A 144,179-nucleotide genomic window follows, 5' to 3' on the forward strand; every position below is an offset into this window, starting at 1 on the left:
TACCTGTGTCTCTGCCTCTCTCTGTGTGTCTCATGAATAAATAAATAAAATCTTTTTAAAAATCACAGGATGATCAAAAAAGGGATGGGAATGGAAAAATATTTAAAGAAATGAATACTGAAAACTTGCTAAATTTGACAAAAGTATAAAACTACAATTCAAGAAGTGAGCAAACTGCAAACAATAAAACAAAAGAAATCCACACTAAGATACATAGACAAATTTTTGAAAACTAAAAACAAAGAAAAAAAATCTTAAAAGCAGTCAGACAGAAATGACACACTACCAACAGGGGGAAAACAATTCAAAGGACAGAATTTCTTTTCTTTTTTTTTTTTTTTTTTTTTTAGATGACAGAATTTCTGATCAGAAACCATGGAGGTCAGAAGGACATGGCACAACAATTTTTCAAATGATTTGAAAAAAAGTCACTGTCAGCCTATAATTCTGTATCTAGTGAAACTATTCTTCAAGAATGAAGGGGCCATCCAGACACTCTCAGATAAATGAAGGTTAAGAAAATTTGTCACCAGAATATTTACTCTCACAAGAAAATGCTAATAGAAGTTCCTCAAATGGAGGTGCCTGGGTGGCTTAGTCAGTTAAGCATCTGCCTTCAGCTCAGGTCATGATCCCAGGTTCCTAGGATCAGCCTCCCAGCTCAATGGGGAGCCTGTTTCTTCCTCTCCTCCCTATCTGTGCTCTCTCTTACTAACTGTCTCTCTCTCTCTCAAATAAATAAAATCTTTAAAAAAAAAAAAAAAGTTTTGTAAATGGAAAGGAAATTATTTAAACAAACAAACAAAAGAATCTTGAACATCAGGACAGACCAAAGAAAACAGTTAGGAAGAATTTAGGTGACTTCAACAGAATTTCTCTCTCCTCTTGAGGTTTCTAAACTGATAGGGAAAGCAAAAATTATAATACTGCTTAGTGTGGTTTACAGTAGATAGAGGAAATGTTTAAGACAATTATAAATAGGGGAATATATGAATGTAAAGGGAAGTAAGGTTTCTGCACTTCACTTACAATAATAAAATACTGATGCCAGTAGAATTTGATAAGTATGTATCTGTAATACAAAATCTAAACAACTACTAAATAAGTTATAAATGAAATACACTCAAAAACACCATATAAAAATGAAAATAGAATTCTAAAAAAGTGTTGATAGCTTACAGAAAGTAAAAAGAGACCCAGAAGTAAAAAACAAAGATAATCAGTAGTAAACAAAATATAAAATATCAGACTTATGTTTTAACATATAATAATTGCATTAAGTGTAAATGACTTTTAAAACTCAGAGATTGTCAGAGTATATTAAAACATTACCCAAACATTACCCAAGAATATATTTTCTTTAAGAAACTCACTTCAAATATAATGGCATACATAGTTTTAAAGTAAAAGGATGAAATATTATATACCATGCAAATATTAATCAAAAGAAAGGAAGGGTGGATATATTAACATCAGATAAGACGGTTTCAAAGCAAAGAAAATTATCAGAGACAGAGAGGGTCATCAAGTGACATAACAATCCTAAATGTGTGTGAACCAAACAACAGAGCTACAAAATGTATGTGAGTGTAACTGAAAAGAGAAATGGAGAAATCCATAATTATAGTTGGAAACTTCAACACCTCTCTCTCAAATTGACAGAACAGCTAAAGAGAAAGTCAGTAAGGACACTGAAGAATTCAGCTACTTCATCAACCAACAGAATCTAATTGATATTTAAGAACACTTTACCTAACAATAGCAGAAAACATTATTTTCAAACATCCAAGGGATATATAGCAAGTTATACTATATCCTAGAATATAAAACCAACTAAAACAAACTTACAAGAATTACAATCATGAAGACCAGTTTCTCTGATTACAATGGTATCAAACCAGAAATCAATAATAGGAAGATAACAGAGATATGATCGAAATATAGAAACTAAACAATACATTTCTAAATAATCCATTAGTCAAAGAGGAAGTATCAAGAGAAATAAAAAAATATGCTGAATTGAATGAAAATGAATCTACAGCATATCAAAATTCATGACATGCAGCTAAAGCAGTGAAATTTATCGGCCTGAATATATACAATAGCATAAACAACATCAACATCCAAAAATCTGTTATATTTCTGTATACTAGAATGAACACATGGAAATTGATATTTAAAAAAATGAATTTCTGAAGAATAAATCTAACAACACTTGTACTGAAAACTAGAAAATATTTATTAAAGAAATTGAAAGAAAATATAAATAAATGGAGAGACATACCAGATTCATAGATTCAGGAAGTCTCAACATATTAAAGGAAGTCAATTCCTCCCAAATTGATGCATGATTTTAACCAAATTCCCATCAAAATTTCAGGAAGAATTTTTAAAATATAAGCAAGATTATTCTAAAATTTATGTGGAAGTGTAAAATAACTAGGTTAAAATAATTCTGAAAATGAAAAATGAAGTTGGAGGAATCATTCCACCCAAGTTCAAGACTTATTATATAATAAAGTAATCAAAATTATGTGGTATTGGAGTTGATAAAGACATGTGGGTCAGTGGTTCAGATTTGATAGCCCAGAAATAGCCTGAAATGATTGTGATCAAGTAATATCTGATAAAGATGTGAAACAATTCAATAGAAGGGGGTGTCTTTTCAATAAATGATGCTAGAGTAATTTGGGCATATATGGGCAAAAACATGAACCTAGACTCACCTCATGCTTTATACAAAAATTAAAAAACACATTTAAATGTAAACCATAAGATTATTAAACTTTTAGAAGAAATGTAGGCAAAAATCTTCAGGGCCTAGGGCTCAGTGAAAAGTTCTAATATGTGACACTAAAAACATGACTCACCAAAAATAAAAATGATAAATTTAAGTAAATCAAAATTTCAAACTTGCTCTGCAAAGGATCCTGTTAAGGTGATGGAAAGACAAGGTAATACTTGTAAATCGCATGCATGACAAAAGACATGTCCGTGTCTTCTATGCAAAGCACTCACCAAAAATCAACACTGGAAATATAGACAATCTGGTCAGAAAATAGATAAAGACATGAAGAGAAAGACAGATGGCACATAGCACACAAAGAGGTGTTCAAAATCATTAAGCATCAGGACAATGCAAATTAAGACCAGGGATACCAGTGATACCAGTGTGTGATATTTCCCCACACTCTTATTAGAGCAACTAAAATTAAAGAATGATGATAATACCAAATGCTGGAAAGGACGTAGAGAAACTGAATCACTCATTCATTGCTGGTGGCAAAGGAAAATGGTAGAGCCATCCTCAAATATCATGCATTCTTTTGTTTCTGAACTATTTCACTCAACACTGTGTCTGTGAGACTCAGCCATGTTGTTGCACGGGGCTACAGTTTGTTTACTTTCATTACCGCGTAATACTCCGTGGTGAATAGACCATAATTCATGTATGTCTTATGGTTGAAGGACTTTGGGAGGCTTCCAGATTGAGGTAATAGAAATGATACTGCTACACAAATTCCCCTCTTTTTATTATTGGTATTATTAGTCTTTTACTAATTTTAGTTATTCTGGTATAGAGAATAATTATAGACTTAAGCCCCATTTCTCAGATTACTGAGAAAGTTGAACACATTTTCAGATTTATTGGCCATTTATATATCTTGTTTTATGAAGCACCTGTTCAATTGTCTTGCTTATTTTTCTGTAGGTTGTCCCTCTATCTCTTGCTGATTAGTAACTGTTGCAAATGTCTTCTTCCATTTTGTGAATTTCCCTCTCCTTCTCTTAATAATGTCTTTGGATGAACCTCTTTTAAAACAGAGAAGTTTCCTATCCCAAGGTTAGAGGGAGGCCAAAATGCTATCTTGTTCCCATGACGATGGCATCATTTGGGAAGAAGAAAGATAAAGTCCCTAAGGTAAGTAAAGATGCTGCCATGGTGCTGCACTGGCATGGGCTGCCTGAGATGTAACTGGTGCTCAGCGAGGGCTGGAACACAGAAAAGATTTATTTTTGAGCACAGATGAGATCCTCCTCCTTCCTCCCTCCATTCCTTCAAATCTAGGGAAACTGAAAATAAAATGGGAAAGACTGTGAGACAATTCAGTGTCTAGCAATGGAGAACTAGAAAAAGATCTGGCAAAACTCTATTTGTTACTGTTGGCAGAACCAGGACATTGTAGCCTGAGAAAAAAAGGTGGGCAAAAAATGAAATACTTTCCCAGATTCCAGAGTTACTGATCGCATTATAGAAATGGATCCTTTGTGCTGTGATAAGTGGCATCATGGCACCACTTGGCACTTGTGATATCAGAGCCCAAAGAGAACGTGGCTGATGCTAACTGAAGGCAGGGGAAGGAAGTCATGTAAGAAGGGGGAACCAAGCTGGGAAAGCAAAGAAGACCACATGTCAATAACCTGGGGAAGAGAAAAGAAAAATAAAAACCAAAGGTTCTCAAACTTTCTTAGTTTATTGTGCTCTTGGTGCCTCAGAAATCTTTCTTCTTTCTTTCTTTCCTTCTTTTTTTTTTTTTTTTTTAGATTTTATCTATTTATTTGAGAGACAGACATAGAACACGTGTGCAGAAGACCGGAAGAGGAGTGGAGGAGGAAGGAGAGGGCCGAGCAGATTGCCCTGAGCGCAGAGTCTAATAGGAGACTTGATCCCAGGATCCCAGGACCAGGACCTGAGAGGAAACCAAGAGCCAGTAGCTCAACTGAATGAGCCACCCAGGTGCCCCTCAGAAATTGTTCAAGGTGTATCTAGGCCAAAAAAAAAAAAAAAATCTAATAGCTTTAATTCACATATTAATTAATTAGGTACAAACCACTTTCTAAGTATATATAGTCTGACGTCTTAGTACAAGTGATCCTCATTATTTGTGGCTTCCATATTTGCAAATTCACCTACTTGCCCAAAAGTATCTGTAACTCCCCAATTGATACTCATGGCACTGTCAGGGTCATTTACAGACATACACAGAGCACTGAAAATTCTGAGGCAACATTTTGAGAACATGTTCCCAGCTGCGGTCACACAGGTGACACTGCCTTCTTGTTTCAGCTCTCATGCTGTAAACTAGTGTCTACATCATGGCCTATTAAGTGCCATATTTCTCACATTTCTGTGCTCTTTACTACTAGTGTTCTGTTCAGAACACCCCAAGCATAGCACTAAGGAAGGTTCTGAGATACCTTCTGGAAAAAGATGTGCGTTAGATAAACTTCCTTCAGGTGTGTGTTATAATGCTGTCAGCAGGGAGTTCAATGTTAACGACTCAACAATGTATATTAAATAAGATGCCTCTAAACAAAAACACTAGTAAACAGGGCTATGAATTGATCAGTTGATGAAGATGTTGTGGTCAGGAGCTCGCAGCAACCAGCCCTTGTATTTCTTCTTGGAGCGATGATTCAGTATTTGTGAATTCACTGTTTGCGGGAACATTCTGGAACATAACTACCACAAATAACAAAAATCAACTGTAGCTATTTGAAAAATAATTTCTATAAATTGAAGAAAAAACACATAATTTTACTTTACTCTGAAATATCCAAAATTATTTAATAATGTGTGTTCCTGTGGAGCACTGCACAACTTCTCAAACTCAGAATCAGGTTGAACACTGCTGCTTTCGTTTCTTATCACCAACAACAATGTAGCCCAATCTGATGTTCAGACTGTCAAACCGCATTATCCTACAGGTATCAAGTGTCTCTGTTTTTCCCTTAAAAATCTAAAATATCCTGCAGCATCTCAGTGAGTTTGCTGTGACATCCTGAGCACCTCTGAACACATTTTGAGAACCATGGGTCTAATTAAAGAAAGAATAAAGACACAGCAAAATTGAATATTTTTTCAGGAATAACCAATTTGGTTACAGTATGTATAAAAATTGCATACTTATGAGAAATGGTAGAAAATGAGGCTGGAAAATGAGATTTGAACTAGCAAAGGAAGACTATGAACACCACTTTGTAAAACTGTTTGGCTTTTATTCTCAAGGCAAGGGAGAGCCAAAGAAGATTTTAAAGAGGGGAGGGCAGATGTACAAACCTGTATATAGATATGTTTAAATGATACGTAGATATAGCAATGCATAGGGATCGATGAATTCACATACATATATTTTAGAGAGAGAGAGAGTGGAGGAGGAGGAAGAGGCAGGGACAGAGAGAGAGAGAGAGAGAGAAAATCTTAAGCAGGCTTCACCCTCAGCACAAAGCCCAACATGGGGCTCTGTCTCATAACCCTGAGATCATGATCTGAGCCAAAATGAAGAGTCAGATGCCCAATAGACTGAGCCCCCCAGGGTTCCTCATGTATATATTATACATACTTAATATATATGAAAATATAGGGGCACTTGGGTGGCTTAGTTGATTAAGTGTCCAACTCTTGGTTTCATCTGAGGTCAGGATCCCATGGTTGTGGGATTGAGCCCTGTGTCAGGCTCCACACTCAGCGGGGAGTCAGCTTGAGACTCTCTCTCCCTCTGTCTCTATGCCTGCTCTCCACTCTCTCTCTCTCACACAAGTAAATAAATGAATCTTTAAAAAGATATATGAAAATATATATTATGTATACAAATAAATCTAAAATTATAAAATTGTATAAAATTTACATGACATAAATAAATATATATTTATTTTATATAATATATAACATTATAAATATTATATTATAAATGAATAGATATATTTATATGTAATAAATATATATATATGAATACAATATGGTGGCTATGAAGGATGGATTGAATTGGGGAGAAATTAGAGGTGGAAAGATCAGACTGTAAACTACTTTCAGCCTCAGACCACAAAAATCTGACCCAAAGCATGGGACATTTGGGTGGCTCAGTAGTTAAGCATCTGCCTTTGGCTCAGGTTGTGATCCCAGGATCCTGGGATCGAGTTCCGCATCGAGTTCCCTGCAGGAAGCCTGCGGCTCCCTCTGCCTGTTTCTGTTTCTCTCTGTGTCTCTCATGAGTATATAAATAACATAACACCTTAAAAAAAAAAAAAAAAAGAATCTAACCCAAAGCAACAGAAAAGGAAAGGAACATTTTAAGAGATTATGCAAATACAGGAGTTAAAGAAGCTAAATATTTATCAGGAGTTAAAGAAGCTAAATATTTATCATAAATATATATGTTGTTTACTTCCAGCTTCCTAGCTCAGGTGGAGGGTGAGGCCATTAACCAAGCTACACTCATACTTGAGTTTGGATTTCTTTTCCCCAGTGTTAGATGAGAAGGATGAATTAAAGCTCAGATTTAGTCCGTATGCCAGTATCTCAAACACTGCTGCTGGTCTCCATCATAGTTTCATTTTTCTGTCAATGTTAAATAGCAAGGATTGAGAGAAGGACTCACAGAGATTCCAGAAAGAGCAGCAGATTTCAGGAACAGGGGGATAGCCCTGTGTTAGGGGGAAGGCCTGGTGGGCGGGGCTGAAGGGTGGACAGAGGTGAGGAGGAGCCTAGTTATCGCTGTTGACTCAGCATGCACCCAACAGATATTTGCAGAGCACCAAACACAACAGATGACATACTTGCTTTTATTTATGCAAATAGGGAAAAAGGATGTCACAGAAACTAGATCATTGTACTTAAACACTGTATACTTCCTTATGATATTTAATAAATGAATAACATATTTTTATTGCTGTTTGCTGTACTCTCTTCTACCACTCTGAGGCCTTCCCCAGCTAGGTTTGTTCCTTCTTCTCTGTGAGGTTTTCCCTGATCAGCCTTTTAAAAATAGCAACCCTCACACTCCCAGGATCCTCTATGTTCCTCTATGCTTTATTTTTCTCTAGAGCTCTTATTATCTGGCACACTATATAATTTATGTACTTATTTGCTTATTACCTGTCTCCTACCACCCTATACCAGAACGTAAGGTCTACGAGTCCTGGGATTCTTTTTTATGTCTTTCATTGATGTGTCTCAGTGCCTAGAACAGGCCCTGGCACATGGAAGACATTTGATAAATATTTGTCGTGCTTGAATGTGATTCTAGTTTGTCACATGCAACAGAAGAAAAGCACTACAGGCCATGAAGTTGTATTTTATTAGTAAGTTTTTCCTGAGAAAATGAGATTGAAACTTAGATGTGTAGGTTAGGAAGTGAGCAAAAAAAGGCCCAGGGGCTGGAAGACCTCTGAGGGGAGGGGGTCAGGGAAATGCTGTGCTAAGAAGAGGTCTGTAGCTGGAGAACCAGGTCATGCAAACTGTGAGGGACCAGCCCAAAGTCAATTAGCCTGGACCTCACCACATTTCAGAGCATTTTCATGGTCAGTTGTGCCCCAGCATTACAGCTTAGTGGTTCTCAAACTTTTTCATCTCAGGGCTTGTTTTCATTCTTGAAAATGACTGAGGACCCTAAAGACCTTTTATTTAGGTGGGTTATATCTATTGCATATTTACCAAAATTAAAATAGAAGTTTTTAAAATATTGAATTTATTTATTTTATTTTTTAAAGATTTTATTTATTTATTCATGAGAGACACACACACACACACAGAGAGGCAGAGACATAGGCAGAAGGAGAAGCAGACTCCATCCATGCAGGGAGCCCGATGTGGGATCAATCCCAGATGCCAGGATCATGCCCTGAGCCAAAGGCAGATGCTCAACCGCTGAGCCACCCAGGGAGCCCCAAACATTGAATTAACTTAAAAATAATAATATAACTAAAATAAGAAATATAAGAAGCAAGCATTGGTTGGATGTGGAGAAAGGGGAACCCTCTTACACTATTGGTGGGAACACAAACTAGTGCAGCCACACTGGAAAACAGTATAGAGGGTCCTCAAAAAGTTAAAAATAGAGCTACCCTATAACCCAGAAATTGCACTATTAGGTATTTACCCCCCAAAAATACTAATTTGAAAAAGCATATGCATCCCTATGTTTATTGCAGCATTATTTACAATAACCAAATTAGAGAAGCAGCGTAAGTGTCCATAAGTGTCCATGGATAGATGAGTGGATAAGAAGATGTGATATATATATATATTGTATATATCGCAATATTCACTATATATATCACTATATATATATATACACACACATATATAAATAATCTCCACAAAATGGAATATTACTCAGCCATAAAATGAAATCTTGCCATTTGCAACATGGATGGGTCTAGAGGGTATAATGCTCAGGAAAATAAATCAATCAGAGAAAGACAAATACCATATTCTTTCACTCCTATGTGGAATTTAAGAACTGAAATAGACAAAGGAAAAAAGAGACAAACCAAGAAATAGACTCTTAAGTCTAGAGAACAAACTGATGGTTACCAGAAGGGAGGTGGGGAGGGGGGATGGGTGAAATAGGTATCAGGGATTAAGAGTACACTTACCAGGATGAGGACTGAATGATGTATGGAAATGTTGAATCACTCTATTGTACCCTTGAAACTAATATAACACTATATGTTTATACTGGAGTTTTTTTTAAGTTAAAAAAAGTAATAATAATATGAAGCTATTAGATGTTAACATAAATCATGTTTGGTGAAAAATTAACTGTTCTTCTCAAAACAAAATGAAATGAAACCTAGGAAGAAGAACCACATTGCTTCGCACTTTTGCAAACTGCTTTCATGTCTCATCAAAAATACAGGTGAATTCTCAGAGCTGCTTCTGCAGTCTGCTACACTATTACACGTCACACAGCCTCTATAAAACTCCACTGTACACTCATGACAAAATGAGAATAAAAAAGGAACTAATACCTGGTATTACTAGGAAAATAGCTTTGACTTCATGAGCCCTTTCTGAGAGGGCCTTGAGGCCCCTAGACCCCTGGCCTCACTTAGAAGGGGCTGCTCCCTCATTCAGGAAGATGACCATGGAATGCAAGCCCTCTGTCCCCAGGACAATCTTTGTTGACATCTTGGAACTCTTCCTTCAAGAATGTTCTTAAGTCATTCTCAAAAAAGAGTAAAATCATGAATGTGTACTTTTTTCCTCTTACCATATCTCAGTGGCTCCATAGAAAGGAGCATCTTCCAGAACCCATGTAAAAAGAAAGAAGATGGAAGGAAGGAAGGAAGGAAGGAAGGAAGGAAGGAAGGAAAGAAAGAAAGAAAGAAAGAAAGAAAGAAAGAAAGAAAGAAAGAAAGAAAGAAAGAAATTTAAAAGTGCTCTCTCAGGAGAATAAATTATTCATTGTATCTCATCAATACTGCTACCATATTTCCAGTTGAATGAATAGGGCAAAGGAGTTTGATTGTGTCCTTCTAATATTTTTACATGTCCATGGGATAATTGGTTCCCCTTTAGCCAAGTCAATCAAAAGGGATAATTGGTTCCCCTTAGCCAAGTCAATCAAAAATCTAAAAATTATTTCCTGCATGTATTAGGATGCAGTTTGCTTTGTTGGTTCTTTTTTACTTCTGTTGATTTTTGAGTTGAGGAATGTATGCCTATCTAAAATTGTGCTATTTAATATATAAAGTACAGTCACCCCTGGTCATGTGAGAATGCCTTTGGGAAGCGTGCATTTATTTTTAAACTGCGTTAGATGAGAATTATGTTGGAGAGAATAACTTGAACCAAACAAGAGAAATATCAGACGACCTAGCACTTCTTTTGAAAAGCTAACAGGTAGGCTTTTTAAAGGAAAAATTTAGTCTGAAATTTCTACTTTGTATTCACGCTTCTGATGTCTCTTAAATTAGTGCCATTATTATCTATTAGTTTCTATAACTGAAGCTAGAAAGAAAGAAAGAAAGAAAGAAAGAAAGAAAGAAAGAAAGAAAGAAAGAAATTTAAAAGTGCTCTCTCAGGAGAATAAATTATTCATTGTATCTCATCAATACTGCTACCATAATTTCCAGTTGAATGAATAGGGCAAAGGAGTTTGATTGTGTCCTTCTAATATTTTTACATGTCATGGGATAATTGGTTCCCCTTAGCCAAGTCAATCAAAAATCTAAAAATTATTTCCTGCATGTATTAGGATGCAGTTTGCTTTGTTGGTTCTTTTTTACTTCTGTTGATTTTTGAGTTGAGGAATGTATGCCTATCTAAAATTGTGCTATTTAATATATAAAGTACAGTCACCCCTGGTCATGTGAGAATGCCTTTGGGAAGCGTGCATTTATTTTTAACTGCGTTAGATGAGAATTGATTTAGGCTCTGAAATGGAATGGCATTTTCACCTCTGTTGTAATTGTATGGTCGGGACCGCCTGCTGCACCTTCAGATGATTTGTGTTTTGTGAGAGATGTGTAACAAATTGCAAGGCTAATCAATGGAAAAATTACCCAGTAGTCGAGGTAGGTTTTAATTAATTATATTGCTAGTTTGTTAGAAGAGAGGGCTTTGAACAGGTAATCAAAGAAACATCACATATGGGTGGTTTGTTCCTGTATCGTTAAGTTTAAAAAAGAGGTTTCTTGACTAGCCTTGGACCACCTCCAGATCCTGCCAAGGAATGGGGATGGGATTAGTATCCTTCTGGCAACTTGCTGATGGGTCTTTCCTTGCCCTGTGAGGAAATAAATGAAGACCATCCGAATGAGATCCCACAGAGGCTATTTATTCAGAGCTGGCTCTAGCAAGGGAGTCAGCCACCATCATATGCGTTTGGCAGAGACTCAAAGACGCGAGGATGGAAGAGGGGGAAAGCTTTAGAATGGAGACAAGGGATGATTTCAGGGGTCCCTTGAGTGAGATGGTTGGAATGGGGAAGCAGCAGATGATGTGTTATCGTGCTAGGGCTGCCATAACAAGATGCCACAGAGTGGGTGCTTTAAGCAACAGAAATTAATTTTCTCACAGTCCTGGAGGCTGGAAGTCCCAGAGGAAGGTGTTGGTAGGAGCAATTTCTTTGAGGCCTATCTGCCTGCAGATGGCTAGCTGCTGGCTGTGTTGCTATATGGTCTTTTCTCTGTGAGAGGATACCCTGGTGTCTCTCTGTGTGTCCTAACCTCTTATTCTTATAAAGATACCAGTCAGAATGGATTGGGAATCACCCAAATGACTCCATTTTAATTTAACCGTCTCTTGAAAGGCTCTATCTCCAAATATAGTCATATTCTGAGGTACAGTATGTTAGAGCTTCAGCATAAAATGGGCAGGGACATAATTCAGCCCATAAGCATGGAGTAACTAGACACAGGGCATCATCCCATGTGATTGGTTAGGGAAGCATATTTGGTTTTCTATATGATCTTAAGTTGTAAGTGGGGACAAATACTGGAGAAACTGGCAGCTATTACACCCTGACTGTGTGGGGTGGATTGTGCAAAGGTTTTGCTTCCTGGTTTGTTTGTCGCTGATTGTTAGTCAGAGTTTTATTGTTACAATATAATCTGGCTATTGTCGGTTTGTATGTTTAGTCTCACTTGGAAAAAATAGAAGGGAGTGAGAGCAAATCCCTGTTCTGTCGTCAACTTCTAAAGCACTAGTTCCTAGAACTGAGCCTGGTGGATAGCTGGCACTCAAAATAGTTGCTGATGGAATGGACTCGGGGTCATAATGTTTCTTGGTACCAAATAGTCATGCATCTCTCTTGCCCTCTATATAAAATCTACGTAATATAGATTTTCTTATCTACAAAATGGGCATTCTCCATCACTTTAATGACAGTTATTGTTTATCAAACAATTACTATATGTTCAATTGGGGTAGGCACTTTGAAGTCACTATCTCATTTTTCTCTAAACAGCCCCATAACATGGATTATTGTTTTGATTTTATAGATGAAGAAAGAGAATCAGAGGCGCTATCTTGCCTGAGTGACAATTACTAGAGATACATTTTTTTATCCAATTTTCCTGTAAGACTGAAATTATCTCAAAATAAAAGGTTGAAAATGAAAAAAAAATTTTAAAACCTTTGCCTCAAGGATTAAATGAGTTGATACTTAAAAAGAGCTTAGAACATAGATTCAAAAAATTTTAGTGACTACATATTCTTATCACCGCAGAATCAAGAAGTGACAGGGCCACCTCTCTGTGTGCCTTCCTACCTTCCCTTCATCATTCAGAGTTGTGGAAAATCCAGTGAGATAATTGACAGGAAATCCTTTACATAAATTGTGAAGTGCTGTACGCTCGCCAATGTTTCTGATAATTGACAGGAAAACCCTGACATAAACAGTGAAGTGCTGTACCCTTGCACACATTCCTCAGCTTGTGGTGAGCTTAGATGCTTGTAAGTAACTGCAATGGGTTACTCCGTATTGTTGGTGAGGTAATTGAGGAACAGCAAGCTCAAATGACTCCACCAAGGTGACAAGCTCAGAACTAAAGGCGTGGCTTTCAGCCCTGTCCTTTCGATAGCAAGGAAAAGTTTAGGGAAAAGAAAAACGTTCCCACCCGGACTTTTTTCATGCTGCTTTGTCTGAAAGGAACAGATTGGCTAGGAGAGGTCAGGTGGTGACCCCTTAACCTCGCCCTGAGGCCAGCTCAGTCACCTAGCCTGGAGCCCCAGGCTGGGCTGGGAGTGGTGCTCACTGCAGATGAGGCAACTATTTGCATTTGTAACCTTCCTTCTGTATCTGATGCTGAAATGACATCTTTCTTAAGCTAGAAAGATTTTTGTCTTTCTCTCCACCTGGAAATATTGGAAAGAATGGTGTGGGGGGGGGGTGGTGGGGGGGTGTGTGCGCACGCGTGCTTGAGAGTAGGAGGTCCCCCTGCATGCCCAGGATTCTGACCTCCACACATGTCCAAATTCCCAGAGTTGTTTCTTCTTCATAAGGATCTGTATCCTTATTAACATTTCTAAAGAGTAAATTAATTAAATTTAAAAAAATCTATATAGGTTGGCTAGAAAACAAATGCTCCAAACAAATGAGTATCTGAAATCCATTTTTTTTACACTATACAAATACAGATTTGTTTCACTGATTAAATATGAAGAACACATCTATAGGCGATTTCCCTCCCTGAAGTGCTAAATGCATTTTACAGAATGGTGATCACAGGTGAGTCAAGACCAGAAGAGAAAATGCTTAGAGAAAAATGATACTTAAAAAAATAAAAATTAAAAAAAAAGTTCTCAGCCTCAGTTTCCCCACCTGTAAAAGAATCTGTGGGTTTACTGTGACAGCTGAATGGCACAATAAATAAGAGAGCAGTATTTTCTATAAACAGTACTTAAGTGAAAAGAAATACTCCAGATTCAGCAATTCAGTTCCTACCCAAATTCAAATCCTTCCCAGCTGGGAGATTTCACTGAGCCTCCTGATTTGACTGCTGCCCAGTAACAAGTTCCTGAAAACAGAAGGAACGTTTCCTGTGAAATATAGCCCATCATGGGTCAATAGTGGGTGGGACAGTGGAGGGAGCCCTGAGTTTAAAAACAGAAAAGGAAATAAAAGTTATTATGAGCAAATGAGTAAGAGCAAGCAAGTTTCTGGAATTTTTCTTATTTGGAGGAGTAAGTTTATTTTGGTTTTTTGTTGTGGTTTGTTCTGTTTAAGGAAAGGGATATTTAAGTGCCAGAACAGCCCAGGAATGTCTCACCAATTGGTAGACTCATAAAAACATTAAATTATCTGCTCCTATTTGGCATTCCTGTAAGCAATTAAACTAAAGGATGTCAAAACATTTTATTTACCATTACACTTCGACAGAAAGATTCATCAGTTGATAGCTTTATATACATCAACTGGCTTTCTGATTTCTTCAGGAAGCAACAGATTATGCCACTTTAGTACCACTTCATTTAGTACCCCCATAAATAATAATCGTAAATAATAAACTCAATTCACTTTAAATTTTACAACAATAATTTGCATATTTGCCTTCAAGTGGTAATTTTTCTACAAGCATCAAGTTAATTGTTATTTGGCCCCTCTTCTTTAACTTCTCATTAAGATTTCTTTATGGTAGTCAACATGTCAACTTTTTCAGCACGCATGCAAAGAAACAAGAAATATATACAAATATGAGAATATACAAGAAATGTATACAAATTATTTCTTCACTGTTAAATTGTTTTAACAGCATTATTTATTAAGTAGTAGCATTTATTAAGTATCAGATTCCAGGCCCTAAGAGACACTGTTAACACCCGATCTCTACTTCTTACAGCAAACCTTGAAGGTAGGTACCATTACATGCATTACACAGAATGGAAAAGCAGGGTCCACAGTTGGTGACCTGCTCCAGTTGATAAGGGGGTTACTTCCCGCCTTGCATCACTTCCTTCCTCCACCTCCACCAGCCACTGGACCCTATCACGTTCCTTTTTTTTTTTTGTTTTTGTTTTTTTTTCCTTCCAGAACTTTCTTTTAGCCCCACAATAGTATTTCACACTAGTGGAATACAGTCGTCCTTGTTGTTAAATCCGTGTGACACATTATCCCTCCATGCAGTTCTGGCCAATTCCAGGTGTCAGAAACCATTAGCATAACCCGGGAAATACTGAGTAAGCTTTCCGGACACATGCTCTTGACGGAGCACAGTGCATTTTGCCCAGTCAGTTTTAGTTGACCCCCGTGATGTTTTAAATTTCTGCAAACCTTTGGACGGTAGGAAAGAGGTTTCCATCACCTTTACACGCCTACTGCTGAACCCGGGTCCCCAGCGCACAGCAGGCACTCCGTGATGCTGAATGACTTGGGTGCCTCGGTAACTGTTTTAGTTTAAAAAGCCTTCATTAGTCAAATGAACGTCGTACAAATTTTAAAGTGGTGTGTTTAGTGAAGGACTTGTCTCCCAAATGTTCTTAACCTCTGCAGGGACCTGCGCTGGGGAGGACAGAGGGTAACTTGGCCCTCCACGTGGTAATCCCACCCACCTCAGCCTGTTCTACCTGCGGGCTCCCCCACACCTGCACGGTCCTCGGCCGGGAGCCGACCCCGCGGCGGGGACCCAGCGCCCCCCGCACGCACGCGGCGAGCCACGTCGAAGTTCAAAGGAGCGTGTTTGTCAGCAAACAAAGGGCGGCGCGGTCTCGAGTCCCGGGGCGGGGGGGCCGCGGCGACAGATGGACATTCCGCACGCGAGCAGACGGACACCCGATCTGCGGCTCCCGGCGGCCCCACCCACCCGCGCCCGCGGCCGGTGCTCCGAGCGCCCAACGAGCGGCCTCGGGCGCCGCCGTCCCGAGAACTTTCCCGTCCCCTTGGGGACTGGGGCCGGCGGTGGGGGGGGGCGGGGAGGCGGGGAGGCGGGGAGGTGCGGGCCTTTCCAGAATTCCTGCCCCGGACGTGGCGGGAGGCCCTCTGCAAGTGGGAGGTGGCTGGTGCCCAAGTCCAAGCCCTCCGGGGCGAGGAGCCGGCGGCCGCGCGGGGGAACAAAGGGACCCGCGGGCCGGGGAGGATGCTGCGCTGCCCTGCGCCCCACCCGGCGGGCGGGCGCTGCCTCCTGCGCAGGTAGCCCGGCCTGCGGCGCGGCGGGAGGGTGTGTTCAAGGGGGGAACACAAAGACTCACTTCCGCGGGGCCGGGCGCCCGGACTCCCCTGCCCGCCTCGCGGCCCGCCCGCATGCCTGCGTCCCTGCCGCCCCCGCGTCCCCGGTGCCCGCCGGCTGCCCCGCGGTGCCGGCGCAGGTGACCCTCGGAGGAGCGAGGGCTGGCTGCGGGCGGCGGCCGGAGAGGCGGAGAGGCGGAGAGGCGGAGAGGCGGAGAGGCGGAGAGGCGGAGAGGCGAGCCTTTCTAGGCGGCCGCGCCGCCGCGCGCCCCACGCCGCCCGGGTCTGCAGTCGCTCTCCGCCGGGGCACGGGTCAGCGCCGAGCCGGGTCGGGGGCGCGGGGAGCGGACTGTGCAACTTCCCGGCGCCCGGCCGCTAGGTGAGCCAAGGCCGGGAAGGCGGGGGACGGGGGCGCCGGCGGACGGAGGGGGGCCCGGGGCGCGCGGAGGGGAGGCGCGGGGCCCGCGGGCGGGGCGCGGCGGGAGCTGGGCGCGGGGGCCGGGGGCCGGGGGCCGGGGGCCGGGGTCGGGAGCCGCCGCCTCGCCCCGGGGCTCCGGGCCGCGGCTCCCCCCGCCGCCCGCGCCGCCGCCGCCGCGCTGCCGGGAACAATGAGGCGCGCGGCGCGGAGCTGAGCGCAGCGCCGCGCCGGCCCCGAGGCCGAGCCCCCCGCCGCGCCTGCAGCTGCCGCCCGGCGCCGAGGCTCCGGCCGGGGGAGGTGATCCCGCGGGCCCCCCGGGACGCGAGCGCGGGCAGCCGGGGGCCCCGGAGGCGGCGCGGGGAGGTGGCTGCGCGGGGCGGGGCGGGGCGGGCGGGGGCGGCCGCGGGCGGAGGCTCTGAGCCGCGCTCGGCCCCCGCAGCCCCAAGTCCCGCCGCGCGCGTCGGGCGCCCCGGCCCCGGTCCCGGCTCCGCGGGCAGCCGAAGGCGGTGGGAGCGCGTGGCGCGCGCCCGAGCGGCTGCCGGGGAGTCGGCGTGACAGGCACGCCCCCGCCTCCCCCTCCCCTCCCCTCCCCTCCGCCTCCGCCTCCGCCTCCGCCGCCGACTCCGTCTCCGACTCCAGCGCCGCGCGGCCGGGCAGCGCCGAGTCCCGGGGCCGGACGCCGCGCCTCGCGGAGAAGGTGGGTCCGGCGGCCGCGCTGCTCGGAGGGCGGCGGGGGCCTCGGGCCGCTGCAGCCGGGGCGCCGCTCCGCAGGGACTTGGGCAGGCGGCCGGGACCCGGGCTTGTGGACGGGCGCACGCCGGGGGCTTGCGGAGAGGCGAGGCGCTCTGCGGGAGGGTGAGCCAACCGGGGCTTGCGCTTTGGGGACCGGGCACGCCGCTGTGCCCCTGCCTTCGGTCACTACAACCGCGATCTTTTATTCTATTTAATTTGGCTTTGGGAGGGAATCGGGGCTTTTAACTGCCTTCCTCGACCCCACCGCCGTGCAGAACTGCACTCCTTAAAGCCTAAAGTGTGCTCCATTGATCTCTGCTTCGCTGTGGCTGTAATGTTTAGGGACAGAAGGGATCCTTCGCATCCCACGGCCCCGGGTGTTCATTCCTACGCATTTGCACGAGGGAAACTCTTGCTTTTTAAGTTGTACTTTTCACCGTGCAGAGAAGATCTGCGATGCATTCTTTTGGATAAGCAGCGTTTATATCCGTCTCTTTCGGATTTGACGGCGCTGGGGCACGGAGTGGAGTTAAACTTGTGGCTCGCAGCAAGTGGTGCCTTCCAAAGCTAGAGCTGTATTTGGGGAAGCCCTGCTTTCCAGGAATTTAAATGAGACTTTTTGTGGTTGCCTTCCAGGGCTCTCCTAGTACCATATTTGTTTTGTCAGGCTGAACTTTCAAAGCTGTTTTATAATCCAAGAAGCACTTTGGGAGAAAAGTAATGCTTGGCTGGTTTTTTGTGAACTTATTTTTACAGGGTCTTGCTGAAAACTCGACGAGAGGCAAACCATATTTGGTTGAAATCCTTGTTTTCCGTGCCTTTCGCCCTCTAACAGTGAAGGGGCTTGCAGATCCCCTGTGCGGGGGACTGGCTGCCTGGGTGAAGGTATTATTGGAGCACTTGTAGCAGATTTTGTGTTAAGTGCTTTGTGCATGTTTGAAAAGCCTCATGCAGGTTACTTGATATTTATATTTGGGGGAATTTTGCTCGACATATCTTGCCGTTTTGAAATAATTGTGACTAATGAAGAATTTCAAAAATTGAAGTGCTCTATGTTGCCAATTGTTGCAGACTTCTTCCTTTAAAAGAAAAAATGATGTGTGGCCTTGAACTTACTTTTACCCACTTTCCTTCTCCCGTTATTTTTCTGAAACTGACAGCCAGGATGTTTGCAACACTCCAAGGCTTGCATTTCCTACTGAAGACTGAGAGAAACTGCAGTGGTGAATGAATATTATAATCAAAACGGAGAACAACCTAAAATAGTAGGTGAATTGCCTTAAATTTTCCAGCTACGTTTAAAAATGGAGGCACTCAGACTTGTTGGATTCTTGATCCAGTTTTTATTGCGATTGATGTAAATTTTTGCATTTTACCTTTTTGCCTGGTGCAGTTGGAGCTTCTGGAGCTTTAAGGGAAATCTCTTGGGAACAGTGTGATGTGAGCCTTCGCTCTTAGTGGATTTCTGAGCCCCACAGTTTAGGCAGAAGGTGGAGAGTTTTGGTGAGCAGTCAGAGCAGAGCCCAACGTTTGGTGGGTTTCTTATGTGGTGCAGGCTATCTAGGAAGTAAAGATCATGAAATGAGGATATGCAGACTGGAGGGTTCAAGGCTGAGATAATGGGGGTGCCTGGGTGATGCAGTCTGTTAAGCCTGACTTGACTTTGGCTCAGGTCATGGTCTCAGGGTCCTGGGATGGACCCCTGCATAGGCTTTGTGCTCAGTGGAGAGTCTGCTTGTCCCTCTGCCTCTGCTCCTCTAATTGTGCCAGTGTGCGTGCGTGCTCTCTCTCTCTCTCTTAAATAAATAAATCTTTTTAAAAAATACATATATGTGAATGGATTTATTAGGCAGGTAAGCGCAATCAATCAACTATGCTCACTTTCTGGTGAGGACAGTTAAAAAGGAAGGGAAGGTTTTACTCTGGGGTTGAAGACTTAAACTGGGGCTAGGGGAAGATTTGTGGTCAGCTGGCGAGATACAGGTTAAATAGTGAAGTCGTTGCTGAAAAAGTCCTGGAGGTGCTTGTTTTTAGAGGTTTTTTTCCCGAGTTTCTCCTCTTTCTGAGATGATTTAAGTGTGTGACTCTCTGACCTACTGCTTATATGAGCTGCAGTTGCATACCGTAAGTCTAGAATGTACCCAAGTGTTGGTTTGCCAAATGCTGTGTAAGTCTTTCCTAACTTGACAAACCCATCCTGAGGTTTCTGCATCTACTGCTTACATCAAATAAATGATGAGTTCTGTTCCACAAACAGAAATATTTGCCTTTTGAGAAACCGAGTTGATTTTCAGACTTAATGCCTCATTCCCGATATTCCTGAATAAAAATATCTTATGCGTTGATAATGGGGACAGTCTTTTAAATATTCACCTCTTTAATTGTAATGTGTCGTCACCCACCCCCCACCCCTGATCTTCTGTTATATAATCTTAAATTTTGATTGGTGACATTAAATGAAATACTTCATTCAACTTTCTAAGCAAAAAGTAGTGCCCTCAAGCTACGTGTACCTTAAGTTTGAAGTTTTTAAGCATTGAAAGCTCCTCCTCCTCAAAAAAAAAAAAAAAACAACTATGGGGTGAAGTTCACCACTGACTCTAAGAGAAATAATTACATAGAATCAGATGCTAATTTTGGAACCAGGAAAGTGCCAGGTGTACCTTTACATAGCAATTTTCAATGTTCTCAACAGGTTAAGGTCAAGGTCAAGGACTGAGTGTGCTATGGCAATGGACCAGCTACTGTTAGTGCATAAACTTCAGACCCTCAGTTTATGTATCTACCATTTATCTGAAAGCCCCCCTTTTTGGAGAGATTTATCTGTAAACATTATTAAGTACACAGGACACAGAAATATCAGAGAGATATGGATTTATTATGCCACTTACCAAATCCCATCCTGATCTGAAATTCCAAGTCCTCTCCTCTGAATTGATGGGGGCAGTTGCTGTGCTTGGAACCCACCCAACCTCGGGGCAAAGTGGTGGCCGTTCAAGGATGTGAGGTGTGAACTGGCAGTCCTAAAGCTTTCCAGACATCAGTAGTTTGGTCCAGCACTACTAGCATGGGTCCGGTAAAAGCAGGTTACCAGCAGCTGTTTGGCCACTGTCTTCCCTTGGCCGCTTGCAGGTCCCGGGCCATCCTGCAGTGCCGAGGCCCTTCTGATTTGGGGAGGAATTGCTCTATGGCTGGAAATGACATCAGAAAAATGCTACCCCTCTCTCCGGGATTTGTCTGCATGGAACTGCTCTCTGTCCCTTCTGGGTTCTGCTGCCCCCTGTGGTCTTCCCTAGGAAAGAACTCTGAATTCCAGGTAGACATGGGGCTCTAAGGAGCTGCTTGGAAAGGTGTGTGGGTTGGGTTTGCAGTTTTGCACTGGACTTTCTCAGCAAGTGGAGAAGAGCAAGGAAAACTCTTGGCCAGAGCCCTCAAATCTGAGTTCTAGGGAGTGCTGGCACTGCACAGCAGGTCACTGGAGCAAGTCTGAGCCTTACCAGGGCTGGGAAATGAAGCCATACACAGATTAAATCCTCACCAGGGTGGCTTCTCTTGCTGGGATTCCATGCAATTGAGAATTGCATATTCTCGCATACTTAAGAGCAAATTCCAATGATGGGGCGAATTTGCCTTTAGTCAACATGCTGGACATCCCTTCAAATACCATGTAGCCCAGGGGAGAGTTACAACGCAAAGACTGCGATTGCTTCACACTTACTGAGGACCATACTGGGCCTCTTGCTCTGCGTGGGTTATCAAAGTACACCTCAGCCACAGCCCCGGGATGTCCTGTTATTCCCATTTTACAGGTGCGGAGACTGAGCCCGAGAAAGATGAAGTGCCTTCCTCAAGTGTCCTGTAGTGAGAAACTGGCAGTGCTGGGATTTAGCCCTGGGTTTGTGTGTTTGGAAGTCTGTGCTGTGGACTGTGCTCAGACTCTGTGGAGGAGCAGGCTTGACTCCCCCCGTAGTCATCATGTTGGAGCCAGAGGAGGGCTGTGACCATGAGCTTTCAGGTCTCAAACCATGGCCTAGCTTGCTGGATCAGGAAGGTTGTCTAGGATGGAAGGGGGTGGCAGGGGCACTCATCAGACTAAGCCCATGGACTCACCGGAATGTGGGGGCTGAAAGGGGACATAAAATGCAACCTAACAATGGCCCTTATGGGTGAGACTATCCAGGCAATCAGTATTAGAATGAAAATCAGGCTCATAGGCAGGGTGAAATTTTCAAGGAAAAAATGTAAGCTAAGATTTAAGGAAATCATCCCGGCTCTCTGAGTTATTAGGTCAGTGAAGAGAGCAAGCTCAGAAAAGTAGTCTCTTGGGACATTTAGAAATATATCGACTAAAGCAGGAGAGAATACACCATCAAGAAAAATCCTACAATATCTTGATCACAAGCTGCTGTTTTCAGAAGTTTATAATTCACACATTAAGTTCTTCTCTAGGCTGATCCTAACATTTGAGCCTGAGATGGAAATGTATTATTAAATTTAAGACAATTGGTTTTCCATGTTCAAATTCTTCACATTTTTCAATTGGAGGTTCTTGCATGTTGGCAATTGTGGTCTCTAAAATGACTTGGCTTTAAATTAAATTTGAAAAAGGATAAATCTCTTAGATAATCTGAGAGCTTTCTTTATTCAGGGATAAATTTGAAAAGTAGCCTCCTCGAAAGTGTAGTTATGACTTTTCTGAACAATATTATTATGTGCTAAAAACCTGTATTTGCGCCTCTGACAATAAACCGGTAGAAAAAGATACAGTTAATATTGGATTTGTTCCTTAAATGACACAGTTAAGGTAAAGAACTATAAGTGCATGATGGAATGAATGGATTTGGTTGTACAATGAGAAGAAGGATCTTGCTCTGTAAATTATATTTTAAAATTAGGAAAACTATCTCATACAGAAAAGAACATGCATGCACACGCACACACACATATGCACATACACGTGCAAATACAGGATGAATACATCCCTGTATTCATTTGATTTGCCATTGGTAATTGGGAATGGGAACCTGAATGCAGATACTTAGGCTTTAATTGTTGGGATTCACAACTGTGTGAGTAAAAAAGTCAGGACTCAGAGCTCTGACCTTCTGACCAAGTGAAGAACATTCTTTTTCCTATATTACATATCTCTGAGAGAATTGCGTGTTCCAAATTACCAATGGCTTACATGAAGGTTTTCAAAATGTTTTATTTATTATTAATAGGATAGATATGGGAAAGCACATTTATGTGTGTATACATATATGAGAGGGTGTATCTGTAAGTATTTACAACAACAGCATTTTCAAGGTACCTTTGGTGATTTGCAGAATGTTTTTGACTCTTGACACTAACTCACAAGGGCTACCTCTCAACCAGGGCAGCCGGGAGAACCAAGGCTGGCGTCCTATACATTAGTTAGCTGTTTGCTGGAATGAAAGAAGTGGAATCATTTTAGGAGTTTCGGGTCAACCTAAAGTTGGCCGAACAGTGTTTGTGACTTAGTCTCCCTCTGAGACAATAGATAATTATTTGAAGTTACCCTGAATTGTAGAGTCCTCTGGTCTTTGAACTTTAGGTAAAATAATTAAGGCAATAGCAAGCTCACATGTTTAATTTTTTTAAGAAAACATTTGATACCCTCTAGTGCTCAAGGTATTTTTTGGAGCAATTTATGAATAATGGGAGGCTGACTAGTGCAACGTGGTTTACTTTATACTCATATGTATGTATCTGTGTGTATATAGCATGTATGTAGGTATTTGATTTACATTTCTCACAGGGAAGTTTCCTTCTTTGGAATCACAGTGTAGTTACAAACTGTATTCCTCTGCCCTCTGTTTCAAAATTAGTAGCTAGGAGAGTTGAACTAATTAAGTAATTTGCCCAACTAAATACTTGATATTTTATGATAACATTCTGAGAATGCCATTAAACAGATTGCCTCATTAACTATTTGAGGTGGAAGAGATTCAGAAACTGAGTTGATAGTAATAGGAAAATGTCTATAATGTGACTGAAATAGTGGAAGTGCTTCCATAAGTTAAACATGAACATGTCTCTACTGGCCACACTCTGTAATTTTCACATAATTAAAACATATCATTAATGTATTATAATCCTACCCCAGTAATACCCCCCATACTACTGTTTAATACATACACAGAAAGAGCAGAATTAATTTTTGGCTTGGTGGTTTTTCAATATTTTCATGACTAGTAAGCATAGCATTAGATGTAAAACCAGAAGTGGGTGAAAGAAAAAGCTTTAAATTGTATTAAATCATGTGCCTCGTGAGAGGTAGTCAAAAGATGCTGGGAATAAGGAACATTCGTTGTTTCTAGTTGGTATATATAACCCAATTACAGCATGAGTACTATAGCTGTAGATGGTATATATAACCCAATTATAGCATGAGAGCTCTGTAAGTATAATCGGATGTGTGATGTGCATGTTTTACTGACAAAACTAAACTCAGCTGACCCCAGAGCTCCCCTAGTGGGCCCATTCCTCTCAGTTGCTCAGATTAGATCTATCTTGAACTTATTGCATGGTATTGAAAATGAAAGGTGAGTTTATAATATACAAAGTTACCCTGCATGATGGCCCACACATTTGATCTGGGAATTACCGATCCACATGGTGCCAAGCAGCATCCTCAAGTACTTAGGGGCACTTGGTGCAGCAAGCAACAAACGAGGTGCCCGGGCTTGCTGTCTGCAGGTCCCTGTTCAACCTAGAGGGTTACAGCTTGGTAGGAGGGCCATTCCTTAGAATCGTTCCTTGTTGAAATACATCCATAGATCCATTAATTTGCTTTCCCGGGTACATATTTCCTTTGAACCCACAGAGTCTTTGCTCTCAGGAAAAAAAAAATCAAGTTCTGTATGTGAGGAAAGGTAGACATAGAACAGAATTATAGGAGGAAGGTCATGTGCGTTTTGCTTATTTGCTTTATATTATTGTTGTTTTCTTTATGTTGTGGGTAGAAAACAAGGATTGATGATTGCAATTAGGCATTTAAACATACCCCTTGTTTGTTCTTTGTAGCTGCTAAGCAGATCTTCTTATTTCTGAGATAAGGTGAAGTCTCTTGGACTGTGTACTCACGTGTGTACCTCAAAATAAAGTTTCCTTCACTTGGTGCTGACAGTTTGTAGCAGGAGAAAAAGCAGTGACTGAGTCAGGAACCCCACTGCTTGCGTTGGTAGGATGGAAGATACGTGTTCATGTTGTACCAAGAGAGGCTAATGCTGCCAGCATTTGTTCGGCTCTGGGAGCTTAGCTTGGAAGAGTGATCTCATTGAACAAAACAGGTTCTAGAGCCTATTTTGTTTAGTTTGTTTGTTTTCCAATTCAGAGGACTACATTTGCTCTCGTGTGACATTATTCTTGTCAGCTACCTTTTTGCTCATATATCACCTTTCATCAAACTCAAATACAATGGAGGTGGAGCCATGCCCCCAAACCACCTTCTGGGGTCTCAGGAGGATACAGAGAAGTAAACTTCGCTATTCCTTTGCAAATCAAATAGACCATAGGAGATTTGGCTAAAACATCCAGGGTTGGTAGACACTCATTAGTAAGAACTGGCTTGTGTTATGAATGTCTTGAAACCAGCAATGGAAGGCATCAGATGGAATCCAGGAGAAGAAAAGAAGTACAAAGAAACCTGTCATTTCCACCTCCATCCCCACCCCACCCCCGGGCCCCTTATTTATTTCTCCAGAGACTTCTGATCTCTTATTTTCTTTATTGTTCTCTAAACGTGTCTGTGTGTGTCACGTGCTTCTTGTGTCCGTGGGGTGTGGGAGGGAAGCTGTGTTACTTCTCCCAAGTTCAATTTTACTCTGACTTTTGGGCAACATTTTCTTTGGCTATATTCCTAGACAGATAATTGCTGGCATAGAAAAGTTACTTATTGAATCTTTAGCCAGTGTTACTGTGCACAGGTCGTAAGTGAAAAATTTGCTGAATTTTTCTACACCGAATACATGCATGTAACCAACTATATCAAGAATCAAATATTACCCACATCCTGAGCTTCCCGTAGGCCCTTAGGGTCACTGTTCTGTGGCAGATAATCTCCTGATTTCTCACGGGACAGACTAGCTTTGTGTCACCTGCTGACATTCAGTTTTAAACAAAATAACATTTTAATAATTCAGTATTATTTTTTTTTTAGGGTTAAAGCAGCATTAACCAGCAGTGGTCGGTGCTTTAAAGTAGAGAAGTTTCATGTTTGTTCTAGTCATTTAAACTTCCATACTGCATAAAGTGCATTTTGTTATTAACAACCTCACAGTTGTTAGTATTACAGGATCTTAGTTTTGCCATTTGTTGGATGCTATAGGTCTTCCTTTGTGTTCGCTCCATCACAGGATCAGAAATAAATTTTAAAGTGTATTAAAGGTTAGTAACATTACGTTCTAAATCTTGGAGATACATTTGAATATATTTTAGTTTATTAAAAATAAAACTGAACATATGACAGTCCTGTGGGGAAAAAACTTTAAAATGAAACTTTCTTTAAATTTAATTTCATTTGGCAATTTTTAGCTTCTGACTTGTGAATTTGGCCTACTTTAATACTGCAAGTGGACGCTGAAAAGTGGATAGTTCTATGAGATATTTAACATAACATAGACTTTTTAGGAGATGTTTTTTAAGGAGCTAGCTCAGAAAAATTCAGCAAGAAATAGAAAATTAAAGTCACATAGATTCTTTAAAGTTTTTGTCTTCATAGAGATATTCTACATTGCAATTTTGAAATAATAAAAATCCACAAACTGAAAAAAAAAACAAAACGAAAAAATCTAAAAACTCAGTTCCAGGCTGTCCATTGCCTGGCCTATACTTAGGGTATACTGACCAGCTTGGGGAGAGGCTTTCACTATACTAAACAACTAATGTTCAAAGGGATATAAAGAAAAAGTAGAATGATACCTCCAAGTTTACCAGAAAGGAAAAGAATAAGAATTGGAAATGTGATTTAAATAGTTGTGAAAAGGTTTACACAGGCAGGTTGCTTCATAATGATCTGATGTACTCAGATTATGTTGTCTAAATTCAGGATTTGCCCAAAGCCAAAAAGATTGGCTTAGACCCAAAGCCAGATGCCAATGGAACCAGTTGGTAGAGAGCAGAGTATTTGGCAGCCAGGCTTACGCAGCGTCAAAAGTCTCATCATTTGGTTTCTGTCTCCTGAAGGGGAAGCTGTATCTCTTACCTGCCTCTTAAAATGCTGGCTTGTGTACAGCATGCCCTTGGGCATGTGCTGCTTAAGTGGCTCAGAAATCTGTGATTATACTTCATGTGACTGTCCAGAGTCTCTTTCCTGACATTTACCGATTCTGGAGGGCAAAGTGTTTTTTGGGCTTCAGCTGCTATTGTTGATCATGTTCTTCACAGAAAAATATGGAGAGAAGCCCTTCCCTGTTAGCAGAGCATTTTTTATGAGGAATTCATTTTACAGATGGCTCCATCCACTCTTGCTCACCTCTGGAACCCCGTCCGTGGTCCATATTGGCAAAGAGGCATTTTTCCTGACCCTGACCTTGGTCATGTGGCCCTCCCTAGATGCTCCAGTGCCCACTCCGTCCTCTCATTGCATACAGGACACAGCCTGGAATTTTTAGAACATCATGTGATTCTGAATTGGGCCCTGGTGTTTGGTCTCCACTTTCCTACTTTTAGGGTCTCTCTGACCATGTCAGCCTGAGTCTAAGGATGGACCTGCTTCTTTCTCCCTGTCTTTGTATCTCTGTGTCACAGAGATACTGGGCTCAGTAGGTGCTTGATCAATGTTTGCTGAAGGAATGGACGTAAAAGTACTATTCGATTAGAAAGGACTTTTTTAAAAAATTTAAATTCAGTTAGCCAAAATATAGTACATCATTTGTTTCCAATTTAGTTTTCAATAAATCATCAGTTGCATATAACATCCTGTGCTCATCACAGCAGGTGCCTTCTTTAGTGCCCGTCACCCAGTTACCCCATCTCCTGCCCACTTCCCTTTCCGCAACCCTGTTTGTTTCCCAGAGTTAAGAGCCTCTCATGGTTTGTCTCCCTCTCTGATTTCTTCCCACTCAGTTTCCCTCCTTCCCTTATAATCCCTTTCACTATTTCTTATATTCCCCCATATGAGGAATATAACCCTATGATAATTGTCTTTCTCTCTGATTGACTTATTTCACTCAGCATAATACCTTCCAGTTGCATCCATGTCGATGTAAGTGGTAGGTATTTGTCCTTATGGCTGAGCCATATTCCATTGTGGAATATACATATATATACCACATCTATATATACCACATCTATATAGACCACATCTATATAGATCACATCTTCTTTGTCCATTCATCTGTCGATGGACATCTGGGCTCTTTCCATAGTTTGGCTATTGTGGACATTGCTGCTATGAACGTTGAGGTCCACGTGCCTCTTCTTTCACTACATCTGTATCTTTGAGGTAAATACCCAGTAGTGCAGTTGCTGGGTCATAGGGTAGCTCTATTTTTAACTCCTTGGGGAACCTCCACACTGTTTTCTAGAGTGGCTGTACCAGTTTGCATTCCCACCAACAGTGTAAGAGGGTTCTCTTTTCTCCACATGCTTTCCAACATCCGTTGTTTCCTGTCTAGTGTCCTCTCTGTAAATATGACTTCTTAAAACAAAAAAAAAGAAAGAAAGAAAGAAAAGAAAAAAGATGATTTCTAAAAATGAAGGGGACAGAGGGGGATGTTTTCTGCCTTTTTTCCCAAGCTGAATCCCCATTTATATAGCTCCCCCAAATCTAGCCATCCATTTGTCAACAAGACATTCTAAAGATAAGCAATCATGGACCAGATGGACTGTTCTTTACATATTTATCTTTAGAATTACTGTTGATCACTCTGGAAAAATACATTTATTTGCAATATTAGGAAATTAGAATTAAATCCTTCACCCTTATAATTTTTATGCCTTTTGTGAATAACACAGAGAAAACTGGGAATTCACATTTCTTTTCATAAGTGTTACAAATGTGGTTGGGCATCTTTGTTCCCCTCCTTAACAAAGCATTCACAAGTACAGGACATGTGTAATTGGTAAGTGATTAGTAAATAAATTGGGTAGGATCTGCCCAGGGAGGTTTCATAAAAGCACTTTGTCTAGGATTCATAAATGTTGTATCAAATTCTAACAATTAGAGCTACGTACATTATCAGCACCTAGTGTGATAATAAAGGCTGCTCTGGAGCAAATGGGCTCAGCAGCATTTTGTTGTTGCACTGCATTTTTTTTTTTTTTCTGGCTGCCCACAAATCATCTATGGATGGGTATTAAAACTTGGAAAGGTACAGCTAGACTGGGGACAGTGTAAAATATCATCTGTCCATGAAGAACTATAAATGCAGTCCCTTGATCTGAGATCGGTTCAACCTGGTATGAGTAGAAAGGTACACACACCTTTAGTTGACAGCCTGGGAAAGGCACGGTGCTGTGCCTTCTTCCTGTGTTGGTCAGATACGTGGCCCTGACCTGCCAGTGCTCCCTGCAGGAGCCAGCAGCGAGGGGTGCCTTCCCCCAACAGAGGGTCATGCGAGGGCCAGTGTGCCTCTGAGGTCCTTAAAGTTTATGTCGAATATGGTGTTTTTTCACAGTATCTTCCCGGATGCTTATCCTCAAGTGCCAAACGCTATGCATTTCTCTCCCCACTATGTAAGACAGTTTTGTTTTAAAGTTTGCAGTCTCCCAGAAGGTTGAGTTAGAGCTAGGGCATGCCTGGGATAAGTCATTTAATTAAAGGGACTCTTTCCCTTGCTCTGAACCCATACTAGAATTAAAATAAAAAATGTGGGCAGCCCGGGTGGCTCAGCGGTTTAGCGCTGCCTTCAGCCCAGGGCGTGATCCTGGAGACCCGGGATGAGTCCCGCGTTGGGCTCCCTGCATGGAGCCTGCTTCTCCCTCTGCCTGTGCCTCGGCATCTCTTTCTCTCTCATGAATAAATAAATAAAATCTTAAAAAAAAAAATTAAAAAAAATGTTACCAGTAGTTGAAGTTAGGGACCTTTGGCGGTTCTCAGTGGTAAATAGACCATGGCAGGAATTTAACAAAAGCACAGGGAATTAAAAAAAAAAAAAAAATGCATGGAGCATTTGAATAAACTATTTCCTTGCTCCATTTACATATGCTTAAGATACTAGGGACCACTTGGGAGTAAAGAAGAACCTAAGTGTGGATTTTCTCTCACCCACAGAAATACCTTTAAATCGCTTTCATAGTCAAGTTAAGTGGGTTTTAATGACTTCCTGTGTGTTGACTATTAGCAGTTGTCATGCTGCTGACTGTGGCACTCTGGGCAGTTCATTCTGGAGACCCCACCGTTGCCTGTGGGTAGATCACATCTCAGGACAGACTCACTTCTGTCCCTGGATTCACAGAACAGGCAAAGGAAGCTCTTTAAGTGAGACAGCTCGATCTACTGATGGAAGTCTGGTTTAGGTCCCAGAGCATTAGGGCATTACTGTTATTTAAAGTAATGTATTCAAATCTGAATATCTTTTTAAATTATTTCATTTTTCTTAATGACCTTAGATCTCTACCTACCCCCAAGCCCTTTTAATTTTCCTTATGAGTCATACTATGTCAGCTTAATAAGGCTTGCCATGCCAGTGGGTTTCTCTGCACTTTTTAATTATGTTGTCCCAGACATGGTTTTTGATAACTGGTTGTGGTTAGAAAATTCTATCACTGTGTTCTGGAAATCTAGTGCCAGCCAGGAAGGCTTCTTCCTGCAATAAAACCCAACCCACCAACTTTTGTTGAACCCTCCAGGAAATTCATAATAATCATTGGGTATTAGAACTCTTTTCAAATGGATCCCAGGCTTTTGTGGGAGGCAGTGAACTTGGTCTGTGCCTTCAGTGATGAGTTTGGTGTTTTGCTTATTTATTGGTTTGGTTTTCTTTTTCTTTTCCCCTCACAATGGCTTTAGACTCCTTAAGAAGGTTTACTCTCAGGCAGTAAGCCTCAAAGTAAACACAATTTTGTGGCTTCCTAGAAAATGATGATGAATAATATGGATCTAACAAGACGTACTACATTTACCTTGTTTACATTTCATGCATATCTAAAGTAGTTTCAAAATTTCAACTTTTCAGGTTCTCTTACTGAGTTACTATTAAACATTCAGTTTGCACACCAAAATAATTGTCTTTATTCTTTCTTTTCTTTTCCTTTCTTTCTTTCTTTCTTTCTTTCTTTCTTTCTTTCTTTCTTTCTTTCTTTCTTTCTTTCTTTCTTTCTTTCTTTCTTTCTTTCTTTCTTTCTTTCTTTCTTTCTTTCTTTTTCTTTCGGAAAGCAAAGCCTCCTCTCAGGAAGGGAAGACTAGCATCCTGCAGGGTGATATGAATAATGCCTTCAGCTCTCTCTGCTAAGGAAAGGGTGGAGATGTGGCCAGGCAGTGATTGAGAGAATTCCTGTCCAAACAGTAGCTGAGGGCGGGGATCCCCCAGGTGACTACCTGTACAAACCTGGCTCTCCCTGAATTCCCCTCACTGGCCATTTTGCAGATGGGCTGCCTAGCAGTTGGCAGGGGCACATCGCATGGGGCCGCACAAGGTGAAGTAGCACCTCTGTGGCTCAGCACAGAAGTCAGCTCAATGGTAGTCTTCACAGTGCCTCCAGGGCTGGGGCCACTGCTCAGTCCTTCCTTGAGTCTGTGAGGTGTGAGGTGCAGGTGTAAGGGGGAGCCGAGGGAGGGGGCTTCAGCCTCAGATCCCAGCATGGCTGGACCCCTGCATACCTGGATGCCAAGTGAGGCCTCCGCTCTCAGCCAAGTTAATGAGAAGGCTTAAAAGCCAAAAAATCCTTTCTTTCCTCCCCAGGGTTCATCAGTGTTCTGGAAGGGTCTGACTGACAGCTTTGAAGGCCCCACTCCTGCCCAGAGAGCTGAGGCAGCGGGAGGGAGCTTCTGCACTATGTGAACTGTCAGCCTCTTTCCTCCTGGCCATAGAAAACAGGTGGGAGAGGGGGTCCTCGGCCCTTACCTCGGGCAGGTTTCCTAGGACAGCAAGGGTTATCATTGAGTTCAAAGGCCAGCCATTGTTTGGGGGCTTCTGGAGGGCAAGGTAAAAAGATGAGACAAAATATGTTTTCTGTTTGCTGAAGGAAATAAACAGACTTGTCTGGGTTTGGTATTTCCTGGAATATGTGAGTGGAAGAGGTAAGCCCTGTGTGCAGGGGAAGCTGCCAGAGATGCAGATGTGCTTCCCTTGCTCCCTGGCCACACCTGCTAGAGAGGAGCCCTTGTAGTCCCTGACTCTATGGGGCACCACTCCCTCCCCATGGCTTACATCTCCTGGGGTGGCTGTCCACCCACAAATCTTCACCCTCCTCCACCCGGAAAATTCTTAAATACGGATGGTTTTCCTCACTTAACCTTTGTGTGGCCAGGGCCTAGCAAATTCCTTCCATAGATACTTGTTGAATAAAAGAAGCTTCTTTCATGGTAAACACAGCCTTATTGCAACCTAACAATAAATCACCCACCCATCTATTTTTGGCCTTACTACCAACCTGGCATGGAATGTGGTGGCTTTCCTCCCATGAACAGTGTATTTATTTATTTATTTATTTATTTATTTTGTTTTGTTTTTTTTTGCATTCTCTGATTCATGCTCTTCGGCCATAGTGAACACAAGTGGGAACAGAAATTTATAGAAGGTACATTCTGAGGTTAGAAAGTTCCTAAAAAGAGAGAGAACACGTTGGCTTATTCTAATTATCTCTTCAGCCCCCTTCGCTATCTTGATGATAGATTGATGACAATTCTTTTCTGTGTTGGATTCTCTCCCCATCTTTCTTCAGCTTCTGGTCCCCGTCTCTTGGTGTGACACAGGATGTCAGGACTTGCACATTAACAGCAAGCACTATTGAACCACTGCTGGAGGTTTTCAGGACAGTTATCATTGCTTTGGGACTTGTACACAGATATTCCGTTTATTATGGCAGGTTCTAAAAATTTATGACCTGTGAAAAGTTTATTTTCAGTGTAACTGAGGTCAGAATTGGACATTTAATCCAAAATCCATATGGCGCTGAGTTGCGCAGTGTATGAAGGTGCTTTGCAAACCATAGAGGACGGCCTGAGGAGAGAGATGGGCCTGGACTCAATAGACTGGTCTCAGGTTCCAGGGCCTCCTCTCTAGGGGGTTGTCTGTTAGTTCTTCTCCTTTTCTTCTTTTATTTCTACATTTTTTCCATTAGGACTTCCAGAGGAGTTTTAGGTTCATAGCAAAACTGAACAGAACACAGAGATTTCCCACCTGCCCCCGACCCCGCAGGTGCAGAGCCTCCCTGACCAGTGGCCCACATCCAGCCGTACACATGTCACGGTTATGAATCTGCACTGACCCATCGCTGTCAGCCCGAGTCTGTAGTTCACATAGGGTGCACTCTTGGGGTTGTACATTCTGGGGTTTTGTCAACGGTGTGTTCACATGTATCCACCATGGGTACCACACAGAGTATTTGTACTGCCCGAAAAATCCTCCCCCACTCCCACAACCACTGATCTACTGTTTCTGTAGTTCCCTCACCTTTTCCAGGATGGCATATAATTGGAATCCCAGTTTGCAACCTTTTCAGACTGGCTTGCTTGCTTGCTTGCTTTTAAGGACTTTATTTATTCATGAAAGACACATAGAGGGAGGCAGAGACACAGGCAGAGGGAGAAGCAGGCTCCCTGTGGGGAGCCCAGTGTGGGACTTGATCCCAGGACCCAGGGACCCCAGGACCGGGGGATCATGACCTGAACCGAAGGCAGACACCCAACCACTAAGCCACCCAGGTGTCCCTCAGGCTGGCTTCTTTCTTAGTATTAGTGCTTTGAAGATTCCTTCCTGTCTTTTTATGTCTTCTTTCTTTTTAGTGCTGAATAGCATTCCATTGGCTGGTTACCACCATTTATTTATCTGTTCGTGTTATCCAATGAATTATTTTATCCATTTGGCCAACTGAGGGGCACCTTGGTGGCTTCTAAGTTTTCACAACTGTGAACGAAGCTGCTGTAAACATCATGTGTGGGTTTTTGTGTGGATATGAGTTTTGAGTTTCTTCTAGTAAATACCAAGGAATGTGATTACTGGATCATATGGGAAGAGTATGTTTAGTTTTCTAAGAAACCAACAAACTCTTCCAAAGTGGGTGTCCCATTTTTGCATTCCCACCAGCTATGAATGAGAGCTCGTGTTGCTCTACATCCTTGGTGGTGTCATTCTGGATTTCGGCCATTCTGATAGGTGTGTAGGGGTATGTATTTCATGGTTGTTTTAACTTGCATTTCCGTGACGACTTAGATATAGAGCATCTTTGCATGCACTTAATTACCATCTGTATATCTTTTTTAAAGATTTATTTATTTATTTAATTGAGTGAGAGAGAGAGAGAGAGCAAGTGCAGGGGGAGGGGCAGAGGGAAAGGGAGAAGCAGACTCCCTGCTGAGCAGGGAGCTGGATGTGGGACTTGATCCCAGGACCCTGGGTTCATGACCTAAGCCGAAGGCAGACACTTAACTGACCAAAGCAACCCAGGTGCCTGGATATCTTCTTTGATGACTTGTTGGTTAAGGTCCTTCACTCATCTTTTAATCAGGTTGTTTATTTTCTTGCTGTTGACTTTTAGGAATTCTTTGTATAATTTTTTATCACAGTCCTGTATCAGGTGTGTCTTTGCAAATATTTTCTCCCAATCTGTGGCTTGTCTTCTCATCCTCTTGCGATTGTCAGGGAGTAGCAGCTATTTATTTTAATGAAGCTCAGCTCTTCCACTCTTCCTCTCATATATTGTGCCTTCGGTGTTGGATTTAACAAGTCCTCGCCATACCCAATACACAAAGTCCTCAAGGTTTTCCCCTGTGTTCTCTTTTAGGCATTTTTATAGTTTTGCCTTTGGGGTTTAGGCCTATGATTTCTTTTGCTTCTCATCACTAAGACCCTTCCCTTGTAAAATGAGAGTAAATCATCTGGGTCTCTTTTGATAAACAGGATGCTTACGTACCAACCAGCTCACCTGTCCTGGGCTCAGGAGGGTCACCTGTGGCTATTATTAGTAGAACCGCACCACCACAGTCAAAGGCAATGGACTTTCTGCATGTCTAGCAAATTTTTTTGGCCTTTGCTTAATCAGCCCTCGACAAGGTTTTGGAGTTTTTGTGGTGGTGGTGGTTTAGCTATTGCATTTCCTTCTTATATAATACTTTAATCTTTGAAGTGGGTTTTGGCTGAGGTAGCTTAACCCAATAAGTGGTTTGAGGGTCTTGAGGATTCAACAAGGTCCTAAGATGAAAATCCCCTTGACTGAAAGTTTGCTGTGGGACTGAAGTACACAAAATTTTAACCTGCTGCTTCTCATTCACATTTGCTGTTCAACCAAACACACCATCTCTGCACTGGAATGCCTGTTTAGCTGCCAAGTGCTCATTGCCCATCCCTCCTCCGTTCTCACCAGCCCAGACCCCTAAAGCATTATACCTACCATAAAATGCAGCCATTGGTTATGGAGATAATTAAGTATTGGGGGAAAGAAGGAGAAAGACTTTGAGGTTACATAAAACTCCTCATTTATTTGTTTTTATTAAGGTTCTAGAAATGACTTCACCATCTTCGTCTCTAAAATTGTATGCTTTGCTGAGACTCTGTTGGATAACAGTTCTGTGTTCCTGGCTCAGAGTGAATACTTACTTGGTGAATAGAGAAAAGACAACCTAAGTGATTCAGAGAAAACAAGAAGGAAAAAAAGGAAAGCCAAAGGGAATAAACAATTAACTGTCAGATGTCCAGATTGCTAACAGTGGAATAATGACAAAAATGTTCTGAAACTGTGGGAACCCTGTTGCTTTTAATGAGAGACTGACGAAGATGGTGTCAAAGCAGCTGAGCTTTGGAGTCAGCCTGGGTTCAGATCCTGACAATGCCACTTACACTCTATGTGCCCCCCGCCCCCAGACCAGGGCTGGCTGATGGACTCCATGAAAAATTAAAATGTGGGGCCCCTTGTACAAAAAGCGGTGGGGAAATGCCCTTAACACCATTAAAACAAAACACTTTTTCCTTCCCTTCCCTTTTTTCCTCTGTCTTGACTTGTCATGGTGTTTTTAGTGTTCTAAGTAAAGAAAAATTAAAATTTAATAGTTAGCATGATTTTACTGTTCATCTTTTCATTGTCCAATGCTGGTTTTGAGTGCAAATGTAAGAGCATTCAGCGCCTGTGTGGAATCACCAGGATTACACCATTTGTATTTCATAGCTGGCACATGCTTACATGTTTCATTCTTACCAGAACAGTGGAAACAAAGCTCAAAACTAACTCAGCTGTTCTTATATATACAGATTTTATTTATTTGTGAGAGAGAGCACAAGCAGGGGCAAGGGGCAGAGAGAGAGGGAGAAGCAGACTCCCCACTGAGCAGGGAGCCAAGTATGGGGCTTGGTCCCAGGACCTGGGGATCATGACCCGAGCCGAAGGCAGACACTTAACCAGCTTAGCCACCCAGGTGCCCCGACTCAGCTTCTTATTTCTCTTAGTGACACATCCTCATTCTACCAACTTCAGCTCTCCAATAAGGAAGGAAGGACTTTTCTATACATGATCATTTTTAGCACGGGGATGATTAATCCAGGAAAGTAGAAAAGGACGTGATAGGGCCCTTGGTCCATTGTGTTTCTTGTTTTGCTTCTGAAGCCAGTCCTAGCTCTAACAAAGCATGGCTTCTGGGGGCTGTCAGCTTCCCCTACTTGGTCACAGAGGTAACATGTTTACCGTGTTCTTCACTCTGAGTCGAGCTAACTTCCTGTGCATTGTGGGCTCATGGGGCATCACACAGGCTGTAAGTGAATGGGGTGGCAGAAAAGGGTGGACACATACTCAATGCACGTTCTACACACCTGCTCTACTCATACACACACTTCATTGCCCCATTGTCCCATGTTCCCACTGGCTTTTTCTTGGGAAGCAGACTCAAAGACAAAATTATTAAGCACATTCAGGCAGCAGCCGGAGAACAGTGAAGTTAGCATGGTCCTTCTGAATGTGGGGACCTAGGACACTGCACAAGTCACAGGTCCATGAAGCTGGCCCTGCTTATGTCGAATGGATTCTTAATCTCGAGGAACCTCTTTCCTCATGATAAAATCAATCAATAATGTGACCTAACTTGTAGGTTGGTTGCTTTTATGTTTAGATGAAACCCTGTTTGTGGTTTATGAAGTACCACACTTGGTACATAGTATGCCTTTACTAAAAGTTCATTCTTAATCAACTTTGAGATATGGAGCGAGTCTTCAAACAAAACAATTCTATTGCTGGAAAGATAGCCTAATGTGGAGGCAAGCAGGAGTCATGAAATGCCACTTCTAGAATTGAGCAGGTGGAAAAAAATATATAGAAAATTATAAGTCACAAATATATTTTATTTCTTTTGAAATGATTCAGTGTTTGTACAGATGCATAAGAAAGTAAAATGTGCCTTGAGGGCTTTGAAGGGCAAAATGATTTTATAAAAATTGAAACATGGCTTCTAGTCCCACACCTCATTACCTGTGGGCAACTTCCTTCCTTCCCCTGTGCCTTAGTTTTCTCCTGCGTAAATTGAGAGTGTCAGGTGTCTGACATGGATACTAGAACTTGTCACATCATGGCATAGGGTCTTATGACTGGAAGGGACCAAAGATGAAAACAGACTTCCAAATGTATGTAATAAGAACGTGATGGAAAGAGGAGTGATAATCTGTTTTACTATTGCCACCATGTTGGCTGGGTGCTGGCAACGTGTGGTACGCTGTGGAGCTTCCCTCTCTACAGCCAAGGCTTTGTCCAGCAGATCTAATGCACAGGTGCACCCCATGGGTACCATTCAGATGTGTAGGACTGTTTTGTAACCGTATTTCATCCTTGTTTCTACAAGCATATATTTTCCATGTCTCTTTAGAGGGTGTACATAAATAAAGCCCTCTAGGGGCACCTGGGTGGCTCAGACCATTAAGTGTCTGACTCTTGTTTTTGGCTCCAGTCATGATCTCAGCGTCCTGAGACCAAGCCCCACATCTGGGCTCCCCACTCAGCAGAGAGTCTGCTTGAGATTCTCTCTTTCCCTCTGCCCTAGCCCCCATGCACACTCTTTCTCTCAAATAAATAATCTTTAAAAAATAAAAAAATAAAACCCTCTCTATAGTCTGAAAAACCTAATGCTCTGGAATTAACACCCTTATAATCAGCTTTTCCTTGATGAGGTGAGATACAGTGGTGTGCTAGAGCTGGCTCGTGCATATTCCAGAATTTTGTGAGCCAATTGTTAAACTACATTAAAAACAAAGGTAGTCAGTTCTCAGCACTCACCATTTCCTAATTATTTCAATTACATTTTACTATCATCGATGCTCTTGAGGTTGTTTACATCTGCTGTGTCTGCATGGTGCGAATACTTGGCAATGATGTGCTTCTATGTGTCTCTTCCCAGCTCTGTGTTCAGTGACATCACCCGAATAGTTTAAAACTGGCTGTGGCAGAAGTATGACCACGGAAATGGGCAGATGCCAAAAATCAGCTCTCCGCTTCCCACTTCTCTTTCCCAAGAGCCAATTGTCAAATATTTATCAGCATATTATTAAGTAGGAATGAAATTGGCATAGAAGTTTCTTTTGGAAGGTTTGTTACAAGCTCTGTAGGCTACTGCAGCCCATTACAGAACCAATTAGAAAGTGTGCAAAGGGAAAAGGGGGAAGGCAAGCCTCTGTGCCCGGCAGTACATTGATTGACTTTCATATAGAGGTCAATTAAAATCCTCTTAAAGGACGGCTAAGCTGAGTGATGTTACCTCAGTCTTGCAATTGAAAAAACTGGTCAGTGGTTTAATAACTTGCCCACGTTGATAGGGTTAATAAGGGAAGGAACTTGTATTGAAGAAGTATTTGAATGTAGGTGTTTATAATTCAACTCATTATCTTTTCCCTATAGAATGGAAATTTGAATGCCTTTTGTAAAAGGAAATAGTGTTGCTAATGCTGAGGTAAGATTTTTGTAACCGTCATGAATACCAGATTTTTTTCTTTCATTCATTTGTATGCACATCAAGCATTGAAAGTCAGATATGGTCATGCGGAGGCTCTGCCCCAGGGAAGAGTAGATATGTGTGAAGTCCTGGGGCTGCCGAGGCTGGCTCTGGAAAGGTGATGTTCTTTTCTTTCTTTTTTTAAAGGTTTTACTTACTTATTCATAGGAGATACAGAGACACAGGCAGAGGGAGAAGCAGGCTCCCTGCGGGGACCCCGAAGTAGGACTCGATCCCAGGACCCCGGGATCATGCCCTGAGCCCAAGACCCACGCTCAACCCCTGAACCACCGAGGTGTCCGGAAAAGGCGATGTTCTTAAAAGACATAGATGTGTGCCTCGCTCGTGTAGTGTGTGGCTCCTGGGTGTGAGGTGTTGTGGTGCAGTTGGTTTTGTTAGAGATTGTATTGTATTGTATGAGATTGTTTTGTATGAGATTGTGGTCAGAGGGCACCAGGGGGTGGGGGGGGGGAGGGGGCATGATTTCTTCCAAACCCCAACCCCCCTGCCCACGGCGCACTTGGAAAGCAGAGCCCATTCCTCTAGCCTCCCTGGCTCACTGCCTCCTCGCTGCAGCCCTGGCAAGGCCAACAGCAAGGGCGCACGGCCCAAGGGGAAGTGTCTACAATGAAGGCTCCAGGGCACTGCCCCTATGATTTTGGTTCAGCAAGTTGGCAGTGGAACATGGGAATATCCTTTTTAACATGCAACGTAGAGACTCCAAACGGCCCAGGGCCTTTGTTCTACAGCTTCTCTGCTGTGTCCATCAGGAAGAGAAAGCTCACACACATGTTAATGGTAACCGCTCTTCCTAGCTTCCCACTGCTCTTACACTCAGTCTCTGTCTGTCCCCACCTTTACCCGATGAGGTGTTCCAAGCAGTTGATTGCTCTTCTTATTCCACAGTTGAGACTGGAATTGACTGTCTGGGCTCTCCAGGCTATTTTGGACTCCAGTGGAACAATTCTACAAACACTACAATGTACTAATCGTGTTCTTCGGATTCTTCATTCCCAATTTCTGCAGCATTCTGTTGGGCTACAGAACTTTGAAACACTCTAGAAGTTAAATCCATGATCTGATCTATTCCATATCATTAGATGACAAGGAATGTACCCTGAGTAGTCTGCCTCCAGCCAGCTTTGCGACACAGTTAACGCGCTTCGTTTCCCCACACCATGCATTCTTCATGAGAAAGAAGAGAAATATCATGTCCTTTTAAGATTTGTCCCAACTCTTGTGAAAGTTCTTGAGTCTCCAGGATGGAGCAAGACAAATATCACCACTGATTTTACTTCTTTGGCTCTCGCAAGACAAATAACATTGACATCGTGAGCCATGAACTCATGATTCTATTATTATATTCACTTATCATGGGGTTGGGGGAAAACAGAAATGTATTTTTATGCATCGCATTAATTAGACTTAAAGGAGAAGTCTCAACTGCCCTGCCTCCATCTAGAAATGTGGTTTTCTTATATGCCCTGCCTCTTTTTAGGGCCTGCTCCATAAAGCAGGATGAAATTACACTCCTCCTGGCACATGCCTCTCAGTTGTCTTTACTTGGAGCCGATATTTTGTTTGCTTATAGAATTGAGACTAAAATTTTTACTAAAATGAGAAGGGAAACCAAGTCAGAAATGCTTTTCTAGCACACGCTGTGGTATAAGCCCACGGTAGCCCATGTGGCTTGACCTGAACTTTATATTCTGAGAGACCGAGATCATACATTAGGGTGTATTCTTTTCTTTTCAATTCAAAGTAATCACTCCACACTGTTCAGAAATGAATTCTTGCTATAGATTTTTATCAAATGCATCTGACATTTTAAATAAATTTTAGACTGATGAATTCAGTGTTTCTGTGACAGAGATCATAAACATTTTCCTTTTTCAAAAAGCAATCTGATAAAAGTATATTTGTACTGTAGTTAATGCTGTGTTAAGTCAGTGTAATATAGTTGCTGCAAACATTTGTAGAGCAAAGGAAAAAAAGCCTTTATTTAAATCTTGCCAAGAGCAGAAATAAAATGAGCAAATGCACAGTGGAGTGAGAGAAAACATAAAGACCCATACAGTTTTATTACTGTGGTGCTCTGGTGTCAGCATCTCATTTAAGCTGGATGGAATATTTGGTATGATCGCTAATCATAATAACTTTATGTCGGAGTGTATGCCTTACAGAGATGTTTGTTGAGTGAATAAATGTTGGATCAATCTTTTTTTTTTTTTTTCTGTTACAGAACTTTCATTTCCTCGGCATAGAAATTAGACACAGATACTCTAAGTGTAGTGCTATTTGTATATTTTCATAAGAATAAGAAAAAATTAATGAGTATAAATTCTAATAGTGAAATGTTCTTGGCTGATACAGGTACCATGAAGACAACTTTAGTAGTTATTTCCATTAAATTATAGAATTGGGAAGGATAAGGATGAGTTGCATTGTTCTTTTAATCCCCATCATGTAGCACAGTGCTGGAACATGTAATAAAGGCTTAACACGTGCATTGTGTGTGTGTGTGTGTGTGTATATGTATGTGTGTGTGTTCCCACCAAGGATAGGTGGGCAGCTAATATGCCATGGCTTATTTACAAATTAGATAAAAGAGCTTCTTTTGCAGACCAGAGAAAAATTACAGCTGGATGGAAAAAGGGCTGGGGAGGGCATGGGATTAGATGCCAGAGTGCTTGTTTAGCATAGATATTGGACCAGAATTCATCAGAATGATTTATGATTCGTGGTGTCATCCCAGAGACACAGTCTTCAGACGACATCTTTCATCTGCTTCGATGCGCTGTATTCCTGTGTCATCCTGGTTGCGTTAAGTTCACGTTCTGATGATTTCACCAAGACTCTGGACTCACCCTTCCATCCCTCCTTCCTTTTCCCTGACATTTCAAGAGTGGGGCTGTCCCCTCTCCAGAGCAGATCCAAGTTTCCAGCACCACGGACGTGGTACCTGGCCTGCGTGTCCGGTCTGTAAACGTTTGGGCCTACTCTTCAGCAAAAGTTCTGTGCAATCCATCAAGGCTGGGGGAATGTGGATATATTATTATTTTCGTGTTTCTCTCTTCTCCCTAGTTCTCTCCGTCACAAAATAAACATCCAGAACCCATACCCCAACTGCATGTGGCTGACTTTTAGCAAAAACTGTCTGTGAGGGAAGGTTTTCACTGAGCTCTGATGGGGAGGCTGAAACCCACTGCTTTTTATTTATGTCATTAGATGTGATAAAGACAATAAAATTATAGTGTTTCTCAAAAGTTCTTGATAGTATATTTCATAGAACCTGGTGTTTCCACCTCATGTTGTGTTTGCAAATTAAGTAACAAGTGGTTTGGTCTTTGCAAAGAAGATCCATTGTATGCCTGTGCACTCACCCAAATTACAGTCCAGGCAGGCACACAGATTTCCACCTGTCCCGCCCCACAGCCCCTGTTGTTCTACTTGAAATGCACCTGGCCCCCAAGTACCAAACTTCTCACCATCTCAGCTTAAATATTACTGCCTTTACATGACCTGCCTGGTCCCCCCTAGCCTAAAAGCCTAGGTCCCCGCAGTCTTTTGTTGTATGGTCTTTCATTTCCTTCCCCACCTGGTTCCTGGAGTACCTGAGCACTTACTTGTGCCAGGCCCTACCTAGGAAATGAGGAAACACAGGTCCCCCTCCTGGAGCTTATGGCTTGTTGGAGAAGAACTTTAAGCATACAACATACCAGGTGGTGAGTGGTACCAAAGGTGAGGAGAGAGCTGCTGAGAGGGGTCAAGAGGATGCGTGTTGCAGGGAAAGCCCTTCTGAATAGAGCCGACTTTAATAAAGGCAGCTCAGATTCTAGAGGATGGCCCCAGGCAGCAGGGCCTGGGCAAAGGCCCTGCAGCAGATGCGGTGGGAGCTGAGTGTATAGGAAGCTGCAGGGACGGGGAGGAGGAGTGTATAGGAAGCTGCAGGGCAAGGGGACGGTGGTGGGAAATGGGGTCAGTGAGACCAGTGGGGACACATCGCATACGTGAGGGAAAGAAAGGGGAGGGAGAATTGATAGCTGAAACCCGGCTACATTAAATCTCCACTTTGAGAGTGTCCCTGTGCCTCCTGGAGCATCCACAGAGGACAGACGGGATAGAAGCAGGGAGGTCAGGTAAGGGTCATTGCACCAGTGCAGTCAGGTGGCTCGGACCCCTTTGGGGCAGTAGAGAAGACAGCCAGCCGTGCGAGTCCATGCATGTTTTAGGGTTAAGGGTTGTCAAAGTCAGATTAGGGCTGATGGTCAGGATGGGATGTGGGTTTAAGTGGAAAGAAAAAGCAAGAATAACACCAAAGTCTTTGACCCAGGGGCGCCTGGGTGGCTCAGCAGTTGAGCATCTGCCTTCAGCTCAGGTCATGATCCCAGGGTCCTGGGATCAAGTTCTGCATCAGGCTCCCCACAGGGAGCTTGCTTCTCCCTCTGCCTGTCTCTGACCCAGGCACCTGGGTGAAAGCGCTATTTACTGGGTGGGGAAAGGCTAAGGGAGGAAAAGAGACTAAGGACGGTTTGGTTTGGACACATGAAGCTTGAGATTGCTAGGAAACACTAAAGGGGAGCCGTCACACAGCACTTGGTTATAGGGGTGCAGTTCGCAGGAGAAACCAACATGGTGGATGTAAATGTGGGCAGCGTTGGAGGGGAGAAAATGTAGCACACTTTGGCCCGGACACTAGCAGGTGTATGTTTTCAGCCCACATCCAGGAGTCTTCAAGAAATGCAACTATCTCAATTCAATGTAAGCTATATTTTGAGACCCGATTCCAACTCAGCGTTGGAAAATGTAACTGCCAATTCAGCCAACCTGTTCCAGCTGATTAAATTAACCAAAGTTGCCATTAAAGTCTTGGTTCTTAATTTAGGTTCTTTTTTCCTTCCTCTATCTTAGATGGCCTCATGACCTCAGGGAAACTGTCTAGCCTGTAGCATCCAGGGACTGTCCGGGCGTGGGGTTGCTGGCCTGGCCTTCCGCCTTGTAGCACATTATAGTCCAGTGCCCCCTCCACCCCCCTTCATCCCTCTGTCCATGCTGCATGCCCCCTCTGAGCCTGTGAATTCTCTCTACTTTGGGGGCCTCAGGTGGTTGTTCCTCCCTGCCATTCTGGGTACAGAAAACCCAGGTTCCTACAGCCACACCCTGAGGTGTGAGGTACAGAGTGGGGCAAGATCCCATCTACAAACTTACCTAGAGGTCTCTGTCCTTGCCCTCTTAATTGGTAGGAGAACCATCTTCAGGAGCCCTGGCCAGTGTCCAGCTGTTCTGTTTCACTTCCCACTCTGCTTTTTTAAAAATTTTTTTTTAATTTAAATTCAATTTGCCCAAGTATAGTATAACACCCAGTGCTTATCCCATCACATGCCCTCCTTAATGCTCATCACCCACTCACCCCATCTCCTACCCTCCTCCCCATCTATAACCCTTTATTCCCCAGGGTTAAGAGTCCCTCATGGTTTGTCTTCCTCTCTAATTTTTCCCCGCTCAGTTTCCCTTTCTTCCCTTATGGTCCCTTTCACTATTTCTCATATTCCACGTATGAGTGAGACCCTATGATAATGGTCTTTCTCCCATTGACTTACTTCACTCAGCATCATACACTCCAGTTCCATCCATGTTGATGTAAATGGTGGATATTCATTCTTTCTGATGGCTGCCATCAGGCAAGAAATCTTTTCAGTCTCCATTTGGGTAAGAGAAAACTGGCTTTGCAAGTATTCCTCCCAGGTTTTGTCCTGCACTTCCCATTGCTTGAAACACAGCTTTGGAACTTTATTTTTATTTATTTACTTATTTGTTATTATTCTTATTTATTTATTTTAGAGACTGAGAGCAGGGGAGGAGCAGAGGGAGAGGCAGACAGAGAATGTTAAGCAGGCCTCACATCCAGTGCAGAGCCGGATGCGGGGCTCTGCCTCACAACCCTGGGATTCTGACCTTGAACCCAAACCAGGCTTAACCACCAGAGCCCCCAGGTGCCCCAGCTTTTGAACTGTAAAGACAAGAATTAACATCACTGCTTCTGGTTCCTTTGTGACAGTTTCCTTAGGGCATGGGAGGTCTTAGGTTTATCTTGGTGAATGGAGGAAAGTCATGGGGTGAAAGGGAATGTGCTAAAAAATTCAGCTAAAACGCACAGTATCCCGCAAGATTAGTAGGCCTGATTTCTGTCTTTCCCTTACGGCAAGCTCAATGAGGGGACAGGTTATATTTGATTTGCTCAGTGTGGTAGACATAGTAGAATGGAGGTGCCCAGTTATGTTTAGGCCGGATGAATCAGTGAAGTGATGGAAGACCAGTGCTGTGCTCGTACGAACATGTGCGCACAGATACAAAACACATTTGTGCTGCTGTTCACAGGGTGACCTTGACTCAGTGGTCCTGACAGGGGTGTGTGGGCAATTAGAAGATATTCTAAGGGTGAGCTAATCCTCAGAATTGGAAACTGCAGAAATTATTTCATAATCTGGATTTTTTTTTTCCACTGGCTTTGAAAAATAAAAAACTAGAGAAGCATACCAGAGAGAAAACATTTGTGAACTTTTCTTAGGTTGGTCTTAAGTGTGCTGGGGCCCTGATACTCATCTCATCCCAGCTGCTCAGGCTTTTTCTTTAGGGAGGACATTTAGCTTTGGAAGTTCGGAGGGCGGAGTTCAAAGTTCAAAGCTCTGCACCGAGATATTTCTTTGAAGTTTCATGTTTTATATGAAATCTTCAAGTTGATTTTATATTTGACTCCACAATATGTGTGTATATGCGTCTTTATATAAAATTAATGCATTAGTCCTCTTACTTCTGTGGAAAATATATCCTATCATAAGGAACTTGGTGTTAGGGCATTAACAACTTGGCACTTTCTCTTAATGATGTTTTAAAAGTTCCAATCTTAAAACCAAACTTCTGGAGTGTTAAGGCTGAAGCCACTGAATAGCCTTACAAAGCAAACAATTGCCATTTTTACTTGCCCAGAAACATGTTCACCATTGATGATTTTCACTGGCACCTCTACATCTGCCAAGATGATTTTTTTTATATTATTTATTTATGATAGTCACAGAGAGAGAGAGAGAGAGAGAGAGAGAGAGGCAGAGACACAGGCAGAGGGAGAAGCAGGCTCCATGCACCGGGAGCCCGATGTGGGATTCGATCCCGGGTCTCCAGGATTGCGCCCTGGGCCAAAGGCAGGCGCCAAACCGCTGCGCCACCCAGGGATCCCTGCCAAGGTGATTTTTTAACACATAATGGGATCATCTTTTTTATTTATACATATTTTGTGCGACAAAAAAGTCAACTGAGATAACTTTGACATGATAATGAAATGTAAATATTTATGATTCCTTATATCCTGAAAACTGGATGAATTTGTAGGACATCAGATTTCAAGTGTTCCTACTAATGCATTTTTCTTGGGCATTTTCAACAACCCTGGAGGGTAAGGAGAACAAACATGATTACTGTCCTCATTTTGAACTGCCTACAATTTTTCCAGGTACTGTCCTAGCTCCAACACATGCTAACAGTGGGACTTTTAAGTGACTGTGATTCATACTTCTCATCCATAAAATGGGCTTCACCATAGGATTTGAGAGGCACCGAAGTAATAACCGTTCAGTGCTTTAGAAGATACACAAATGTCAGAGAGATGGAGGTTAAATTATTACATTCATGACTGATAGTCATTCCTAACTTGTGGCTTGGGGTGTGGGAACACGTTGGATTGCCAATTCCCCACCTTACTTGCTGCAACTATCAAAACTAGACTTAGGGCCAACTCAGTTCAGAGGTTCATACCATGATCCTTATTTCTCAATGGACTGGGAACACCTTCTATGTGGAAGAATTAAGAGGTGGAACAGAGACCAAAGATGTTGCTCTGTAGATAACGGTCAGTTTAGCCAACACAGGACTGTGAGAGATTCCATCTCTCAGGGAATGAGGAGTAAACAAGATGGCACCATGAGTGCATAACAGTGCCAGCGGCCACATGGAATAGCTATTTTTAGATAACTAAGGTGGCAACAAGAGAAACTTTATTTGCATTTTATCATTAAAATATGTTATTTCGTGTCAACTTGTTAACCTTGGGATTATTTTCATAGTCATATGATGAAGTTTCAAAAGGTCAAGTAACTTGCCTCAAATCGCATACCTAGAAAGAGTGAGGGCCAGAATCTCAGTGCTTTTCTGCGTTTTCATAAATCATTATAGCTGTAAGTTATTCTTTTCTGGATTGACGATGGTATCACTTGAGTCTTAACCAAGCTGGAATCCAGTGTGGAATCTAAATGTTAGATTTATATTTTGTGCTAACAGAGTAAGCAGGAACTATTAGCCAAAGAGATTAGGAAATAAGGATATAAATATAAACACAACTAATTGATTTCTCTTTCTTATTTTTACAAGTCTTAATAATAACTTTTATTTTTACAACCTTTGTTATGTGTAAAATTATTATGTTTAAATCTGTTCAAAACAGAGAGAAGAGGCACTTGGGTGGCTTAGTGGTTGAGCGCCTTCGGCTCAGGTTGTGATCCCAGGGGTCCTGGGATGTCTCTGCCTCTCTCTGTGTGTCTCATGAAAAAGAGAATACAGGGGCTCCTGGGTGGTTCATTCAGTTGAGTGTCCAACTCTTAGTTTCGGTTCAAGTCATGATCTCAGGGTTGTGAGATCGAGCCCCGTGTCAGGCTCTGCACTAGGCACAGAGTCTGCTGGAGATCGTCTCCCTCTCCCTCTGCTCCTTCCCCATTCATTTTCTCTCTCTCTCTGTCTCTCTTTCTTTCTCCCTGTCTCTCTCTCGTACTCTCTAAAGTAAATAAAATCTTAAGGAAGAAAACAGGGAATACGTAAGAAGTGAGCTTATATACTCAGATTTAATGCCTATCACTACTCTGCCTTACTAATTTGGGTCTTTTCTTTAAAGGGACCCTTTTGAGCAATGAGGCAAGTGTCCAACCCCCACGCGCTCATCCAGATCTCGGCCCATCTTCCTCAGAGGTAGCCCCTAGCTGAGGTTGGTACTGGCATTTTAAAATCTTACATAAATGGTACAACTCTTGTGAGTTTGTGTCTGCAGCTTGTTTTTCCCCCAGCTTTACACTTGAGATCTGCTGGTGCTGATCTATGGAGATGGATCTAAAGCAGTCAGCCTTTTTTTATTTTTGTGATTTGTTAAGATGTGGCTCTTGCCACAGAAAACCACTTTCTTTCCCCTGATGGGCAAAACAAGTGCCCCGTGGGGCCTTTGAAGTTTCCTGAAAGGGGGTTCTTCTAAGCACTCTTTCTTCCTGGGCTCTTGTGAGAGCCTCATTGTCTGGACTGAAGAGACGCTGGAATTTGAATCTACCGTGATTTGAATCTACCGCGGGCTTTTCATTCGTTCACCCTTGGTGTTCAAGAATTTAAATCTTACTTTCCCCAAGAACTTCAGGTCCCCCAAGGGCAGAATGTCCTAGGGTATAAATATTCAGCCTGACATCAGGTTTAATAAATATTTCTTGAAGTATAGCAACATAAACCAAAGCTGACAGGACGAACCCATTAGAAGATACTTCGCAGGCCTTCAGCCTCTGACAGGTTCTGTGGTTTGTGACCGAGACACCAGAGAGAGGGCTTTATTGAGGCAGGGTTTAGTCTACACTTATTAGCTTGAGTCAGGTGTTAGAGTTTATCTGAACGAGGGCACATCAGTTTGGGACCCTTTAAAGAGAGGTTCACTGGATGAACCTTCCAGTATATACATATGGGGCCAGTACTCACAGTGAAATCCATGCTGGTTATACCACTTTTTTATTTTCACAGACTCTCAAAACTGGATTTGAAAAACCCTATTTGTATAGCTTTCACCTCAGGCCAGGCACTGTGCCAGTCAAGTCACACGCAGTGCCTTACTCATTCATTTCACAGAGCCGTGACTCACATTGGATGAAGAAACTGAGGATTTATCCAGAATAACACAGCTGGCAAGCCCCTGAACATGCCGTCTGACCACAGGGCTTCCCAGTCAGCCATACATTGCCTTTCCTCTTTGTGGGTAGAGTCGTCAGTATCTCTCTGCAACATTGGGTAGGCCAGAGATGGTGGCACTGGCCTGTTCCCTGTGTGGTGCCAGCACTCCCTTGCCATCACACACATCCACTGTCAGCCCACACTGATGCTTTGGACCCCTCTCGGGCTGGGACAGGAGGGCATGCTTTTCCCAATAAAGAGTGGCTCCAGCTGGTACAGAAGCCCCCCTGTGAGAGCCACCTGCAGACCACCTATATTTTTACCCAGATGCCCACTTATATTTAAGGCAACAGAGTAGAACCTTGCAATCTCAGTGGCAGGTAGGCAATATTTCATCTTCTTGACTATTAAACATCATGGCTGAAGCTAATTTACAGCTTCAATCATGAGCCTTGGCATATTATTGGTATAAAGTGTAAATATTTGAATGCTAATTATCGTAAAACAAACAGGCCACTGTGTCCAGAGCAGATGAGTGCTGTTTCGGGAAGCCAGCAGACCCTAGCTAGTAGGCAGCTTGTGTTGTCTCTGTACAACCAGTAATAGACGTCTGGAATCATTTCCACCTCCCTCTGCCCCAACAGCACCTGCTACCTCATTGCAGAAAGTTCTGAAAGCTAAAAGCTGCCCGGAGTGGCTCACATATGGTCGTCCTTGCCTTTTAAACTATTTCCCATCTGCCCTGCCATTTGAGGAAAAAATCTTTAGTGCTGAAATTATTCACCCGGAAAGAGAATACCATCATCTTAATACAATGAGCCCTCCTTGTCCACCCTGAGCCTGCCATTCCTGGTCACCTATCTTTGCACCGTGCAAATTCTCATCCCAGGCACACTTAACCCAGTTGTTCCACTGGCTGGAAATGACTGGTTTCCTTCTGTACCAATGTGGGCTTCAGCATCCAACCCTAGTCCCCCTCCTCTTTAAAGTACTCCATGATTACTGTCCTCTATATCACTCCTCTGTACATTCACCTGTCCTAGGGCAGAGAATGAGAAGCCAGGATTGGGGTCTTCCTGCCTAGATAATAGACCTTGAGATCTTGGACCTTCACACCTGTAGCCTCACTGGGAATGTTAGGGCATCCCATTCTGACTGGGCAAAACCCACTCGGTTGGCATGCCAAGGCTACGCTGTCTCCGGTGATTGCCGAGCAGGTGGATTCTGGGAGGTGCAGATCCCAAGGCCTAACTGGAAGATCAGTTTCTCCCGCAGACAAACACATGTTAGGGAAGACGGGATGCTAGGGGATCCCATGGTCTGGTCAGTGTAGGGAGCTAGCCTGGAATTCGGCACAGTACTTTATGGCAGAGGGAAAAAAATGTTGGTTAAAATTTCAAGCACGATGCAACATCCCCTGGTTTTGTGATATAGTTAGTGCAACAAGACTGGGGTTTTGGAACAGTGTGCATGAAGGAGACCACTTAGAGCTTCAGTTTCTCCATATACCGAACAAGAATAGTAGTGTTTACTATGGAGCTTGATATAAAAATTACAGTGGGAATGAATTAAAATGAGACAGTACAGATGAGGTGCTTGATACAGTGCCTGGCACATGGAAGCATCTGGTACCACTGCTGCTGATTCGTTCCATCTCCCTGACCACTCCTGACTGCTGTTCCTAGCCATATGACACCTGATTACTTTGCAGGGAGCCATGCTCACACTCCCGCTGGCCTGGGAAGGATAGCCAGCAGTGTGTTGCCCCTGTTTGAACCCAGCCAGGAGTCCCATCGGGCCGTCTCACTTATTTTGTTTTATGAATTGCAGTCATTTAAAATATTAATTTTCATATTTAAAATATTAGTTTATTTAGAGTATCAATCAGGAACCTTCCATGGGACCACCTGTTCTGTTTGCTGGGAATACAAGACTGAATATGAGGTGGTCCCACTCTCAGAGAGCTCCCACTTAGACCCTACTGAGATGACTCAAGCATCCAAATTTTTAAATCAACCAGAAGCCATGGCACCTGTGTTTTAAACTCAGGCCTTTACCAAGCAAGCTCATTTGAGTTGGCCAGGCCTAACATAACTGTTCCGTTCTGGAGTCCAGCAGCTTCTGGTCACAGGTGACTCGGCCTGAGCCCCGCTGCCTCACCCTTGGAGCTCATAGCCTGACAGTGAGGCCGCCTTTGTAGGACAATGAAGCAGCATTTCTGCCAGGACCTGTTAGCGGGTGGGCAGCCCTTGCACTCCAACCCTACTGACCGGGCTGACCTTCTTCTTTCTCTTCTTCTGGACATTAGCTTAAGAATGGGCTGAGACTGAAGCTAGAAAGAATTAGGGAGGGGGCCCTGGGTGTCCTGCACGCAGTAGTCTGGAGGCTTTCTTACATTTACAGAAAATGAAAGAAAGGAAAGAAAAGGGATTATTTGTGAAAGGAGCCGATGGGGTTGTGAAGAGAGAGAAGCATTCCAGCTGGGGGTGGCACCTCCCTCTTCTGCAGACTTGAGTGTTTTCTTGGGTGTGTGACAAGAGCTAATTTTAGAAAAATGAATCTTGGAAGAAAATGACTCCTGAAGGCTATTAAGACACATGAGTGTCTCACTAAAGCTCACAGACTAAATCTTCTTTATTATATCAGTGTTCACGTAAATACTTAGATTTATGATCCTTTAGACAACTTTTACACAAAAAGAGACACGAGTGTTTCTCAGACCAACAGAAAACCCGGCCAGATGGCAGCTGTAATACACACATCCATCAAAGTGGGTTAAAAAAATACTCTCCATTCAGGAAAAAGGGTGAGCCAGCCTGTCAACCTCCAGGCATAAGAGGGATGTCGTTCAAGAGGCAAAGGCCAGAATTAGCTTCTCTTTCCCCTTGAACAAAATGAGAAGCTGGCCATATTAACCCTTAGCTGCATCATCTGTGGCTTGCACTTCCTAATTTCATCTGATTACTTGTAATGAATGGTGCCTTTTGGAAAATGTGATCTCTCTCTGAATGATTTCAAGGAGAATTAATACCCTTTTGTATTATTTTGGACATCTGTGCAGAAATGTGACTCGTTGCTTTGAGAATTAGTATCTAAGAGCCACCAAAATTCCTAAGCAGGGGGAACAATCAAAGTAATATCTGGCAGTGGGTCATTTTTCCCTTTAGTCTATTATCATTGCTGTAGCATTCCCATACAGGTTCCCTAGAGGTTTGCCTCGAAAGGCAACAAAATGGGAGAAAAGTGAGAACGGACAAGTAGTAGTTCAAGTGGGCAGAAAACATCTGTGTACTTGGAATGCAAACCTTAGCTCGTCTGGGTAATAATGTTAGAATCGCTGCGGAGCCAAGAGAAGGCCACACCACACACACTGTGCTTGTAATGTTGCCAGTTCTCTTCCCAAGGGGAAACCGGCAGGAACTCAACCACCTCAGTCACTTAAACTCTCCCCAATGAAGCACATGTGAACATAAGATTAGGGAGCACTTTGTCACTGACACCTGGGGACAGATGATTTGCCTGATGTGCCTCTTCTGTCTCCCCGATGCAATTTATATCACACCAGCTAATGAAAGGATATAGCATCGAGTATACTTTACTTTTTTAAGCTATATCATTATAATATTTCAGATATACTACATTAGAGGGAAAAAATATTGTTTTTCTTTTAATGTTGCTTAGCTGAACATTTCTTCCCATGAGGCTGCATGGTCCTCTTAAGGACAAGAATGACCAATGGCATATAACTTGACAATGTCCTCTTCCTCTGTCTAACCTGGATTTTTATAAAGATGCTGATGACAGGACCCAGGATACATAAAATGATTTCTGTAGCATCTTGCTGGTAGAGGATTTGCTCTTGCCTTGCAATTTAATCATTTTGGAGAATGTTCCCTTAATTGGCAGCAGAAGGTTTGCAGCGACAGAGGTAGTGGGGAAGGCTTTGGATTATTAAAAGTTCAGCCTAATCATGAGCTGAGACAGTGATCCCACTCCTTTCTATTATTACTGTGCATCAAAAGCCACAAAATCTTACCTAATGAAAAATCCTCATTATTGCATTGGGATCCCTAGTGCTTTCAATATACTCAGAGGGCTTCACAAATCCCACCTTTCTACCTCCCAACAAAGTGGGCAGAGAGAACACAACCTGCCCCAGGCCCCTGGCCCCTGGCCCCTCTGCTGCACCTTCTCTCCTGCTTTTTTTCCCTCATAGGCTTTCCAGAGCTCCTCACTCCCTCCCTTCCATGTCTGTCATCTCCCCACAGAAAAAAAGTCTGCCTGCTTTGCTGGGGAACCAGGCGTTGCCGTATGATGGAGCCTGTATGTCTGCTATTCCCATTCTGTTGTCCCCAGGCAGCTAAGGGTCACCTGTCATCTGGTGCAGGGGGTGGGACCCTTGGTTCTGAACCCCAAGGCCAGAGGTTTCCAGGGCCTCCCAAAGGATCAAGGCTTCCTCTTCATCATATCACCCACAGCTGCCCTCTGCAAACCCCTCCCCTTCTGACTTTGCGTCTTAAAAATAGTCTCTCAAGCAGATGCTAAACAAAGAACCTCCACTCCCCATTCTTTAATAATCCACCACGAATGCACCCAGAGCTGTTGCTCAGTGTGGGGCAACCAACTAAACAAGTAACAAGGATTTCCAGCCAGACGAAGGAAGACTGCCTTTTGGATTAGCAACTACTGCCTTGCTGTGGTGTGGTCATTTGTCTGGTCTTTGTCCTCAGTTCCTGATATGGGGCTTCTAAAACCCTGGCGGTTTCCTATGTGACAGGAGTGTCTTTGTTATGTCCTGGAGGTGACTCTTGGTGGGTCCCTGCCTAGCTTCAGGACAGGGGCTGGTCACCAGAAAGACCAGCCTGACCTCTGGGGGTGGGGGGAAGGGGACTGGGGACTGAATCAGGGATTCAGTCAGTCATGCCTAGGAAATGAAACCTTGGGAGAAATCCTGGATGCCAAGGCTTGGTGGCGGTTCGTGGTTCATGAGAACACAGTTATGTTGGAAGAAGGTGATGTTCTCTGACCCCACAGAGGGCAGAGAATCTGTGTTTGGGATCCACTTCCCAAGACTTCGAACTACATATATACCTTACACAAAACCTGGCCATTGTTAGTATAAGGTTCTTCTGAGTTCATTCTTGCTAATGATGAAACCCCAGAGATATCCTGGGAACCTTCCAGATTGCTGGCCAAATGCTCAAAAGTGCAGGTAAGCCTGGGGTTCCCACTTAAGGCTGTTGTCCAAAGCAGAGGTGAGGACTGAGTCCTTAACTCCTGGGCACAGTGCTAACTCCAGAGATTAGCATCAGAGCTGTACTGCAGTGTGCTCAGTGGGGGTAAAGGCAGAATTACTGTCATTAAGGGCGATTTTCTGATTTCTAATAGAAATGTCGAAATACTGGAAATAGGCTCTACATCTTCTGGCCGGGCATTACAGTTTGAAGCACTCGCCCTGGGGTAGAACAGGTTTAGAAACATCATTTAGTAGATTCTTAGTCAAAGTGTGGTCCCCAGACTGTGCACGTCTGCAAACTGTTCATTACCAGCTCCTGATGAGATGTGTACGGAACTTGGTAGTAAGCATTTTGAATTTTTTACAGCAGTCGGGCCTTGCCAAGACATTCAGGAATGGAAATATACATGTATCAGAATGTGACAATTTGGAGGGAAAAAGTGATCCTTCACCACAGATAGTTTAAGGAGCCTTATTTAGAATATATAGCTTCAGTTGGTATGATCGAATGGAGTCAGAACTTAGTGTTCAAAGTGTGAGGCCTGGAATCAAGCAGATGGAGTGGTACGCAGGTTCTGCTGCTTGCTATCTCTGTGGCTTTGGGCAAGTTACTCAATCTCTGAGATTTATAAAATGGACAGCAGTATCTCCTACCTTACGAGGTGCTGGGAAGACCAAATGAGATAATCCAGGAAGAGTGCTAAGCACAGGCTGTGGCACCCAGCAGGTTAGCTGGTGGCATTGTTTCTTCGATGTCGATTTCTTGGCATCCGTGTGTGGCTTGGTGAAAGCATGCTCTGTGCGTGTGTGTTTGATTTACGACTGTAAATGAAATCGACAGCCTTGCCTTTATGTGAATACAAGGTACTTTTGAAGAGCCAAAACTTAAACATTTCAATGAATATTGCTCTTCATACAATCCCTGGGAGGCTAGAGTCTCATTTCAAGGATGCCCAGATGTTGGAAGCATTTGGGGCATCTCTTATTTCACATTTCCGTTAGTGCCTGTTCCAGTGATCTATTCTGATGTAAGAAATTGCCTCAAAACCTAATGGCTCAGAACCACAATCTATCCTTATCACTCTGGTTCTGTGGGTAGACTGGGCTTGGTTGGGTTCTCACTCGGGGTTTTCCCTGCAGTTGCAGTCAGAGGTTGGCCAGGGCCGGATCATCTGAAAGCTCAACTTACCTGGACATGCAGCACGGTGTCTTCGGTCTTCATGTTTGATGCCGGGCTGGGACAGCTGGAACAGCTCGGGGCTTTCTGGGTGTCTCTCAGTCCACAGGGCCTTTCCACAGCTTGGATATCCTGGCTGCTGGGTGGACTCAGGTCAGAGAGATGTCTTTGTTGGTGGCCAGCTTCCCCCTGAATGAGCGTTTTAAGAAGCAGGAAGTGGAAGCTGCTGGACCTGAGTCCAGCAGATCAGAGCAGTTACAGAGCCCTCCCCAGAATGCAGGAAAGGAGACATAGACCCCACCTCTCCATGCAAAGAGGGTCAATGAATCTGTGTCCATATTTAATCAGCTACAGAGCCACAAAGCAAATGTGGTTTTCTTACATTGGCATATCTTTTAACCACCAAAGCGTGTAGCTTCCACAGTAACTACATTTATGTATCACTCACTTTGATACGAGTTATCTGAGTAAGAACCCAGCTGTTGCATTACGGTCAATGCCTTTGAGTTATGCTTCCTAGTCTAAGTCTATGTCTTCCCTAGTCTATGCTAGGGAAGTTCCCCCTCTGAGTACCTCCCATTCTACTCTGAATGTCCCGATTTCTACTAAGGACCTTCTAGAAGCCCCCTCCTACACTCTGCCCTGTCCCTCTTACCTGCTACAGAGAAATCCGAAAGCCCATGCAACCAACATGGTACCCTCTTGCTCCGACAACTTCACTCCTCCCCATTTCTCACAGAGCCTGTGGCTCAGATATCCAAGTAGGCCCTCAAGGTCCCCCATGGCTGGATGGGGATCACATCACTATCCGGTTCAGTCCCTACTTCCAACCCCATCACCCAAACAGATAGCCCCCACCACCAACACACACATGCAGGCTGATGTCATCCTTTTAGCCAATATTTATTCAGTGCCTGCCTGTGTTGGACGCTGTGCTTATTGTTAGGCTCCAGTAAGCTCCAGTATTATTACATATGCCTTATTTTTTTTTTTTCCTTTTGTGGGCTTTGCTTACATTCCCGAAGGTTAGGTGCATTTCTTATTAATGTTTTATCCCACACAGCAATGTAGCAAGAAACATGGGTTACAGTACCGTATCAAGGAGAGGTTCCCCCTGTCTTACATTTTATCTTACACTTTTTATCCCTTTCCCGGTTGGAGGCTCATCTAGAAACAGCAAGCTCTCTCCTCATCTCCTGCCTTATTTGAAATGTTAACATACTTCCCTCCTATTCCATCAGGGACTCATGATGGGGATGAAGTAGGAGGGCATTTATTTGAGTGCATTTTTGAAGTCCACAGACACTCTGGCATAACATTGGTCCACGGCCACGGTCTCTGAAGCATTGCTTATTCGGGACCATAGGTGGACTTCTGGTATGTTCCAGGCAGCCTCCAGGCCCTGGGAGGGACTGTGAAGAATCTTATATAGTTGTCACCCCTTAGAAACTGAGCCTTTGGTGTTCCGATAAAGCAGAGAAGAGAGGGCCAACTCTGCTTAACTCAGCTGCTTTGCTTTACCAAATAGAGTTCTGTAAAGGCAGTCGCAGGGAGAGGTTGTTGGGATGGGCCCCAATTAAGGAGCTGTCAGGGCAGGGAGGTGGTCAGCCTCGCCTCCAGAGGTTTTCCAAATATACAGCCACTCCTCCTCGTCTCTCCCAAGACTCTCGGTGGGACCCCTTGTCTTGCAGAGGTTGGGTCTGAGAAAGCAGGGCATATGACACTTGAATTTAGTCAAAATTCCCCAAAGATCCTGGTTTCCCAAGCCCCTTTTAACTCCTCCCTGCAGGACCACTACTCAGGCCACACTGACCCCAGCGCCAGGGCCCGGCGGCTAACTGTAGACCTTGGCTGTTTTTCAGGTTCATTGGGCCTCCCACCGCTGTAAGACCCCACGCGCTGGCCCCGGAGACCTGCCATGAAACCACACTTGAAGCAATGGAGACAACGAATGCTTTGCGGGATATTCGCGTGGGGGCTCCTCTTGGTGGTGATCTTCGTTTACTTCACCGACAGCACCCCCGCTGAGCCCGCGCCCAGCGCCTTCTCCTTCCTGGAGACCAGGCGGCTCCTGCCGGTGCAGGGGAAGCACAGGGCCATCATGGGCGCCCTGCAGGAGCCCTCCTGGCCCGGGAGCCTGGGTGCCCGCCAGGGGCCGCTGGAAGGCCGCCCGGCCGCGCTGCCTCGGTGGGCCCCGGCGCAGGGCGGCTTGGAAAATGACGACGAGTTCTTCTCCTCCCAGGTCGGGAGAAAGTCGCAGAGCGCCTTCTACCCGGAGGACGACCACTACTTTTTCGCCGCGGGTCAGCCCGGGCCGCGCGGCCGCGCTGGGGGCGCGCCGGGGGGCCCCTCCCCGGGAGCCCCGGGAGCCCCGGGAGCGCCCGGCCGGCGGGAGGGGGGCGCAGCGGGCGGCCCGGCGCCCCGGAGGCGGGCGAGGAAGCGGCCGCGCAGCGCGGGCGGGAGCCAGGCGCTGGAGGGCGGCGACGACGGGGACAGGCTGTACTCGTCCATGTCCAGGGCCTTCCTGCACCGGCTCTGGAGGGGGGACGTGTCGTCCAAGATGCTCGCCCCGCGGCTGCAGAAGGCCATGCAGGACTACCTGAGCGCCAACAAGCACGGCGTGCGCTTCCGCGGGCGGCGGGCGGCCGGGCTGAGCCGCGCCGAGCTGCTGTGCGCGCTGCGGCGCCGGGTGCGGGTGCGCACGCTGGACGGCCGGGAGGCGCCCTTCGCCGCGCTCGGCTGGAGGAAGCTGGTCCCCGCCGTGCCGCTGAGCCGGCTGCACCCGCGCGGCCTGCGGAGCTGCGCCGTGGTCATGTCGGCCGGCGCCATCCTCAACTCCTCCCTGGGCGAGGAGATAGGTGGGTCCCGCCGCGGGGCGGAGGGGGGCCGGGCGCCGGGCTCGGTGCCAGCGCGGGCCTTGGGGGCGATCCTAGGGCAGAGGGGCCCCGCCCCGCCCCCAGCTGGGGTCAGGGGAGGGCAGGCCGGGCCGGCGCCCCGGCCCCCGCAGCCGCTCACAGTTCTTCTCCTGCGGAAACTGTCCCCCGTGGACGAGCCCCGAGGTAGCTTGCGGAGGCCTGACCGACCGCGAGGTGCCAGGGTCACGGGGACGAGCAAGAGGACAGAACGGAAAGCAGAGCTCCCACGGGGCAGCGACAGTGATCGGGGTCACCTCCAAAGAGAAGCAGGCATGATAATCCTGTTCCTTAGCCCCGGGACTAAATGGATGTTGTGGGCTCAGAGGAGAGCCCTTCTGGTCGGGACAAGGAGCACCGACCTCACGCCGTCGGGTCGGTGCACGTCCAGCCTTTGGGTCACGGTCGTGCACCTAGCAGGGGCCTCTCTCCAAAAGGGTAGTAACAGGACCGCAGCTTGGGCCTCCATCATTCCTTCTGAACTCGGCCTTCAAAGCCGTGTCAGGAGCCCAGGAGCACTCCTGGGTCGTAGTTCCTGTATTAGGCCTCTCCAGAGAAACGGGTTGATGGGAGATTAGATAAATTAGATACATAGATAGATAGATAGATAGATAGATAGATAGATAGATAGAAGATTAGATAGATACATAGATAGATAGATAGATAGATAGATAGATAGATACAGAGAGAGAGAGATTTATTTTAAGCACTTGCCCCTGCATTATGGGGACTGGCAAGTCTGAGATTTGTAGGGCAGGTGAGTAGGCTGGAAACTAAGGTAAGAGTTGAGACCGCAGTCTGGAGCCCAAAGTCCATAGGGCAGGCTAGCAGGTGGGAAACTGAGGCAGGGTTTCTCTGTTGCATCCGGAAGCAGAATTCCTTCTTTCTCAGGAAACTTCAGTTTCTGCTCTAAGGCCTTAGACTTCCCTTTGTGCCCAGGCTCATCCCATTGGCATGGCAGTGAGTCATCCGTTTGATCCTTCAGACTTATTCACTCAGTTAACAAGCACGAGTTTGGTCCCTACTGTGTGCGGGTTTCTGTACTAGGTGCCAAGAAAAAAGTGTGATTCAGACATGGCCTGGGCCTCACGTCCAGGTGTCAAACAGCTGTGGGGGATACATTCTCACAGTAGATGGTGTTGGTGAGAGCCCATAACTCACCTGGAAGTGACAGTGCAGGGGCATTTGCCCACTTGTAAGACAGGAATAGCCATTGTTTCCAGGGTCCACCAGTGTGCTGTGTTCCTGAGGACCGGCCAATATGCCAGAGCTGTCCCGTGCCATTGTAATCATGCTCCACAACCCAAGCTCCATCTCAGACATTCTTGGGAATGGAGCTGAATGTGAAAAATTTTTTAAATTTTTTTTTAAAAAGCTCAGAAAACCAAGGCCCAAGCATGCACTTGAGGTCTAGGGTCCCATTGTCCCCATGCTGACATTATAGCAGGCTCACAACACTGTCCATGTGTCACATGCTGCCGAAGCTGGAGCAGAGCAGTCTGCAATTGATTAGGGAAGAACAGTGGGTTAGAGCTCCCTGGGGTGAAGTTCTTAACCATTCCCGAGGACCATTATTAATAATGTAAGAAGGAATTTAAGTATTATGCTTTAAAGCAGGCAGTAACTTGCTTCTGGTTTTGTTTTGCTTCATTTTAAACACCTCTGCATAGTAGTTGCGTATTTGGATTGCTCTTGCGTGTCAGGGAGATTTCTCTTGCTCTTTATTCTGGCATATGTATCCCTGACCAGAGTCTCGTAAACTCTACTCAGAATTTGGAAGACGGCGTGAAAGATACCAGGAATTACACATTTCTGGAGAACGTGAAATGCCACTTATATCTTTGTTAGTTTCTAGCATCCAAATTTAATTTATATTGCCGGCACTTATATGAAGCTTCATGATAAGGATTATAGACTCATCACGGAAGAACACACTCAGAAATTATAAGAAATTCTCTCTATTGTTTTGCCTAGGGTCCTTTGAATCAAACTTTGTACTAAGATTTTAAGAATACATAATCAAGGGCACGTGGGTGGCTCAGTCGGTTAAGCGGTCGACTCTTGATATTGGCTCAGGTCATGATCTCAGGGTCCTGGGGTCGAGCCCTGCTCTGGCACCATGTTCAATGGGGAGTTAGCTTCAGGATTCTCTCTCTGTCTCTCTGTCTCTGTCTCTCTCTCCCCTCCTTTGCCCCTCCCCCCACTTGTGCATGCTCTCTCTCTAAAATAAATATTTTTTTTAAAAAAAAGAATACATAATCAGAGCATAGTTCAATGTGTAAAAACAAGAAAACCTTTCATTTTTATAAGCTAGTGTCTCTCAGTCTCAACACTTGGGCATGCCAGGTGCTGACGTTTCTCCTTCCTACTCCCCCGACGAATGTGTGCTTATTAACACATAGTTGTTAATGGCTCTCTTGCTGAAAACAGATTCACGCAGAGGACTCCTTCAGGCAGCTTGCAATATTGGGGCATGCTCTGCTAGTTAGCTAAAGTCCTCTTGGCCCCCACATCGCTGCTTGTGACATTGGCTAAGTGAAGATCAGAGGACTTACCAAAGGTCATGGGCTCATGAAAAACTGGGGAAGCAGCTAGGAAAGTACCCGAGGCTAGCCCCAGGTCAACCCTGCGAGCCGGTCTCTCCAGGCTGCCCTCCAGGGTCTCTTGCGAGGTCCCTTCACCCAGTCACCCAGTCGGGCCTCAGCTCTGAGCATCGGCTGCCATCTCGCTCCCCCTGCTGGTTGCTCTGCTGGCAGCGCAGCCCCGTTTCCCGCTCCGAGATGCTGGAGTCCAGGGGTGTGGTGGTTTTTGAGAACAGTGCAGCAGTTGTAAACACCTCCACTTTGAATATATTATTGAAAAGCCAACTGAACTGTTTTTGGAAACATGGAACAGCCTTTCCTAGAACTTAGAGATGATTTCTTTTTAGCCAACATACAAACAATAATAAATTGGTGGTGAGATCAGCTACCCACGGTCCTGTGCAAACACAGGACAGAGTCTCCTCTGTGATATCTGCTAGATATCTAACAGGAGTAGCCTTGGTGTGGGAAATCAGGATCCGTGTGCCTGAAAATCAAATTCTGGGAAGTGTATGGGGAATGGGAGGGTGTAGGAAGCAGGCATAGAGTACTTGGTGGTAAAAGCTTGGGGATTTGGCATATCCTGATACTTTGGAAGGTGAGAAAGGAGATCATATAGTCATTTAACAGGCATCTATTATGTATTGATCCCAAACTCACTGAGCCCTGATACTGTGTGAGGCACTAGGGATGCAAAGATAAATAAGGCACAGAGCTAAACTTCAAATCCTCTGCAGCCCAGTAGCGGGGACCGCCTGTCACAGGCAATTCCAGTCTCATGATTTGAGGGACAGAGAGATACGCAGCCTGACAGGGAAGAAATGACAACGGAAACCTAACACACCATGAGGGCTGGTGGCCAGGTAGAGGGAAGGTGAGCCAGGACTGCCCAGAAGAGGGAAATCCAGGCCAGAGGCCATGGTCACAGGGAGATGAGACACAGTGTAAGGAATGCCAGGAGTGGGTGTGGGGGCTTCTCAGGAGGGTACAGGGTGGGGAGATGGAGGGGGGGTAGTGAGAGCTACAGGGAGCACCAGGGGCCGGGAGTGGGGACAAACCTAAGTTGATAGGCAGGTAGGCAGGCAGCTCACGATGTTCTTGGGCATCATCCTCCAGAAAATAGACTTTACTTAATAATTGTAATAAAAGGTGCTGCTTGAAGGGTGTCTGCTGCAGACAAAGTCCTCTTCTAGGTGCTTTTATGTTAACTGTTGAGAACCAGGGCTCCAATGGTGTCTGCTTTATGGAGGTACCTAAAGGCACGGGGGGTGGAGCCTGGACTCCATTAAACCCCAGTCTCTTGTCTCCAGAAACCAACTCTGACCCTTGGGCCCACGGTGCAGAGAGAGGCATTGCGATCTTTTTTTTTTTTTTAAGGTTTTATTTACTTATTCATGAGAGACACTGAGAGAGAGAGAGGCAGAGACACAGGCAGAGGGAGAAGCAGGCTCCCTGCGGGGACTCCCAATGTGGGACTCGATCCCAGGACCCTGGGATCACACCCTGAGCCAAAGGCAGACACTCCACCACTGAGCCCCCAGGGCATCCCAGCCTTGCAATCTTTGAAGCAGGGAAGCAGATGGGTCAGCTTTTCTTTTGAGAGAGACTGTTCCAGAGCCCGGATCTGGAGGCACAAAGGAAGTAAGTCACATTGCAGAAGTCCCAGGGTGATGGAGTCTCCAGAGGGATGAATCATCTCGTTGGCAGGCCCTTCCCTAAAGACTGGAGGCTTTTGCACCCTTGCTGGTTCAGATTTTGTTTTCTGGAGGAGCACAGGAGAGGAGGAGGGGGACGTGGGAGCCGGTGCCCGAGGCGAGCGGTGACTTAGTGCGGGCGCATCACTCGTCTGGCTGCTCCTTCAAGGGTTTTTTAATCTTCCTTCAGTGAATGCATGTAGCCTGGCTCGCTTCTCAAGGTCAACACGAAATGGCTCTACCCTGGAAATGCCTTCTCCAGAAATGAGGCTTTCCTTTATTCCCCGTGTGCTTGCTGTCTGATCCATTCCTCCTTCTGTAAATAGGAATGGACAGCTTAGTTTTTCAGGCGCATTATCAGGGAGGTGCACAGCCAGGCATACATTTACAGAATGTGTCTGCCTGATGGACACACTCTGGGCTTGGCCTCCACCCCTGCTCCCCCTCCCATCCTGATCCTCCTGGAGGCTTTAAGGAGGTTCACTCTCCATCCATAGCAGCCTCTGACTCTACCTCCCTGCCTCCTCCACGAAAACTGGCCTCTTAACTCTTCAGACTCCTACCACTTCCAAAGGAGTTAAGCCAGATTCCATTTCTGTGCCCTGTGCCCTGTGCAGTTGCTGGAAGGGTGGACACACACACCTCGGTGTAGGATACTGGCATTTCAAAGCTGTGACATTTTCAGGGGCCGTATGGTGAACTGGAATTTCTACGTGATGGCTCTGAAATGCACCCACTGCTTGGGAGCCTTGGCTTCTTCAGCTTTCCTTTAGATTGAGGCCGTGACCAAGGGCAGCATGGTCTAGTGGCAGAATTTTGGTTCAGGAGTGTTGGCCTCAGGCTTTCCGTCTTCAGATTGTCCTGATTATCTTAGTTCCTGAAGGTCAGCTCACTGGAGCCTCTTCTCTGCCTCGGGAGAGAGCTGCCCCAGATCAGCAATTCACATGGTGGGTGTGGTTCACATTTGGGGTCCCCGAGATCCCTTCAGGGGCTCAGGAGGTGAAAACTGTTTCCATAATAGTGGGCAGGGGTCTTTTGAACGGTTGATATTTCCACTGATGATGCAGAGGCAGTGATAGGTAACGCTGTTGGTTAGTGTCCTGCCCAACAGGACTAGTTGCTGTGGTGGTTTTCGGAGTCATGCTCAGCAGGAAGAGAAGAGAGTACCAGTTTCATTTATGGATGGTCCTTGCTGAAGCAGGAAAAAATAATTTGTTTTATTAAATATCAATCTTTGACTACATGTGTGTGGGTTTTTGTTTTTGTTTTTGTTTTTAGATTTTACTTATTTATTCATGAGAGACACAGAGAGAGAGAGAGGCAGAGACACAGGCAGAGGGAGAAGCAGGCCCCATGCTGGGAGCCCAATGTGGGACTCGATCCTGGGTTTCCAGGATCACACCCTGAGCTGAAGGCGGCGCTAAACCACTGATCCACCCAGGCTGCCCTGACTACTTACTTGTGTTTTTAAGACAAAGTGGGCAGTAAAGTGAAAACACACTTCTGCATACCAGTGCACGATGGAAAGGCCTCCGTGTGGTTTGAGTTGTGAGCAGAACTAGCCACTTGTGTCATGAAACACAATTTTTACTTGAAACACATGACTGATAGACCTGTTTTATTCAGACTTGGATATTTGGTAGATATTGTCTCAAAAAGGAATTGAGTGAGCCTGTCACTTTTAGGAAAATTACTGACAATATTTTTGCCAGTGATAAAATTCAAGCTTTCAACCATGAACTTGTAACCAAACCCAAGTTCATGTCCCTGATGCACAGCAAAGGCGGTCACTGAGACATCAGGTGTGCAGCAAGGGAAGGGTTTATTTATGAAGCTAAACTGGGAGACAAGGGGACAAGCCTCAAATCTGCCTCCCCAAAGGGGGAGAGAATGAGTTTTAAATAATCATAGGGGTTGAGATTGCATACATACTGATGAAAAGGGCAGGGAAACTTATGACAGCTCGTGAGGAAAAATGGAACCTGCACATTGAGCAAACATACATGTAACATACATCCCGTGTTCACTTTGGGGTGGAGACAACATCAGAATGAGGCGGCATTCAGCCCCTGATGTCAGGAGGTTTTCTTCAGATGAGGAGAAAGGGTTTGGGTTTGTTCCAAGCCATTATAAACTGGATGGTGTCTTGGGCTTGTTATCACGAGTAAGGAATGCAGGGCCTCCTTTGCTCATAGCCTGGAACTGTATCAGTTGATCTTGAGTCCAGGCTTCTGCAGAGGCAGCCAGTGGGCTTGTTTGTGAGGTCTGAAAAGACACAGTAGCTGCTTAGGGGGAAACAGTTCTCTGAAAAACAAGCTTTCAACTCTGCTAGTTTCAGCCTCATCAACCCCATGACACATGGTTTCAGACTTGGACACTTCCATGCTTAGATGTATGGTAATACTAACTGATGGGATCTGGAAGGATACTTCATAATGAAATGCATCAATATTTGGAAGATCTACATATAACTGATGGAACTGGTAGTTCCAAATGATCATTGCACAATGCTACAAAACCGTGCCTGGGTGAATCCTCCATTTTAAAAGCAAGATGAAGTATTTGGATGTATTCCAATGCAACGGAGCATGGAAAGTTCCTTGATATTGTTTCACATTCCATATTACAAAAGTTTTTTTTGTTTTTTTTTTTTTAAGAAACTAGCCCTTGCCAAGTTTTGATGAAGTACCAAAGAAGAATATTCTCAGTAATCTGGAAAGACTTAAAGTACTCCTTACATTTTCAACAATATATCTGAGTCTTGACATAATTCAACTATAGCAATATATTGCGGCGGATAGAATGCAGAAGCAGATAAAAACCAATGGTCTTCTGAAAAGCCAGGCATTAACGAGATTTGTAAACATTTAAACCAGTGCCAGTCTTCTTGCTGTTTTTTTGAAAAGATGGTTATTTTTCATTAAAATGTTTTAATTTAAAATAAATAAATAAATAAATAAATAAACAAACATCTTTAAGTTTTGCTTCCCAGGATGGCATATGTTGAAAGATACAATCCAAATAAACAAAAGAACTTTGAGTTTTTGATAATTTTCAAGAGTGTAGGAGTGTTCGGAGACCCAAAAGTGAAAACCACTGCTTTGGGTAATCTAATTTTTCTAGCTCAAATGGCATTTGGTTTTTTATGACCAAATACTATTCAATAAAAATAAATACTAAGTTCATTTAAAAAATTGTACAAACAAGTGCTTATATTGTAAAGAAGATAGAAAGTGTTAGTGTGTTAGTGTTTTTTGGCATCATTTATGCAAAGCATGGATCGCCTAGAATGTAAAGATTGGCAAACATCTTTTTTCTTTTTTTAAGAGCCAAGTAGTAGATATTTTAGGCTTTGTGAGCCATGGGATCACTGTCAGAACTCACCTCTGCTATTATAGACAATAGATAAACAAATGAGTGTGTCTGTGTCATGGTACAGGTTTATTTACTAAAACGGGTAGCAGGTCAAAGCTTGCTGACCCCTGTAACATTTCCCCTAAAAGGACAGTATAGAATTTTTTAATGATCTAGCCAGGTATCCTTTATGCATTCTTTGTGTTCTATTTGATTTTGGTGCTTGAAACTGGAATACAAATTCTTCTGAGCTCAGAGCTCGTCAGGAAAGGTACCCGATGGTACCTTTGGTGGCATGTGTCCCGAGTCTTTGCTACTTTGGGAACAGGAAGGTCTCTCCCAGGGAATCTGCTCAGGAGAGGACAGCAGGACTTAAGGGAATATTATGGGCTGCTTAAGGAACTTGCATGTGGGGTACCATCACAGTAAACGCAGGGTACATCCACAGGCTCTTTGGCAAATCAGAAAGAGGTCATCTTACCTTTCTCACACACACACAGGCATTATTGTTACTCTAAGTTTAACTTGAGATGTGCATAGAATTTTTGAAGCTAAAGATAGCCCATAGAAATTCCCTTATTGCTGATTAACTCTGGTTTCTGAGCAACACAGTAGCTGGCTCAGGAAATTTCAAGACATATGTATGCATCTAGACTCCTTTATGGGAAGGGAACATACCCTCATTCCCATCACTTAATCAGCCAAGCCCATTCTCTTCTACCTCTAGATCTTTGTGTCCTTGTCAGCCTCTAGGATACGGGAAGCTTGGTTTTTCACCCAGGACCTCTGAGAACTTGAAAAAGCCTGTCAAATTGAATGAAGAGGGACATAGATTTATGCTGTAGTTGAGGCTCGGTGAACCAAGGTATGCCTTACAGAATATAAAGACCGTTGGCAGCCAGTACCACTGGTGGTCCAGCTTCCCATCATCTAGGTCTATGGCAGTAAGTCCTACCATTACTGGGCATACAGAATGCCCTCAGTTGCTCGGTCTTCTGGGCATCAGTTTTCAGTTTTACTTCTAGTATAGTTAACGTACAGTATTATATAGGGCTGGTTTTCTTTCTAAGCACAAACCAATACCCTAAGCTATAGACGTTATATTAAAGGCTGGCTCTTCCTATATGAGAGATGCCCTTGGTCTTGATGCAGGCAGGAGCATTAGCAGCACTGTGAACAGCCTCTGTGCTCCCAGCAGGAAGAAGCCATGTAAACAGCTCGTGTCTTACAGCGTCCTTGCCTCCCACAGATTCCATCTTTGAAATATTCTGGGATCTCTGAGAGAATGGCTGCATAAAGCATTCCATCTTTAAAGAATATGAACATACAACAAGTATCTAAATATAGCTGAGATGATACAGGACCACTGGTAGTGGATTCATATGTTCCCATGTTGATTTGTCCCCTAGCCAGCATCTCGCTCTAAATAAACACTGTACTGAAAATTCCGTATGTGAGTATCTTAACTTTCTTGGTTGTTTCTAATTCACTTTGGGTATTGAGACATTTGCTTCAATGCTTTTTCTCAATTGTGTTGATTCTACAGCAAAAAATAAAGTCAGTTTCTCATTTATGTGTCCTTAGATTCTCACGATGCAGTTTTGAGATTTAACTCTGCCCCTACACGCGGCTATGAGAAAGATGTTGGAAATAAAACGACTGTGCGCATCATTAATTCCCAGGTAAGATGGATGGTGTGTTTTCATGGATGTACATCTTACAGGTAAGTAGTTTAACTGGATGAGTGAAGAGAAATTACCCAGTTATTCATGACCACGGTCTTGCTTATGTCAATGGGTCTTGTAATGAAAAAGAATTAATGAGAAAAAATGCAAATAAGTGGGAATTTATGTGTGACAGGAATAGGAAGAAAGATTTAAGGGAAAATCAGCGTAGATATGGAAATATGTGTGTATATCCATATACACGTGTATGATATAATCATAGACTTAGCATGTCACATTTTATGAATGGAGGAAAAAAGTTAAATTTAGAAGAAATCACGGTGGAGAGAAAGGGGATGAAGGGAGCAAAGCAAAGGTGACAGAACCCAAGGGTCAGTGGGGTGGTTCGCAAATCTTAGTCCATTATTTGAAAATTTTAAAAAAGAAAATAGATTGTTTCATTAAAAATGATTGTATTTCTCTTCCTGGTGTTCTTCATAAGAATGTTTTCCAAGTTCAAAGCAAAACCATTCTCAAAACCACAGCAGTTTCTGGAGTTTCAGACTATGTAGAAAGCACATGAGGTGACAGATGATTTATGACAGGTTGTCTGCAGAAGGGAAGATTAGCTTTCTGCATGGTACCCTGAGCCAGGCAGCCTGCAGCACGGAAGAAACAAGGGCCATATTTCCTTACTTCCTAGATACCATCAATCATAGGAGCCCCATTCCTTTAACCCCAGCTTCCTAGCTTCTCGGGTTCTCAACCCCACCAAATTAAAATCTGTGTCACCTGTAAGGTACATCCTGGCTTAAGAAATCCTCAAATGTGAAGAGAGAAAGTGCATCTTGAAAACTGAAAGGTTGCTCCTTAAAACTGATGAAAATACTTTTTTTGCCTCCAAAACTGTAGTTTAAAAAAGGTGATTGGCAGGTGAGATCGAAGGACTCATGCAGGAACCAGATAGGGCCAAAGAGGGAGGAAGTCACACGGGGGCTGCCGCCTGTCCTCTGGCTGTCCGTGTTCCGTGTGTCCCGGGGCTGCACTCTAGAGGTGCCTTCGTGAGGCGGATCATCCACAGCTGCACCTCCCTCTCCAATCACCTGTGGAGGTAATTGGAGAAGAGGTTAGGGGTGCTGAGTTCGCGAGGGCATCATAGCTTTCAGGAGCTGATTTGATCCCACCAGCTGAGTAGTAAGTACACTGCTGGTGCAAATGTAGGATCTGGTGGATTTTATTTTTAACCCTCATTTCCCCAGAAATGAGGGATTACCTCATTGCTTACCTCATTGCTTACCTCGCATTAGCACGCAATGTCCGCAATGCCCGCCTCCCTCTCTCCCCCAGAGAAGAATACAAAGTCTGAACCACATTGTTTCTTCTTGCTCTGATTCATTTTTTAAATTTTTGTCTTTTTTTTAAAATGTGAATTTGAAAAACCAAACACTTGTTTTGAAATGATTTGGGTATGTATTTGCAGATTCTGACCAACCCTAGCCATCACTTCATTGACAGTTCGTTGTATAAAGACGTCATTTTGGTGGCCTGGGATCCTGCTCCTTATTCTGCAAATCTTAACCTGGTAAGTGCTGAAACCAAGGCTGGCCATTTACCCAGCACGATTGCTAACAGGTTCTTGACTAGGAGTACAAGCCAGAAGCACCTGGATAGTATTTTTCAGATGTATCTGTCAGAGCCCCATTTCTAGACCTGTAGCCTGCAGCCTGGGTGTGTATTTTTTTAGAAAGCTCTTCAGCTGCTTCTCACCGGTACCTCTCCCAAGAGTCAAGAGTGAAATGCATGTTGGAACTCTTGAGCTTTCTTTCCAGTCTGAAGTTCTCTGGTTTAAATTCTGATGGATTTCTTGCTGTTTGTGAACAGATTGAGAACTCTGGCTTTTGGACTTTGTTTCTTCCTCCTGTGGAAGCATCCAAGCCCAGGGCACCGAGCTGTCCAACCCAATGGACATGGGCAGTGGCAGTGCCAAAATCCAGGCGACAGGGCTGGATTTCTGAGCGGTGGTGCTCTGGATGAGGAGGGGGTGAAGAAACTGAAGCCCATACTCCTCTCGCTTCCTTCCTGCTGCCTCTTGGCTTGGGGGCAAAATTTACTGGAGATGATTGGGCCTCGTCCTTCTTAAAACTGTTAAAGCCACAGAACCCATTCAAATAGGGAATATTACTTGGAATCTTAATAAATACCTCCTATCTCCCTAAGGTGTCTGTTTGAAGGGAGAATGGGGCCCTCGGAGCCTTATGAGCAAAGTCTCTCCCCCACATACCTCGCAATTCCATCGCATGGTGGCACTGGAGACCTTCTAAAGACATTTAAAAGAAAATCAACCTTATTGTGCATCTTTTCATACAATAACATATGTATAATCAATAGAAGTATACATTTTAATGAGTATTAACACAATTATATAGTCATGTATCCACCACCCCAGTTAAGAAATGGAATATTTTCATCACTCCACACAGTTCCTTGTGCCCCACCTGTCAGTCTTCCCAGCCCCAGACTTGGGCAATAACTGGTATGCTGTCATTTGGTATACATTTGATAGGGAAAATATGTTTTTGAAATGCAATGCTTGAGCCCCGGGTTGAGCAAGCAGGCCCAGATGTGGCCCTGTTTTGTAAATGAAGTTTTATTGGAATGCAGCCATGCCCATTAGTGATGTATCATCCGTGGCCTTCTCCGTACAGTGGACGAATTGCCTGGTTGCAGAAGACCATGTGGCCCACAAGGCTTGAAGTGTTGCCTGTCTGTTTACAGAGAAGTTCGGCCTTGTCTCCCATATTTCATGAAAAACAGAGCATCGGTGCCAAAGGGCTGGAACCCTGTACCTCTCTGTTCCGTTTCCCTCATCCAGTGAGGCAATGCCTGCAGAAGTGACAGTCACCGCCTCCCCTCCCCTCCTGTTCCCTCAGCCTGGAAAAAGCTTCCACCCCCACCCGGGTGCTGCGGTTCCCTTCTCGCAGTGTGGTTCTCTGTACTTGATTTTGTTGATTTTTTTTTTCCTTAGTGGTACAAGAAGCCAGATTACAACCTGTTCACTCCATATGTTCAGCACCGTCAGAGAAACCCAAATCAACCATTTTACATTCTTCATCCTAAATTTATATGGCAGCTCTGGGACATTATCCAGGAGAACACCAAGGAGAAGATTCAGCCCAACCCACCATCTTCTGGCTTCATTGGTAGGTGTATATGAAAACGGGTGACAGGAGGGGTTAAGCTTAGTTTTTAGTAAATGTATAGTTATGTTATTTAATCGGGGCAATTAAAAGGTGGTTTCAGAAGAAGCCTAGATTGGCTGAAGATTGTAGAAATACTCTTCAATTGTCTATTGCTGCATAACAAACAACCCCCAACATTTCAAGGTATAAAGCAAACACTGCTTTATTTTCTGTCATGATTTTGTGCATCAGGACGGGCTTGGCTGGGTGATTCTTCTGTTCCACAGGCATCGATGGGTGGCACTTGGTGGTATTCACTTGCTTCACAGGATGGCCTCACTGCCATGGTAGGCCCCCTTGGTGGCGGTGGCTGGGAGGGTGGGCTCAGCCAGGACTGTTGATTCTGTGCCTGCACGTAGTCTCTTGCATGGTGGTCTCAGGGTAGTTAGGCTTCTTAAATGGATGCTCAGGGCTCCTGGCAAATTTCTTAAGGCTGAGGCCTAGAGACCTACACAGTGTCACTTGCACTGTATTCTGTGGGTTAGAGCAGTCGAGGCCCCAGGGGTTCAAGGGGAGGACACATTGATCCCACCTGGGTTGTCTATGATCCACTCCCACTCACCCATTCACAATTATTTATGTGATGCCAGATCAAGACCATACAGTAGTGTCATGTGTTGCAAAATAGCAGGTGCAGGCTTTGATGAGACTAATCAAACACAGGTCCTAGAGGACCTTACACAGCTCTTGCTACCGGAATGCACTAGCTCTAATCTAAAAAATAGTGGGTTTTTTTGTCTAATAGGATCATCACCCTTGGCTTATTATGTATATTTTTTGCAGCCAGGCTTTGATCCTCAAAATTTATGGTGTTGCCCCATTGTTCTTACCTATTTTCAGCTAATCATCCCTATTATCTCTTTACCCGAGTAGGGTAAGTTAATATTACCTGATCGAATATCTTCGATCCCCTTGACAATATGAAAGCTGTAATAGAACAAAGGATATTAATTTTGTCCAGAAAAAACTGTGACATTCTCTACTCTAATTTCAATGAATTTACAACCTTGCATCTTAATTCAGGCTGCACAGTGGGTCCCTGTGATTAAAGGAGAGATTTATGGAGATAGTAGTGGTTTGGTTATGGATACAGAACACACAAGTATCTGAGTTGGGGCTTGTGGATTTTGGAGTGATTCTCCGGTATTGCAATAATGAGAAATATTTTACATAGAATTCAAGACAGGATTTACAGTCTGACTCTGCAGATGATTTTCCTTAAGCATAGCTAACTCCCCTGTTAAACTCATGCCTCTGACACTCTATTTCCAAATCAGTCTTATGATCCTAGGTTCTTTATCTTTCATGCAATTTCATGGGATCCCGTTGATTTAGGAGAGAAAATGTAATCTAGTTTGTCAGCAAAGGTTAAGTGGGATAGAATAACACTTAGACAGCATAATACAGTGTGGCAGAAGTTTAATAAAATCTCTTTCATATTGTTGCCTTCTCATGAATTCATGGGACTACTGTTTGCTTGGAGCAGAGGTTTTAGAGTCCAGCTGGAGACTGTCAGGTATACTTACCGCGATGTGGCGTTTCGAAGACTCAGGTTAGATCCTCGTAGCCAGAGAGAAATATTTTCCCTGGTGCTTTTGTTGGAAGGAATCCTGCCACATATGCCTAGCTTCCTTTCATAGCTATTTACTGAGAATTTGGAATTTTCAGAGGCTGATGCTTGCCTTTGGGACTTCTTTTACATGAAGAAGGGGAAATGACACCGATGTCACAGAAGACTGTGGCCTGCCATCAATAAATGTATTTGCTGCTCCCATCCCCAGCCGGCTGTAAGGGTGAGCCCCCCTGAAGGATGGGCAGGAGCTGCAGCCGTGGGAGCTGGGCCCAGCGGAGCACCCCTCGCTCTCTGAATCCCCCGAGGATGTTGCAGTGTGACTCCCTCCTCTTTGATCTTGCTCAGATATAGGCAGCCAGAGTCCGTTTTATAACTTCTCTGATGTTCCTAAATATTGGTAAAATGATGTTGCTCACATCTCAAAGTATCTGCCACAAGAGTTTTTAAAAATCAGGGAGTTATTTTCTCTTATCAAAAAAACGTTCTCCGGGAGTGCCTGAGTGGCTCAGTCGGTTAAGCATTTGATTCTTGATCTCAGCTCAGATCCCAGTCTCCGGGTTGTGAATTCAAACCGTGCGCTGGGATCCATGCAAGCTGGGGAGCCTACATTAAAACATAAATAAATAAGAACATTCTCCAAATACTCCTTCGTGTTCCAAGGTCACGTTGAAAAAAACTGTTGACTTCTTATCTCACCACCTTATCATTTCCTGACACTAATCTCCTCACTGAACAAAAGAACCCCTTGTAGAGCTGGTCAGCAAGATCGGGACATTTCTGAGCGCTCTCTGGAGGGTTCCACCCAGGTGTGGGGGATTTCTTGTTTCTTGGACTTCCTCTATCAGAGAAGATAAATTGCTCTAAGAACAGTATCCTGATATTCTGCTTTCCTTATTAGCATAGGGCTCCACCTGCAGGTAAAGCAAGGTGAGTCTCTGCGCTTTAATGATGTTCATCTATACGAGAAAATAGTGTCACATTTAATTGCTTATATTTCGAAACCCACTGCATACATTTTCTTTATATGTACTTCTGAATCTGCACGTGTAAAATAGAGGGACAGTAAAGTCGACTGTTTTGAACACACAAGACATTTCTTTGTAAGGAAATTTACAGTCGATGGCAGATTCCCAGAGGAACACACCTTGAACTCCTTAAATGTAAGGTTATTGGTTGCTATTCAGAAGCCTGTTCCTGGGGCCTCAATTCATCATATAGGAGGAAGGTGGGAAAGATGGAAGAGAAAAGTGGATATTGATTATGCACCTCCTATGTGCAAGGCACAGGGTGGGGCCCAGGGGTCGTGGGAGGGAAACCAGGCAAAGGTCCCGCTCATCAGGAACTCACAGTACAGTGGGTGACTGACATTACATAGGTGTGTGTTCTCTAAATAAAATATAATCACAAACTGAAAAGAAGGAAAAGAACGGGCTGCATTGAGGGCTAGGAAGCATGTTTTGTCTATTCTGTTCCCACTCTTAGCCTAGCTCTTAGCCTGTTCTGTGCTAAGCTAAGAATGGGAATAATTATTTGGAGAATGGAAGGAATAATTATTTGGAGAATGAATGAAGGTTTTAGCTCAGTGGTTTAGTATGTATCAGAATCATTCAGAGGGCTTGTGTATTAGTTAGCTAATGCCATGAAGCAAATTGCCCCCGGAACATAGCTACTGGAAGGAATAAGCATTTATCTTGTGCAGTGTCTGTAGTCAGTGTTGTGGAAACAGATTGGCTGGATGGCTCACGTGGTATCTTTATAGAGGTTGCACTGCAGCTGTCTGGACACAGGTTAGCCAATCTGTTTTCTGAATGGCTCAATTACAAGATGGCTGTTTGCCAGAGGCCTCAGTTCCTCATCACATGGACCTCTCTAGGTCTACTTGGAAGTCCTTACAACATGGCAAGCCGGCTTCCCTCCAACAAGCAATCCAGGTGAGAGAGCAAGGAGAAGGCCACAGTACTTAGTATAGTGTCATGAACTATCACTGTGGCTAAATTCTGTTTATTATATCATTCAGTACCCTTGTTGTGGGTTGGAACTACCCAAATATGCGAACAACAGGTAGGGATATTTGGGGGCCATGCTGGAGGCTGGCTACCACACCTTCAAAAACACAGACAACAACACCCACCCTAGAGTTTCTGAGGAAGTGGAGGGGGCAAGGATTTGCATTTCTAACGGGTTCTTAAGTGATATTGATACTGCTGGTCCTTGTTCTGTGTGTTGAGAACTACCATTCTGGCATTTTAGAATCTTAAAGATAGAGGGAACTTTACATATCTAGTCTGCAGATCCTGTCTTGATAGACGTGGTACCATCAAGGTAATAAGCATTTGGCTAAGTAGGAGAACACTGGATGCTACCAATTACATTATTCCTTTTGTTTCTTTGAAGACATAGCTAAAAAATTTACTCATCATTCCTGATGGACTCCTTTCATGTTCTGAAAGTTTGCAAAATGTCAAACATGGTAGCTGGCTATAAATGTTCTTAAAAGTGGATTTTTGTTGGTTTGGTTGGTTGATTCTATCATCTTGGGACCCAGATTCTTTAGATATACTGATGGTTTGGGTGTAAGTTTGGGCACCAATAAGCAAGGTCACAACTCTCATTGATCGCAGGAAACCATCCTCAGTAATATTCAAGCAGATAGTTCAGCCAACATCTCTTATTCTAGAAGCATGACATCCTCTTTGGACCTTCATTAGGAACCCCAGCCCTTCCCAGCCATCTCCTTCATGGCATACAAATCATGATGAGGGCTTGCCTGGTAGATTGGAGCTCTGGTGGGTATGAATGTTTTCTGTGGGGAAGAGAGAAGTCATAAATACAGTCTCCCCCTCATCTGTAGAGGATACATTCCAAGACCCTCAGCAGATGCCTAAAACCTCAGATAGTACCAAACCCTATTCCAACTGTGTTTTTTCCTGCACATACATACTGATGAAAAAGTTTAATTCATAAATTAGGCACAGTAAGAGGTGAATAACAATAACTGATAATAAAAGAACAATTATAACAATGTAGCACAAGAAGGTTTTGTGAATACAGTGTCTCTATCAAACTCTTACTGCACTGTATGTGCCTTTCTTCATGTGATGGTGGAGGATGATAAAATACCTACATGATGAGATGAAGTGAGGGGAATGATGTGGGCACTGGGATTTGGGGTTAGACACTATTGATCCTCTGATGATATGCCAGGAATGATGTGGGCACTGGGATTTGGGATTAGACACTATTGATCCTCTGATGATATGCCAGGAAAATTGTCTGCTTACCCAGAGGTGGCTCTGGGTAACTGAACCTGCAAGATGAGGAGAGACTACTGTGTTGAAGTAGAGAAGAGTCTAGAAGCAACTTCTGTCCACTGCACCATTCTGAATGTTCCCTAGAGTAGGCTTCAGAATATTTCTGCATCAGCTTTCTTTGTCTTTGATCACAATACCCGAGTATGCATTGTACTTTTTCCTGGGTTCTTTCTTATGGGCAAGACGTCCTAGTAAGATCAGATCTGAGCACAAAGATTTGATCTGCACCTAAATAAATTCTTCTTGTTTTATCTACAAATAACAGGAGTTGCCTTCTCTGATTATAAAGAAAGAACAGTAAGTTGGGATCTGAGGAACATGTTGACCCAGCATTGAAGAAAACAAACTCTGAGAGCTTCTTCACTGAAACTCATTTTATTACTGAAAAAACATTCCAGAAGTTTCTTTTTTATTTGTTTTTTTAAAGATTTATTTATTTGAGAGAGAGTGTGTGCGTGTGTGTGTGTGTGTGTGTGTGTGCAGGTGGAAGGAGGGAGAGGGAGAGGGGGAGAGAGAAATCTGCTGAGTGCAGAGCCAGATGTGGGGCTCAATCTCAGGACCCTGAGATCATGACTTGAGCTGAAACAAGAGGCACTCAACCACCTAGGAGCCCCCAGGAGTGTCTAATTCACATATGTAAAGGACTTACCAAAGCTATTAATTTAGTATGCTTTTTTATAATAAAACTAGAGAACATAATGAACAATTTTTCTAATATTGACACAATGTAAATACGTTTTAACATCAAGTGAATTAAACTATACTTTCATTACAAGCTTTATTTAATATTAATAAGATACTTATTGAAGATTTAATATCTATGATGTATACTCAAGCTAGTACTCTCATATTTCTAACTGAATATTTTTAAACTATGTTTTCTTCTTTTTTTATAACGTCAAGTCTGTATTACTATCAAACTACTCTACCAAACAAAATATTTTGAAGAATCACTGTTAAAATGATGAATATTCACTGCAATTAAACATAAAAACTGACTCAAAGTTTGACATCAATTAGTGATAATTATCTTTCAAAATATCTTAAAATAACTGTATAAATATATTCTGACTTTTGTTAACAAAGTCATTATGGGAAAATTAGTGAAAACTTGACTAACTTTGTAAGAAATATCATTATTAACATATGGAAGTTTAAGAAGATTTAGGGATTATTTATCCCAACATAGATATTGGTCCAAAGTTTTCACCAAACCTTAAAGAAGAGACTGTCTTGCTTTATATGATTTTTCTTTGTAGCATTTTTGAAGTCTCCTTTGTAGGCCTTATGCAAAGGGGAAAATAACATTATAACTAAATATTTAAACCTCTTTTTAAAGCACCAAATAATCTCACTACCACCCCCAGAATTGCCATCTGATTGTATTTTAGTCTATATTCTTCCAAATCTCAACCACATATTGAGTTCTGTTTTTTTAACATTGTTGTAAAGAAGGGCACCTGCGTTGGTTGAGTCTGACTCTTGATTTTAGCTCAGGTCATGATCTCAGGGTGTGGGATCAAGCCCCCCATCGGGCTCCATACTCAACAGGTAGTCTGCTTGAGATTCTCACTGCCCCTCTCCCTCTGCCCCTCCCTCCACCTGTGCTCTCTCTCTCTCTCTCAAATAAGTAAATAAATCTTTAAAAATAAGACCATTGTTGTAATGAATGAGCTTCCCTCAGCGTGTGGCACTGCACAACAGGTGCACAATAAATGTTTGCTGAATGAATGAGATGAACAGACGAATGGGGAATTGTGATTTATGTCACCTTATAGACTCTCACCTCTGATTCAACTGGTCTCACATGTAGAAGGATGCCCACCTCTTCCCATATCACTATATGTGTGTGCTGTGGTTAAGACCCAGGGCTCTACGGAGACCAAAATCAAACCTTGGTTCTACCAGTCAACTAAATATGTGATCTTGAACAAATTACTCTAAACCTCCGAACCTCAGTTCTTTCAACTAGAAAATGAAGATACTAGTAGTGCCTTTGTGTTTGTATTACCATGTGCTTAGCACAATAGCTGACGTTTACTGTTCACTATTACTGTAATGTTCCTCATCTAAAACTTTATGCTTGGTCAAATACAACCATATTCATGAATATAAAAACGCTGTTCTTTCATTAAGCTACATAATCAACAAAATAGACTTGTTCTCTTTGATATTACAGAGGCCATATAAGCACATCAAACAATTATATTGATGAGTCTTCACTATATCTATGTATGAACAATACTATAGTTTATTCTGTATGTGAGCACATAGACTTTTCTTTCCTTTAAACCATTTCCTTAAAATAAATTCCCAGGAATATTAGTGCTGAGCAAAGGGTATGTATGGCATTTTGATGCCTGTTGGTTAAGTGTTGACACACTGCTTTTTCTTTGAATTTCTAATCAGAGCCATATTTGCCCTTACAGTTCACAGAAAGAGGAACACTAGTAGATACCCTGGAAATGTGCTGCGTGTACCGTGCTCTTCTCTAGAGAAGCAGCAAAGGGATTCTTACACCTGGTGGATGCACATGGATTTTGTAAATTAAAAGGAAGTCACATGGATCAAGGTAATTTTGATGATCCATTAGGACTGTTTCCCTGGAACAACTTTGTCATCTTATTAGGTTCCTCACCCTCAGCCCACTGGGGAGCTATTCATGCACAGATGAGTAGCATTTCTTTCTTTCCTCCCTAGTTGGATACTAGAGATTTATCTTGTTTTTTGGTACTTTGAGGTCATTTTGACTGTACCTTAGCCTGGCTGAAGATAAGGAACAATTTACTTGGAATCCCACAGCTTCCATTTTGTTCTCATAAAGATGTATTTTTATAGAAGGTCAGTGAACTCACCTAGGATCATAGAGCATGGCTGGATTGGTTTGTCACCTACAGGCAGTGGGGCATCCAGCCAAGCCAGGAGGCACCAGCTTCACCATCCCTGGCTCACTCACTGCCCAAGGACCAGCAGGCAGGGAGGCCTGGGAGTACAGGTCCCAACCAGCAGCACAGAGAGGAGATTCTCTACTTAAATCTACAGTTGACCAATTGACAATATTTTTATTGTAGAAACCACCAACACATCCTGCCACTTTTTAAAAGGCAGACACTACTGATTATATTATAATTAATATTTCTGGAATTCATAAATGCAGGCACTATAATTTCAGGCTATTTGAATATGCACAAAAATAATAGACTTAAAGGCAAGTCATAACTTTCTCATCCATTTTGTATTTCTTTTGGGGGTTCTAATTTCCCAATATATCACCCAAACTCAGATGTTTAACGCAAAATAATAAGCCATTTAACATTCATCTTTAGGATTGTGTAAAGTGTGTCACAGTTACATTGATTAGGAACAGCTTTTTGCATTTCCTTGTGAATAATGAATCCTGAATGTGTGTTATCATCAAATAATACAATATTAATCAGTGAAAAATTGGCCATTGAGTATTGTCCTTGCATTATATGATTTTATCTAATAAGGTAGATGCTTCTTAAGTTATTATTATATTACATCAAGTTCAAATCTCCAAACCACTTTTTAATTACAAATATTTTCTGGAATTGTCCTTTGAAGAGTTGCTTTTGCTTTTAAATAATCCTGCGAATGGTTCTCATAATTTCCTATTTCATGATGAATTTAGGAGAAACCTGACAGAGCTGCTAGATTTCCATTAGACTGGCATATTCCAGACACTTGGGTTTTGTTTCACTCTGACCACTCCTTCAGAAATGTGTTTTGTATGTTGTGTTGGTCATTCTCAGAAATTCCTAATTTACCTTTCCTATGACTTATGTTCACATGTTAACTGGAAGTGATTGATGTAAGCCAGTATTTTGTCTGTCACTTGCATTATGTTGTTTATATCCACAGCTTCTTGTGCTTTGTATTGAAAGAATATATTCATTAAAGAGAAAATTCTATCAATCTGAATGTTTTGGATGTTACTTTAAATATTTTGCCAGGTGACAGCAAGATAATTTTAATCACAATTAAAATCAAGACTATAAATGATTACACTATAGTAGGTCTGAAAACACATTAAATACAAAGCTAGGTATGCAAAGTATAGTTTTATAGGGGAAACCTCATTCATTCAGAATTTGTGATACTCTGCACATGGTTTGCAGCTAGCTTTTTATCCTGATTTTAGAGTAAATAAGTGTATATACTTCTAGTATGTTGAGTCATATAATATGACATTTTATTAAGACTGGTTGAAATGCTTTTTAATTGGTTTGATAATTACATTGCATTATATAATAATTAAAGATATGCAATTTGGCAAATGAATGCTTCTTGAGTCATAATTGTCTGGAAAAATGTGCACTTTTTCTTTTTCTTTCAATGAATCCCTAGTATGGACTCACTTGTAAAAACTGGCCAAAGAAACTGAATGTTAATTGAATCATATTTAAAGATTTAAAGTCTTTAAATTAAAAGCTAGCCACATGCCCATTTGATTGGGTTACAAAAATACACTAAAAAATGTCTAAATACTGATCTGCCTATCTGAAAGTCTGGCTTCATGTGAAAAGCAAGAATATTTTTTATTGAGGTTTAACTGATGTGCAACATTACATTAGTTTCAGCCATATAGCATGATGATTTGATATTTACATATATTGCAAAAGGATCAGCACAGTAAGTTTGGTTAACATCTGTGACCACACTTGGTTTGCAGAATTTTCTTTCCTGTGATTGAGAACTTTTAAGATCTATTCTCTTAGCAACTTTCCAATATGTAATTCAGCATTTTTAACTATAGTCTCAATGCTGCATGTTATATCCCGTGACATATTTACTGTATAACTGGAAGTTTGTACCTTTTGACCCCCTTCACCTGTTTTTCCCACGACCCCCACTTTGGCAGCCACTAATCTGTTCTCTGTATCTATGTTTTTTGTTTCTTGGTTTTCTCTCTTTTTTTTTAATTCCACATATAAATGAGATCACATGGCGTTTGTCTTTCTCTGTCTAACTTATTTCACTTAGAGTAAGACCTTCTAGATCTACCTTAATTCACTTAGCAGTGACTTCAAGGACACTTAGGCTGTTTTCATATCTTGGCTATTGTAAATAATGCTGCAGTGAACATAGGGATGCAGATATCTTTCCAGGTGGTTTCATTTTCTTTGGGTAAATACTGAAAAGTAGAATTGCTGGATCATAAGGTAATTCTATTTTTAATTTTTTTGAGGAATAGCCATACTGTTTTCCATAGTGGCTGCACCAATTTACAATACCATTGGCACTGCACAAGGGTTTCTTTTTCTCCACACCCTTGCCAACACTTTTATTTCTTATCTCTTTGATGGTAGCCATCCTAACAGGTGTGAGGTGCTATCTCATTATAGTTTTGAGTTGCATTTACCTGATGATGAGTGATGTTGACCATCTTTTCACTTACCTCTTGGTCATCTGTATGTTTTCTTTAGACAAATGTCTATTCAGTCTTCTGCGAATTTTTTAATTGGATTGTTTGTTCTATTTCTGTGGGGGAAATGCCATAGGGACTTTGATAGGGACTGCATTGAATCTGTAGGTTGCTTTGGGTACTGTGGCATTTTTAAAATATTAATTCTTCCAGTCCAGGAGCATGGAATATCTTTCCATTTATTTGTGTCTTCTTCAGCTTCTTTCATCAGTATCTTACAGTTTTCAGTGTGCAGAAATTTTGTTCTTTCACATCCTTAATTAAATTTATTTTTAGGTATTGTTTATAATGCAGTTGTAAATAGGATTGTTATCTTAGTTTTTCTTTCTGATAGTTTGTTATTAGTGTAGAGATTTTTATGTATTGATTTTGTATTCCACAGCTTTAGTTAATTTATTTTTTAATTCTAACAGTTTTTGGTCTAGTCTTTATAGTTTTGTATATAAGTAATATCATGTCATCTGCAAATAGTGACAGTTTTACTTCTTCCTTTCCAATCTGAATGACTTTTATTTCTTTTTCTTGCCTAATTATTCTGGCAAGGACTTCAATACTATGTTGGATAAAAGTGGCAAAAGTGGACCCTCTTGTCTTGTTCCTGATCTCGCAGGGAAAACTTTTAGCTTTTCATCATTGGATATAATGTAGCTGTGGGCTACATTTATTATGTTGAGGTACATTCCCTCTATGCCTATTTTGTTGAGAACTTTTATCATAAATGGATGTTGAAGTTAGTCATGCTTTTCTACATCTACTGTAATTTTTATCCTTAATTTTTTTAAGATTTTATTTATTTTTTTAATTTTTTTATTTATTTATGATAGTCACACAGAGAGAGAGAGAAAGAGAGAGAGAGGCAGAGACATAGGCAGAGGGAGAAGCAGGCTCCATGCACCGGGAGCCTGACGTGGGACTCGATCCCGGGTCTCCAGGATCGCGCCCTGGGCCAAAGGCAGGTGCCAAACCGCTGCGCCACCCAGGGATCCCCAAGATTTTATTTATTTAATCATGAGAGACACACAGAGAGAGGCAGAGCACAGGCAGAGGGAAAAGCAGGCTCCATGCTGGGAGCCTGATGTGGGACTCGATTCCAGGTCTCTAGGATCACGCCCTGGATGGCGCTAAACTGCTGAGCCACCCGGGCTGCCCTATCCTTAATTTTGTTAAAGTGGTCTATCACATCAATTGATTTATCAATTCTGAATCATCCTTACATCCCAGGACAAATCCTACTTGATTGTGGTATGTGATCCTTTTAATATATTCTTGGATTTGGTTTGCTGATATTTTGTTGAGCATGTTTGCACCTATGTTTATCAGGGATATTGGCCTATAATTTCTCTTATTTTGGTGTCCTTGTCTGGTTTGAGTATCAGGGTAATGCTAGCTTCACAAAATGAATTTGGAAGTGTTCCCATTTCCTCTGTGTTTTGGAAGAGTTTGAGAAGGATTGGTATTAATTCCTCTTTGAATTGAAAGTGATAAAATTTTATTAGTGATAAAAGCAGTTACTCTGTGGTAGTCCATAAACAAAATTACGTAACATAAAAGTTTAAGTAATTTTTTTCTTTTAAGAAGTTCTTTACCGAAAAAAAAAAAAAGAAATTCTTTACCGAATAGAATTAAATTATTTGTTTTTTTTTTTTTTATTTTAGGTAATCCTGAGCAGTCCTAAGAGAGGAAATTAAAAAAGGAATAAAAACATTTTTAGCATAACCAGATGTGAATTCCCCATATTGGTCTGGCATGGAGAATTAATTATGAAGTAACATGATACTTTGAATTTATCCATATATGGTATCTTTGCAGAAAAGATTTAACCTGGCAGGCCTGACTGCTGATCTTTAGGAAGGCATGCTTACAAAGTTGGCCCTTGGCTGGCATCTGGGATCTTTGATTTGGGAATGTTTCCAACCCTATAACTGATAAGAGTAGTTCACCATGCCTAGACTGTTTATGTAAGTAGTATGGTTTATGCTGAACACCTGCTTGCATTCTGGAAGCCTGGAATTTTGGTATGTGCCAGGCAGAGACTGCCTACATGACCAGTTCCCAGTAAAAACTTGAGTACTGAGTCTCTCCAAAGCTTCCCTGATTGGCAGCATTTTACATGTGTCGCTAGGGGTATCAAGCAAATCCTGTGTGACTCAATTGGGAGTAGAAACTTGGCCTTAGTTTCCTCTGGACTTTTGCTGATTTTGCCTTGTATCCTTTTGCTTTAATAAATTATAGCTCAGTATCACTAAATAATGGGTCCTGTAGGTCCTCCTAGTGAATCAGCAAACCTGGGGATGAGTTGGGTACTCTTAACATGGTACTCTAATTGGTGGTAATTCACAGGACATCTGGGAACCATGTGTTGTTGGTATTTACATCATTTGTGGATAATAGGCTCAGCATCACAACATTTACCGAAGAAATGCTGGTGGTAGTACTCAAACATTTTTTTCTCGGTGCGTTATGTAAAACACTTTCTTCAAGTCATCCACAAAATTGTAGGTTATGGGCTCACTACCTGTTTTTAAATTTAAAGGTTAGTTCTTTAATTTACTTTCTTCCTTTTCTTAGACTTTCTCTTAATCCCCAATGATTAGCACTGTGCCCAGTTTAATAAATGTTGAATTTAATTGAAGAGGCCTCCAGCAGAACATGAAGGCTTTGATCTTTGCTAGCCCCATCCCTACCCTGCCTCCCTGCAGTGTCTACACCCACACCCCCATTCCCTAACAAACACTCTGTGAACTGTGCCAGGGTCATTATATAACTCCAAATATTGATGTTTACCTAGTTTCTTTTTGCAAAACAAGAAGAAATTTTGTCTTTAGGATTTTGTGTGTGGCTAAGTACTGTTAACTCTAAGGGTAACTGATGTGTAGATTTGACCACATTTAGTAATAGTGATTTTCAGCATTTATTATATGACAGAGTCTGATTCAAAACTCAAAACCAGGTGTAATAACGACTTTAATAAATTGAAAAGCAGAGTGTGCATATGCCAAATGAATTGACCATGCTGTCTGAAAAAACTTCAAAATGAGAAGAGTATTCTCCAGCTTTGGTACCGTAAATCTTGTCCACCTTTTACATGTACCCAACAAATGGTAAATTAATTTTTCCCTTCCCTTTGAAGGTATTGCCCTACCAATTATGATATCAGCACGACAGCTGGCTGCCACTTAAACACTTAGAGCAAATTCTGCTATTATGTAAATTTTAGGATGCTCTAGGCCCATGGTTACAGAAGCCACAAGTTCACATGAGTACAGATGGGATGGAAAACAGCTGTTATAAGTCTGTATCATATAGGGAAATATCAGGAGGGATTGTGCAGATAACTCAAGGCAAGAACCCACACTCTTAATTTCTTTTGGCTTCCCTTTTGGACTCTTATGAACTCAACATCAAGTTTCTGCATTTCTGAAGCTCTATAAGTTATTGTAAAATACAAGGTATTTATATATGAGAATGCTAAAATGTACCTATTTACTCACAGTGAAACTCTAACTTCTTGCCTAGTCTCCTGACAAAATCTGTATTGTGTATATAGTAAATGCATTATTTAAAATGTAAGAGTGAAAATTTTATCTGGGAAACTTTCTAGAAAAAAAAAGTCAGATTCAAACATCTTAGTAGATGCTTTTTTTCTCTTCTTCTTCTCCTTCTTCTTCTTCTTTTTCTTCTCTTTTTAGAGAGAGAGTGCAAGAAGAAAGGGAGAGAGGGACAGATGGAGAGGGAGAAAGATTCGGTATATGGAGTCCGATGTGAGGTTTGATCTCACCGTCCTGAGATCATGACCTGAGCCCAAATTAAGAGTTGAATGCTTAACCAACTGAGCCATCCAGGTGCCCTTTGTCCATGCTTTTTGGGACCAAGACAATAGTAAAGACTAGAGAGACTACCTACAGATCTTCTCACTTAGGTGTGGATTGCATTTCCGCTCTAGATTTAATCTAACCTGGAGGGATCCCTGGGTGGCGCAGCGATTTAGCGCCTGCCTTTGGCCCAGGGCGCGATCCTGGAGACCCGGAATCAAATCCCACGTCGGGCTCCAGGTGCATGGAGCCTGCTTCTCCCTCTGCCTGTGTCTCTGCCTCTCTCTCTCTCTCTCTCTCTCTCTCTCTGTGTGTGTGTGTGTGTGTGTGTGACTATCACAAAATAAATTTAAAAAAAAAATTAAAAAAAAAAATCTAACCTGGAATGTCAGGCTACTTAGGAGGCAGCAGAGGAATTCCTTACAGTCTACTTTTTCAAAGAATATGTGTGTTAATACCATCATGGTTCCCAAAGAATGGTCCTCAAAGCATGGGAAGTGAACCAGCATTGGTCTGGAAACATTAGTCATTGTTCTACAAGCAGATCATTATAGAAATTGAAACTATTTACAGACTTGTGTAGTAACTTAACATAGCATGGCATCCAAATATGTGTTCATTTTTCTAGCAAATCATTGGGTTATATTTTATGGAAGTAATGGTCTGTGATACATTGAACTTTTTCTTTTTTCCATGGCCCTTCCCCACAAATAGCTTAGGAATGTTTGTTAAAAATGCAGTTTCCTGGACCCCAACATAAACCAGTGGAACCCAAATCTCTGGAACTGGGTACAAGTCCCAAGAATGGACATTTAGCAAGCTGCCCGGTCATTCTTTTTCATGCCAGAGTTTGAGAACTGCTTTAGGAAGAGAGCCAATAACATGGCTCTCCAATAATACATTTCTCAAGTAAGAGATTAACTTTTGAAAGCCAGCCACCCCAAGGACCTTAGTTGCAAAGGTGATAACTTGTACCCATTTGACTTCAGCCCTCATGGGGGAGGTTGTGTCATTGGCTCACAACACACTCCAGCTAAAAGAGACCTGTGGTTTGTAGGTATAGTTCCATTGCTAGGTTTTGAGATGCCTTTGTGCAAGACACCCTTGAAGCCTCTGCACTGCCATCTGCGGGAAAGTTGTTGTATTAATTGTATTAATGGAAGGCGTCTAGGTGTGTGAATGATGGCTAGGATCCTTTGATGTGGTTCCTTTCTGCACAGCTGGCATAGCCATGCGCCATGCCCAGGGGAGGGAGAGCAGCTAGCTCCGTGATGTGGTACAAGAACTTGTTCTAGAGCTCCTGATTAGAAAACACTGGAGCCATCCTTAGCTCCATAGACACAGGCCTTGTGGCCCTCATCGAGAAAAAACCTACACATCAGAGGGGCTCTTGTTTGCTGCAAGTATAAAGTAACCAGGATCAAAGGGGGAATTTGATGCTCCCCGGGCACATGGCTTTCTCATTCACCATGTCAATCAATAGATGATTTTATCAGGAGGAGGGAAAAAGTATTTCCAGAGCAGTCAATGCTCATCAGAAGAGAAAGACTTCTTTATCGCCTGTGCTACATGTTCAGGTGATGATACCCACTCACCTTGGTGACTTTGGAAGGGAGATGCTGGTCCTTGGCTCCCCCTGAATCACCATCCCCTTCAGGCATCCCAGGGAAGGGGCCGCAACCTGGCAGTAGGTCAGCTGATAAGGAGGAAGAAATGGGTTGTGGGAGGAAAAAGAAAGGAACAGACCAGTAACTTGTTTTGACAGAGCTGTGGAGGACATTTTTGCTTCTTAGAATTTGAACTGAAATACCTCCTTCTCTCTGTTAGGAGTGTGTTTTATTCTCAGCCGTAATACTGTGCCATGGCTCCTGAGTGACACCTTTAAAGGTTTCTATACAGAATGCCATTGTCACCTGTGGACCAGCACCCCTTCTTCTGCTTCTGTTCTTCCCGTTGTCTGCCAGGAAGCTCCTCTGGACTCCGGGCAAATTGAGGCCCCTTCTCTCTTCTGTCCCAGTGGCCCTTATGCATGACTTTCTCTGGTTGTGAGAATTTTCATGATTGATTAATTAGAAATACGATTGTCCTCTGCAGACAGATACTGCCATTTAACAGGAACTAATCATTGTGACTATGTTTTTTATAAGAAAGATAGCTCTTTTGTGAAAGGGATGAGCATATATGTTTTTTTAAAGTTTAAAGGATGTTAACAAAGGTAGTGGTGGTGCTGGGAAAAGAAAACCCATTAGCCCTTCTAAATCAAGAACTAGATTTGCTGGGCCCCCTGCTCAGTGGGGAGTCTGCGTCTCCTTCTACCCCTGCCCTCTGCCTGTGCTGTCTCTCTCTAAATAAATAAAATCTTTTTTTAAAAAAGCTAGATTAGCTCACTGAGGAAGAGGTTTGATAGCTCTCTATTTGAAACATTTTTAAAAAGGGGGAAAATTAAAGCAACTTTAATATTGACAGTTCCAGGGAGATAAATAATTTTGATAATCTGAATCTTAAACGCTGCGTCCCCAATTCCATCTCTTTCCATTCAAACAACTATCCTGTAATCAGTTATAATCAAGCAACTATTTTATAGGCAGTTTTTTCTAACGTGTTTCTTTGGAAACTGCTCTTGCAAATGAGAAAAGAAGCTGCCTGCGTGAGGACGGTGACTCATGATACTCTAACTTAGGGGAAGGCAAATCTGTGGCTCACTGGATTGTCTTCTTGTTAAACCGGGCACCCCCGTCTCCTCCTCCCTCTCTGCCCCGCACACAGTGATCAACCAGATGTGTGAAGGTCTAATGGTGTCATGTCTCTGTGGGCGCCCGCACCCCACGGACTGCAGAGAGGCCACTCCTGGAGGTTCTGACCCCGCAAATGTCTAAGTGACAAGAAAGCGGGTGCAGAGCAGGTGCAGTCATTCCCCCCGCCTCGCTCCAAAACATCCTCCCTCCTGCTTGGAGTTGTTGATCGGCTACTTTTCTTTTCCGAGGCAGGCATCCTCATCATGATGTCCATGTGCAGCGAAGTGCACGTGTACGAATACATCCCGTCCATCCGGCAGACGGAGCTGTGCCACTACCACGAGCTGTACTACGACGCGGCCTGCACGCTGGGCGCCTACCACCCGTTGCTCTACGAGAAGCTGCTGGTGCAGCGGCTGAACACGGGCGCCCAGGGGGACCTACACCGCAAGGGGAAGGTGGTCCTGCCGGGGCTCCGGGCCGTGCGCTGCCCCGCGCCCAACCCCGCAGGTGCGCCCTCCTGAACCCGCGCTCCGGAGAGGCCACGTGCAATAAGGTACTACTGTCCTACCCGACGTCCGGGAGAATACTTGAAGATACGTGTTAGGCAGTGTAGTCTGCGCTCTTTAGACTCTAACTTAGTGGTGGCCACGAGAATTGTTCTTTTTCTAAGCCATTGAGTATTTATTACTGTTTTGAATACAGAAATGGAATTTAAAAGGAAAAAAAAAAAAGCTCAAGAAAGATGCAAAAAAAAAAAAAAGAAGAAGAAGAAGAAGAAGGAAGGAAGAAGCAAATGTATGACCAATGGGTACTATACCTCCAGAAATGTAAACCTTTGCTTTACTTACGCCGTAGACACCCCCTTATCTGGTTTGGTTTCAGCTACAGGTTTCAGTGATGTACCTGATATTACGAAATGGTTTATACGCCCATGTTGAGGTGCAGTATCACTTAACATGTCACTTGTACATTCACTCATTATTAAAGATCCTAGCATTTATGACGTGCATCTGAATTATCACTCAGATGTGTTTATTTTAATAGCAAAATCCCCCATATATGTTGAGAGATGTGCATGTTGATACACGGTTGCATTCCCCAGCTCTGTCTCCCATTCCCCACCCAAGCTTTGCTTTTTGTGTATTAGGATAGATTTCTATAACCATAAAGCATCCATCTCAAGCAGTCCAAGAAAAAGCCAACACTGGAATAACACTACAGTGGAGACACTTTGTTTTGCTGCAATATTTTCTTACTCTGGCAAGTAAATCCAGAATCAGGGGGCTGCAGGGTGGCCCAGGGCCAGAATGTTCACAGCTCCAGCTTTCCTGCATTGTACCTCCTCAGCTGCCAGTCCTTCCCACAGCCCTCACACTGTTACGCCCGTGGACCCTTGGGGGCCCCCCCTCCGCTATGGGGGAGGGCTCCTTCTAGTCTAGAAGGAGGGAATACAGAGCCTTCACTCTGTGCTTCTGAGGATGCATGCCTGTCTCTTTCATGGAGATTTCTTTCAGGTCAACATCAGCTGCTAGAAACCCAGCAGTGGTGTACTGGATTTTCCCTAATTCTCCCGGCAGACAGACCTTGAGGAATCCTGTCTCTGTTTTCACAAATATATTTTATGTTAGCAACATACAAGCCATATAGTTAAATAAAATTGTGTGAAAACGTTGACCTTTAACCACACGGAAAACACCTATATGTTTGAGAGGCAAAGGCAGCTAGAGGGGAGGAAGTAGTCACCCCCATACGTTAGCTATATTCAGATCTGTCTTGTCTTGTTTTTAATCTCAACTTTTATGACTGATACATTGAAAAACAATCTTTTTCTATGAATGTAGTGAAACAGAAACATTTTGGAATCCATTAATTAAACACAGTATCTCACTATATAACCAGAACATATCTCAGCAGTACAGGTAAGGCTTTTTTAATTAAAAATGTTCTCCCTTGCAAGTGCATGAATGTCAGGAGAGCTTGGTGAGAAAGGTTTTTCTGTTGCAGGATTGGTTTTTTCCTGAGTGCTCTCAAAACTCCTTTCTTGAGCAAGAATGGTTTAGAGAAACTTACCGCTTCTATTTGGCTAGTCTTACTCTCCAGAAATGGGGTTGGGCAATAGGCATCTCCCCTGTCTTATTATAATAGTGAAGCAGAGGAGTAATTGAGCAGTTTCATTCATGACAGCATCCACTAAAAGCCCATTTTGTGAGCTTTCTTCCTAGACCTCTGAAAAGAAATCAGTAATCTTATCCTACACATGAGCTTATATGTGAGCTGACATGGTCAAGCCATTTTTCTCTCTGATTTCCTGAAAGAACTTTGTCTTGTCTCCATGTGTAGTGAGTAAGGAGTTCAGTGACTGGAGGCTTGTAACGTAGCTCTGATCATGCTGAGCAGTCCTCCCATGGCCTTTCTTCTCCCTGGGACCTTCCAGACTCTGCCTTCAAATGTCCATGACATTTCATAGTCTTCCCAGTGGATTTCCTTCCGACCTCATTACCCAGGACAACTCCCTTTGGTGACATAAGAGCTTGGTTAGAGGAAAATTCATTGGAGGTCCATATAAATATTCAAGTTCAAAAGCCCCAGAAAACACTTTAGAGATTTTTAAGTAGCATTTTGTTGTAACGTTTATACTTTTAAAAAGTCCTTTCAGTCTCACTGAGGTTACAAGAAAGACTGAAGAGCATAAAGGAAATTTAATTAAAATTTTTTGAATTTATTATGGCCTTAAAGACTCTTGGGAATCAGGGTCTGTTAAGCATTCAGAAAATGTGGTACACATATTAATATAGTGTGGCTGGGCAGTCTTCTCTTTGAGAGAGTTTAAATTCTTTTGCCTCCCAAAAATATCAGGCAGTTATCGTTAACATGATGACTGCATCTAGTATTAGCTAAATTGGTCCTAAGTGGCAGTATTTTGCCAGACAATGATTAAGACCTTCTAAGGCTATATTTATGGAATTGCAGTAAACACACAGCTCTTCCATGGAGTGGATAACAATGAATGCTGTCCTAGTACATTTGTCGCAGGCTCTGTCCCTCACTGAACGCTCCATCCACTTCTGGAAGGGATACTGATAAAAACCCTAATGTGCAACCTGAAGCCATTAGGTGTCCTTTTTGCACGCAGAAGACTAGCAAAGGTCACATTGCTTTACAATTCAAGGTAATTTCACTCCATCTTTTGTTGTAATGGTGGCTATTATTACGAAGATACCAATGTTGATCAAGAAGGACAACTCCTCTTTATGTAGGTTCTCACTGACTAGTTTCCCTGGTCCCTCTACCAGGTATGAGGGTGGGGTTCAATAGGTGTCCAATGCTCTCCAGGCCCCAGGGAATACCAGTGCTGGCCCTGTGTACCTCACCTTCCCCACTAAGTCCTTACAGAGCTGCTTTTATCAGGAACTTCATGCCTAGGCCACAAGGTAGTCAATTAAAGTTGCATATATGCATCATGCAACATCAAGGACATGTATTAAGCCAGGTGAGGAACTTTTGCACATGTTTCAATTACTGAGTCTTTCCTTTCTGCCTGGATGCAGAGCTCCGGGAGCCCTGCTTCAGTCACGGCACTTTGAGTGTCTCATGCCCTAGGTCTCTGAGCCAGACATTTAATCAATCCTGAACTCACCAGTCATCATCTGTCATTGTAGCCATAGCGTCTGGACAAAACGGTTCTGAAATAATCGTTAGCATTTTCAAAATTGGGAAATGAAAGTAACTGTTTAAAGCTACCACGGGGTTGCTCCACTACGTGTTTATGAGCCAGTTCACTCTAGTGGAACAGATTAATACCTTATGTTGTTGGCTGACCCTTCCGGGCAGGAACACTTACATCCACTGAATTAATTAGGTCCTGTTTTGGCTGCATTAAGTGGGATCAGTCTCGTGTGAGTAATGGCATGTGATGGAAGCATTTTCTAGGCACAAATGACATGATTACAGCTCTCTCTCCAGCCTTTCTTAGAGATGGACACACAGTGCGTGTTTGAGGTTGGTGGACAAAGTGACCTGGTCCCATTTCTGCTTAGCTATGGGAAGAGACAGAGAGAGGAACATGGGGAATTCTCAAGAAATCCGTGACAGGCCAAATAGTCTCTATGTCTTGTATTATCTGATTCGACTTTCCACTTTTTGATAGGTTTGAGCTCTTGCTCAGTTGTTAGCAGCCAATGAAGGCAGCTGCATTTAGAAATTAATCACTTAGGTAAAATGTGCCTGAGTTCAGACTTGGTTTTTCTTTTTTATATTCTGGACAGTTCCATTGCAAAAATACTCTGCATGTTCTTGTCACTTGGGCATTATTTACACAATTGGTAAATGAAAGGTATCTCTCTGTGAATTCAAGGATAAAATGTAAGTTCTGATTCTTGTTTTATTAAATGAATGAAGCCTTTTAGTAAGAAATAATAATCCAGAATACTCTTCTACAGGCTTGGAATGATAGAATTTAAAGAATTAAAGACATTGCTATAGTTCTTACTTTTGTTATAAAAGTGTGCATGTAGATATAGTTATATAATTGTATATATACATATCTACACACATGGTTGGTTTTATATTGTCTTTTTTCATCAAACTTTATTCCTGAAACCTTTACAATAAATTTTATTTTAATTATGCAAGTGCCAGTTTTTTAATAGAAGAAAGCAAATGATATATGTCCTTCTATTTAAAAAAAAATCAGTCTTCCAACACACTGATATTCTAACACACCCTGGACATGTTTAAAAGTATGGCAGGAATATTTAAAAGGCACTATGCAGGTAGAACCACTACCTGAACGTTGTAACCTCATCAGAAGCCTAATGTAATGCTGAACGTTGATGGGAAGGACACTTATTATAGCTCATGGCTTTTACAAGGTTGAGGGGAAAAATGAATATTGGTTCTGTGGAAAACAGTCTTCTTCTTACCTGGTAGGTTTCAAACAAATTAGCCGCACTGTAGTGCTAAAACCTAACCTTTATGATACCACACATCCTGTTTTATTCTCGCTAAAATACTTAAGAAATTTCCCCGGTGGGAACCAGTGAACTTTTTTAACAGCTTTGGGAATTTTTTTGTATGATAATTTTTAAACTGAAATGTGTACTCTTCCAATTAATTAAGGCCTGAAGTTTTTCCAGGAGTCACATTTTAAAAGTGTTTGTATGCATTTTAACACCTTTGATATTTTCTATTTTGGTTTTGTATATTTTTATGTATACACAGTGTACAGACTTTTTTCTTGTAAATAAAACATGTTTTCATTTGTCTAGAAGTTTCTCTGATTTATTTATTTATTTATTTATTTATTTATTTATTTATTTATTTATTCTAGTTTCTCTGCTTTAATTTGTAAAAGTCGCAGCTACAAATGAGCGAGTGGCAGAAAAGGAGCCATCCCTTAGGAGGACATGGCACAAAGCTGAAAGCTAATTATAAAGTTGTAAATGAGGGCTCTCCAGCTGTGAGGATGGACACAGCCGGGCCTCATACCAGAGGCAGGCTGGGTCTTCTTCACCCAACGGCTAATTGCCAAACACAAAGATCCACTGTGGCAAAAACAAGCAGGAAAGGCATATTTAGGCTAACATATCACAATGTTGAGTTAGTGGCCTGGCATTTTGGTTAATTTATTGCCTTGGGAGACACTTCCCCGGCTTTGACAGGGTTTTAGGTCTTAGAAAATATACGTAAATTATTAAAGGGAGGCTTAGGGATGGTGAAATCACCTTAACCTGCTACAATGTCAGATTAGCCTTGGTGTCTTCGTGCTCACTGTGTGAAGGGGAAATTGGTTCATTAGGCTCCTAGAAAGAAGTTCCCAGACATTTGGGCTTTCTGGCTACAATGCAAGAGGAGTCTTGAAGGGAGGAGCTGGTGATGTCTGATGTGAGTACTGATGTGAGCAGCTGGGGAATTCGGGAGCCCATAAATCACCGCCGACAGTTGTGCTGAATTGGAGAGGGCTCCCACCACCTTTGTGTTACTGTCATTTTTCTTCCCCTACAAAATGACTGCCTGCTTCCAGATAATTAAAACACAGGCCTGGCTCTGAGGGCCCTGATGGGAAGGATGTTCCCCTACATTCAGAGAGCAGTGGGGGATGAGCTGCCTTGCAGCAGAGGTGCCTCCACAGGGGCTGGCTGGAGGCTTCTCATGTCTGGCTGCTCCTAGGAGGATGAGGGGGGAAGACCAGGAATAGTTCAGGTAGCCTGCACCTGCACTGAGATGGAGGAATGAGGGGAAGGGCGGGGCTGGGGGTGAGGGTGAAGAACAAGGTGGGGAAGGGGAAGGGTAATACAAGTGCCCAGGATCTTTAACACTATTCTCATAGCAAAGGCATCAACTCCCAAACAAACCTACCTTCTGGCTAAAGGCCCAAAGGGTTAGTGGAGCTCTAGGCACTGAAGTGTTATGTTCAAGAAACCCTGGAACACAGAACCCTGGGGAGGAAGGCCCTCCTGCCCTAAACCTCTGCTGGCCCCTCCGGGAGCAGGGGTTGGCAAACTGTTGCCCACAGCTTATAAATAAAGTTCTATTGGCACACATCCATGCTCACTTGTTTACTTCTTGGCCGTGCTGCCACATACCAAGAGTTGCAGCAGAATCCTTATAGTCCACTCACCAAGCCTAAAACATTATCTGGCCCTTTACAGGAAAGGTTTGCCCAGCTCCCATTATAATACAGTGGTCCTCAGCACTATCTGTGGTTTTGCTTTCCATGGTTCAGTTACCCAAGGTCAGCCACCGTCCAGAACTAGATGATCCTCCTTCTGATCTATCACCAGGAGGTCAATGGTAGTGTATCGCCATGTCACAGTGAGTCACCTCGCTTCATCTCATCACATAGGCATTTTATCATCTCACATCATCACAAGAAGGTGTGAGTACTGCACAATAATACACGGAGACCGACCACATTCATATAGCTTTTATTGCAATATATCGTTATAATTGTTCTATTTTCTTATTAATTATTGTTAATCTTTTACCAGGCCTAATTTATAAATTAAGTTTTATCATAGCTATAAAAAAATAGAGTTGAGTACTATTTTTGGTTTTAGGCATCCATTGGGGTCTTGAAATGTATCCCCTGGGAATAAGGGGAAGCCACTGTACAATAAATGAAGAACAACTGTTTAGGCAAGGCTTCTGGTAGATGATGGCATGTAGGCCTCACAAAATCACTTTCTAAGTCTATCTTATTCTTTCTATCACTTTCTATCACTTTCTTATTAGTCCAAGGAAAGTTGAAACTCAGAGAGGTTACTTCATTAGCCTATAATTGCACAGCCAGGAAGTGACTGAGGCTGGCTTGCAATCCTTGTCTGATTTCAAAGCCTGTATTTGGAACCACTATGGTAGGCTTTTTAAAGCAGCCTCTAGTATCTAAAGACACTGCTTTAATACTCAAGTATCCCGTACCCTAACACTCCACGGGCTCAGCTTTGGAGGATAATTATATTTTGAATATTTTGAGAAACTGTGCAAGTTATGGAGATTAACACAGAAGACCCAGGCTTTTCAAGGTTTCTAAATCCCTAGGACACAAAATGCATCTGAACTCCATGTGTCCATCACGCACAACTTTTATTTTGTTATTAGAAGCAAGTCTCTGGGGATCCCTGGGTGGCTCAGCGGTTTGGCACCGCCTTCAGCACAGGGCCTGATCCTGGAGTCCCAGGATGGAGTCCCACGTTGCCCTCCCTGCATGGAGCCTACTTCTCCCTCTGCCTGTGTCTCTGCCTCTCTCTCTCTGTGTGTCTCTCATGAATGAATAAATAAAAATCTTAAAAAAAAAAAAGAAGAAGAAGAAGAAGAAGAAGAAGCCAGTCTCTATGTGTGTCACACCCAGTACATAGTGTGCCTCTATATGGCGTGGAGAAAGCAGACATGGAGGACCGGCATTTCATTGACTATTCCCAGCTACTGTCCTAACTAAATTGCATCATACTGGAGAAACCAAGAGTACTTAACTTGAAAAATGAGATGTCAGCTGAGAAGCTGATCACAAAAGTAAAAGAAAAAGAATAATCGCTGACTTTGAAAAATACATTCCTGTCATTGCTCACTTCCTGATCCTCACAGGGGGGCAGATAAAAGAGGATTAGAACAATAGCATACCCCTTGGCTTTTTTACAAAGGATGCTTGTCTGCAGCCATTGGGGAGGGTACTTTTGAACTGCTCTTCTTCTCATTCATGAAGCCTGTTTGAGTGAGTCCTGGCACAAGGCATCTAGGAGAAGACAAGCAGACACCTTGGCAGCCATGTTGCACAGCAGTAAATGAAGAACCAGAAGCCATGGTACCCTGGCTGCCTCACCACAGGGGCTCTGAGAGGCCGACTCGGCTGACCTAGGAGTCCAGAGCAAACGGTGGTGTTCCGAACAGCTCCATCCAACCTACATGGCAGGTGTGTATAAGAAACGTAACTTTATTTTTTCCATCTCTAAACTTAATTTCTGTCTTGAATCACCTTCCCAGCCCAAGGTAAAAACTACCATATTTCATGTCATCTAAGACATCATTAAGTATAAGATGAACCACTACAGAGAAGAATGCTGTGATTAAATTAGTGAAAGCTCAAATGTTTGATGCCAAACACAGTAGCCACAAGCCACATAAGGATATTGAACGCTGAAATGGGGCTTATCAGTCTTGAGATGTGAAGTGTAAAGTACATGCCGAATTTCTAAGACTTACTGTGAAAAGATGAATGCAAAATATCTCAATCATTGTGGTATATTGATGAAATTGAAATGATATTTTAGACATTTTGGGTTAAATAAAAATACATGAAATTTAATTTTACTTGTCCTTTTTACATATTTAATGTGCTTATTAGAAGATCTTCGTATCTATGCTCACATTATATCTCTGCTAAACAATAGTTATTTTGAACTTCTATACTGGTTGAAAAGGCTTTTAGGTTTATTTAGACATATTTTTATTTCATTATCATGCTTGAACATACAGAAAAACAAAATCTAAGCAAAATTATTTAAGGCTATTTTTTTAAGATTGTATTTATTTATTCATGAGAGACACAGAGAGAGGCAAAGACATAGACAGAGGGAGAAGCAAGCTCCCTGCGGGGAGCCCGATGTGGGACTCCATCCCAGAACCCTGGGATCGTGACCTGAGCCAAAGGCAGGCATTCAACTGCTGAGCCACCCAAGGGTCTCTATTTAAGGTATTCTTAAAACATTCATATTCACAGGCTCTATCTCCTAAATCACTTTTTTGGATAAGAGTCATTAATTCTATGACTCATAGTTTTCCTCTGCACCCATCTGAAGCAATGAGGATGCACGACTTTTTAAAGGGTGCTCTACTATCATCTTTAGAATTTTCTTCTGAGCTACTGATGCATTCTGCAATCTTAATGTCCACAAGGAGACAAGAACAAATTCTTAGGATTGCAGACTGGCAAATAATGATTGGAAACTGCATTTCAACTTCTGAGATGTTAAAATATGAGGGGAAAAAATCTTATTATTATGAAAAATTATATTTTTAATCTAGCTTGGATTTAATCCTATTTTTTCCCCTCAAAGTTGTGTTTAAATTCTGGACTGCAGAAAAACACTTCTCATATGGCAGAGTAAGGCCTTCCAGAAATCCACTCCTTCCATAAAAGCAGCAAGAACACTGGAAGAAATCATGGAAATCAAATTTTTCAGACATTAGGACAGTAACTGAGAGCATACAACAATCTAAGGAGTTTATTCTAGAAAAATGTCTAAATCTCAATAAGAACAGGCATTTTTAACTTGCCCTATTCTCTTCCCTTCCTTACCAGGTCCATAAGAGTCTTGAACAACAGCCTCACAGCCATGATAGCTGTGAAAAACAGAATATTAGCAGCCACTGGAGGGTCAGAATAGCTTTTGAGCTTCCCAGAAGCCCCCACAGAATCATCATTATTTGACCTTTCTTGCAACTCACAGCAAAACACCTTTCTTAGAGATTGTAGTTCTTTTACTTTGAGGCTCAGAGCTGTCTGTCTGGGGCTAATAGCCTGATCACTAACATGTTTGTTGAAAACAACCACCAGCAATTCTTAACATGGCAGCTGAGACAGTGATACCAGTTGAGGCTAACAATAGGCTGACCAAAACCTGATAATAAAAAACTGGGAATGAGACGTCTGTAGCAGGCTTTGGAAAAGCTCCATCATCTTCCTGTGAATCTGGAAGGCTATCCACATATGCAGGGATATGTGTATGCCCAGAAAAAAAACAAGATTCAAGTGTTGAAGACATGCTTCAATACATACATAGACCCCTTGGCAAAGGCTAGGTGACTTATGGGTTCAAGGCATTGAAGAAAATCAATGTCCAATCACTAGCTGAACAATCCTGCATGCAACAAAGAATATAGAATTTACATAATTAGTCCAGGGAAGTCAGTAAACACACAAATAGCAAAAGTAAATAACCATAGAGAAGGGAGGAAAATCTGATGTCCAGAATTGCCATATTATATAATTTAAAATGTCCAGCTTTTAACAAGAGATTATGAGACATAAGACAAACAAGAAAGTACAACCCAAAGACAGAAAAAAATCTATGAGGAAGAAAGATGTTAGATTTACTAGACAAAGAGTTTAAATCATCTATTATAAATATGTTCAAAGAACTAAAGATAACTATGTCTAAATAATTTTTTAAAGTGCAAGAACAACCATTCACAAAGCAGAGAATATCAATAAAGTTATAGATATTATAAAAATAATGAAATAGAAATTTTAGAGTTGAAAAGTATGATCTTGGAAATTAAAATTTTGCTAAAGGGGCCTAAAAGCAGATTTTAACAAGGAGAAAAAATCATTAATGAATTTGAAGGTGCATAAACTGCACTTCACCAAAGTAAAAACCTTTGTGTTTCAAAGGGCACCATCAAGAAAGTGAAAAGACAAGTCATAAAATGGGAGAAAATATTTGCAAATCATATATCTGGTAAAGGTCTAGTTCTGGAATATATAAAGAACTTTTACAACTACACAATAAAAAAGTATAGAAGTCCAATTAAATGGGAAAAGGATTTGAAGAGATATTTCTATAGAGAAGACATGAAGCTCATGAAAAAAAACACTCAACATCAAGTTATTAGGGAAATGTAAACCAAAAGCACATGATACCACTTCACACACAAGAATATTGATAATAAAAAACCAGATGTTACCAGTATTGATGAGAATGTGGAGAAATTGGAACATTCATAAGTTGCTGGTGGGGGATGTAAAATGGTGTGTCTGCTTAGGAAAACAGTTTGGCAGTTCCTCAAAAAACTAGAGATACAGTAACCAAATGTTTCAGCCATCCCATCCTAATCTCTGGAACCTGTGAATATGTTATGTTACATGGCAAAGGGTATTGTGGTGCCTGGCTGGCTTAGTCAGGAGAACATGGAACTCTTGATCTTGGGGTTGTGAGTTCCAGCCCCATGTTGGGCATAGAGTTTACATTAAGAAAAAAAACTAGGCAGCGCAGGTGGCTCAGAGGTTTAGTGCCACCTGGCTAAACCTGGAGACCGGGGATCAAGTCCCACATCAGGCTCCCTGCATGGTCCCAATATAATCTTAAAAGTAAAGAATTAAAAGATACACATAGACCCAGAGAGATGGCAATGTGCCATCTCCACTCCAAGCTTCTATTTTTGATGAAAGAAGAAAGCCATGAGCCAAAGACTGTGGGCAACTTCTTGAAGCTGAGAAGGGCAAGGAAGGGAGAGCCTCCAAGAGAGAGTGAAGCTCTGCTGGCACCTTGATTTTAGTCTAGTGAGATGAATATCAGACTTCTAAACTATAAGATAATAAATGCTTGCTATAAGCCACTACTAGTGGTAATTTGTTATAGTAACCATAAAAAAACAAATAAAATCCTCAAAAAATTGTAAATGTATATACCCACACACAAATTTATACATGAATATCCATAGCAGCCTTATTCATAATAGCTAGAAAATAGAAAAAATTCAAATATCCATTTTGATGAATGGATAAAGAAAATGTGGTATATCCATACAGGGGAATGCTGGAGTTTTTGCCATAAAAAGGATGAAGTAGTCATATATACTAAACATGGATGATACTAAAAATCTTATATTAAGCGAAAGAAGTTAGCCACAGAAGGACAAATATTTTGTTTCCTTTTATATGAAATGTCCAGAATTAGGCAAATCCACGGAGACAGAAAGTAGATTAGTGGTTCCTGGAGATTGGGGTGAGAGAGGCATAGAAAGTGACTGCAGATGGGTACGGGCTTTCGTTTTGGGGTGATGGAATGTTCTAGAATTAGTGGTGATGGTCCCATGAGTCTGTGAATATGCTCAAAACTACTGAATTGTACCCTTTAAAGGGTGAACTGCGTGGTATGTGAACTATATCTCAACAAATGAAAAATAAATGTCTTTTTTGTTTACGCTCAAATGTATTTATACTCAAAAATAAAACTAAAATTTCATTGAAGTAAAATTCATGACCCCGTGAGGGAACAGCTGAGGGAACAGCTGCTCATGGCATGAGGCCCTGGAGGAAGTATCTGGTTCTTGGTCACCATCTATCCATTCTGAAGAGTCCTCATTGCAATCTAGAGTCCAACCACAGGTGCATCCAAGAAGACCCACCACCTCTCCTCTCCCTGCAGTCTCAAGGCCACTGAAGACTGTTCCTCTCACAAGCTACTTCTTTCCCACTTCAGCCAGGCTCACAAGTCACAGCTGTGTCTTGCTGGAGTAAGGGGACACCTCGTAATCTCTCTGGCTTGTTGCTTGTGGAGTCCATTTGCTATTCTATGCCATCCTGGTTGTGGGAGATGCCCTATATCTTGCCTCATCCCATGACTCCCCAGGACGAGCATGTCATGTGTTCTCTCTCTTTGGAGATCTTTAAACCCACCTTGGGGATGCTTACACTGACTTCATTTTGGAGTCAGCCTGGGGTGGGGGGAGCAGGGAAACAGCTCTTGGTTCTGGGCCACAAGTGTCTACCTTTCTGGGTTCTACTCTGGCTTCTCTTTCACCCATACTTTAGAGAACCTTTAGCCAATCTAGATCTAGATAAAAACTAGCTATTCGTGTGGCATAGTCTTCCAAATCTTCTGTCTTAAAAACAACTGTAGCTAAAGAAAATCAAAAGCCAAATATCTGATTCTTCATTTCTTTGTATTTTACTGTCACATTCCATCTTTGAGGAATGATGTCAACATGCCTTAACCCCTGAGCTGGAGAAAGAGCCATGTGTACTAGGTGTGGGGGAGGGGGCAGCTTAAATTACTGTTTCATACTATTATCACCACATACCAAATTTGCAAAATGACCAAGTTCTGAATGAAACACCAATCAGAAATAGTCATGGCTTAGGGACTTGGTCCCTGTTCAAGACAAGCTTTAACTGAATGATTCCACCACACCTGAAGGTCTTTGTGAAACCTTCGAATGTCAGTATGCTGCATTCGTCTGATGTACTAGAAAAGCTTTCCTTCTGCAGAAAAGCTGTCTCTCATATATGTTCAGTAGAAAATTATAACCACGGGCCTACCTGAAGAACAATAAAACAAATTACTGAGCTATGAATGAAAATGTATACCTCAGGTTTACAGTTTATCTTCCTTCACTTCTTGTTTATTTGTTTGCTCATCTGCTGTCATCATTAGCTGATGAGCAATACTCAGCACCAAAGATTGAAGAGAAGAATGTGGATGGTGCCACCAGTAATCATTGTTTCCCCCTGTAAATTACGGATGACTGCTCTATTTGTTGCTAAAGCAACTCCCAATATCATATTTGAATTTTGCTTAGAAGGGAGTTAAACAGGCTGTTTGGCAGACATCCTTCCTCATGGTGAAAGAAACACAGTCTGCTCTGATTTGAAGTTCTTTCATCCCCTGAGGGCTTTGGAGCCCTCTACACATTCTCTCCATGTCCCCCCAGGATGAAAGAAGACAGTGCTGACAGGATGCCATGAGACATGTTAGGGGCTTCAACATGGTGCATCTTATTTCTGCCCACGATCCCCATACCCCGAATTGATCACATGCACCATGCCTGATTGCCAGTGTTGGGGATGTAGTCTAGCTGTGTCCTCCTGGGAAGATGATGGCCTTGTAATGTCTCTGGCTCAACAGCTGTTAATTCAGATTGGTGTTTTAGAGAATGTAATTTGAGAAACTACTTACACCAAAAATGTTAACCAGACCCAGACATAAAAGAAACTATAAAGATTCATTAGAACTATGGAGGCCAATTGAAATGGGTACCAAATAGGAAGTTCTGGATCAAATGAACATTCTGGAAAACCTTAGGTGGAGATACTGTATACTGGCATTGAAAATGCAGCAACATGTGCTAGCCAAACACAGTTCAATGAATGATTGCCATGGTGACCAACACCACAGACATGAGGTCTAAGGGCAGTATTTCTTGTATTTTTCACACAGAGAAGGTACAGAGCTCTCATATAGAAGAAAATGTTCCTGGACTCCCACCATCAGCTCAATTTATCCTTAGTATTATAATGCTGTGATGTATTTCAATATGAAACTAGGCAAATTTCTGTATGTTTATTAAATGAATGAAATCCATATTAGTAGCATTAATGGGATGTAATATTGGTTTGTTTAAGCTGAATCACACAAATTGGATATGGACCGCAATAGGGCAGATTCCTTTAAAATTCCTGTATCCATCCTATTACAGACCAAGTCTTCTGATACTCTCTTCTACATAAAATTTGTTTATATAATGTATTCTTACATCATTTAGCATTAAATTTGTGTTCTTGTCTTGATAACACCCATTCAGTTGGTACTATATGATGCCAACTTGAATAGTTAAAAAAAAGAGCAAATACTGAAATATGACAGTGCATGGCCAATAAATGATGTTCTGCAGCTAAATCTAGCTTACTGTTTGTTTTTGTAAATAAAGTTTTATTGGTACATGGCCAGGCTCATCCATTTACATATTGCCTATGACTGCTTTAATGATACAATGGTAGAATTAAAAAATTACATCAGAGACTATATGACTCTCAAAGTCTAAAATACTTACTATCTTGATACTTACCAAAAATATTTGTAGATCCAGATTGAGATGATTTGGAATAAATGCACAATATTGGGCTGTTTATCTATTGCTGCCTAAGAAATTAACTTTCAGAGAGTTAAGCAGCAGCCATTTTATTATATCTTATAATTTCATCATTTACATATTCATGCAGCACTTGGCTGATGATTCTTCTGCTCTGTGTACTTAGCTTATGGATGGGCTGCTCTGAGGACTCCAAGGTGACTTCATATATCTGGCACTTTGCAAGGATGGTTGGAAGGCCAAGCTCAGCTGGGACTGTTGACCTGAGGGTCTACATGGGGTGTCTCCAGCATAGCAGTTTCAGGGTTGTCAGACTTCATCAAAGGCCACCTACAGCCCCCAGAGAGAATACACCAAGAGGACAGGGTTGGAAGGTGAGGGCCTCTTATGCTCCATCTTCAGAAGCCTCAGCATGTCACTTCTGCCACAAATTCTATTGGCCAAGCAAGTCACTAAAACAGGTTGAAGGGGAGGAGAATTAGACCTCACTTCTTAGTGGGAGGAACACAAAGAATTTTTAGCCACGTTCCATCTACCACACCTACTTCTTGACTATCACTGAAATGAAAGCACACAACTTAAATTACAAATACAGCAAACACAAAACCCTGAAAATACATTTGAGGAGGCTGATGAGTCTGTGATCCCAGTTTGAAAAAAAACTACACAAAAAGATTGTAGGCAAAAGATAAGAGCATAACAGTGAGGGAATCTAAGCAATTGCTTCAATTTTCAATCCAGAGTATCTGTACGTGCATTATGTGTACATCTATATGTACATGTATGTATGTGTACATATGTGTGCATATCTATATATTACACTGTGTGTGTGTGTGTGTGTGTGTGTGTGTGTGTGTGGTTTAGCGGAAAGAACATAGGTTTTTTTTTTTTAAACTTTTATTTATTTATGATAGTCACAGAGAGAGAGAGAGAGAGAGAGAGAGAGGCAGAGACACAGGCAGAGGGAGAAGCAGGCTCCATGCACCGGGAGCCTGATGTGGGATTCGATCCCAGGTCTCCAGGATCGCGCCCTGGGCCAAAGGCAGGCGCCAAACCGCTGCGCCACCCAGGGATCCCAAGAACATAGGTTTTGATGGTGTAGGTTGTCAGAAAGGAAAATCCACATCCTGTATTTTGTTTCTTCATTTATATGACCCAAGTGTGATGGAAATTAGAGCCCTCAAATATCCACAGCCATCCAAGCTAGCACTGCACCCAGCTCTCCAGCAATGTCACCAGCAACAACAGTCATCCCTTGTGGAAAGCACCTGGAATCACATTATTGATTAGAAAGACAAAGTTCAGTCCCTCCCTCCCACACTATCTAGGTGACCTTGCATAAATTACTTACTCGCATAAAAAGCTCAGTTCCCTCACGTGTAAAATAGAGATAACAGTACCTACTCATTGAATTATTGCAGTTATTAATTTAGACAGTAAATGTAAATTATTTAGCACAGGGCCTAACACCTAGTGAATGTGAATTGGTGATGGTGGTATTATTATTATATTTTGATCTCTTCAGTCTAACACATCTAAATAATTAATAAAATAGAACACCAATGGATGCATTGAACATTGAAGATGGCACTTTATCAGAGAGGTTTCATCTGTTTAAGTTTCAGAAGTCAAACAAAGCTAGTTCTTAGTGGCGGTGATTTGTTTTCAAGGTGATCTAAATAAAACTGCAGGAATCTTTTTTCACGAAATGAGAAAAAAACAGGAAAATATGTTTTTAAACTGTTTTTCTTGTTTCTATCTTCTTGGTAGCTAGCCAACTAGCCACTTGGTTGGATGCATCAGATGCCCAACTCCATCATGAAGAAGGAAGGGATGTAGGATTCTTCTCTGGAATTCTTACTTTACAATAAATAAGGACTTGCATGCCTTGCTGCAATAGTTGCCAGTGCCTCTATCCATGAAATTTTGAAGATCTCATCAGCTGTCTTACTGATGCTGGCTAGCTGGGTCCAAGGACCCAGAGTGGTGTTTCAGAAGACCAGCCAAGAGGGTTTTGGGCTTCTCGCAGACAGAAATCAAATGCAAGTGGAGAGAAAGTAAGAGCAGAGTTTATTAGAGAAAGAGAGAGTACAGATACAGACAGAGCATCTGGGAGACTCGGAAAGAAGAGGAGAGTGAAATAAGACTCAGAAACAAGACTCACTCTTATCTCCTTTCTGAGTCTCCTTTTTGCTTGAAGCCTCAAGTTTTTTTTTTTTAATAAATTAATTTTTATTGGTGTTCAATTTACCAATATACAGGATAACACCCAGTGCTCATCCCATCAAGTGCCCCCCTCAGTGCCCGTCACCCATTCACCCCCATCCCTCGCCCTCCTCCCCTTCCACCACCCTTAGTTCATTTCCCAGAGTTAGGAGTCTTTATGTTCCGTCTCCCTTCCTGATATTTCCCACACATTTCTTCTCCCTTCCTTTATATTCCCTTTCACTATTATTTATATTCCCCAAATGAATGAAGCCTCAAGTTTTTATTGAGGATGGTGGTCTGGTGGCCTGGTGCTTGTGGCTTCCAAGTAAACTGGGAACAAAGGTGTTTAGGTGTCCTCCATAAGTTACTCATATCCTGGAGCCAGAGGACTTGATAAGCCAAGGGTCTTAGGAACTGTTCATGATGACCCCACCTGGTCACTCCTTAGATGTTATCTGTTGTGCTGGAAAATTCCAAAGAAATCATTAACTCCTCCACCTTTACAAGGACATATATTATCTGATCTGTAAGGTGTGTGTAAGGCAGGGGTGTGGTCTTACCAACAATGGAAGTATGTAAAGGAGCAGAAAAAGCAGTTTTTCATAGGGTCCTTTTAGTTTCCCTGTCTCAATACCACTTCACAGGGCAAGGCTTCTGACCCAGTAACTCATTTTATGTGCAGGAAGCGCGGTAATAGCTTACACTCAGAATCCACTGGTTTCACCAGATTCCCTATGGCTACGTACGGATGGCAGCATCAGCAAAGTAACAGTGATGTGGCATATGCTCTGACCCAAAACTAGCACAGGTGGATCCAGGAACCTTTCATAAACCGCAGGCAAAATACTGGCTCCCCCTTTCCAGATCATCGACTGAGGTCTTTGGTCATGTGACTCTCTTAGACCAATGAAACATGAACCTATGTGCATTTTTCTAACCTCATTTCTCTGATTAGAGCAATTCTACTTTTAAAAGATGGGCCAGAAATTAAATTCTTATTCCTGAAAAGTTACTCTTCTGTCCAAAAGAAGCATAGATGATTTGCCTAAATCTACTTTTGAATTTGATGTTCTCTCTTTAGATTAGGGTCTTGGCAGTGACCTGGCATGTCACTGAGAAATGACTTCAAATCCTTCAAGGCTGGTGACCACAACCCATGCCTTGTCCATGTTCCTTCCCCCTCCAGATGTCTTACAGGAACCCACAAGTGCACAGTCTTTCACAATTCAGTGCTAAAACATTTATTGTACTTAATAAATTGCTTTTCAAGAATGATAGAGATGTTAATGAGATGGGGGAGAGGGGTGGAGCTCTAGGGGGTTAAAGGGTTCAGTGTGCCACCACAGCTCCCAGGGAAGTCATCAGGACAGTGACACTGTCAACCGACCAAGAAATTTCCAAAAGGTAGCATTTGGGATTTATGTGAGGAGCCTCTGGCAGAGAAAATACTCCTCTTCCTAGCCCTTACTCCACAAAGCCACAAACAGAAAACAACACCCAAAGCTCTAGGGAAATAGAAAGTTGATTCTCTGATGTCCTGAAGCCTGTCCAAAGGTGATGAGGACCAGTTTCCCTCTTCTAATTGTAGCAGACATTGTTAGATGTTCTCCAAAATCCACGTTCTTCTCCAGGCATTTAAAAATTTTACTCTGAGACTAAAACAAACTTCAGTCTCTATCTGTCAGGTGAGAAGGGGTTGCTCTAGTCCCCTGTGCAGAGGGGAGTTCATGGGGCCCTGGTCCTCAGGGCTGGGGAAGTCAGAGCCTGCATGCAGCTTCCCATGTCTGTGGCCACAACTCGGGAATACACCCCTTTGGGGAAGGGAAAATGGGCAAGGTTGACCCGAATTCTGCCACAGAAAGAGGATGTGCTCCTGAGGCTAAAAGGTGGTCAGACTCAGATGTTAGTGGATTGATTGAGAAGTCACTGCGTGTGAGTCATTTTCCAGGGGCTTTGACACAAAGCGCTGGGCTAACTCTCATCTCCCAATATCCCTGGCATTGTGTGTGGTCACAGGATTGAGGGTAGCCAACGGGATGTGAGTAATGGTGATGCCCACCACATCCCAGCTGGGTCATTATAAACCTTCCATAAGTACCCCTCCTCTCCCTTTTACAACGAGGAGAAGAAGGCCTGAAAACAGCAGAGCTGCCATCAGCCTGACTTCTGCACTGACACAGATCCTGTCAGATCAAGACAAAACATTTGGTAAAATTATTGCCTAATGTGACTTGATAAATTAGCTGAGGACTTGCCAAGCCTGTGACCCTATGGAAAGTGGTGGGAGAGAGCTAAAACACTGGAGTGCACCGCTTGCTCCTCATTGTATTTAGCAATATGTTGCAAGAAAGAGATTAATTTAGAAAAGTCTGGCCAGTTTGCAAACCAAATTAAAAGGGAGGAGGGTATGTCCATAAACATAGGATCTCAGTGGGATTAAAAACAGCTAATAACATCTAGACTCCAAATTTTTAGAAGAAAGACTTAGAAAAGTTTTGGGTAATAATGATTCATTAAGCCTTAGTTAAATAAAGTGAGTCATCCCTGTGGCAAGTATCAGATCAAGGATGTGGCCTTGCCCCAAGCAATTGCTTCAATAGCCTTGCCCAGACATTGAAAGAGGTATGGAACTCAGAAATTAAAAAACAATGCAGTCTTGAGAATTACATCTAGAAAATGTCCTTGGGCTCCTGACATGTGGAACAGAGTGGGATCACAGGATTGGAAGGATTAGAAGAATTATCCTGCTGAGGAGGGTAGACAAAATAACAAAGCTCCCAAACCAAAAAGCTTTGATTCTTAGAGAAATCTTGGCCTCCCAACTTAGAGAAATTGAGCCATGGAAGCTCACAGCCCTATTGAAAGAGATCAGAACATACCCCCTAAAATATGCCATTGTGGCTTAAAAATTGTTTGAGCTGAAGGCAATTAAGAGGCAGTGAATACAGAAAAAGATCTCTGCCATCTCTCTGTCTGCTTAAAAGCAGGGCATAAATTTCCATTCATGAAGAGGTTCCTCCTCCCCTCTCCCATACAAGAAGGCAAATAACCACTATCCCTGGAGGCAGAAAGTTGGTACCAACTTGAGTATGCATAGCAAACTTTCCTAAAATAATCCTCAACTTCCATTAATTTCACCCACATATCCACCTTTCCACAATGTACCACTCCTTAAAGCCCAGGTCCGTTTCCTTTGTCTTGTTGCTTTTCCAGAACTCATCACTCTTTGTTAAAATGGCTCATAAACCCTTGGGTCTAACTGCTTCTCTTAGTCTACATTCTTTTTCTATGAAAGCCTCCGTATGCATACATAATACACCTTTCCTCCTCTTAATCTGCCTCCTGTCAGTTTTAAGTATAGACCCCAGTCACTTACAGAGAAGAGAGGAAAGAAAAAGATGTTGTTTTCCTCTCCTCCACTGTCTAATACTCTGGAGTCCTTTCCACTGTGAACACATGATATAGGGAACAAGAAAAACCCATCCAGAGGCAGAATCGCAGAACTCAATGGGCAAGGCAGTTCTTTCTAGGCTAGAGAGGAGAAAAGATGTTGAATCAAGGAACTTTGCCCCATGATAGGGCAGAAGGACCTTGTAATGCCAACCTAGATTTGCCAGTTTCCTTTGCAATTAGATAGGGCAATGTGGCTGAGTTGCAACCAGTGGAATAGGACCAGAAGTGATGGGACCCACTTCCTGGGCTGGCCCAACATTTCTCTTGTATGATGCTCCAGATTGTGTCCTCTTCCCATGACTGGATAGAGATGACCAGGGCAACTTTGAAAGTTAAACAAAGCAGAGCCTCATTCAGCCTGGGCCCCTGAGGGGCTGCACAGAGCCAAGCTCCCTGGTGACCAGAACCACTCAGAACTGAAGCCTGGGCAAGATATAAACTTGGGTTGTTGGAAGCCATTATGTATCTGGGGGGTTGATTTTTTAATCCCAGCTAACACTACCTTAAATAGTATACTGATTGTGTCCAAATGTTTTCCTGATTTCCTGGGCTACTAGTCAAGGTTGAACTTCGGAGTCAGCTGTCAATGACAATTTTGCTGACACTTGGAAGCCTCCTCTGCCTCCAATCGCCCCCTTGTGTTCCAGTGCCTAAAACCACTCTGCTGGAGATACTCCCTTCAGTTTGCTAGTTCCTTGATGTTGGACAAGACAAAGAAATTCTCTGAACCCCAAAGCCCTGAGTTGTGATGTGGGGACAGCAACAGAGCTACTTCACATGACCATGTGAAGAAGGAACATGGTAATGTCACAATGCCTAACACAATGCATGTTCAGTAAAGGCTCCCATTATTGTTGTTGATATTATATTTATGATATGATAATATTATTATTATCTTAAAGAGATCCGTATTCATGTGAAAATCTTCTTGATCTGAATTCTTCAAACACCTTCCAAAGGAGAAAAGAAGGTGTAATCCCCAGTGCCTGAATGGAGCAGCTTAGTACTAACAGAGAGACGGGGCAGGTAAGGGAGTAGGCTAGGACCTGGACCTGTGACCCTTAACGGGGCCAGGGGACACCACAAGTGAGGGCATCTGTGTTAGGATCCCATTGCAGCCCAGGCCAGTTGTGACGTCATGGTCACTCACGACAGCTCGGCTTCACGTAATGCAAAGAGCTGGCAGCTGAAGGAATGAGGATACTAGGTTTTGAAATAAAAGGAGTCTTACAGGAGTAGGGGAAGAAGCAGCAGTTTGAGGAGAAACTAAGCTGAGGGCAGGCAGAGAATTAGGAGCTAGTCTCTCAGGGCAAGGCCAGAGTCAGTTTGGTCAATGGCTGTGGAGGGACAAAGTGTTTTTCATAATATTTTCAGGCCACTCACATCACACTTAGGTTCCAGGCCAGCTTGCAGGACCTCCTGAATCATATCCTCTGGAGGCAGAGCCCAGGAATCTGAATTTTTAAAAGTCTCTCTGTGATACTTATCACTATCATTCATGAGCTAGTAGTTGCTCGGTAACTGTTAATTTTCTTTCTCTGTGCTGGTGAAAGACATTGAAAAGATCCTTGCACCTGGTAAATTATCCCCTGGCTCCCACAAAGCTGCATATCAGAAAGAAATTAAAATTGATTCCTTTATTTGCATACAAATACTTCTGTCCTAGTTGTGTTTCGAAAGATCTGTGTTCAAACAGTTATCTCTTCTTTCATGTAACCCTGATCTGTAAATAATGTTGGAAAGTGTTAAGCTTCCTGAGGGTTCATTCGTGTGTGTGTGTGTGTGTGTGTGTGTGTGTGTGTGTGTTACTGACTGTATTTTCAGGCCCAGCACACAAAAGTTCTACAATGAGGGCTTATTATGGTGTATTAAGTTTTAAAATAAGACTCAAACTAGAATCTCAGCTTAGTTTCTTGGTAAAATTCTATTCACATCATTCATCAGAAGTTCTATAGAGAAAGTTAAGCAGCTTCAGTCTCTATTATGAAATAGCATTGTTCTTGGTGTTCTTTTCATGCATTTAATTAATCATGATATGATGACTCAGTAATATATAATAAGAAGGCCAAGCTTTGCATTCATACAAGCACTAACTGCACATATCCATATGTATTAAGAAACACCACAATTTATAACAATAGGTGATCAAATATTTAAATTGTTGGTGAGGCATTATTTATTATTGTTTATGAAGTGTGTCCCAATTAAGATCACTGGTCTTGAATTCATTTTTGATCATTTTATTCTTACCACACTCTGTAAAAAAAAAAAAAATTCTTGAATAGAATACTGGTTTTCATCATCTCACCATGGAGAGGGAACATATCAGAAAAGAAAAAGAAAAGAATCATCCATATTGAAGAGACCAAAAAATTGCATTTTTGTGTGATGTATTCATACAAGAAAAAAAAAGTATTAAGCATGCACTATGTTCTAGGTATTACTCTAGCTAATAGGGCGTTCAAAAAAGTGAAACACAAAGTTACTCTCCTTTGGATATCTTATAGGAGAGATATAAATCCGTGTAAACAAAAGGTTGTTCAGGGGATACTACCTCTTGTTTCCTCACCCCCTCCAGGGAACCCCGCATCAGTCAGTGTGCAGATCCAGCATGAGTAAGAGGCCAGGGGACATCCAGCACTCTGCAGAGTGACATGCTCTGTTAGCTACTGCCCTGAACAGATAGGAGAGGAAGCAGGCTGGTAGATAGAAAGCTGTAGATTGTGCTCTCAGGAAACCCACTCTCCAGAGGGGTGGGGATTGCAGTGCCAGGAGTTTCCAAGGGAAGTACAGTCTATGCATGGGGCAAAGCCAAGGGGCGGGGGGCGGGGGGGGTGGGCCAGGGTGCCTGGTCGGTGCCTGCTCAGAGCCAGCCGTGTGCTCTGCTTTAGCAGAGGTGGCTTCCCTCAGCCTTAGAGGGAGTGTTGTGAAGCCGTCCCTGACCTCTCTAGAAGCTTACAGTCCAGTTGAATAACAAAACAAATGACATATCCAGTTAAAGAGCAAGTAAGGACCAGTCGGATGTGATTCTGAGTTTACTCTCTGGATCCTGCAGCCTTGTCTCCTCCCAACTACTGGCTGCCTGTCAGCTGTAAAGTGTGTAAGCCCACTCCCTCTCTTTTTCTGCAGTCAGGCTCTTCCATAGTACTGACCTCTTGGGTGGTTGTATTCAATGACCACCTCTGGGTAGGGTGCTGGGAAGGTGCTCGGCACACAGTGCATGCTCAGCAAGCAAGAGCTATCCCCGACCAACACAAAGCAAAAAGTGTCCTGGACAGTGCTTGCTTCACATTCACAGGGAAGATTATGGTTTTCAGGAGGAACAGAGGTGAGTAGTGACTGCACACGGAAGCATCCTTTTTATTGGAAGCAGGACAGGAAAGGGTGGGGGGCTGCCCCTCCACAGGTGTGGCTGGCCGACACTACACCATCTTCTCTGAGATCAGTGGCAAAGCTACAGACGCCAAGAAGGTGTACTTTTTCTCAGATGAAAGACTCCCAGTTCATTCCCATGAAGACTGCACTTCAGTACCAGCCCAGTTGAATTAAGGGAGTTCCAAGGCTTAATTTAAAGAGAAAATAAGGTTTGCCACAGTAATTAACCAAAAAAGAGACAAGACATCTTAGAAGGAAATTCAAATTATCCCAATGCTGAAGTTAATAAGAATGCCTTTTTGCTTTTTTCCCTAGAGGTTATCTGGATCTCACAAATTTGCAGCGTGCCTCAGCTCGTTGGTATTCCTCACCGAGAACTACTGGCTGCAGAATAAAAGGTGACTCTAGAAATAAGACCCTATAGTGCTGCTTCCCTGGAGCTGTTCTAAGGGTTCTGTGGCTCACTCACCCTTCTTTTTCTCTGCCTGGTGACTCCTGAGCACTCATGTGTGGATTCCTATTATGAAAGAAAAGGAAATAGTAGGGTTAACTTTCACACCATGAATAAGAAAAACAAGGAATTTACATCCTAAGAAATGGTCAGAAATAGCTAAGAAAAAAGCCAGTAAAGAAGTGTGAGGAAGACCCAGGCATCCCAGCCTGGTTTCTGGGAAGCCTGATTGCCTCTCCCGCAAGCTTCACACATCCATCCATCCATTCATCCATTTCCTCATCAGATATTGATGGGCATTGACTATGTTCTGGGTCCTCTGCAACACTTTGAGGTACAGGCATAAATGAGACAATTGCTGTATGCCTTGGGGTTAGATATTTCCCAGCTCCAGTCTTCTATGATCTGTCCACCTCTCTTAGGAGCTCAGTTTAAGTTCTATCTTTATTATTCCCTGGGTAATGATATTCTAAGTTAATATGTCTTTTCATTTTAATTGGACCAACTTAACAGGCATTTCAAATACTAAGCTGAATAACTTTTTTGGGCAACATATCCAGTCTCATAGCTTGAAATACTACCTAGACACCAATAACCCCCAAAGTAACCGTTCAGCCCTTGTTCTAGACTTGTATATACAAAAGCTTTCTTGACATCTCTACATAGACATCTAATGGAGTTCTCAGGGTTAATATGTTCAAAGTGAGCTCTCTAGCTTTCCCTCATTACCTCCTATAGATTTCCAACCTTGATAAATTCAATCTCCCTTCTGCTGCTGCCCAGCATAAGAACAACAGAATCTTCCCTAACTCTACTTTCTCTCACACTCCATATCCAATCCATGAGCAAATGCTCCTATTCTCGTGTTGTAAGATCCTGAACATCATCCTCTCTTCTGAGGAATACTTAGGAGCCTTTACCTGGTCTTCCTTTCTTGCCTCCCTTCTGTTTAACAACTTGGACAAAAAAAAAAAAAAAGTCCCAAACCTGACAAAAGATAAGCGTTCAATCTGTTTGTTTATGGAATACAGAATGCTGGAACTCCCTCATAATTCAGCAGGCAGCATGCATTTCATGTAGTTTTAGTAACCTGGTGCTACAACCAGTTGGTAGTTTCTTTCCAGGACTTCTATACATGGTAGATCAGCCAAGAAAATCACACCACGGTTTGTACTTAAATTCTGCAGAGCTCCACTGTGACATTTATTAACTCTGCCTACAGTGTTCCTTCCTTAAAGGAGTGGGACCATTCCCCTCAAAACGAGACAGGGCCACACAGGAACATCACCCACTTCCAGAAAGGAGGCCATTCCATCCTGTCTTGGTCTGTCACTCATTTACTCTGACACAGACATTCCCCCAGCTGAGACCCCTACTCTGTGGATGCTCACTCCTGCTGCTGCTGCAGATTGCCAAGCAGCCTCTCTCCCCTTGTCAGTTTTCTGGCTCATTGGTTCCCCCATCTAATTTTAAATCCCAATTGAATATCATCTGTGTCTTGCCTAGGATTCTTTTGTCCCCTGCCTCCATGCTGTGTGTTTTTGAATGCTATCATTATCACCTATTTCAGTAGAGGAACTTCAGGAGAGACTCAAGACAAAACAAACAATTCTAAATGATGCTGTAATGTGCGTTTTTATTGCTGCCATTACCTTTAGACCAAGAGGGAACTGTTTTTAAGGGATTAGCGAGCCATGTTGAGAATTTAGGAAGGTTAATAAGTACATGTGATTTGCTTTCTGTTAGAACTTATAGTTTATAGGAATAATACTTGGCTACTTTATGTAAGGACACAGAAGAAAAAGAAAGGAGATCGTTTCCAAACTTTCCAGGAGCCAATTCACAAGATTTTTTTTTTTTTTGACAACATTCTTTCTTCAAGTAAGGGATTAAAGTTTAGTAAAGACTTTGATACCTTTTGTAAAATGCATATCCTTAAAATCTACTGCATTCCATGGTCTTTGAAGAAACTTCTAGAATGAGGAAAAAAAGGTAATAGATTTCTAAGAAGGCATATTTTCAATATATGCATGTTATTGCTCATCCATATTTATTCACATTCAGATTAGAGCCTTGTGGATATGGAAAATAGCATTTTTTTATTTTTGCAACTATCAGAGCATTCAAAGTCATTTGATAAATTCACGCCTAGTATGTTCCAGGAGCAATATTGAGAATTGGAAATCACTGACCACCAAATTAGTAGTGGCAAAGAATTGTGGCAGCCAAAAACTCAGCAGACTGCTTCATGCCATGTGGTCAAGTGTGAGCCAAGTGCTTGCTCCTCAGTTCTGCAGCTGTGGGAGACTGCTTCCAGAAGCCTGATGGATGCTTGCATTGACTACCTAACTTTGATCATCGTCATCGCTGCAGGATGCTTCTTCTCAGAAAGACTAAGTTAGGGCCCTTGCTTTACATTTTCATAGCATCTTAACTGTTCTTTCATACCACCTTGCCCACTTAAAAATGAATCAATCAGGGCAGCCCCAGTGGCACAGTGGTTTAGTGTTGCCTGCAGCCTGGGGTATGATCCTGGACACCCGGGATTGAGTCCCACATCAGGCTTCCTGCATGGGGCCTGCTTCTCCCTCTGCCTGTGTCTCTGCCTCTCTCTCACTCTCTCTGAATGAATAAATAAATAAATCTTTTTTTTTAAAAAAAAGAATCAATCAAGATTTACATAGGCAGGGACCATATTTGTCTTATTCACCATGTCCATAGCATGTAAATCATAAGAAGCCCATGATAAATATCCATTAATTGATTGCCATGTTGGCTGGCTAAGGCCATAATAAAACTCCAGCAAATCTATACAGGGGCAATCAAATGGGGCAACCAAGGTAATAGAAGGCTGAAATGAATCCATTCTGAAAGATGGAAGTTGTTAATGGATCTGCACCATTCATATAGCTTCAGAAGATTTGGGCAAGGTACATTTTGTTTTAGAATATTAGATGAATGGGCAGCTTTCGATACAGTTCTACTCAGCATAGAGGATAGCAAACTTCTGAAATGATATAAGTATCTGATAAAAATAAATACATACGTTAAAGAAGCATTACAATCTGTTTATGACTGAGGAATTTATAAAATGTTCTCAAAAGGAATACATGATATTTGGGTATTCTTGTACTTTATATACCTTCTGAAGTGAGATTGTGTTGGTCACAGATATTTCTTGGAACTGTAGAGGGCAAAAGACTTTCCCCCTCTTCTTTCGGGTTCTGTGGCTGGCCTCAGAATCACAGTGACAAAAGACTAACAGGAGAAAAGCATACAGACCACATTTGATGTGATGTTTGTGATAAACATGGAGGCCTCCATATATAAGGAATGAAAACCCAAAGAAGCAGGTAGGCTTGAGAGTTCATATGCCCTTGTCACAAAGAATGATAACTGTGCAGACATCCCAGAACAAGGTGAATAGGGGTTTGAGGTAGGGAGGGCAAGTTGTGGGAAGGTGACTAGGAAATGTACAGGGAAACTTAAGGAAAGGTACAGTTATTTTTTTAAAAGATTTTATTTATTTATTCATGAGAGACACAGAGAGAGAAGAAAGAAAAAGAAAGAAAGAAAGAAGAAAGAAAGAAAGAAAGAAAGAAAGAAAGAAAGAAGAAGGAAGGAAGGAAGGAAGGAAGAAAAAAAGAAAGAAAGAAAGAAAGAAAGAAAGAAAGAAAGAAAGGAAGGAAGGAAGAAAGAAAGAAAGAAAGAAAGAGAGAGAGAAAGAAAGAAAGAAGAAAGAAAGAAAGAGAGAGAGAGAGAGAAAGAAAGAAAGAAGAAAGAAAAAGAAAGAAAGAGAGAGAGAGAGAGAGAAAGAAGAAAGAAAGAAAGAAAGAAGAAAGAAAGAAAGAAAGAAAGAAAGAAAGAAAGAAAGAAAGAAAGGGAGAAGCAGGCTCCCCACAAGGAGCCTGATGTGGGACTCAATCCCAGATCCTGGGATCAGGACCTGAGCCAAAGGCAGACGCTCAACTGCTGAGCCATCCAGGCTCAGGTAGTTATTTTAGTAGGTTTTTTGGTACAGATTCACCTCCATGTCAACTCCTCGTCCCCAGTGATTAAGATATTCTCCTCTACCTGGTGTGGGAAGGCAACTTTCTCAGGAAAAATGTATGCCCTGCTTTTAGGTAGAAAGGAGGAAGTCAGAAGGCCATCCTCATAACTGTTTTTTTCTTAATTTCCTTGAGTTTAAAGTAAGTATTATGACAGAGTGGCATATCTGGGGGTGTAAGTACCATTGTTAATGTCAGTAACACACTGTTGAGTATGAAGGACTATGGTGGTATCCTGATCTTTATGTCAGATTCCATACTGCATGCTTAGTATGGTAGAAATAAAACTGTTTGGGCTTGTTTTAGTGATAGAAGCTGCCTTAGAATACTGTGTTTTGCAACAACTTGGATGAATCTCAAAATTTTTTGCTAGGTAAAAGTAGTCTTATCAAAATAGTATGCACTGTATGATTCCATTTACATGGAGTTCTGGAAAAGATAAAACTAATCTACCTTCAGAAACAAACCTGAAAAATAGTTGCTTCTAGGGGGTAAGGGTGACGATTGACAGGGAAAGGGCATGAGGGACATTCTGGGGGAAGCAATTTGCAATGTTGATAGGGATTTGTGTTATAGAAGTGCATATTTTTGTCAAAACTATGCATTCATTCTATGTAAATTTCACCTTATATTGGATTCCAGTTCATGATATCTGTGAGAGAGGAAAAACTTTTCCTCTACCCTCTTATGTTCTGGGACTGGGGCCAGCAAACTAAACTGACAAAATATAGATTAATGGGGTGGGGATACACATTTTATTAACATTTCACACACGAGGAAATAAGTGAAACTCAAAGAAGCAGTTAGACTCAGGGACTTACATGCCTTTTTAAAAAGGAAAGAGAGTTTAGATATGAGGGATGATAGATATAAGAAAATAGGAAATATTTTGGGGAAACTAATGAAAGTTAAGGGATATTTTGATAAGATCTGTTTATGCAGACTTATCTCAATGCTGACTCTTCATCTCCTTTATTGCTGGTACAAGAGACAGGGTCACCCTGGGAAAGGGAAATTTATGCCCTGCTTTTAGGCAAAAAAAAGGGAGAGAAGAGAACTCTTCATACATTTGTTGATTCTCAATTGCCTTCAGCTCAAAATAATCCTTATTCTAAAGTGGCATATTATGGGGTAACATATCCTGATCTGCTTCAATATGCATACTAAAGCATTTAGAGGGAAGTATACTGATATGAGAAATTTACTTTGAAATACATCAAAGATAAGATGGATTGATGAATATATGGAGGATTAAATAGTCAAACGGTTACATAATTTTTTAAGTACAATAAAATGTTAATGGTAGAATCTAGATAGTAGGTATAGAGGTGTTCATTTATAGAATTATTTCAACTTTGCCAAATATTTGCAAATTTTCATAATAAAGAGTCAGTAATCATGTTGTGTCCACTGTCCAGGGAATGGCGTCTCAACTGATCCCCCTTGGTAAGACTGCACTGCTGCAAGACCCACAAGCCCATCCCACAACTTCCCTGAGTCCACTTGTGTCTCCAGGGATTCTGGACTTTTCTGGAGGCTCACATGGTCCTTAGTGATCTGACTTGGACTATGTGCTTCTGATGAATTCCCATCTCTACTTCATAACCTGTGGCTTTGTACCTTCATGTCGCAGAGAGCTGGAACTAGCCCCTCGCCCTTGACTCTCCTTGGAAGCCCCCTGAGCAGAAACTTTACTGAAAATCAGGAGGGACAGAGAAGGTTGGCACTGCTAACTTGCAAAAAGCACCATTGGAATATTCAGAATTCCTGCTCTTGCTGCCAGACCCTCTGCTGCCTCCAGCCCCGCAGCTCACTCACCTCTCCTTCTTCAGACCTAACCCTGACACCTATTGTCTCACTGCCAAGGGTCATCAAAATAATTTGCCTAACAAAAAACTGTTCTTTCCCCAGAGTAGCTCTGTCCAATGGAAAGAGAACGTGAGCCACATCTGTAATTTTCAATATGCCATTTGCCACATTAAAAACCTAAAGAGAAACTCTGCTGTTGGGAACAGCATGGCTGAACCTGGGGCCCATGGTGCCACGTGACACAAGCAGACCCAGAAGAACCAATGCCATATAATCCCACTTATATGAGGAATGGAATTTGAGCAGAAGCAGGGTAAGAGGGCAGTACCCAGGGACTGAGGGAAGGGGAAATGGGGAGGTACTGTCAAAGACTGCCAAGTCCCAGTTAGCAGAGATGAGCAAGTCCTAGGGTCCACTGCTCAGCACAGGGCCTGTATTTACAGTACTTCCCCCTTATCCGCTGACTTTCCACATTGCTTGTGATCAGCTGGGTCCAGAAGCAGATGGTCCTGTTTCTGGTGAATTGTCAGAAGGTCACTAGTAGCCTAATGCTCCATCACCACACCTACGTCATTCACCTCATTGCATCTCATCGTGCGGGCATCTTATCATCACCCATCACCACAAGAAGAAGGGTGAGCACAGCACAGTAAGGTATTTTGTGTGAGAGAGACCGTATCTTTTATTACAGTATATTGTTATGATTGTTCTATTTTCTCACTATTGTTGTGAATCTCTTACTGTGCTTAATTTAAAAATTAAACTTTATCATAGTTATATACATCTAGGAAAAAACAGAGTACATATGAGGTTTGGTATTATCCATGGTTTCAGGCACCCACTGGAGGTCTTGGAATGCATGCTTCCCAAATAAAGGATGACTACCGTCTACTCAAAAATTTGCTGGGGTGCATGGGTGGCTCAGACTGTTAAGCATCTGACTTTTGATCTCAGCTCAGGTCTTGATCTCAGGGTTGTGAGTTCAAACCCCACGTTGGGCTCCATGTAGGGTGTGGAATCTACTTTAAAAAATTGCTAAGAAGGTAGTTTTATATGTTAAGTGTTATTACCATTCAATAAATAAATAAGATGAGAGGAAACTTGTGGCAGTGAAGGGTATGTTTATGTGGCATGGATTGTGGCAGTGGTTTCATGGGTATATACTTATCTACAAATTCATCAAGTTGTATACGTTAAGTATGTACAGCTTTTCATATGTCAAGTATATCTCAGTAAGTTGGGCTTAAATCCAAAAATAGAGAAACAGGGGAATAAACTTTCATAATATATTTTATTTAACCTGAAGTATTGGAAATTTCCACCTGTAAACAATATAAAAAATATTTTAAAAATTCTTTTTACCTCCTTAGTAGGTTTTTAAACCAGAATATATTTTACTGTTACAGCTCATCTCGATTCTAAGTAACCACATTTAAAGTGCTTGTTAGCACATGACAGCGGCCACCAAATTATAGAGTACAAATCTAGAAGAATTCTGCCTCTGGCTTTTAGACAGAGAGAGAGAGAGAGAGAGAAAGTGCACGTGTTTCCTGTGACATGTACTTATAGAATAAGTTGGCAGCTATTGTCCAGGGAAAAAAAGTAACAAGGCTTCCTTTTGGTTTTAGGAAGAATTCCCTTCATAGCTCAGTTCACAGCGTCCTGGGAGGGGTACACAGTATGCATAGAAGCCTCCCAGAGGGATGGGGGGCAACATTTAAGGTTCAATATTATCATCATGCCTCTGATGGGCTGAGAAGACTTGATGTAAGAAATCCGACCTACAAGGACACCAGGAACTCCCAAATTTCCCTATAGCACAGGAGAAGGAAAGTTCTCCTGGAATGTTCCTTGGCTCAATGTCAAGGCCTAGATTGTAAAGAAGAAAGACTCCTTCTGCCCACAGCACTTGATAATGTTGGAGACACTACTAGTATGAGCTTCCTTTGATGGAAGCGTGTGCATGTGCGTTGTATGCATGTGCATGCGTGTACTGAAGAGACCACAAGCTATAAAGCTGCGGAGGTGATGACATCCCCGGGGTCAGTGAGTGGGTGCAGCACTGCAGGCCAGAGACTTCCTTTAGCAAAGCCTTGAGGAATCACTGACAGGCCAGTGGCAGCAGCACAGGACTCAGCCACCAGGACAAACCCACCCATGGACAGGGAAGGCCCTGGAGTGCCAGGAAGCCGGTCCTGGGGACAGGGACACCAGCCTGCCAGGACAGGAGCTTGTGGGCATGCCACTCTGCAGACAGCACGTGGCCGTCCCCCGTGCGGGGGTGTCAGAGTACAGAGTCTCGGGTCTCATCACTCACACCACCTACACTCAGTCAGGTCCTCCATGCTTCACATGCATGGATGTTTAAGAGATTGCTTTGGTGTGTTTTCCACTTTTCTCTAGAAGACACTCAACAGCAGAGCTGACCTCTGGGTTTCATTTAACACAGGGGATCAGGGAGGGAAAAGCTCTATTGTGTTTGGCAGGGTAGGGGCTCCTAGGGTTAAATTTGATGAGTGACAGGAATGTGATCTGATGTGCACCCTAAGCCGTTGAAGTTACAGGACATCTTCGTTACCTCACCAGCAATCATACCGTTCTACACTTAAATCCCAAATATTAAAAATAAGAATGCTGAAGATCAAAAATATGTATGAATGTATATTTATATCATATCTATTATCTATATTATCAGAGACTGGCTGGTTGTCCATTGCCCCATGGAAGGCCATGGCTTGGGTATTAGAGCAGAACCGTAGGTGTGAATGGTGAGCATTGAAGGATGGACACAATGGAGACGGGCAGAGTGATGGAGGAGAAGAGCAGCAAGAGATCAAGAGCAAAGGTCGTGGGTCAGAGAGGGGACCCTCAGCTTCCTGCAGCCGTCTCTCCAGCAGACTCTGTGTCTGTCCCTTATGGACACCCAAGAGCCTGTACCATCTGAAAGATGGACTTTTGGTGGGTAAAGGAAGCATCAGGCTTTGGTTCACACAAAAGGGAGGCAGAAATGCTTCCATTCAGCTCTTCATTCAAAATGCATGTATTGAGGACCCACTGTGAGCAGAGCATAGGGAGAGGTGTGGGGAGGGCGGGCAGGAGCTACAAAGTGCTAGACTCCCTCTGACTGTGGGACTTGCAACCAAGTGCTGAGTCAAGCTACAGGTAGAGCAACACTGGACAGGTGTGAAAGTCCCATATATATGATGGAGGTATGGGTACCACAGGAATGTTTCAGGAGAGATCCATGAGGCACATCATTAGAATTGAGACCCATCTACTATCCAAGAAGGAAAAGAAATGTAATCATCTTTATTCATATATTCACTGTTTCTTCCTCAGGCATGCAATTACCGATGCAGCAGAAATGAGTGATTATCATTGCTATCAACATCGAGCTCGTATTAAATGTCAAGTGCAGATTGATTAAGAAAAAAGATCACAAGGCTGTCAAACTGAGTCTCCCTCAAAAGACAGAAATGAAAGTAATCTCTCCCACTAGGTATCTTTCCTGGAGGAGAACAGGGCCTGTAGCCAGCAGTTCAGCTTAGCACTTTGAGAAAGATCCTCTTCTGAGCCAGAGGAGACTCTAAAACTAATTTGGTCATCCTAAGCTCAGGGTCCAGGGTGAGCCCACCTATCCACGTTTGGAAAGAAGGGTTTATCAGTAACACACTACAGCATTGCCACTTGTCTAACGTCCCATCAGAGGCTCCATCTTAAATGATTTCAGTGACCAGAAGTTCAGATCCTGAATCCCTCAGGATGGAGATGGTGACCAGGGATGATTTTCAGGTCAGGGTTCTCTCTTCTAGTTCTGTCTCTGGGGCTTGAGGCAAGGCTGCCCTCTCCATAGGCACGGGGACATTTTCATTGTCCCTGACCATGGGGGACCAATCTCCCAATGAGGGACTGTCAGCCTCTCAGTCCCGGGACCAGGGCAGCTCTGCCCAGTGCTGCTCTGTGCATGCACAGAAGCATCCTGTCTGCCCACCCTGCTTCCCACCTCCCCCACCAGCCACACGCCCAGTGGAGGTTCTTGTGCGTCTCTCCTCCTAAGGAAATCACATGAGCTCAGGGTGGGTGCAGACAGAAGTCACCACTACCCAAATGTGCTGATAGTTCTACAAGACTTGTTTTATATACAAGAAGCCAAATACATTTGAAGCATGGGATTTTTCTGAATACAACTACAAAAGCCCATGTATACTTTTGATCATGCCACCATAGACACCCCTCAATTATCTAAGGGCTGATTGCTCCACAAGTGGGAACCATTCCTTTGTATCCTTTTAGGCCATGGGATTACAAACAAATAAGAGATAACATTTAAATCAAGTTGGATTGATGGTGATAGAGGAATGGACATCTCAGAAGGTGCATAATCAAGCAGAATAGGAACATGGTCAGAGAACCTAGGAGATGAGCATATAGCTCGTATAAATTGCAGCTAGGGCTGCAATCCCCAACCACAAACTCAGTGCCTTTAAAAGAACATTTGTTCTCTCACAGTTCTGGAGACTAGAAGTCCAAGATAAGGTGCCAGCAGGGTTCACTGCTTCTGAGGACTGAGGGAGAAGGATCAATTGCACACCTCTCTCCTTGGCTTATCGATGGCCATCTTCTCCTGTGTCTTCCCTATGCACCTGCCTGTGTCCAAACTTCCTCTTCTTTTTTTTTTTTTTTAAGATTTATGTATTTATTTATGATAGAGGCAGAGAGACAGAGAGAGGCAGAGACACAGGCAGAGGGAGAAGCAGGCTCCACGCCAGGAGCCCAATGCGGAACTCGATCCCGGGACTCCAGGATCACGCCCTGGGCCAAAGGCAGGTGCTAAACTGCTGAGCCACCCAGGGATCCCCCAAACTTCCTCTTCTTATAGGGACAGCAGGCAGCCTGGATTAGTGCCCATGCTCATGACCTCGTTTTAACTTAACCACCTCTTTAAAGACCCTGTCTCCAAATACAGTCCCATTCTGTGGTTACTGAGGGTTACAAGTTCTTCAGATGAATTTTACGGAGACACAGTGAGCCCATAACATGGGTGTTACCTCTAAAATTCTTTCAACCTTGCCTTGTGTTTCCACCTTTTTAGAATTAAATGACAAAAAATGTTTAAATCAGGCAAATATGTTTCTTGTTTACAACTCTTCTGAGCTGTCTCGCCAAGGAGGAGAGATCATAATCCCTAAGCCAAGAGAAGCTGGACGTCCATAGATTAACATGCTTCGTGCCAGCCCTTCTCCCTGGGCAGAGATTAGAAGGTAGGCTGCAGCACTTCATTTACAATGGCTGCTAAAAATCTCATAACACTTAGTTAAGTGTCTTAAAATCTCTGGATGGTAAACACAGACAATATCAATCGCCATCATAGCCTGGGACCTGAGTGCCTTAATTTAGAGTGAAAACTGCTCAATAGGACTCAGCTTGCTCTCAAACCTCCAACAACATCTACCAACAGTCCAGGACAGAAAGTAGGCTGCAATTGGGAAGACCTGAGAGGAGAGTGTGCCACTAAGTGGTGGCAATTCACATGCAGCAGCCACCAAAGCATATGGGTGTGTTGGGGTGCCTGGAGCACGAATCTCCTAAGGATCAGCCGGTGGGACTTCTGTCCTGTATCTCCTCTGCAAAAATAGAAACAAACCCCAAGCCATCCCAAGGAGTAAACAGCTTTTAGCAAAATCAAGTGGATGCAGGTTAGGATCCAATCAGTATCCAGAGCAATTTACAAGTAATAAAATTGGCACTTAGGCATTTTAAATGGAAATTTTAAGTTTATGGAAATTCTAAAATTATGGTGGGAGTAGAGAAGCTACAGCAGGGGACTGCCCAAAATGTTTCAACAGGCTGCTCAGTGCTCCCACAGACTTTCAACATTGGCACATACTGTAAGTGCAGAGTTAGGTCTCCTTCTATCTGTTTCAGCTCCTCAATAAACAGTGACGGAAGTCAAAGTGCAGTTATTGCTGTCTTTTTTCCATATAGCTCATCTCAGACACTAATCATAGCAGGCACAGAGTGGACACACTCCACGGTTGCTGCAAAAGTCTCAGAAAATGATGGGGAATGTGGGGAATCAGAGCTTGACTGCTGCCCTGGTCATCAGCTGGTAGTGACCTTGAGAAAGTCGCTCTTTCTGGAGGCGCGGGTTTCTCCACTAATTGAAGGAGACAGTTTTAATCTATGTTCCAGGAGCACTAAGGGGGAGGAAGGGCTCGAAATATCCTGCATGTCACTGTTTATGACATCCCAGGCAATGAGGTCCATGTGCTACACAGGGTGTGGATGACCTTCCTAAACAACAACAACAACAACAACAACAACAATAACACGGAGAGAATTTTTAATGCCTCGAAGTTTAGCATACCACTTAGGGGACTTTGAGACAAGATGGCATTGCTTTAGCCTCACACTGAGCCATTTGATCTGGTTTGCAGGAAGTACATTAAAAACAAACACAAATGAGCACTCGAGGTCCGCGGGTATCCCGACTTTGAGCCAATCCAGTCCCAGCCGGAAACAGGCATCACACTCAAATTGTGTCATAGAAGAAAGTTTAATGGAATGATTATTTGTAAAGATGTGGCACAGTGTGGAGGATTGCAAAGGATAGAACAGCACCCAGGGGCACCTCTGGGACTGAAGGAGCAAGGAAAGGGAGGGTGATTCACAGTGGGGGCCACTGGAGAGAAGCTTTGGCATGGTCCAGGGGCACGGTCCAGCCAGAGGTGACACCGGACAAGGGAGCAGGAAGAGTAAATGCCCCAGCCTCCTCTGTCTCCTATTCCACCTCCTACGGCTGATGCCCAATAGCCCAAATCCACAGGGGGCAGAGGGTCGGGAAGCCCAGTGTCGCCTTCCATGCAGGCCAGCCTCGCGGACAAGGAAGGAGGGCTCCACGGTCGTGCCAACTGTGAAGCCCACTGTGTGGTTAAACACAGGAGTTCTGCTGTTGGACTGCAACCAATCCTGGCTCTTCCACTCTTATGAGTTATGTGAGTTACGCCAACTTTCTGTAAACTGCCGATCCTAGTATTACAGAGTGAGCCAAAAATAATCGAACGTTTCCAAAAAATGTTCCTCAGCAACTAGGAGGGAGGTAAGAGTTGAAGCAGCTGGCCTGGGATCCATTCACTCCTTGTACTAAGAGATACCCTGGCCTAAACTCCTTGTCAGCTAAACAAATGGGTGAGGGCACTAATGGTGTCTCCTGGGAGGAGGGGACTTTATTTAGTGAATGCCATTAGCAGGATGTCCTAATGAATAACTCTCAGTAAATAAACCCAGAATCTATGAAGCAAGGCTTCCTGGAGAGAATGTCACATAAGCTTAACTCTCTGGGGCATAGCACGGGATGTTTTGGCATCGGAACCCTCTCTGCTCTGTGGATCCCCACAGAACTTCACTCGGAGCCCATCTATTATTCTCTGCCAGACAGTGTGGGTCTGATAAGGGAAGAAAGCCCCTGGGAGCTACATGGGATGTTCCAGATCTCTCTCTCTATCTCTGCTTCATCTGTGGCACTGGGTTGTCTGTAGCCCAGAAATTATTGGTAAAGCTTGGTACAAGATAAGATCTCTCATTTGGTTGTGGCTGATGTGACAAGTAAATCAGAGCCAGGGGTTAGAGGGAAGACGTTTAAGCAAGGTGACAGGGGAGGGCTGAAGGAGGCACTCACCCACAGCACCGTGCAAATGTAGGTGGGCAGCTGGAGTGAGGACCTACTTCAATTTTGCATCCCGGCACCTGTCCGGCCTCTACCTCGTGCCGTCCAAGCCTGTCCTCAAGGCTAGTCAGTTAGTCCTGTGATCCTGCAAATGGTCAGCGGTCACCCCTTGTGGGGCAGGGCTCACCTCAAGCCCAGGGTCTGGTTCCATGGTGGTTAATGTGTGCTCGGAAGAGAAGCGGTGCCAGCTTTACCTACACCTTCCCAGACCCCCTCTCAGACGCAGAGATTTTCGTTGTCTGCATTTTAACAGTATCACTAGGTGAGTTGCATGGCTATTAAAGTCTGAGACTGTCTGCTCTGATTCCTTGTGAACTTTTGTGATACATCCTGGTTAATGATTGAAATGGCAGCCATGCCTTCTTTGTTCCTTGTCTGAAAGCTGGGCAGGAGGTGACCTATAGTGTAAGATCCATATCCAGCAGCTTTTGACAATTTTCATATGCGAGCTGGTTTCCAAGAAATCTGTTTTTTAAGGTGTCCAATACCTTTTGTATTTCTGTGCACCTAACTCATAGGGCTGTTAGGGGTTTCTGAGTGAACAGATACAGAACACCTGGAATGGTTCCTGGTGCTTGGAAAGTTCTCAATAAATATTAGCTCTTACTATCCTATGTGAATTCTACACGGGACGAAAGAAAATAAAAAGAGTTACATGTTCCATCAATTTGAGGAAATAAATTGAGAAAATGTAACTATAGTTTCTTGACCTTGGTCTCCATATTCAAAAGCTTCTTATCCTCTTTCCAAATGAATGTCCAGATCAGTATATGTGAAGAACTATGAGGCTAAGGAACCAAACACAGTTAAGGAAAATATGGCATGAATAGGGACACCTCAGATTTGTTTACACTGGATTTGAGGATTATTGATCTACAGTGGGGATCTGGTGTGTATCAGGGCTCAGTTGCCCATCAGTCTGTACGAGAACTAAAGTTCACAAGGGGGAGATTTCATGCCAGTTCTAGTTTATGAAAGTTCTTCTAGGCAGTGAAGGAGAGAGTTTTCTGGCACTCTCCAGAGAAAAACCATCTACAGCTTCACAAAGGGATAGAATTCTTCAGGTTTGGCCATAGCCAAGCAAAATAGAGTAGCAAATTCAGTTTTAAAATTAAAGTCTATGTATGTCTATTCTATTGCCAATTTATTGCATCTGGTCTTTTACAACTGTCAAGTTAACAGAAGGTTAAAGCTGTCATGTCTAATTCATTTATAATTGTGTTCAACAACGTAAGTCAGGGTAGAGCAAATGTTGGTGAGCAAAATATTTTACAATTCTTTGCAATCAAACTTTTAACCCAAGTCCCTCGATATATAATTAACAGCTCAGACAAGTTCTCCTGCTGACTTTTTAGAAGTTTTCCTCAAAGAGTTCTGAGGATCATTTGGGGTGATGTATGTGTTTACTGCCTTGTGATTAGAAGACCCACTGGGTCCCCAGATGATGGCAGCAGCATCATAATGTCAATGTCAAAGCTGATAAACACTCTTCAAACTGTGAATTGCTGGGAGAATGAGCAATGCTTCAAATACCAGTTGGTGAACTTTAACCTTGATATTAATTGCATGTGAAGACAAGGAAACTCTTGATTTTCAGGAAACTGGTTTGAAAAATCACATAGGGGTCACAGTGCTGCCCTCAACCAAGGACTCTACCTCCACACAAAAAAGGGGGTAACTCTCATAACAAAGGGGGCATTTTAGACAGGAAAGCCTTTACATGGAACGTGACTCTGATAACAAGTGAGATATGTTCAGTCTCGCGTGTTAATATGATATTAAGAAAATGATTTTCTAAGAAAGGCTCAGGATAGTCTCAAAAACTGAAAACCAGAAGACCGGAGTAACACTGGGGGAAGGTGTGAGACCAGAGCGTCTTCCTGGGAAAGTTTCACTAATTTACAAAAAAACTTAAAAAATATGTATTGTGAAATGTTCTTGCTGGTGTTCAGGTTTAGAGTTCAGTTTTGAACAAATTAATTTGAATTCCTATGGGACTTCAGGTCAAGCTGTCTTGTGGGGTAGTTATATGTGCTGCTGTGGCATTCGGAGTTTTTAAAAATTTGGGCAGGTTATGCCAGCGGGAGGTGACAAAAAGAGAAAAATAATATAATAATATAATATAATATAATATAATATAATATAATATAATATAATATAATATAATATAATATAATATAATATAATATAATATAATATAAAATGATGGAAGCACTGAGGGCTAGGATGGAATAAAGAAATCATGTCAAGCTTCAATCCTCTGCCTAGGAGTGTGGGCACCTTCCAAGCAACACAGGAATCTTAGCATAAGCTCTATCTGCCCAAACCAAAGGGAACCTTGCTTAGAAAGGGAAGCTGCCTTTCTTGGTTCCCTCTTATCTGCCATATGCTCATGTGACTCTCACATCAGCGCCAAGGGTAAGCTATTGCCTCCTCAGTTTCCAGATAAGGAAGTGAGCTCAGAGTTGTTCAATGCCCTCGACAAGGTTATGGGCTGGCCAGTGGCAAGCCTGAGTGATTGCACTGCTTTGATCCCAGAGCTCAAGCTCCTCCATGATGCCATCCTGGTTGGGAGTGGGGCCCCAGGCATGAACCGCAGAATTCAGTAACCATAGCAAAAGAAATAAATCACCTGAGGTTAAAAAAAGAGGGGGGGATGCCATTATTACACAAACCATAACCAGTTTACTAGAACCTTCTCCCTTTGCAAAGAGATAGATGTGACCACCACAATATCATTATTTTTCCTATTTGAAAGTTCGGCGAAGTCAAGAATTACATCTAAGGTGGTTCGTAGAGGCCATGTGACACATCCTTGGACTTTCCAGAACATCCCAATGAAGTGGGCATTTGGCCATCCATACTCCTCGCCCATTATCTGATAATGTTGCATGCATGCACACAAAGGCATTAACCTCCCTCCCTATTTCTCACACCTGTACTGACAGATATGTCCTTTCACTGTGGTAACTGCCACCACATCAACAAGTGCAAACAAGAGGAAGAGTGCACAGGAAGTCCGGGTTTATACAACATACTGGACTGAGTCCTTGACAAGGATGCTCACGAGTATGAAGGTCAAAATGCTTCACTTCTAATCCAACAAAGGGCTCAATTTGGAACTGAGTTGCAGAGTTGCAAACTCTTGTACCAGTGATTTTCCTACATCCTAAGGTTTTACTTCCAACGAAGCGAGCACTCTGAATTCATAAGTAAAATCTGTCTTCTCTACAGACATTTTATACCACCAGGAAACCAACCCTTGGGTCTGATATTATTGGTGCCAGAGTTAAGGCCTTTCAGGATTTAGTGCAAAATAAGGTTTCATTTTCTTCAATTAAAATGGCAGTCATCCAGCCTTTTTTCTCATTAGTGAGCAGTTGAGTGTTACGTTTGGCACTTACGTATTTCCTGGTTCAGCTAAAAGATATACATGCCATTTTGACACTAAAGATTTAGTAAAAATTCATCTTTTGAGGGGGATTACTCTTTTGAATTTCACCAATAAAAGTAAACACAATTTCAAAAATATGTTTTTTTTCTAAAAGAGAATATTTATTACTTTGCACAGATAATAAGAAAGGAATCATTCCAAAATAAAGGGACATTTTATTTCTATTTTTAAAATTCTTTCAGTTATTTAAAAAGTTTCCCATATTTATTTCATCTGCCTCTCCTCCCTTTTTTTGGTGGACTCTAGGTTTCCCTCATTGACAGATGTGGTCTTTGAATTACATTAAGTATACTGTAAGGACAGATCCTGAATCCATGATATCAATTCAATTATTATTTTCCTTTGTGTAAGGGCCAATTCATTTATTCTCACTTTTTTTCAATAACAAAAATGGGAAAAAATTCACTTGTCCTCCATTTTTTCCTATTTTCTTAGGTTCTTTGCATTACATGATTTTCTCCAAATCTTAGCCCATAGGTCTATTTTATAATCATGTGATTATGTTTATTTTACCTTAAAAACCCAGATCTGTGTCTGTCCCATCATGCTTTAACCACAGTCCTATTATGATGGTTGTTGCGGGTGGAAGCAACCTGTATGCAAGCTGTTGCTCCCCCAGCAGCCACCTTGTGGTGCTCTTGTGGAGTCTTCTCCCTTCAACGAGTTTGTGCTTCTTGCCTCCATTCTTGCCCAGGCTCTTTGGGGACAATTCCTGCTAACCTTCGGGCTTCGAAGTCCCCAGGTCCACACATCCAACAGGATCCTGCATATCTTCTCCGCGGGCAGGTCTTATGTTCCAGAGCTCGTGGTTCTATATTTAATATCCACACGCTTGATTCTTTGTTAGCCCAAGATAATATAGACTTGTCAAAATGAATCAAAGAACTATAATCACTTCTCTTTCTCCAAAATGACATTGAAAATTCTCTCACACATTGTGGCAACCAGTCAGAGAACACACATTCACATTCACAGTCCAGGATGGTCTTCTGGCTCAGTGCTTTGTTACAAAACCCTCCACAAGGCACTGGATTTTTATTCTAAATGGCTCCAGTTACATTTTATGGGGGAAAGAAAGTAACTTTCTTTGCTTCCTGTTCATCTCAGGTAAATTCTAACTTCCCATACTTTTTCTTGTTATTTTCATTTATCTATTTTTTTAAAAATTTAAAAAAATTTTAAACTAAGACCCCATTTCTGGGGCCCTCATCTTTTCTGCCTATAGACAAAGAGGAGGCTCCATGGTTTGAAAGGTGGCCTGGATAACCTGTAAGATCATTTCCAACTGCTTGAGTATAAGAACCTCGGATATGTTTGCTGGTGCCCCAAAGATGTCCATATCCTCACCCCTGGATCCTGTGACTACCTCACTTTACATGACAAAAGGGATTTTGCAGATGTGGTTAATTTAAGGGACATGAGATGGGGAGATTATTCTGGATTATCTGAGTGAGTCCAATATAATCATAAGGGTTCTTATAAGAGGGAGGCAGGAGAGTGAAAGTCAGAGTCAGAGGAGATTTGAGGACAGAAGCAGAGGTTGAAGTGATACAGAGCTAAAGCCAAGCATGGCTGCTTCTGAAGCTGAAAAAGGAAGGGAAAGTTTCCTCCCCCAGAGCTTCCAAAGGAGCATGGGCCTGCTGACACCTTGATTTCAGCCCAGTGAGACCCATTTTGGACTCCTGACTCCAGAAATGTAAGATCGTGGATTTGTGTCGTTAAGCCACCAAGTTAGAGCAACTCAGCGTCTTTAATTTCCTCAATTATCCCTTACATTCTTTTCATGCTATTGTCATTTGCCCTTTCATGTCTGATATTATGTTCTTTCTCCCTATGTTTTCTACCTACACTTAAGTGAAAACCTCTAAGTTCTGTGCTCTGATGTCACCCCCGAACCAGCCTCTCATGGCCTCCTCTCCTAAGGGAACTTCCCTGTGTCTTTCTCCCCACACCCCTTTTTGTGAGCAATGTACACTCTGGAGGCAGCTGCCTGCTCTTGCAAGGGGCCTTAGCATCACCTTTGTCTCCTTGCTTCAAGCACAACTTGTTCTCTTTACGTCTCCCTTTCAAGACCTGTTCTGGCCTGTGGAAGTTAACCAATCCTTTTCTTTCCATGTGGATCTAACAAAAGCATATCCCTTACCTGACAACTCACTTTTCTCATTAGTGCCACTAATGGATCTTGACTCTCCTTTGCTTTCTTAATATTGATCACTTTGGTATTGGTTTTCTTAGTTCTAGCTAGGATGTGTGCATGTCTGCATGTGTGTGCACATGTGTGTGTCCGTGAGTGCATGTGTGTGCCTGTGTGTGTATGTGAAATATAACCTGTTATCTTTTCTTCTAAGATCAAGTCTTTATCTGATTAACTTCAAGTAAGAAACACTCCTTCTATGTCTGAACATCTTCTCTGCTACCCAAATCTATTTCTCCTGAAGGAGCTCTACCGCGACTAATCCACTTTTCACTTCCGCAGAAATAGTAACTGATTCCTGCCTTCCCTGTTCTTCTTCCCATCAGCCATGGCTTTCATGTAAAATGTCAAGACATGCACTTTTCTCAGATCATAAAACTTCACTTTTCTCCAAGATTCTAATTCCCCTGAGACTATCTATCCTCTGTTTAGAAAGTTGGATCTCCCACAAGCTCACGGTCTCCCCTCAAACTTTCAGTGTAGTGTGAACATGGGTTGACAACTTTTTCAGGAAAGCAATCAGGCAACAAATTTCTTTTTTTCAATTTTTTATTGGAGTTCAATTTGCCAGCATATAGCATAACACCCAGTGCTCATCCCACCAAGTGCCCCCTTCAGTGCCCAGTCACCCTAACCTCCTGCCCACCTCCCCTTCCACTACCCCTTGCTCGTTTCCCAGAGTTAGGAGTCTCTCATGTTCTGTCTCCCCACTGATATTTTCACTCATTTTCTCTCCTTTCCCCTTTATTCCCTTTCACTATTTTTTATATTCCCCAAATGAATGAGACCATATAATGCTTGTCCTCCGACTGACTTACTTCACTCAGCATAATACCCTCCAGTTCCATCCACATGGAAGCAAATGGTGGGTATTTGTCATTTCTAATAGTTGAGTAATATTCCATTGTATACATAGACCACATCTCCTTTATCCATTCATCTTTCGATGGACACAGAGGCTCCTTCCACAATTTGGCTATTGTGGCCATTGCTGCTAGAAACATCGGGGTGCAGGTGTCCCGGTGTTTCACTGCGTCTATATCTTTGAGGTAAATCCCCCACAGTGCAATTGCTGGGTCGTAGGGCAGGTCTATTTTTAACTCTTTGAGGAACCTCCACACAGTTTTACAGAGTGGCTGCAGCAGTTCACATTCCCACCAACAGTGCAGGAGGGTTCCCCTTTCTCCACATCCTCTCCAACATTTGTGGTTTCCTGCCTTGTTAATTTTCCCCATTCTCACTGGTGTGAGGTGGTGCCTCATTGTGGTTTTGATTTGTATTTCCCTGATGGCCAGTGATGCGGAGCATTTTCTCATGTGCTTGTTGGCCGTGTCTGTGTCTTCCTCTGTGAAATCTCTGTTCATGTCTTTTGCCCATTTCATGATTGGATTGTTTGTTTCTTTGCTGTTGAGTTTAATAAGTTCTTTATAGATCTTGAAAACTAGCCCTTTATCTGATAGTCATTTGCAAATAACCTCTCCAATTCTGTAGGTTGTCTTTTAGTTTTGTTGACTGTTTCTTTTGCTGTGCAGAGGCTTTTGATCTTGAAGAAGTCCCAATAATTCATTTTTGCTTTTGTTTCTCTTGCCTTCATGGATGTATCTTGCAAGAAGTTGCTCTGTCCAAGTTCAAAAAGGGCAGGCAACAAATTTCAAAGCCCTTAAAGTTACAGATCTTCCTTTGACACAGAAATCCATGGAATAAATTTCCTAAAATAAAAATTTGATAGAAATTCACAACATAAATTTATTTACTTATGAAGGAACTGGAGACATATGCAAATACTTATGCAAACATATTTATGATGGAATTGTTTACAGAAAAATGTAGGAAACAAAATATCTACTCAATAACTTGTAAAATTGAACATTATACAGTAGGATTTGGGAAAAGAAATTTCTAAAGATTAATGACATAGGAAAGTTCTTATAGTGCAAATCTAAAAAAAAAAACAAAACAAACAAGGGACAAGGTAAATATATAATATGGATTCAACTGTGAATAAATACACACACATAGAAAACTCTGTAAGAAAATAATATGCTAACAGTACTTTTCTCTGCATGGCAATGCTACAGGTATTTTATTTTATTCTTCATGTTGTCTATATTTTTCAGTTTATTCAGACTAAACATCTATAATGTTATAATCAGAAAAAAGACAGTTCTTTAAAATATGGACAATAGAGCTAGCAGTTAAGCGTGAATCCAAAATGAGATTGCATAGAGTCATCATCCTGACCGTGAGTGACATAGACGTGTACAGTTCTTAGAACAGTACCTGCCCCATGGCTGATCCCAGGTGAGAGATTGTCCTCAGTACTGGTAGACAGCTACTAGATTGTCAAGCCAGCTCTTCACATACACGGAGGCATTTACAGGGTTATAGGAGCTGCAGTGACCTCGTGGCCAAAGTTGACCAGTCTAGGTGGCAGCAAACATCTGAGCCAAGCTGGCCAACTGGCATTTTCCCCTAGGAATCATGAAAAAGGACCTGAGACAAAAGTCAGTCTATCTGGAGCAACTGGTCTGTAATATAAGAGTAGGAAACATTAGATTTTTCCCCTATTGGCTCTTAACTCACTCTCTGTCTCAATCATGTGATCCAAGTAAGTCATATTTACCCAGTCTATGACCACCTATGACCATTTAAGGTGGTCATAAAGTCTGGAAACATAGGTGCCATTGTTTTTGCACAATGAAATATCAATAAATCATTTATTTTCTATTATAAAAGATACATATCAAGAAAGCATATATATTACATAAATATGCATGAGTTCATATTTCTACACAGATTGGTAGCCAATCTGTAGAATGAACAAGAGAAAAGCAGAGACAAGATATTCACAATAGCATTTGAGTCCCCGGATCCATGTCATCTGGATGCTCGGTTATCCTTCTTGCCCTTGTGTCACCCTGTCCTTCTTGTAAACTTGCAAGATGTAGGATTTTGTAACCATAGGAATTCTAAGTAGTGTAAACCTTTCGAAAACCACGGCTTCTAGCATCCATCAGTGGTTCTTCCCTTCAGCAGTTATTACTGTGATGTTCTAATGATAATTACTGATTTCCCTCATTCCTATGACATGTATTAACTGGAATTGTTCTGTAATGAAAAGTTGTCACTTCTTCTCAATTCAGGAACTTCTGTAATGTGGATTCATGGATATTTATTTTATTCATTGGATAATAATCCAATGATATCATTTTTATTTTGTTGTCAAATTTTTCCAGTTTTGCCCACTAGGAGATCAGCTCCTCTGTCCTCCTAACATATTTTCTTCTTCTTCCCTATTTCTTTCTTTCTTTCTTTCTTTCTTTCTTTCTTTCTTTCTTTCTTTCTTTCTTTCTTCTTTCTTTCTTTCTCTTTCTTTCTTTTTAACAATTCCTTACTTTCTGGCACTGAACTCCAGTCCCTTATATTGTCCCTGTTCTAGCCTTAGAATCAACCACTTCTCCAAAGGATCCTGGCTTATTTGATTAGAGAATGACATTTAGAAACCAAGATCTGGGCATTAGGTGTGCCTGTTACTTTTGGGGTATCATTGTTCTAGGCCCTTTTAGCAGTCAAGGCTAGGAAACATATGCATGCATACTAATCCAAGTATATACACATTTTTCTTTTTAATAATAATTTAAAATTAAAAATTAGTTTAGCATGTTATTTATTTTTTAATCTCTCAGCATATACAATAAGAGCTGTATAAGTTGACTAATGTCTTCTGGTATCATAGGGTTTATTCTAGCCTCTAATTTACTTGTTTGTCTTCATCCTTTATTAACAAGCAATAGAAGGCCAGTGGAACCTTAGAACCCAGAAACTCAGTGAAGCCCAAGGAGGTCAGCTTACAAAACATGGTAGTACCAGGTGTGGTGCTAGGAAATCAGAAGTAGACTGAGTAAGACCTATTTTGACCCACAAACCCCATGGACTCCTTCGAAAACCTGGAAAAGCAAGGATTGTTCTTTCCCTTCTTATTTCAGGAAAAGGTAAACCAAGGCACTTATACTCAAGCAGTGAAAATTGAATGAAATCATTCAACACTGTGATTTATTGCCAGGAGTGCAAAACCATTTATTGTCTTGTTCTGGGTTTTCTGGAATATAGCAAAACATAAGAAAAGTACCTCGAAATAATAAATGTCATTTAGAATTTCTTTGCTGTGGGTTAGGTTCTTTTTACCTTGAAAGTTTATCAAAGCTATCTACCTGAGGGTGGTGATGGGAAAATGTTGTGAAGTAAGGATTACAAATTAGTAGTTAGGACGCAATTGGAGAATTGCAGGGTCTGAATTTCAGGCTTGGTGTTTCCTTGACTTACAGTGAGAAACTTAAATGTGTTTTCTCAGCTTTACTAATGTGAGGGCTCCAATGAGTGATGAATGTCACCATCACCTCAGAATGCCTCTGCTGGCCCAGGTGTGTCCAGATTGTGCTCAGAGTAACTCTGGTTAGAGTCCCTACAGCCTTGCCTTCTAAAAATAGAATACTTGACTGGATGAGCATTGGGTGTTACTCTGTATGTTGGCAAATTGAACACCAATACAATATAAATTTATTATTAAAAAAATAAAATAAAATAAAAATAGAATACTAGATACACACAAAAATTAAGGAAAACATATCGTAGCTGCCCATTCTGGCCCAGACCTTAGATCATTTGTGTGGCTTTTTGCTTTAACATTTTAGGAACAGTCAGGTGTTAAATTTTAACAGGCAGTTTCTGAGGAATTGATTTCCTGGCAGCAGAGGAACCAGCACAGAGGGAAGCTTCTAGAACTGCCTGTGGTATACTTTAGGGCTTATGGGATAGACTGCCCCCTCTTTATCACAGTAGGTGTCGGCTGTCTCCAGAATTAATTGTTCTGACATTTTTGCCAACCACAGAGTTAGAAAAAGCCATTCCACTGTGTTTATCCTTCATTCAGACTTCTATAGTTTTTATAATTTGGGGATGCTCTTTCTTAAAAACATTAATACCCACCAATTCCACTTTTAGAAACTCATCCTAGGTGTATATTAAGAAATGCACACATATATATGCAGGTCGCGATGTTCATTATATCATTGTGTATATTATCACAAAATGTTAACAATCTAAACGTTAAGTGTGGGTAAGTAAGGAATGGTTGTTCATCAATAAGATGGAATATTATGCGATTATTTTGAAATATCTTCAAAGACGATCTGTTATTTTCATCGCTCTAGTAAGCGATGTACCTGTGTGCCAGAGAGACCTCCTTACAGGAATGATGGAAATGTTCTAAAACTAATTTATGGTGGCAGTTGCACAACTTGGTAAATTTACTAAAAATCATTGAATAGTACACTTGAAATGGATGAATTATATGATGTGTAAAATATGTCTCAATAAAGTGAAAAAAAAATGCTCCCAGGAACCTGAAGCACCACTATCATCCGTGGGTCAGAGCGGGGCATTATGGGGGTGATGAATCAGTGGAGGGTATATCTGAGTTTCCTTGGCAGCCTTTGAAATGGGCTCCCTAGCCCCTCATATGATTATTCTCCTAGTTCCCTGGGAGTTCCCTGGGAGAATATGTATCCTTGGATTAGTTATCCTCATACCTGGAATGATTCCCATATTGGCATATTGGCTCCTGGACCCATTGAACCTGTTATGGTAATGAAACCACATTTTGCACCTGCCAATGTGAAGCAGCAGATGCTCTCAGTGACCTGAGGGAACAGCTGTGCCACAGGGTGAGAGACAAATCCCACAAACATACACAGTGCTGCCCCAGTCAAGCACTAGAGTCTCGTGTTTTGGAGCGTGCCAGGATACGTCTCCCATGTGAAGGGCAAGAGCTGCCAAACTTAGCCTAACCTAGCCTCCCTACTGCCACAAAGCAGGCACATCTGAACTTTGAAAGCAACATATTCCATAATTTTTGAGTGTTCCGCACTGACTCATTTACTCTTCTCCCAAATTACTTCCATTTTTGAGAAGTTCCCAGAGGAAAAGACAAGTGTTCGATGCAAGCAACTAGGTCAATCAACATCTGCAAACTGGCAGAGCCAATATGAGGGCAAAGTATCTGCAGCAGATTGGGCAGCTGTCTGAAGCCTGAGGCAAGTCCCAGTGGAGAGTGAGAAGCTCTGAGTCCCCAGCACTAGTAATTACTTTCCTTCCGAGGAACAGCTCTCGGTTTGTCATGAGGCCCTGTGGAAACAGAATGCCTGATTGTCATCACCAAGCGTGCTAAACACTTGGCTGCCAATTCCCACGCTCACGCTCTTACTCCCATACCTGTGCCATTACCAAGACTGAAAAGCTACATTGTCAAATTCGGAGCCACTTTTGCCACTGGAGATGGGGATATGGGCGGCCTCTGTCATAATTCTAGCCAATGAGACCAAAGCAGAAATCTCTGGAGGCATCTGGTGAAGATTTTCCTCTCCTGATACAAGAGGATGCTGAACTGGTGCTCCTCCTTCTCTACTTCTTCCTGCCTAGAAGGTGGGTGTCTGAGTGAAGAAATCCTACACTTCATTCTGGATGAAGGAACCATTCTAAAACCAAAAGGAAAAAAGGAAAAAGCCAAAATAAACAAAAACAACCCCTCCCCCCGCAAAAAAAAAAAACCCGCAGAAACATCCATTGGTCTTAATTCACAGAGTCACCAAACTAAGCCAGGGCCTGTCTCCCATTGAACTTCTTTCTCCACAGAGAAACAAAGTCCTATGGGCTTAAGTCACCTTTGGTTGGACTCTGTACTTTCTCATACTGTGGCATTCCTGAAGGATACATCAGCAGGTATGTAGCCTGAGCTTTCTATGACTAACTAGGAATATCTAATGCACCTTAAGTAAGCTTTATACCTTGTCACCTAGCAAACCCTACCACCTTATCACTTGTTCTTTAATCTTCACTTTCATCTTCAGGGGGAATTCCGGATGAACAACTGATTTCGGAGGAAATAGATGGCTCTGCATAGAATCACAGCACCAATGAGCACTGTAGCACCATTCCCTGGTGGCTCTCAACAGCAGTAGAGGAGGAACATCCCCTCAGTGAAGAGAACTTTAGGCTGCATACTTCCTGAATGAGAAGTGGCCTCACATAGGGATGGACTGGTTCATCACTGATTACTGTACTGGCCAAATAGCCAGGGGTTTAGAAGAAGCACAGAAGAACTAGGGACAAAATGATTAGAAAAGAGACTGTGGATTGTCTTTACACAAGAGTTCAAGAGCGCCAGAATACTTGCACCTGTGCAGTTGCTCACCAGCTGGATGAGTTGTCTTACTCAATGGCTACTGGTCAGTATCCTTCTCCAACCACCCCATCATTTGCTCAATGTGACCCTGGCAAGGGACTGAAGTGGCAGGAAGAGAAGTTATGCACAGATTCAATGACAGTTTCACCATGCAAAGTACCCAAGTAGCTGGCATTGTTTACCAAACTGAGATTCTAATAGTTATCACACCTTGGGAAACAGCCAGCTTCCCAGTGGCAAACTGACTACACCTTCCATCAGGGAACAAAGCCATTTTCCTGCACTGGAATTATTACTTATTTTGTGCTTCAATTTGCATTCATAATTCTTTTCTCATCACCGTCCCTGGGCTTTATAAATCTCTTACCCATTGTCATGATGATTTATCTTATATGGTTTCTGACAAATCAATTTTACAAATAAAAGACAATAGACAATGCACTGATGTGTGTATGACTCACTGGTTTTATCAGGTGTGTTATCATCCAGATACAGACATTCTGTGGATTGGTAAACTGCATATTAAAGACTAGTTCTGACCCCAGGTGGGAGAAAACCTTTTTCGAGTTTGGGATACTATCCTGTGGGTACAACATATGCACTAAACCAGCTCTCAGTATGTGGCGCTTTCTCACTGTTAGCCAAAATGCATAGATTTCAGGTAAGAATAAGGTGGCACATCTCATGATTAGACTTAGCGTCTAAAGGGTGGCCCATTAGGCCATTCAAAGGTGCCACTTTGGCATAAAGATTGTTTTAAGCCCAAGGCACTTGAAAAATACCAAGTGCAAGAAAAATGCTCCAATCTGTTTTCTTCCTGAAAGTAGGAGATGCACCCCCTTGTGAAAGGTGTTCTCCTTATGCCAGGAGGAAAGAAACACTCTCATCACCAGATGGGGAGTTGAGGCCCAGAGAAATCTATTCCGATTTTATCTTCCTTATCTTCCTTTAGGTTCCTGGTACATTTGTTACTTTTCCACAGTTACCTCTCTTTGTTCAATACAGTATAGAAACACTTTAGCTCAGCACCTCTTTGAGGCTTCACTTTCCTATGGAGGTTCCCATGGACATGTAAAACTCTGTGTGCTTTCCTCCTGTTAACCTACTTTATGTCAATTTAATTTTCAAGCTCAGTTGGAGACCCTAAGATGGTAGAGGTAAGGCTTTTTCTCCCCTGAAGTCCCAATGAAATATTTGTATTTCTGGTCACTGCGGTGTAGTGCTCCTCTTGCTTGGAGGCTTACTAAGAGAGGAATGCTGCTGGCAGAAGACAGCAATGTCTCCAAGTTCTTGGCCATTTGTGTATCTCATGCCATTTGGCAGAAACAGAAAAGACAGCTGGGGAGGAAAAGTTTTAGTGCTGGCTGGGGGAAATATGGGAATGCTGCTACACAATGGGAAGAAGAAGGGGATTGAATGGAATCCAGATGATCCCCCAGGTCCTCACACAACCATGCCCTGTGCTCTACCTGTGTGTAGGCCAGTTCACCAAGCATTGAGGATCCTTGGTGAAGAAAAGTTGATTTATCCCAATCAGTGAGCAATAGCTGAGGTACTGGCTGAAAACAGAAGGAACACAGAATGGATTGTGGAGAATATAGTCTCTACTTATATTTCCTTCCCTGCTGGGTCACGGTTATGTTCATATTTTTTTAAGTGATCTATTTTTCCTTTCCTATTCTTTTTCTCCACATTGTAAATAAGATGTTGTGGTGATATTAATGTTGAAACTAAGATCATAAGTTGTAAAATATTCAGAGAGCATTGCAATGAACATAGAAGACTGTGTATCACCCAAAAAAACCTTGGAGTTGGTTGAAGTAAATGATGATAACTTATATTGCATCCCATTGGAAAGTGCTGTATTCTAGTTATATGAGGTATTATTTTAGGCAGGACAACTTACTTCCATAGTGCAAGGACAGAAGAAAGGTATATATGGCTATTGAGTAGTCAAAGGCATGGGCTGTAGTAATTTTTTTTTTCCTGCCAGGGGAGTGCTACTCTAATTCAAAGACTCTCATTCTTGAAAGAACACTTCTTTATGAGTCTTTTTTTTTAATTTTTATTTATTTATGATAGTCACACAGAGAGAGAGAGAGAGGCAGAGACACAGGCAGAGGGAGAAGCAGGGCTCATGCACCGGGAACCCGACGTGGGATTCGATCCCGGGTCTCCAGGATCGCGCCCTGGGCCAAAGGCAGGTGCCAAACCGCTGCGCCACCCAGGGATCCCCTTTATGAGTCTTTATAGAAGACAGAGCCCTCCCCTCTGTATCCCTGGCAGAAGACAGAAACTTCTTTATCACTGGCTGCCTGAAACATGGAGCATAGGCACATGGCCTACACTTGACCAATAATACATTCTCACCCAAGACTCTGAACCTGCATTTGTGGCACAGAGTCTTCGAGATCATTAAGACATGAGCCCCAACAACATCCTAGCCAGACTGCCCTTGGAAGTAAGCGTGGTTCTGTCTGGTTGCCCAGCCTCTGCTTCTTTTAAGACTGATTTTTTAACCTTCTTGCTATTGCTTTAAGCCACCCAGCTTCTTTCCTCTTCTCCTTACCATACCTAACTCAGTTTCTCTCATCTGCACCCAGGAATCTCTGCTAATACACCATGAAATTTGTCTTTTTATACAGAGCACTCTTTAAAAATGACATCCTTTTCCAGCAACAATTTTTTTTAACCACAACTATTGAAGTAGCTTGGTAATATCATTTGGCCTTATGATTAAATGAATATTTGATATATTTTTTCTCAAACACAACCAAATGAGTCCTGACTTAAGAATGTTAGAAAATTGAGGGGTGCCTGGGTAGCATCAGTTAAGTGTCTTAATTTCAACTCAGGTGGTTATCTCAGAGTTGTGAGGTTGAGCCCCACGTCAGACTCCATGCCCAGGCCCCTGTTTGAGATCCTCTCTCTCTCAAAGGAAAAAAAAAGAATGTTAGAAGATTGACAAAAAACATGGAAGTTTTTTCACAATCCAAGTGCTGTGTATATACTACTACAAACTTTTATTAATCATTGCATAGATTCCAAGAACAGAAGTGTCGAATTGCATCCACACTTGAGAATGGTTGAACTATTATGTGTACTTGCAAGATTTAAGGATACCTCGGAAAAAAAGTTATCAACACCACACTGGGGTCACAGGGATCCCCCAAAGAAAGGTGAAAAGCAACCTGAACTGCATCTGGAAAAATAAAGTATTTTTTCAAGCAGAGGGGACAGCATATGCAAAGACTTGGGGATATTTCACATCTTGCATCAGGGAACTGGAGAATGTTTGAAGCCGCTGGAGCACAGGTTAGGAGAAAGGCAATAAAGGAAAATAAAACCAGAATATTGGGCAAAACTTAATTCATGGATAGCTCTCTATATTATGTGAATAGTTAACATTTTTCCTAGAGGTAAGAGGACTGTACTAATGTGCTAGGACTGCCATAACAAAGCACTAAAAAATGGTTGGCTTAAACATCAGGAATTCATTTCCTCACAGTCCTAGAGGCTGAAGTCCTTGATCAGGGTGTCAGCAAGTTTGGCTCCTCTTGAGGATCATTTCCTTGGCTTGTAGATGGCCGCCTTCTTGCTGTGTCCTCATACAATCTCTTCCTTCTTCTAAGCATGTGTGTGTCCTCATCTTTTATAAGAACACCAGTCATACTGGGTTAGAGCTCACTCCAATGACCTCATCTTACCTTGTTACCTCTTTAATGGTCTTACACCAAATACAGTCACATTCTGAAATACTGGGGAAGAGGACTTCAACATATGAAGGCAGGAATCAGGGGTGAACAATGGTGCAGACCACATCATTGACAGAAGGGAGAAGTGAAGGGGAGACAGAAATACTGAAAACTAATTTTTAAAAGTTTTGAACAGTCAATTTCAGTGCAGCTGTGTTTTATGATCAATAAATTCTTGCTGAATTTCTCTTAATTTTCACTCCTATACATACATAAAATCTAGAAATATCAAATGGCTCCATGAGGTCTATAAATTCTAATAATTTACATTCCTCAGAGCACATAACATAGTATTCTGGGTGTTATATATTGCTCAAATATATCTTCATTATTAAAATCAGGCTTATTGACTTAAGTTGTGTAAGCTATTAAAATCATTTAAAATATTATGTGAATATATAGCAACACACGCTTGTGATTACATGGCAAGATTTATTTCAAAGCATGTTAAAAACTATAAATAGTTACATCAACAAAAAATATAGCAGTCTGTTAGACTCACAGTGGCCCTCCAGTGACATGTAACCATAATTAGAGCCCAGCAACTCAAAATATACCTTTTGGAAATTTTCATATATGGAAAAGGAATCTGAGAAATCATTTACAAAGACATTACAATTTAACCAAATGTCATAATTTATTTTTTAAGATTTTATTTATTTATTCATGAGAGACACAGAGAGAGGCAGAGAGGTAGGCAGAGGGAGAAGCAGGCTCCCCAAGGAGAGCCTGATATGGCACTCGATCCTGGAACCCCAGGATCATGACCTAAGGCAAAGGCAGATGCTCAACCACTGAGCCACCCAGGTGTCCCCAAGTGTCACAATTTAAACTGAGCAGACATAATAAACCTGATTGTGAAGTTCAAAGCAAAGTACAAGGAAAACCAAGACACACACATATTTGTACACAAACACACATATACGTATAGTTTATTTTATCCATTTCTTATTTTACAACATTCCAGAAATTTCAGCTGTCCATCAGTCTACCCTAAAATTTTGGAGCAAATTATATTTTATGTTTTCTTTTTTTAAAGATTTCATTTATTTATTCATGAGAGACACAAAGAGAGAGGCAGAGACACAGGCAGAGGGAGAAGCAGGCTCCCTTCCCTGCAGGGAGCCCGATGTGGGACTCGATCCCAGGACCCCGGGATCATGCCCTGAGCCAAAGGCAGACGCTCAACCACTGAGCCACCCAGATGCCCCTGTATTTTATGTTTTCAACACTAGCTTTCATAAAGTTTCTAAATGCCCTACTTAAGTTAATTCCTAAAATTCTTCTAAATTTTAAAACATATATACTTTATGAGACAATATTTTCTGCTTCTATTGGAACATTTTGAGAGTTGATTTTCCCCTACAACTTATGTTGGCAGTAATCTTACGAAGCTTATTACATATGCTTGACATATTGACAAGTGTTATTGAACACTGGTTGGCAGATGAAGATTTGTCATCCATGTGGTCCTGTATTTATAGAAACATGAAATTAAAAACCCAACTAATTCAATAATTCACACCTTGAAAAAATGAGTTCCAAAGGCAAAATTCCAAGTCCTCCATAAGGGTATCTAGGCCTTGGGGCATCCCAATCCCCTCAGAGAAATGAAGAGAACTATGTTCTTGTCCTTGTTCCTCATGCCTTAAACCGTTTCCTTTCAATGCAAACTTTCTTTTATTTTCTTCTTTGTAAGTTTTTTTTAAAAGATTTTATCCATTTATTCATGAGAGACATGGAGAGAGAAGCAGAAACATAGGCAGAGAGAGAAGCAGGCTCCCTGTGGGGGACCTGATGCAGGACTGGATCCCAGGACCCCAGGATCACACCTGAGCCAAAGGCAGATGCTCAACCATGGAGCCACCCAGGTGTCTTAACACCCAGGTGTTAAGTTTTTATTTAAATTCCAGTATAATTAACATAGGTGTTATATTAGTTTTGGGTTGTACAATATAGCAATTCAGCACTTCCATACAATACCCTGTGTGCATCACAAGTGCCCTCCTTAATCCCCATCACTTCTTTCACCCACCTACCCCCCATAC

At 42.5% G+C, this 144,179-nt stretch overlaps 1 protein-coding gene and 1 long non-coding RNA gene across 5 annotated transcripts; one reads left to right on the forward strand and one right to left on the reverse strand.

Annotated features, from left to right (window-relative positions):
* The first annotated feature begins 16,645 nt into the window (after positions 1-16,645).
* ST6GAL2 (ST6 beta-galactoside alpha-2,6-sialyltransferase 2) lies at positions 16,646-92,559 on the forward strand. Of its 4 annotated transcripts, none has more exons than XM_041757524.1 (7): positions 17,382-17,506; positions 56,868-57,863; positions 67,132-67,229; positions 68,692-68,793; positions 70,237-70,411; positions 87,580-87,883; positions 88,033-92,559. In XM_041757524.1, exons 2-6 carry the CDS (start codon positions 56,924-56,926, stop codon positions 87,849-87,851), a joined length of 1,587 nt encoding a protein of 528 aa, XP_041613458.1. In that variant the 5' UTR covers positions 17,382-17,506; positions 56,868-56,923; the 3' UTR covers positions 87,852-87,883; positions 88,033-92,559. The 4 variants fall into 4 exon arrangements, with proteins under 4 accessions (XP_041613457.1, XP_041613458.1, XP_041613459.1 ...); XM_041757525.1 differs by lacking the exon at positions 88,033-92,559 and adding an exon at positions 77,764-77,906 and having other exon boundaries at positions 87,580-87,683; XM_041757523.1 differs by lacking the exon at positions 17,382-17,506 and adding an exon at positions 16,646-16,770 and having other exon boundaries at positions 87,580-92,559.
* Positions 92,560-111,932: 19,373 nt separating this feature from the next.
* On the reverse strand, positions 111,933-125,749 carry LOC121492063. Its single transcript, XR_005988106.1, has 3 exons — positions 125,616-125,749; positions 113,820-113,877; positions 111,933-111,970 (listed from the first exon to the last, which is right to left on the reverse strand). It is a non-coding gene; the product is annotated as an uncharacterized LOC121492063 (long non-coding RNA).
* Positions 125,750-144,179: the final 18,430 nt, after the last annotated feature.

Source organism: Vulpes lagopus, chromosome 5, assembly GCF_018345385.1.
Source record: "Vulpes lagopus strain Blue_001 chromosome 5, ASM1834538v1, whole genome shotgun sequence".
Taxonomy (NCBI): Eukaryota; Metazoa; Chordata; class Mammalia; order Carnivora; family Canidae; genus Vulpes; species Vulpes lagopus.

What these genes read in the sequence shown, in the direction of transcription:
- ST6GAL2 (XM_041757523.1), top strand. Translation starts at nt 56,924, where the DNA reads ATGAAACCACACTTGAAGCAATGGAGACAACGAATGCTTTGCGGGATA. An exon ending in CTCCCTGGGCGAGGAGATAG is followed by an intron (nt 57,864 to 67,131) that starts GTGGGTCCCGCC and finishes ATGTGTCCTTAG; the next exon opens with ATTCTCACGATGCAGTTTTG. An exon ending in ACCATCTTCTGGCTTCATTG is followed by an intron (nt 70,412 to 87,579) that starts GTAGGTGTATAT and finishes TTTCCGAGGCAG; the next exon opens with GCATCCTCATCATGATGTCC.